We start from the raw sequence: 144179 nt of genomic DNA, 5'->3' as shown, positions 1-144179 counted from the left end.
ATACAAGTCTTCTCTGACACGGTTGTTATTATTTAAGATAGTCCGTTTGATTGACTCAATTAATTAGTACTTTTTTTCTATACATACCAATGTAGCAAATTAGATAACTGTATTAATTAAGTCCTCTTTTTGTTATCCTTCATTGTGATGAAAGTGAAAATAGTCATTGCTATTACGTTCATCAAAGGATTTTATTGCCATATAAAGCTACGATAATTTCAAACCCATTTCAGTGAAACCAAACCTATTTGCTCTTAATATACATATAATAACAGTGTATGTCTTTATATATAAAACTAACGTGTCACGTTGTTTATCCACGATGGGCTCCTAAACTACTGAACCGATTTTAGTAAAGTTTAGCAGACTGTGCCCAGTTGGAACCAACTTAGAAGAGAGGATAGTAAAAGCAATTCATAAATGAAAAATACGGTGAAAGCTTTACTAAATGGACGCTCTATTAAGCAGACATATCCTTTAACTGTGCACATTGTTGATGTGTTTTAAGTACAATCTATCAAACGGACAACGTTATTAACTGGACAGAAGGGCTGGTAACCAGACATTGAGAAAGAAGCCTTAAATTTGTTATTTTTTCCAATGAAATTTATTTGTATGAACATATTCAAAATAAAACCTTGAGTACAATCGCTTGGATTATTATACCTACAAAATGTGTTCGCCTTTTTTCGTAAATAAAATGTTCTCTGTATTGAATAGTTTATTATATAAATACCACGACAAAACGTGGCCGGATCCACTAAGTAGTACATATTTTTTGTCGAAATTATAAAATAATTTCTTGACGAAATTGTTAGAATCATTTGCACTTGCATAAATAAGTTCCTCTCCAAATGACGCTCTGCATTTAGGCCATCACGTTGTTATACCTAAATTAAGGAGAATCTTACACATTTTATATTATAGTAAGCACCAGCGACTGCATCTTATCTTCATACCAAAGAAAACTTTGTGACTCTTTGGTTCTTTTGGTTGGTCAGGCCGCTGATTGATGAGTGGTAAAGAGAAATATTATTTGATAGCACAGCTCATAAACTCAATTATTATTACCTTGGTATGCATTATAGAACCAATCTCTACGGAGCAGTTTGTCCAGATTTTCAAAAAAAGAGACAATATGGATGTGAAAATAAAGTTGTATATATACTCCCTTTCCTTTATGTCTTCTTCATTGTAACAGACTATGTCCTTTATGCCAGTTGCTTATTCGATTCTTCACTCTGCAGAGTTTAGCGAGTCAAAGAAAGAACTGGTATATACGCTATCGTTCCATACATAAGCGTTCATTTGAGAATTTAAAACCACTAAGAACTACTTGGCTTACTCCTGGAGGGTATCTCTTTGGTTTAAGATTAAAATGCATACAAATTCACTATATCAGTAATTGCTTCAAGCTCAAACAATAAAATAAGCTGAATTAAATAAATAATCCTCAATTTCTACAATAGCATTACAGTAAGACATTTTAATTTAAATTTCGCGGGAGAACCCATTTATCGAAATATCTTTTTTTAGGTTGGTATGACTTTCAGTGACTTCTGTGCGTAATCATTAAGTTGAGTATACACATGTCTTTCTGAAGTACATAAAGTGCATTCGACTCACCAAATAAGTTTCATTAACAGTTAGAGAGCTTAATGGCATCGTTGGAATATCGGATTTTGAAAGATAATTTGGGCCAAGGAAAAGTGAAATTATTTACTTTGAGGGGGTCGTCAGGTTTGAAGTATAAATTAAGAATTATAAATTCTGAGCAAAGTCTTACTATTTTTTGGTCATAGTAGTAAATAAGCATTGGTTTTCATTCTTTAATATGATAGTTTTTTTAACGATTTCAGTTCCCTTCCCCCTTAACATTTCTTTTCTAAGATTATAAATTATATTTCATTAACATATTTTTGCAAAGGCTTTTGTAAATTTGATTAGTTTTGGCATAAAATCGAAGGAAGAAGAATTTCTGTATCTGAGTAATAACTATTTAGCATATCATTCTATTATTAATTCTTTTTATGAGTATAATTTGAATAAATAATTATGCAAAATCGAACAGTGTAGGCTCCTCTGTTAACAAATTGCGCCTTTGTTTTGAACCCAACATGGCCAACTCTTTGATATATGTATATGTATGTAATAACCAAACTCCACAGACCAAATACATAATTATTTACATTTTTGGATTTTATATAGTGCGTACAAATATGTTGGTACCAATAAAATCAAATTTTTGAGTTGGCGTGTTTCAAGCGGCGAGATTAGCGCAGTGAAAATTATTTACACGCCATAAATTATGGTATTTAATTGTCATTATACGATTTAATAATAAAGATTAATTGCTCATATCGATAATTTATGATATTTGTATTAATGAGAATGTAAACATAATTCATTGTGTAGACAATTTGGTGTAAAATTTTGTAAAACCTTTTTGTGCATTCCGTTTTATGGTTTCCTAAACCTGACTATGATTGTGATATACATATACTTGTATATACATATTTGTGGATATAATTAGAAATATATTAGTTGCTATGAACTTAAAATTGGGCGAAAATACGTGAGTGTGAGCCATTATTTAGGAATTTTAAAATTTACAAAAATCTATGAGGAGCCCAACAAGTAAAGAAGGGCTAATTGCGTTATAAGGAAAGGAGACGTGTATGTAGAGCGATTGTTTGTTTTCGCACCGGAATATAGGCATATCCAGGCAACATTACATATCAAGTTTGGTTGATATTGGTGGAGTAACTGTTGCCATATATGTAGCTCTATCTCTAAAATGTTGTTGGTCCATCGTCCAATTTTGAACCCTGCTTCCATAAAGTCCTCCCATATCATCTCAAATGTAAAATTTAATGTCTATGGCGCATTTAGTTGTTTATTTATCGGGCTTTTATAGTAGTACTTAAATTTTTTTTTTTTTTAATTTTAACCCAACTGTACCTTTCGCTACTGAAATCTCCTGCGTCAAATTACAGTTTCATATCTTAATTTGGTGCTTAGTTATGCCAATTTATAGATTTTCGTCGTCGTCGTTTAATTGGAGTGACAGTGGTTCGATTCGGCCCATCTATGAAATCGTCCTTACTTTTCCACAAAGCAATACATTTCATTAACACATCTTAATTTTTACTGAAGTTATCGCTTGCACAGTCGCACAAACGGACGGAGGGAAAGACAGTCACTCAGATTTCAACTCGTTTCATTATCCTGATCATTCATACGTGGTACAAACAATCGTTAGGTAAACAAAAGTGTAGCAACATGTTGCAAGAGTATAAAAACATAATAAATTAAAATTTCACTAGTTTGAAGAGTATAATTGTCGAAATATTTTTGGTATATTGATAAATTACCTCACTCTGAAATACGTTAAAATGTTTGCTCTATTCATTGCTTATTTCGTGTGCAACAACCGCTAAGGTTACATCTCTTTTTATCAGTTTGGGGTTTATCGTTTGTTAAAAAAGAATGAATCGAAGAATTTATTAGTGAACTTTTGGCCAAAATTATATGGTAGCAATACCACATCCTCTATATATACCAAACGTGGCTCCATATGGAAATATGGTCGTTGTGCCACACCTTACCATTTTCTATAATCTTTGGTTATTGTTGTTATCGTTGCTTAACTATTTGCATATGGTTACTTAAAAGAGTTTTGAAAAACCGCCAATTTGCTATCAGCCACACTCACTCTTAAATAGCTTTATTCTGCTCGCAATTTTGGTCAATCTAAATATCGTTCATTAGTTTCCTTAAATTCAACAGAAGTTTTGAAAAGAGATTTCGTTTGGAACACCAGAGAATCGTTGAGAATATACATTTATTTTGAATGGGTTCTGAACTATCCCTTCTCAAAGTTATATTCAAGATATTCTTTTCTCGTAGTTTCTGGACTTAAAATCTTAAAATTATTTGAATTATGATGAGCTAAATTATAATACCTAGTTAAATTTTATCTAAAAATAATAATCTTGACTTTTTAAACCAACATTTCGAAACTCTCTTCCGGAAGACCTTCCAAAGTTGGACCTGAATCCAAATTATTTTATGATTAAATGAGTAGTTTTCTATCAAATCAATCGAGGGGTTTTAAATAACATATCTCTAAAACTGCGTTACTTGCGACTTGTCCTACTCTTCTTGCGCCGATCCAATATTTGTATGCACTGAGTGTCTTTACGTTTACTCAGCGTTGTCGGCGACAATAACGACAGCGCCGCACTGATGACACCGAACAGCTGTCAAATGTTTGATTGACTGACAATTCGCAAAATACGAAATCCGTTCATGGAAAGCGACTATAGGGACAATACAACAACTGCACTAGGCAACGTGTCAGATGGTGAGAGACCAGAGCCACTGGCTGGACAATTGGCTAAAGGATGCTGCGCCAACTAAACAATTGTCCCACCGCGCCGCATGAAGAAGCGCACACACACACGAGTACAATAGACGAATAACACAGGAATAAACAAGTAAACATAAATCGCTGGAAAAGTGGCAGAAACAGCAATGAGCGGATTCCAAAGATTGCCAAGAAAGGAAGCCAGTCAGGTATCAGACGCGCACTGTCACACGAACGCTCGCGATAACTATAATAATAATGACAATAATAGCAACAGAAGCTTGCAATATGCAACAACAAGGCTTGGAACACTGTTTCCCAAAAGCGAAGTAATAGCCTTAGTAACAACAACAACAACAGAAACTAGCAGAAGCGCAACAACAATGCAACAATAGAGGGCAATAAGAACAAATCGTTGACAAAATTTATTGTGGCTAACCGGCAAACTCGTCTGTTGCACACACGTCCACAGTCGTACAATAGAGCTACTTTGGGACGTCCAGCAGCAACAACAGCAGCAGCACTACATAAGCGCATTCAACAGTCCACCCTTGTACTTGTACGCGCATACATAGGGACAAACGAACTGAGGCAGCACGGCTGCATTTGTGCGAATCACATCCTGCCCGACGAAGTGACAAACGGCCGGGCAAACGATTTGCAAGGAAGGTATACTTAGTGTAGCAATGCGGCAGGCAAGCAAGCTTGCTGGCTATTTTGCATACCATGCGGCCTGCTGCCAAAGGCAATAAGACAACGGCAGCGCACAAAGCCTCTAAACAAATCCCAAACTCAATTGATGGCGGCAGTCCCAAGTCCCTTTAGCGCATAGCCGAATCAACGCGCCGCCAAGCGGCGGCGAACGCCTATTACCGATTGCCGCTCGTCATGGTTGTTGCGTTGTTGCCGCCGCGCCGCCGATGCTATCCTTGCGATAAGAAATTAAATTAACGAGATATGTCAACGATGAATTCATTGCAATGGTTTAAGCCCAAAAGCCGCCATTCTTTTGCGTTTATCCTCTTCTTCGAGTGTGCGCGTGCGCGCTCCAACCAAACAGTGCGCCAATGAGGCAGGCGCGGGTAAGCACGCGGTCGCATTGTGCTTTTCGTCAACAGTGGCTCGCTGGCTGGCCGTTGGTGTTTAGCTCGCTTGGAATCTTGGCAATTTTTATGCCAGTACGCTGTGAGTGCGCAGCTCAGCAGCTGTACTTATGTACTATTTGTTGCTTTTTTTGTATTGTGGTAACGATTAGCTGTGCTTTTATTTCTTGCTTTGTTATTGTACATTTCCTTTTTGCCTTGCGACAATTTGTGGTAAGCTTTGCAGTTACGACAACAGTGAGTGAAATCAAGAGTGAACCTTGGCTGTAGCTAAGGTAGGTGGGGTATATCGTGAAATAGATTTGGCAGCGCTATTGAGCTGCGTCTTCATGAAGCGCCTGTCAGCGATCATTGTGCAATGGATAAACTGTCAATGCTCGAGTTTGATCCGTCTGAGCTGTGTCCGAGGAGAATGTGATGGAGCGCAAAGACAGAACTCTCACTGACCTCTTTGTACCCTGAATAGGGTATATTAAGTTTGTCACGAAGTTCGTAACACCCAGAAGGAGGCGTCGGAGACCCTGTAAAGTGTATACATATATGATCAGTATGTTGAGCTGAGTCGTTTTAGCCATGCCCGTCTATCTGTCCGTACGACTGTCTGTATATATACGAACTAGTCCCTCAGTTTTTAAGATAACGTTTTGAAATTTTGCAAACGTTATTTTCTCTTCAAGAAGCTGCTCATTTGTCGAAACTGCCGATATCGGACCACTATAACACATAGCTGCCATATAAACTGAACGATCGGAATCAATACATTCTTGTATGGAAAACTTTTGCATTTGACAATATTCACGAAATTTGGAAAGATTATTTTCTAAGACAACAATGTGATCTCCGAAGAAATTATTCAGATCGGCTCACTATAGCATATAGCTGCCATACAAACCGAAAGTTCGGAATCACGTTTTTGTGTGGAAAACTTGCGCATTTGACGCATTTTAATAGTCTTCTTTAATAGAAAAAATTGTTCAGATCGAATTACTATAGCATATAGCTTCCATACAAACTGGATACATAGTTAGCCGAACGTTTTTTCTTGTTTTAGTATTGGATTGGAGGCAATGGTTATTTATGCTTTTCGACCACGATGGTTAAAATTTTCATTCGAATGTAGTATCGTATTTAGTAAACTCTGTACTTGGCACATTCACTGCTTAGAGCCTTCGTGCTTTTAAAACATGTACTTTGCAACACATTCATATATATTTTAATTACGTCATTAGCTCGAATTAAAGATTTCTCGTTTATGCGCAAGTGTTGTCTAACTGTCACGTAGCACTGGAAATTCCGTCTTTATGAGTTGTGTTTCCTGAAATAGAGTCAAGTTTGAAATTTCGTGTTTATGGAAAACCGACACTCTTATCGTCTAGGTGTGTAATAAACTCGAGTTAGAGCTTTTATGTCCTATAAAGCTATAAAAGTTTGCCATTTAGGTAGAAAGAATAAGGCAAAATGTGAACATAAATTTTTCAATGTCCAAAAATCATTGTCTGTACGTAATTTGATAAGTCAAAGCTTAATACCACAATATTGCCACTAAAAGTGAACAAAACATATAACTATCAAAATACGAGAGTATCTTGAGCATATATTAAACACTAAATCAGTATCCACTGCTAAGCTGATCGTTTAGCCTCACACGAACTCACACTTTACCGTTACTCTATGAATGAATGAAGCCATTTGTAGGATAATTTCATATTTCAAGCTTACAAATAACAATATCATTAAAGCAAATGAATTTCGCTACGACTGGGTCAATAGTGGCAGGTGGCAAGCAGATTGCGCTTATATGCTTGATTCAAACAAAAATAGCAAAAACTTAAATTTTGAACACTGAACAGTGCCCTTTCGAGCACTTACGTCAACCGACTAACAGCCACTTCAAAGTAATCAATGAACACATTAAAAAGCCATAACACTCAGAGTGAACTCAGCAATCATTGGTCCATGTAGCTGAGCGACCTGAAAATAATTCCATTTGTGGCACGAAAACCAGCGAGTGGCGAAGTACTCGCACTAAAGAGAAGCGATTGATTTCAAATAACCAAAGCGTGGAGTCATTAAGCAGCAGAGATAAAAGTGCAAGAGGCGGAGGCCCTCGGGCGAGTCGTAGTGGGGTAAGCGTTTTAAATTTTGGTATTTCCCTCTCAAAGCAAGCATTCTATTGATAACAGAGTAATTTGTAGCGTGTGACTGCACGTTGTTGCGAATATATGTATATACAAAAGGCAACCTTTCGCTGCTTAGACGGCTGATTCAATTGCCAAGCCCTCGCGCCGCTTGCCACACGAGTGACGAGTGAAGTGCGACGAAGAGTTTTGGCATTTAACAATTTTTTTGGTAGTACAAATGCACACACGACTAAATACTTACGTCGTCTATGAAAAGTCATATGTTGCGCAACACATGGTGGCAGCATTCTCGGCGGTGCAGCAAGGTGCTATAATGATGTTAACCTTTTTGGCAACAGCCACAAAAACTCCCATTTGTAGCATGCCACCAGGCAAATGGCTGCGTGCGATGGTCGGCACAAATACATATGTTCATATTCTATGCAAGCGCAAGTGAGTTGGCGAACTATGAGGTCAACAAATTGCTGATGATTGCCGATTAAGCGTTTAATAATTTCATTAACTATCTGAGCTTGCGCAGTCAGTAATTTTATGGTATACTCGTAAGAATAATGATTGAAGAAACTATTGTAATATTATTGTAGAGTTTGTGGCATGAAGCATGGTCGCACAAGGAGCGCAGAAATACTTCAAAACCTCACAGATAAAGTAACAGTTTGTGCTTTTCATTACATAAAAATATTAAAAAAAAATATTAATTTATATAATTTTTCATCTCATCATATAGATGTTGGAGGATGGCGTCATGTGTAGAAGTTCACGCAAGTGAGGAAAGTTCTCTGATCGACATTAACTTGGGAGTGGCCAGAAACGATTCTTTTACATCTATATCTTCTGGGTAGCCAAAGAACATTCGTTTGAAGGCGAACTAAAGTGAGAAGGTGAAACATCCCCTCCACAGGGTCTTGCGCTGGGTTTGGAACCCGCCACGTGAAAATCGCCACCAATGAAAAATTTCCAACAGCATCACATGAGAGACCCCCCTTTTGATGACGACCATGGCAAACGAAATAAGGATTGCGATTTGAGGGCATGCACCTGGAACATTTGGTCCCTTAATTGGGAAGGTGCCGCTGCCCAGCTGGTTGATGTCCTCGTGAAAATAAAGGCTGACATCACCGCCGTCCAAGAAATGCGATGGACAAGACAAGGACTGAGGCGAGTAGGTCCTTGTGGCATTTGCTACAGTGGCCATATAAAGGAGCACAAATTTGGTGTGAGATTCGAGGTGAGAGAGAGACTCCGTCGCCGAGTACTATCATTCACCCCGGTGGATGAACGTCTAGCCAAAATCCGCATCAAAGCGAAGTTCGTCAACATATCGCTGATCTGCGCCCACGCCCCGACGAAAGAAAAGGATGATGTGACCAAAGATGCCTTCTATGAGCGCTCGGAGCGCACCTGTGAGAGCTGCCAAGATATCAAAATCTTGCTTGATGACTTTAACTCCAGGGTGGGCAAGGAAGGTATCTTTGGCACTACGGTCGGTAAATTCAGCCTCCACGATGAAACATCCCGAAGTGGGTTGAGACTGATCGACTTCGTCGGTTCCGAAATATGGTTATCTGTGGTACTAGGTTCCAGCATAGAAAAATTCACCAAGCTACCTCATCTCCGGATCGAAAAGTCACCAACCAGATCCATCATGTCGTGATAGGCGGAAGATATGTCTCCAGTGGTTTAGATATACCAACGCTCCGAGCTCATAGCATTGACTCAGACCACTGTCTTGTTGGTTCATCGTTGGAAAGCTGCAATCACAACAGTCAGCCGAACTATTATCTACTCGACTTGCACTTCTGTCCTCTGAGAGCACTCATCAGCAACTCGGTATAAGGGAACTGTGGGACGGCATTTCAAACTCCTTACGTACAGCTGCAACCGAAACCATTGGTTTTCGGAAAGTGCAAATTAACAGCTGGTACAATGAAAATTGACGTGACGCAGCGGAGAGAAAACAGACTGTCTACCTCGTAACGTTACGATCGACCACAACACGTGCGGGATGGGATAGATACCGAGTGTTGAAGAGGAAGCGCGACGCATTTGCAGATAAAACAAGAGAAAGGCCAAAATACGTGAGCACGAAGAGCTTGATAAGCTGGCCCACAGGAGAATTGTTCGAAAATTCTACGAAAAGATGCGGCGATTAATAGAAGGTTTCCAGACCGGAGCATACTTTTACAGAACCCCCAGAGGTGATCTAGTGACTAATGCCCAGGGTATACTAAAATTATGAAGAGAACAATACTTCAGCGTGCTGAATGGCAGTAAAAGTACAACGCTTTGATAAAGCGAATCCGATTCCCCAAACCATGACAATGGAGAAGACGCTCCATTGCCCGACCATGAAAATGTTCAAATAGCAATTACCCGTGTGAAGAACAACAAAGCGGCAGGGGCCAATGGATTTCCAGCTGACCTATTCAAACACGGCGGCGAAGAACTGATAAGGAGCATGCATCAGCTTCATTGTAGAATATGGTCGGACGAAAGCATACTCAACGATTGGAATTTGAATGTGGTCTGCCCAATCCTCAAAAAGGGATACCCCACAATCTGCGCCAACTACCGTGGGATAAGCTTCCTTAACATCGCGTATACGGTTCTATCGAACCTATTGTGTGAAACCAATTGGACCTTATCAGTGTGGCTTTAGACCAGGTAAATGAACAACCGACCAGATATTCAACATTCGCCAAATTTTGGAAAAGACTCGTGAAGGGAGAATTGACACACACCACCTCTTCGTCGATTTCAAAGCTGCTTTCGACAGCACGGAAAGGAGGTGCCTCTATGCCGCGATGTCTGATTTTGGTATCCCCGAAAATTAATACGGCTGTGTAAACTGACGTTGAGAAACACCAAAAGGTCCGTCGAGAAGGACCTCTGTAAGCCGATGATATTGATATCATTGGCCTCAACAACTGCGTCGTTAATTCTGCTTTTTCCAGACTGGGAAAACAAAGCAAAGCAAATGGGTCTGACAGTGAACGAGGGCAAGACGAAATATCTCCTGTCATCAAAAAAACAGTCGTCGCACTCGCGACTAGGCTCCCACGTCACTGTTGATAACAACAGCAACGTCAGCCTCAAAACCGGATTGAGAAGTAAAGCCCTCTTTCGACGAACAAAAACAAAACTCTATTAGTCACTCATTATTTTCGTCCTGCTATATGTTGTAGAGGCATGGACGATGACAACATCTGATGAGTCGACGATGCGAGTTTTCAAGAGAAAGGTTCTGCAAAAGATTCATGGTCCTTCGCGCGTAGGCCACGGCGAATATCGCATTCGATGGAACGATGAGCTGTATGACATATACGACGACACTGACGTAGTTCAGCGAGTTAAAAGACAGCGGCTGCGCTGGCTAGGTCATGTCGTCCGAATGGACAAAAACACTCCAGCCCTGAAAGTATTCGGCGCAGTACCCGCCCGAGGAAGCAGAGGAAGGGGAAGAAAACGTCCACTCCGTTGGAAAGACCAGGTGGAGAAGGACCTGGCTTCGCTTGGAATGTCCAATTGGCGCCACCTTGCGAGAAGAATAAACGACTGGCGCGCTGTTGTTAACTCGGCTATAACCGCGTAAGCAATTTTTACGCTAGTAAAAAAGCAGAATATAGAAAACTGATTTTATTGTTTTTATTTCAAGAAAAACTTGCCGGTTTTATACATTTAGGTATATTGCATACGCGAATTTAAGTTACGCTTGATGTTCAAATATTAATTTTTCATTGAATGCTTCAACATAATTAAATAAAATAAACTTGTACGGGTGGCAACCCTTTTTAAAACTATTTTGTACTACAAGTTTTCTAAGCCCTAGCTGACTTGGACCTTTTATTGTTTTTTTTAAACAGATGGCAATTCTTTTTTATTTTTATTTTTCCAACTTCTTGATTTCGTGTAGTTTGGGAAAACCCTAATATTGGTTTGCTTTTTTCTTCTAGTCAAAATTTTCAAAAGGGTGGCAATTCTAAACCGTCGTTTTGGTTTAAGCCATATGAAATACCGTGGAAATTATAAAAGTAGAATGATCATACATTGAAAGTTTTTCAGCACTCACTGCCATGGAACTTCTTTTCGTATACCAATTCGGTCGTAATGTCACTGTGGCAACCAAAATTTCGTAAATTGTAGCATTAGAGATGTCTTTCAGCGGTTGATACACAGTGTATCTATAATCTATTATTTTGCAAGTGTCATATAGTATATTAAACAACGCTGTCTTTAGGTTAGCTAAATCGCTTTGTATATCAACAGAGATAGTACTAAATAAATATCTGAACATTTTTTTGAAGCGTTTAGGAGTCTATCTGTTTGTGGGAAAGATATTCAGACATAAAATTCCTTTTTCAGATCCCACTAATTGAATGCCATCTTAGGCTAATTACAAATTTTTAAATTTTAAGTTAAAAAAATAAAATTTTACTTTCTTTTGAAAAACGTTAAAAAATATTGGAAATAAAATAAATATGTTTGAGAAAATCACAAACTTCCGTTCGAGAACAGGGCAGTGCAAATAATATTATATCTAGTTAGTCGTTTCGTTTTCCAACTTTCTTTTATGCGCACATTATGCAAATAGCAAACAGCAACACTGCACGGCACCAAATCAACCATATACAAGTAGACTGCACATATTTGCACACACACACACACGCATTCAAAGCTGCGCTTACACGAAACGCAGTTAATCGCCTGCGGCTAGTTACTAGCTAGACAGCTAGTTCGGCTAGTTGCCCCGACTGGTGGCTTTTTGGTCAATACCAGTTAGTTAGTGGGGTAATGGTCAAATGCGCGTGCGCATGCGCATAACGAAACAGGCAACTCGCCGCAGCGCAGACTCCATAGCGATAGCAATTTGGGGGCGCGTGGGGGCAAGAGAGCCGGTGATAGCGTAGAAATTTGCATGTGCAAAAGTTTCACTATCTCCACAAAAGCGCAGCACCGCAACGCGTTACCCGCGACCGCCTGCGTTTTAGCAAATATTTAGTTTAATACTTGCATATATGTGTGTGAGTGTGCAACTAGCGATTAGTATTAGCCCCATAGGCTCCATGACTGCCTTCCGCATCACTAGTGCACCGCACACACAGATGTGGCACAAGAGCCGCGGTAACATTGTCGCGCCGATAAATATCTGCCTGCTGATGCTGCTGCTGCTGCTGCCTTTGCGGGCCACAATTTTCCTTAAAAGAGATTTATCTCGGCGGCCCCTGACTGCTGCCGGCTCAACCGCGCAAGCTGTTCGACCGCGTACTTGCCTTTTGTTTTTGTTTATGACTGTTCATGTTGCCATGTCTGCACAGCAAATGTTGCAGCTTATTGCTATTGTTGTTGTTGTTGTTACAGCGGCTGATCTTTCGGATGCCGTCGCCATTGCTGTTTAAGTGAGTTTGCATGCTAAGGAGATATTTACTAATTGAATCAACACCAAAAATGTACAAAAACAACAACAAGAAGCTAATATAAAATACACAATTACATTGGGCAACAAACAAGATTACTATATAAACAATAGAAGAAATGCTAACGGCGGAAATGCGCACAAGTTGCAAACACACGAAGGCACACACTCATATATATACGCTGAGGGAAATGCGATTGGATACTTAGGATGGAAAATGGCATGGAAGCTAAGACAAAAAGAGATGTTGACGAGATCGGGGAGCGCTCAGCTTCGTAACAGTTTCGCTGCCGCACGATGTTACAGCGGTGCGTTGTTGCAGCTATAAGTTGTACGTGTGTATATTAGAAAAATGCATCACTTTAGAATACAAACACTCGACGATTGGGGCACGGTAATGGCAAACACTGTTGCTGGCGAAAAAATTGCTGAAAATGCAGGCAATGCCCGCGCTCTGCCACAAACAGTGTTGCAAGTATAAACGTATAAAGTTGCAGTGGCGTTGTAGGGTGTTGCCGTTCTTGCCATATCTCGCTGAGCTGACGCTATCTTGCCGCGATGCGCAGCGATCCTTGCGAGCGGCGGGCAAGTTTATTGAACTTCGGCACGGCATCTCCCGAAAAATTGTACATCACAAGCACGCACACGATTATATGCAAATGGCAAAAGCGCACATACATCGTGCGCATTTGCGAATATAAACATATGGTACTAAGCATTGATAATGTCCTAATGATCTGTTAACCAGCATTAGCGTTGGCGTGGCGTCTTTCAACGCCACACGTCGTTAAAACACTTAAAGGGTCCGTAGTTAATATTTGAAAAATATGTGTTTTACCGTTATTTTAATTTTTTGTTTTTTAATTTTTCTCTTTGATTTCTGTTAATAAGAGGGACTGGCTGTGGTTCTAATTAAAGGCGCGGCCGACCCTTTTGCTAAAATGGGGTTGCCGTAACGCACAAAGATGAGTAAATTATGTCAGAATCACTTGCATCCAATAAAAAAAATTATTTGATCTATTATTGACAACTCACGCTTTCAACCCATACATAGTCCTTAAATTATCTTGAGTAAATATTTATCCTATTAATATTTTAAGACAGCTCTAAAACATTGCCAATATATTTCAAATTTTTGTTCGATATTCCGCGGGACTCATACCTATTTTTTTTTATTTGAAAAATATGCTGGATTCTAATTTCTATAGATTCTAAGTTTTCTAAAAAATATTGTGTATTGGTTTAAGCTATAATTGAAGATCCTAAAACCATTACTCTATTGCTAGAATAGTGCTTTGGTGTCGATGGGCTAGCACGCAAAACTTCAAGCTCGTTCTTCCCAAAATTGCAGTTTTAAAAACGTGTGAATATGTTACCTGGAGATCATTGTACATATCCATTCAAGGTTTTTATTTCAACTTCATAGAAAGGTTATCGCAAACACTAACTAAAAATTTTTGTTGGCAATTTTTTTAACAGTCAAAACAGCAAAATTTGGTAACAAGTCCGTCTTTTCTTTAATTTTTATATGAAACACTAGCTTTGCAAGAAATTCTGATGAAGACTTAGATTAAGTTTTTCATTTCGCGGGTCTTTTCAAAAAGTGGATCCGAAGATTGTTCCAAGATTCGTCATTTTGTATTGGAATTTCAATATAATAGTTGTTTCATACAATCAAAAATATGCTTAATTAAACTGAATGAAAGTTATTCTATTGCTCTTCCTCACAGGCAATAATATATAACTTTATAAAAGGATTCATCTTGAGTGGCTGACGTTTGTTCAAACAGTGTAAAACAATAGAATATTCGCTGAGTTCTTCGTGCTTTTTTAAATATTTAGAATTGTATAACTAGGCTACAAGAAAACTTCATACCAAGAAGGAATATGAAGTATTGTGACACACTGCCTACTGTCCATTACCCATATATATAGAAGTAACTATTTACAAACGCACACAAAGAAAGCGTCTTTTAACCACTAAGCCAGCTGATAGACACCATTCAGCTCCTTTCCAACTGGTGCCAAGAGCCTTTGGCGTTCGCTGCGGCACGAAAAGCATGTCAACAATGTTGCTACCGTAGCAAATAGCGGCAATGCTACTAGGAAAAAACTAGTGGTCGCTGTCAGCTACTAGCTATACCCGAAAGCTCTGCACCAGTAGTAAGACTTCACTCCGTTATGAACGCGGCAGCCAACAAGCACAGCTGCCAGCAGCTTCATTCTTGACATGCCTTTGACGCTTCAGCCATTCTCTGCGAAAAATGAGTTAATAATTGCACACTCTTATTAGCAAAAGAATTGTATTTCATTTCGTGCTGAACAAAGCAAAAAGCGTGTGCTGCTGAGTTCTGCGATTAATTCGTTTTTGATGATCTCAATTTTGTATAATTACACATGTTTTTGCATAAATAGAAAATTAGCTAGCATCAACCTGAATTCTTCTGTTCTTTTCCGGTTTCTATTTCTCCGCGCTAAGCTATTAACTCAGTTGTGGAACATACCAAACGATGGCAAAGAAAAACACCGTTGCAGATTTGCGAAATTGAAAATAACCAACTTCTGAGGGAGAAAAATGGCACAAAAGTATGAACTGAAAAGCTTGCCATTAAGCACTGTTATGTCATTTCAAACATTAAAAGCTAATTTAAATAAGTATGTTGGAAGAACTGTCAAACTGCCCCAACAATTGTGCAAAGCCATCTTGACCTTTCGACGAATTTTTTCTCTCCAACTCTGAAAAAAGTATTGCGATAAAAACGGGTTTACAGTTTTGAGAGCCGATTAAGCTATATACTATTTTTATACTCTCGCAACAATGTTGCTAAGGAGAGTATTATAGTTTTGTTCACATAACGGTTGTTTGTAAGTCCTAAAACTAAAAGAGTCAGATATAGGGTTATATATACCAAAGTGATCAGGGTGATGAGTAGAGTTGAAATCCGGATGTCTGTCTGTCCGTCCGTCCGTCTGTCCGTCCATCCGTCCTTCCGTGCAAGCTGTAACTTGAGTAAAAATTGAGATATCATGATGAAACTTGGTACACGTATTTCTTGGCTCCATAAGAAGGTTTAGTTCAAAGATGGGTAAAATCGGCCAACTGCCACGCCCACAAAATGGCGGAAACCGAAAACCTATAAAGTGTCATAACTAAGCCATAAATAAAGATATTAAAGTGAAATTTGGCACAAAGGATCGCATTAGGGAGGGGCATATGTGGACGTATTTTTTTTGGAAAAGTGGGCGTGGCCCCGCCCCCTACTAAGTTTTTTGTACATATCTCGGAAACTACTATAGCTATGTCAATCAAACTCTACAGAGTCGTTTTCTTCAGGCATTTCCATATACAGTTCAAAAATGGAAGAAATCGGATAATAACCACGCCCACCTCCCATACAAAGGTTATGTTGAAAATCACTAAAAGTGCGTTAACCGACTAACAAAAAACGTCAGAAACACTAAATTTTACGGAAGAAGTGGCAGAAGGAAGCTGCCCCCAGGCTTTTTTTTTAATTGAAAATGGGCGTGGCCTCGCCCACTTATGGACCAATAACCATATCAATCCATTCAATGAAATTCGGTATATAATATTTTCTTAACACCCTGATGACATGTACGAAATATGGGTGAAATCGGTTCATAACCACGCCTTCTTCCAATATAACGCTATTTTGAATTCCATCTGATGCCTTTTCTGTATAATACGAGTATAGACATTAGGAACCAATGATGATAGCGGAATAAAACTTAAAAAAAATACGGTATTTGAAAAATATGTAAATGACGTATAATGAAATCTCGATTACCACTTTATCATGCGAGAGTATAAAATGTTCGGTGACACCCGAACTTAGCCCTTCCTTACTTGTTTACAAATAAAATAATTCTCCGAAACTATCTGCCAGATCTAGTTTAAATTTTTTCCAAATTTTTCTCAAATTTCTTTACATTCGACTAATATCTAAGCAATCGAATATTTGAAATACACAAGTGATATAACTCCCTAAAAAATTGTTGATATAAATATATCCAACTCAAAGATAAATAAGAATAAAAGTTTCAAAACACTAGTAAGCTCCAAGAGAGGAGAAAAAGATAGAGTGAAAGGGATAAACATAGGGGGAGAGAGAGAAAGCAAATAGAGCGAAGTACTATTGCAACGCATTGGGTTAAATGAGTTCTTGTGTAGCCAAATTATGTTAAAAAATTCGATATATATTTAATACAATAAAAAATAAATCAGTTTTTTCAAACCTACAAGTCAAAAACTGAACCTATTACTATTAATTTTTCAGATATTTACTATCGTCTGTTTCCTGATAATAAAATAACAAGAGAAAAATCAAAAGAGCTGCCGAAATTTGGGAACCCTTTGATAATATCGCTGGGTCTAACTGTCTTGAAACTCACAACTGTTCGATTAAAGAGTCTTCTTTTCACAGACTTGTGACACTTCAAATGCGGCCGTTTTCGGTGACTTCATCCTTCGAACGGTCCAAGAACGCTATGTAATACTTAGTCGCTCTTGATGGACTCCTTTTTTTCATTTTAGCCAATAAAAATTATTTCATACGCGTCCCAAATCACTGATGACATAATCTTGTCAGCTGACTGTTGCTTTTTTCCACGCTTTGGCAGCAGGTTCATCGGATCACTGTTGATTGGACTTCGGAGTGAAATGATAAAGCCGTTTTTTATTCATCGACATCGATACAAAATCGCGAACATCTCCAAACAGTGCTCCGAAGCATCGGCTCGCCGTTGTTTTTGGTAAGAAGTGAGCTCGGGCACTTTGCACATAGCTTTCTCATACCCGAATATTCATGAATGATATAATCTATGTACATCCCTTGAATAACTTCAATTTACGATTATTCAAAATTACTTTCTGGACTTTTCTCATTTTCTCTTTTCTAACAGCGTCTTTGGAGCGTCCCTGCGTTCACTGTGTTAATTTCACCACGTCTCAACTTACCACACCAATCATTGATGGCTGATTTTCATGGCAGTGACCGGAACCTTGTCATAAAGCCAGGGTTTTCCTTCAACAGTATTTTTCCCTTTCAAAAAGCAACATTCTATCAATACGCGTCATTCCTTCTTATACATTTTTTCCCAATAAAAAAGTTGCTTCACTCGAAATTATATAACTCACAAACTAATAATTTTGAAAGCGATTTATAATAGATAATATAAGATAAGGTAATTAAATGTGAATACAATTTTAGTAATAAATTCTTGAATAAATAATATTTCGCCGTGTTTTCAAAATAAAATAGACATAATTCAAGTTTAAAATAAAAGTCGGGGACTTTTCCATTGACCTATTAGGCCTTTCTTGTTTAATTCATACATTGCATCGAAAATATACACAAAAAATAATTAAATTGGTCTAAATATATCACATTGAGAAAGAAGATATTTATTTGTAAAAAAGTTGATATTTTAATAGGTAAACTGCAAATATGTGGATATCAAAACAAGCATTACATCAAAATGTAGAATTGCAAGAAAACCTTTAAGAAGATGTTGTGAAAAAACTCCAGGATGTGAGAGAATCCAACAACGAAAAAAAAGTTAATGAGATTCAGCGATTGCTGACTGAAACTTCAACGATCTACAAAAATCATTTAGCTTGAAAATAGAAACGTAAATATTTCCATTACATTCGCATGATCCAACACTTCGAAGGCTGAAGTAAACTAGTAAATTTTTATTGTACGAGTATTATCCTGAAATCCAAAAAAAAAAACAATTTTTTCAAAATATTGCTGTATCGTTCTCTAGCAATAAAATTTAAAAAAAAACTAAAAATATATAATCTTACAAATAGCGCAATAATATTTGACATTACTTCCTCCTATACAAAATATTTTTTTTTTTTCGAATTGTTCAAACTAGTTTTCGGTGCCCCCCAAGCACACAAAATCACGCAAATATCTGCAAATATGACTGAAGTAAAGTAATTTGGCAGCGAATAAGCCGTAAGTGGGCAAGTGTCATTAGCGGCAAGCCAATGAGAAGAAACCAGAAAAAAGATGTGCCAACAGCAACAACTGTCACATTGACAGCACTACGTCAAATTTCACTCAAGTTTCTTGAGCCAAAATGGCCAACTTGCCAAAGCGAAAAGAAAATAACAACAAACGGGGAAAACAAAACTAAATAAATGCTAAAAACAGAAACAAAACGAGAGAAAAGCAATAAAACAACAAACACAGCCACTCAACAGTTTCAGACCGACAATGAGGCGGTACAACGACAATCAACACCACCAACGGCACCGACAGCAACCATGAAAAAAGAAAAAAAGCCCTCAACTCATACTTCATATTACAAAGTACAACAACAACAACGGTGGCAGTGACAGTAAAACAAAACATAAGAACGAAATGAATATAGAATGAAGGCGCTGCGCACAGACGGACGGCCGGCGCAAACATAAAAGACGACAGCAGAGTTAGTGGCAGCGGCAGGCCAGCGTCGTCCAGTCAAAACGAAAGACTTAAGCGTCGAACTTGCGCAGTGTTTTAATAACAAAAACTTAAAATGGCTTCTCATTGCTGTTTTTGTTGTAATATTTGTGTTTTTTCTGCTTTTTATTTCGCCTTACAAACACTGTGTTGTTGTTGTTTTCGTATTTATTTGTTGCCACTACTAGCGCTGCTGCTACTGCGGCGCTGCAAATGACGTGCTTGTTGTTGTTGCTCTTGTGGGTTTTGCCATAGCTGCCATTAAGTGGCACTCGCAGCGCTTAGCTTGTAGTTGTTGCCGCTTTTTAGGTACATTTTTCGACTGGTAGCACTCCACCTATTCATTTACCCAGCGCGGTAGGCATGTATTAAGCGCTTTCAATGTATTGGTGTGTGTGCGTGCATGTGTGTTAGGCCAGCATTTGTCTGTAGTTGGTGGCATGTCGTTGGGTAATTATGATTTGTGGTGATATAATATATGCGGCCATATCTTTTGTCAGTTCACTCACTACACGGCCGTGTGTCTTTTTCTCGGAGCTTGTTTTCGTTGGGGTCACTGTTGATTATGCCGTTGCTTTTGTTGTTCTTTTGCCTTTCTGTTTAGCTGCTGCCAGGCTTACTCTTATTGCGTGGTCGCTGCTCTGATCATTTCCCTTTTCGTTATATTTCTCATATATTTTTTGTGGTTTGAGGTTTTTTTCCCAGCGTTACAGCAAATTAGCTGCCACCTTAGCTTACTTAATCCCTGTACATACAGATATATGTACATGTATGTATATAGAATAGAATTTGTATATTCATGTGAAGGTTTCTATCTGAGTTTTTGCTTTAGCTGGAGTTGCTGAAGTAATTCGTCCCTTCATCCAAGCCGGCATTTTGTCAGCCATATTAACATGTGCGATTTAAGCGTTGACATGACAATCATACACAATCACAACAACAACTATTCATCATTGGTTGCCGTTAGTATAGTGTGAGTGAGTGTAGCCACCTTAGTGTAAAAAAAGACATAAGTCTGTGTTGAAACACCATTTTATGTCAGCAAAGGGCTGGACTTTGCTTTTTTGCAATTCACTCTTCGCCCTCCCTTCAGCAATCTGTTGCTGCACATTTCCTGTTGCATTTGCATTCCTACTAATATAAAATATCCAGTTAATGTCGCTAACATTGTAAGCCTTGCATTAGCGTTCTTAATTGAATAATTCGTATGCATTTAATGTCTGATATGAACAAGCTCACAATAAATTTGTTAAGCTTGTAATGACTTTCTTTACTTATCTGGTATGTGGCGTTAACTCCGGTACAGCCAGCGATTCGAACTTACCTGAAAGAAAAGGATGAAGAATAGTTTAATAGAAATTATTAAGAATTAATGAATTGAATGGAAACCTTAAGTATTTTACATATTCTGTAAAATATTTTCAAATAGTATACAAACGAAAAATGTTTGGGGAAAAATTGGGGCTAGGTCAAGTTTTCGCCCAATTTTATCTGGTTTAATCACAAACATACACTGTAAAGCACACTCTCTCATTTTCCTTGAGATAAATCACACGTTGGCCGATATATACGGTACAAAGTCACCTGGAAGTGCGAAAATCCTTGTAATAGGTGTATGGGAGCTAAAGAAAGTATTGACCCGATTCAAACCATTTTGACATTATCAGGAAAGGATTTCCCTTGAACTTTTATTATATATCTCACACATTGGTGGATATTTGCGGCAACAAGTCAACTATAGGTACTGGGATCCAAATATTCGGTACCTAGAAAATGTAAACTATTCGAGTTAGAAGAAATAGTGCATGGACTACTTCGAACTATACAAGAAATGCTTAAGTAGCGTTGTCTTATATCCAGCAAGTGACAGTTTTCAATTACTGATTTCAGAAAACCTTAGCGAAAGAGGGCTAATTAACCAGGGTAATGTGGGAAAAAAATCAAAATTTCGCGCATCAAATACGAACATTAGACATATATATGCATCTGCATAATTAATTAATAAATTTGAAAGCATTGGCAGATATCTTATGTTTATATTTTAATAGTTACGCTGACTAATAAAAACGCACTAAAAATTGTGAAATCTACCATGAAAGCTTATAAAGATATATTTTAATTAAAATCCTAATGAAATTAGCTAATTAGTATACTTAGTTAAAACTGTTGTCACACACAGCACTACAGATAATAAAAACATTAATTTATGAATCGTAATTGCTTTAAAAGCATACAAATGTAAGAAGCTGCAAAAGCGCATCAAGCAGCTGCTTCAAGAATGCCAGCAGCGGCGGAAAGACTAGAAACAATCGACAGTAGAATAGAACAGCAGTTGATGGCATTAAAAGCCAATGATGTTTTAAGAAATATGCAGGGTTGGATTGGACACTAGCAGTAATGTTTGTTGTCGTTCTCTCAATCCATTCCAGTTAATTGAACGCGACTTCCGGCCACTAAGGCATTACAACAGCTCTTTTGAATATTTAATTTAAACTTAATGCAAAACTTCTGCAGTATTTTAATCTAGTATTCGTTAAGAAATTCATACATGTTTATTCCATAATTAAATACGCATGAGCATAGCGCCAAGGATACGCTGCTGAGACTGGCCTGCCATGCCATACTTGGGTGGTATCAATTACATGTAAACTTCTTGAATGCAGACGACTTTTCATGCTTTGCCGTATAAATTTTGGTAAAACGCGTTGCCATCTGCGGAAATCTCGCCATCATTGACCACCATTTCCGTTGCTGGGCAAAACGTTTTCCGCTTGCGATTTCAGATTTAGTTATACGTTTAGTTGTTATAATAATATACCTTCGGTGCGGCTAAAGTTAAGGTTTTTCTTGTTTTTGCATTAAAAAGGACTTAGATGTGCATACTCATATTTATAGTTTATCATAAATTATTATTATCTTTCATTTAGACATGTATACTTATATAATTGCGTACAGTACAAGTATATAACTCTATTTAATTTTAGTCGAAATAAGTTCGTTGCTTAAATCTTTTGTTTACAAACGAGTCACTCGTTCAGCTCTTAGAATGTCAAGCCAAAAGCTTTGACACAAAAAACACTCAACAAGCTGTGGTACACACCCGCAATTAGTCACTTTTGATAACTTAATAAACATTTTTCAACTTCAAATACAACCTCAACACAAAATAACATATCTAAAAGTAAAACATAAAAAACTAAAAAAATAAAATTAAAATATTTATGAATTAAATAAGAACTCATACTTTGTGTTGTTGCATTTGGAATTGCTTATGAATATCTCGCAGTCGTTTCAGTTGTTGGCATTTTATAAATTACAGTACCATTCTCGCGTTGCCTTCACAGTGCCGTTAATGCACCGCAACATATGTACGACTTGTATAAATATATGTGTATGAGCTTGCATGTTTTTGTGTGTGGCAAATAAAATTGTTTTGCATTTGGTTGGCTTGACAGGCCACCCGCTGTTTGCAATTTGCATTCCAAACGTTCCGTTTGTTACGTTTTCATTAAGAATTTGCTTGCAATGCAATGCAACGTTTTTCTCATTAAAGTTTAGTAGTGTTGTGTGATTTGTGCTGGCGTTGACATACATTTCTAGAGGCCACCAGAGATCGTGTTAGTGATAAGTCGGCTACAGCTTTAGTCGGACAATTAGCTTGTAAGTTAATAACTTTGTTCAATGAAGACTTTGTTTATTGTTAGTGGGTGCTAGAAGAGAGTGAATATTAACCAACTAGTATGGGAAATTTTTAATTTTGAATGCACAGACTACTTGTTCTTAAAAGTCAACTGAGCAAGTAAGCAAAGGTGTTTGACATTTATGTTGCATACATATAGAAAAATCAGCATGTAAAAACAACAACGAAACAACTTTCGAAAATCGGCATTATTTATTTCTTGAGTTTTCATGTTCTCTTTGACGCCAACTTTCTTTGTAATGAACTTTTGAAACCATACTATATCCAGAACATACGATTTCAGTAAGACGGACAACTTTGTATAGGTTAACAAGGTTACAAGTTAATAATTTATAAGCCCGCTATCACGAATTCAAGGCCATTATGCTGCAAGAGTATAATATTGTTGTAAAACATGGTTCGGTCAGATACTTTTCCTAAGGTGTTATCTGACCAACTGATCAAAGTATCACTTATCATATATCCATCCTAGCAGAACTTGGGTTCCACGTATCAGTAAAGCAACAATATAATTTTTGGTAATTTGTTTACAACAGCAAATAATTTATACTCGAAATACTTTAACTTGAACTGCAGTATTCTAAAGTTTGCACAAAAGTTACAAGCGCCAGAGGAAGATTTGAAGCATTGAATTTAGTTACTGCCGCTTCCAGGCTCACTTTATGCTCTTTTGGCTTTGGCTTAGCGCAACTGCTTACTTGCTTGTTGAGTTTGTATCCATAGATAGCAGAAATGCGCTCTTTCTGTAGGCGCTGAAAAGCCGAAACTTATCTGAGAATTTAAACATCTTTCATTTGTCTATTACAGTATTTCTATTGTATTACTCCATATATCAATGATATATTCGCCATAAAATTTCCTACAGAGAACTTACAGAGCTTAGAGATTAGATCATTTTTAGACACGTTTTCAATACAATAATAATTTTGATTTAAATATTATTTTCCTATAATCGATTCTTTATGACACCTTAACTGCAAAATTTTAAGTAAAATTCTTTATTGTTGCCATTTGATGAATCGTCCTTCCTTGAGCAAGCGTCACTTCCTTATCGCGCTTTTGTTCCTCAGTATAATTAGCCACGTTCCTACGTTTGCTAAATCAATTTAACATTGCAAGAAAACAATACGAAGACTTTCATTTGTGTGGAGCAGGAGTGTGAAATATTCGGTTGGCGAATTGCTGTTTTAGAACTGAGTTGCTTTTCCATTACAGCAGCCGAATTTGTGCCATAACTCATTCTCGTCATTGTTTTTTACTCGGTATGTTAGGTAGGTGTGTCATAAACACGATAGGAATCACATCCAATATACGTATGATGCTACATTTTCTTTCAGATATCTGTTTAGGAAAGTGCAGAGTCTCTAAGAACTTTGAATCCACTTAGGTCAAAAAAATTATGAATGAACTTGTTGATCAGCCCACAAAAATCGAAAATAATATTTTAATTTCTATACAATCAGTATTTTGATTTATTGGCCATCGATTTCATATATTCAAGCATTTCTAGTTTTCGATAATAAAATAATGAAATAAAGCTGACAACATAAAATACAAATTAAGCGCTTTAAGTTCAGTAAAGAACCGTTTGTGGTTTAAACACTATTAAATAGCGATATTCATTAAAGATTTAAGCCAAACATAATACAAATTTTATTTCATGACCATTTGCTTAAGTGCAACAAAGACAACATTCAAGCCAACAAATACCGGGCACATTACAACTACTTACTTATTATTAGTTGTCATTGTAAGCTTATGCACAAGCATAAATACCATCAGTATATAACTGAATGCATTTATGTGGCTGCAATCTAGCCCAGAATGCACCAATAAGTTATAGCCAAATAACGATACAAAAGTTTATGACAACTCAAAACCTCGTAAAAATCTCAGAGGAACCTCAAGATCGTCTTGACAGCGCAAAGCAGAAGCGCGCGACCACAAAACACCAACAAACACACGAAGCATTGGCAAGTGCAGGCGCGATCGGACTAGGTGAGTTGGTGAGAGGCGGTCGGCGATGCTGCGCGCGGTTTGTAATGAACTGATTTTATTGATTATGGCGCATAAGAATTCAATAACAAATCAATTCAAAGCAACTTTATGAGCGACTCAATAAAAAGTGCTGGCCGCGCTCTATTCGAAGCGGGCGTTGTGCGCATGCGTGGCATGGTTAGCGCACACACCGCTGCCAAGCGCTGCTTTTGTGTTTGTGCGTATGTGTGAAAGAAATTGCTGCGCGTGTGTGCATTTTTCTCTAGTTTGCATATGCGCATGCCCCTGCCGTTGGCGTATAATTTATGCGTGTAATTGAATGCGCAGCTTAACGGTTATGTCACAATGCACTTAAATTTAATGAATTTCCATACAAATGAAACGATAAAAAATACAAGGAAAACGTAAAATATAAAATCGCAATAAAAATGTAGAAATAAATCACAAAGCTTATTGGAATTTCTGAATGTTATTTTATACTAGAAATGCTGGGAAATATTTTTCATATATTAATTATTATTTTTTATTACATTGTATTCCACGTTCGCTTCATTAGCAAAACCGTCGATTTCTGTTGTTGCTACGTTGATGTGGTGGGTGTAAATTTTCATTTGGCCCAACTAACTGGCAGCTTTATGACAGCTTCTCTGAACCTTCTTGCCACGCTGCGCAACATTGTTGCAACGGCGTGTGGCATGTAATGTTGCTGGCGTTGCATAGACGGGTGCTTAAGAAGCAGCTTTAAACATAATTAACAACATTTACGAACGCTGACACATTTACACAACACATACCAACATATTCGCATAAACGTACATACATGTGTGTGACTTAGTGTGGGCCCATGTGCTTTTAATTAGTTGCCACCCATGTGGCGGTGAACAAGCTGCGCAGAAGTAAGCAAAAAAGCGCAAAGTAGTCAGCATAAAAATTAACTGCTTTGGCAAATGTATAACTGCACACACACACATGCATTCCAGTCCTCACAAGGCAAATGAGCAATTGCACTGGCTGCCGCGTGGAACTGCCTGCCATCTGCTACGCGCTATAAGCAGCCGCACAACTTGGTAGCGACAAGTGTCTTCGGAGCTTATTTGTTACCAGCAGCAACATTATGTGCATGCGCTCGCTGCTGTCATTGTAAATAAGTTACTTTCGTATTATCTGTTGAAAAATCATTTTAACGAAATTGCAAATAATTTAGTCTATTTTATGATTTTTGCGAAATGGCGGTCGCGAAATGCCAACCTGCTTACGCGACTCGTAATCGCCGGGAGCACACTGTTGTGACGACGTTGCCACCAAAGGCGTCTACAGCGCCGAGCGGAGGAAAAGCACCGGCTTTTTGCATATGAGACGTCTGTCCGACTGCTGATTTCCTTTGCTTCTTCAACTGCATATACAAATGAGCGTATGCCGTGTTGCACTTATAGGTATGTGTGCTGTTGCACGCTGCATCTATGTGTTGCTGCAACTATGATGGCGGCCAGCGTTCAACAACTTCCTGTTTTTATGTTCATGGTTGATTATTTAATGGTTTGTTAATGAGTTGCGTGGCGGACCATTCGTTCGACAGTAAATTAGCCAAAAACTAGATGCGCCATGAAATGGGAATCGAAAATGAAGCACTTCGATGAGGGGGGAGGGGAAATAACAAAGAAAAAAGTTGCAAAATGAAGAAAGCTAAAGGTATTTAAGTATCCTGAAGAAGTATTGAAGCAGACTGAAAAAATATTGCGTACAATCTACGCTTTTCTGGCTACCCGAAGCACGTTTATAGTGAAGGCATTTAAGCTATTTTCTCAATTGGATACTAGAGACTCCTTAATCGCCTTGTTTAGCTACGCTAATACCAAAGTATTTGCATATGTGCGATGTATTACCATATGTTAATAATGTTAGCAATGAATACTAACCTGTAGAAAGGCGGTGGATTATAAAGGTTCGAGAGGACTTTTTATTCACCAGAAGATGTCGGTATTTCTGTAATCCAACGTCGAAACCACCTAAGACTTCGGCATAGAGGACCCCTTTGACGGAGAAACAGGATACGAGTAACATTTCTCGAATCCCAGAGAATGGTGGCTAACACCTTTCTGGACCAATGGATAGTCTCGTCGGTAAGGCCACATTTTCAAGCACTACCTCGTCTATCGCTACGAAAACTCGCAAAAAGCACCTTCGCGTTAGTAAAAACTAGTTTGAAATGGTCTCAAAGTTGCGTTTGTGATTTAGGGTTAGCAACACGGTTTTTTGACATTCAAATTTAGAAACATTCAAAAAAAAATTCCTTCAATCAAGGCAAGTCAGTACGTCAAGGCAAAAGTTAAACGATTACTTAAGAGACTATTGGCAAACAACAATTTTTCAGTTTTCTAGAATGGTTTGTGACCTTGGTATGTCATACATAATGAACGTGTAAAATGTTCAAACCACGCGATCACTTCCCTAAGGTGAAACAGTTCCTGGCTGGATAAGTCATATATATAAAGTCCCACTGTATTTTATCATTCAAACTTAGAAAGAGAAACATGAAACAGCATTTCAATAAACACATGATATATCTTCAAATGTATGCCCTCCACCTATTGTTGTTATACCCTGAACATGGTTTATTAATCAGTATAACAAGCTGTTGATTAAAGCATGTCAGTCTGTCTGTTTGACTGCATATGCGCGAACTAGTTCCTCAGTTTTTGAGATACCGATATCTACGTTCTTTGCTCGCTAAGAAGCTGGTCATTTATTAGAATCGCCGGTATCGGTCAGCTATAGCATATATCGATCGAAATCTAGTTCTTGTATGAAATTTGTATGTGGCTTCGGTGTCACACAAGTTGACGCTTTTCTTGTTATATCTTAAGGATAACGCAAGAGCATACGGAGAACTTGTTGATTGCCTCGAGAATATTTTTTATTTTTAATAGACAGTAGTTAAATTGTATCGGCGAGCGTGTGTAAAGCTGCTAAACCAATAGAGCTTGTGAGCAGGATATTGAAGTTTTCAATCCTGTTTTCCTTCACTCTATAAATATAGATATTAAGCTTCGTATTTCTTCGTACATTCTAAAGTATTTCCCTGTAGATTTAATACAGTAAATAGCGAACTTTTGTGCATTAAGACTTTTCAACCGCATTTACTTTTTTATAGTCCATAAAATTAGTTCTAGGGCAATTGGATCGCACTTTACGCATAATTTAAGATGTGTCTACAATATTTAAACCCCTAGTTTTTGTCAAATGAATCGAATTGTGTTTGCTATTGTGCCATGGGAAAATTTGCTTGCAAATTGTGAATGGTCGAGGATTGACTGTTCTTCAAATATATGGCCAAGCAAAACACAATAATTTTCAAGAAGAAGAGCCATTTCTCTGACTACTCTAGGCACCAAGCTCTGATGTAACCAGTCGACAAAGCTACTGATTTAACGCACCATTATGTAGTATTGAAAATCCACCTTCATTCTTAACAAAAGTTCTATTTTTTATTAAAATAATTTAACGAAAAAATCTGCTGATATTACAGAAACCATAGAAAACGTTTAAGCTCCAAACTTACATATATTAATGTGTGTACGTCTACAATTAATTTTCTTAAAATCTTCCGACTCATTAAAAAGTGCACTTGCTTTAGCTACTGAAACAGATAAAAATTATAAATTGATATGCACTCGTCGATTAGAGCGCGATTAAACAAGTGTAAAAAACTCCTTAGATGGTTAGTTTGATGGCTTCACAACAGCAGAACATTCACGAAGATGTACGCGAAGTCGAACACTCATTATGATCTCGTAAAATATTTTAATTAATTTGTAATTTAATTTTTATGTGTCGAGCGCAGGTTTCTGCCAATATTTCTTCATTTAACAACTGCCAACTATAGCCAATATTATGTGGAAATTTATGTACCAAAATAAAAAAGAAAATAATAAACTGTATTTTTCGATTTCCTCATTTCATAGTTCTAATCAAGAGCGGATAAGAAGCAGCTGCTGCAGTGCACTTCCTTGCGATCGCTTTGTGTTGCCATATTTCTTCACTCATCAGCGAATCAAGACGGCTGCGAACAAGGTAACGACAGCACCAATAAAAACAACAACACACACAAGCACTTGCACCGGCACCAAACGGTGGACTGGTGCGCTGGTTGGTAGGAATACACAAATTATATAAAATTAATTAAAGATGGTAAAGATAATTGATTAGGAGCAACGATTATTAATGTTGCCGGTTAATTTGCGCATAACGCGAAAAATAAGGAAACACATTAAAGTGCAGTCAATGCACACACACACAAAATGGCTGTGGAGAATAAAATGTAATGAAATTGCCACAATCGCGATTGAGCGCTTAAGAATTTCATTAAGCGCGCTATCGATGCGCGAATATATGAATATGAAGAATGGCGGGGAGCAGCTAAAAAGCGCAGCGTGAAAATCGGCGAAATGCGCACCGAATGATGCACGTGCGTATGTGTGTATGCATGTATGCCAAAGTGGACTGGTCGTTTGCGCATGCGTAAGCGAGCAGCCAAATGTGGCAGAAAGTGTTGAAAAACATGCGCCTGCAGTTGGGTCTGTGCGGCGGCGTTGCATTCTCGCCGAGACCGCCTCACTTTTGCAATTTCGCTGATATGACTGGTTGTTGTTGCTGGTGCTGCCACCATCACTTAGCAAATGTGATATGAAGTTTTACATCGATAACCTGACACTCGAACGTCCGCCGTTTGCCCTAAAGTATAGTTGCAACGCTGTGCTGCACTTGCGACCATCTACACACATACATATTATATAAACAGACATAAAAGTCGACCTGCTGGTGATATGCATGTTTTAGCGCCTGAAAGGGCCAGCATTTAATGAAAAGGACAAGCAAGACATTTATAATAATCTACCGTGTATCGCAGCCGTGTTGTAACGCCCTCTCAATTCGCGCATCGCGTAGCTGCACTCAAAGTGGGCAGGTAACGGGAACGATAAGCAGCACGAGCAATGAAGTGAAAAAGCAAATATGAAAATAAAAGAAGGAAGATCGGAAAGCAGATTTAAGTTTTAATTTTCACCTTAAATTCATTTTTGGAAACTTTAAGAAGATCCTTGTCAAAACAAGGGGTCTCCCAAATAAAGGCATATAACACATATTTAGCGACAATTGGAACCGGTTCAAATGATGCATTTAAAGTATGGAACGAGTATATTTAGCTGGTACGTCATATTAGGGTTCAGTCGAAAATTAACTTAAGACTACTGCCAAACCGAAATGTGTTTGTCTTGAAAAATGGGTACCTTATTAAGGTCTAGTATTCTCTAAGTTCCGGTCATCTAAATAATACTAAAACTAAAGTTGATAAGGCATTTCTGGTTCCCTATTGGCAAATAACTAACATCTACTTATACTTATACTTCTACTTATACTTATACTTATACTTATACTTCTACTTCTACTATACTTCTTATACTTATACTTATACTTATACTTATACTTATACTTATACTTATACTTATACTTATACTTATACTTATACTTATACTTATACTTATACTTATACTTATACTTATACTTATACTTATACTTATACTTATACTTATACTTATACTTATACTTATACTTATACTTATACTTATACTTATACTTATACTTATACTTATACTTATACTTATACTTATGCTTATACTTATACTTATACTTATACTTATACTTATACTTATACTTATACTTATACTTATACTTATACTTATACTTATACTTATACTTATACTTATACTTATACTTATACTTATACTTATACTTATACTTATACTTATACTTATACTTATACTTATACTTATACTTATACTTATACTTATACTTATACTTATACTTATACTTATACTTATACTTATACTTATACTTATAGTTATACTTATACTTATACTTATGCTTATACTTATACTTATACTTATACTTATACTTATACTTATACTTATACTTATACTTATACTTATACTTATACTTATACTTATACTATTATACTTATACTTATACTTATACTTATACTTATACTTATACTTATACTTATACTTATACTTATACTTATACTTATACTTATACTTATACTTATACTTATACTTATATTATACTTATACTTATACTTATACTTATACTTATACTTATACTTATACTTATACTTATACTTATACTTATACTTATACTTATACTTATACTTATACTTATACTTATACTTATACTTATACTTATACTTATACTTATACTTATACTTATACTTATACTTATACTTATACTTATACTTATACTTATACTTATACTTATACTTATACTTATACTTATACTTATACTTATACTTATACTTATACTTATACTTATACTTATACTTATACTTATACTTATACTTATACTTATACTTATACTTATACTTATACTTATACTTATACTTATACTTATACCTATACCTATACTTATACTTATACTTATACTTATACTTATACTTATACTTATACTTATACTTATACTTACAGATAATTATATTAATAATATATTCTATGGGTTTCAAGCCTTTGCAAAAATTGGGAAAAACGTGTGTGAGCGTCAGGATAAATGTCGCATTAATTAAAAGGTGATTTGGTACTGCTTTCAGTATCAAATGGTTAATAATTTTAAAATTAAAAATTTTAGCGAAAAATTTATAACAAACCCGTTATGTTATTGTCAGAACATCGTCAACAAATATTACCAAAATAAGATAGGGGCAAATAACCCAAAGTAGTATCCACACACATATGAATTTACTACATAAAAGAGGATAGAACCGTGTGTCAAATGTCTGTGCACTGATTGGCAGCAACAAGTGCGCATACTTACGCGCATGCCCAATATATACGTACATTCACATGAGCACGCTATAACTGATTAGGAATAGAAATCCAAGCCTGCTTTTTTTACAGCGAAATTTTCCAAAAACAGTTAGCTTGTGACACCTCCAGCCTCGCATCCCTCATCGCCTCTTTTGTTGTTGTTACTGTTGGCGCCTGCATTGGTGCTTAATGCTGCTTACGTTCGCGAAATTTAATTAACTTTCCGACGTTTCATTAAAGACTTCCTCTAACGCGCAATTAATCAACTAACGAACGCACCGAAAATATGCAACAGCCGCCAGCTGAGATTGTGGCTTAGACTAAATCGCACCATCTAAGCTGCTGGCGCCCGTAGACATACATATGTGTATATACATATATGAATATATTTTATGGCCTGGAATGCGGTTGCTAAATATGAAGCGATTGTGCTACCTGTTTGCGGCAGCTGCAGCGGCTAAAAATTGCTAAAACACAAACAAAATGTGGGTGTCGATTTTTACAACTGAACATGCTGCCTATAATTATCTGCTAATAAGAAAACAAATAAAGTTTGGAGAATATATGCAGAAGCTAAGGCACGTTTATCTAGATATTGCTGTGTGGGAATGAAAAATGATACGTGAAAATATTTAATATGAAATCTGGGTCAGAATATTTCGTTAACCAACTGCGTATATAAACACATACTTTTTAATCATTGTTGAAGATGTGGATGTCCTTCCACAATTGCCAACAACCAATTTTTCATTCCTATCTGAAAATCGAAAGATGACTAAATGTAATTTTAAGGCTAAATATATATTTTATACTGTTAAATATTGAATAAATATATTATATATATTTTATTTGATACCGTTAGTTTCATTTAAAAACAGGAAAAAAGTTAACTTCGGCTGCATCCAAGCTATAGCGTAATTCACAGGTTCATTTTTATAGTATAAAAAGAATTTCGTCTTGATTTAGATCAGTCAATTTATATGGCAGCATTATGGTATACTGTTCCGAACGGAACTATTTCTTCGAAGATTGTACCGATGAATTGAATAAATAGCTATGTCAATGTTTGGCAATATATGTATATTAAATTATGAAATAAAAAAGTTTTTTACAAGAACCTTTTTCCGTTTGTAATGCCACTATATGCTTTAGTGGCATTTCCGACAAATGAGCAGCTTCTTGGTGAGAAAAGGATATTTTGCAAACCAAGGGACTAGTTTGGATATACATACATATACAGACATACAGATGGTCTTGGATAAATCAAATCAACTCGACACGCCATCATTTGTATATGTAATTTGTAGTGTTTTCGACGTTTCCTGTTGGATGTTAAAAACTATTTAGGGAGAAAACCTTACTGAAAAAAACTTTCCTCCTCCAGTTTTCTTAACGACACAATCCTCCAAAATTAAAAAACTGCCTAAGAGTCTTTTGTATCAAACACGACTCGTTAACTTTGATACTGCTTTTAGTGTAATTTTTATCAAAATTTCAGTATTAAGATTTTCTTGGCTGTGTTTCGTTCAATGTTAGTAAGGCTAGAGCCTAATGCATACCAGCCTGTATGTCAAGAACTATCGATACTTTCGATGTTTTCAGATGATCCAATTATCAAAAAATCTTTACTTTGGATGCCGAGCAAGTGGTTGCACGGTTGCATCAAAAATACATTTCAAGGTGGAGTACAACCCTCTGCTTTGCACATTTATTTGGTGACATTCCTGTATGGAACAAAATGGGACGAATAATCTCTGCTAAGATAATGGGTGTTCTCACATTTTGCCTTTCAAAGTATTATTTTCGACCGACCAATACTTTCTTCTAGTTCTCTCTGTCTCTGTTGATTCCAAAATATAGTACTAATAACTCTATATATATGTGCATGGTTAGTATATAAAAATAACAGCAAGTTTTTGTTGGGTAAAGGTTTTGAGAGTTCAGCGCCGAAGAGGGAAAATACGTCAGAAAAATGATAGTGGACTGCTATATATACTATGCATATATATATATATATGTGTTAATTATTCAAATTAATTTCACCGAATAAGAAAACAAGCCATATTGTAAACATATTATTTTTGGTAAATACAACAATAACAACGTATCAATTGTTATCGTAGATATTTTGTGTTTGATATATCGTAAAAGGTAAATGGTGCAAAGAAAACCCATAAACCATACTAAAAAGCTTCAAAATAAAAAAAATCAGCAATTACGTAAACACATTGAACAATTTTTCTAAAAAAAAAATTCCGCATCATACCCTCCTCAATGACGTGGAAACGAAATTTGACTTACTAATTAATTACTAGCCATAACTTTTTTATTACCCATAACAACAACAATAACAACGGCTACAACTAACGCTACAACTGCGCAGTATCACAATATTGCCGTTATGCGGTTGTGCGGTTAACGGTAAAAATTAAGTCTGCCATAATTGCAATAATTTTTCTAACTCGGCGCATAGTTTCCTCAACGAAAATTCAATTAAAACTACAAAGATTTATTCATTAGCCATCGCAACTGTCTGCTTGTAGTGGTGTGTGTGTGTAAGTGTGGTAAAAGTTGGTGTTAGGGGTGGAGAAACTGTTTATCTTTCATAGCATTGCATTTCCTTTGAGCGCTTTTTAGCGCCGTTTGTCGTTTTTGTTGCAGCGCAGGATGAAAAAAGTAATGAAAATGTGGGTGTTGGCAATACATTTTCTTGTGACAACAATCAGTTCTGCCATGGCCGATAGCCGCTTGATTTATGAGCTGTTAACACCAAGTGAATGTGTTTGTTGCTTAATTGCTACTAAAAATGGGAAGACAGTTTATATGCTTAGTTAGGTTTAAGTCACTTATATATAAATAATTCTAGATAACGCTATTGCTTTTGTAGTGCTATGTATAGCCGTCATCATTCACCACATATAACGGAAGGCGCGGAAAGTGAGGAATGTAAGATATGATGGAGTTTAATAGGTATGCGTACACTTTGTTATTGCCAAATAACGTTTAGTATGCCAGACATAATAAATTTATTATTTTTTAGCATTTTTTTTTTTGTGCTTCTAGTACAATTTTCGGAGACAAATACATCTTAATTCGCAATATATGACTTTTTGATGGAACTATAAATAAATCGTTAAAAAATTTCGATGATTACGTGATAATGGATCGAAAAGATATTTCCAGCGATGGCGAAAATACAGAAATAATGTGTCTCTTTTTATTCCATATTTCTCAAATGCTATATGTATAAGTCTTTCACACTTGTTTGCCTTTATGGAATAACTTATACATGCAATTTTCGGCTGCCAAGTTATACTGAAATTCAATAATTTGAAAACATTCTCCAAGACGAATTCAAATTTAAGAGCATTCATAGATGTAAACCGACAAGTTTTAATTTGGAGTATATTTGAAGCCACTTTTAGTATTTCTACAAAGTTACTTCGTAGTTATTTGAACAAATGTATTATTAGATCTCTAAATAGTCAAATTTATGGCTTATTCCAGAAAAAGTTAAACACAGTTATTACCCGATTTTTTATTTACCCGATAATTTATTTAGTCCATTAAGGTGAAGGTCAGCAATAAAGTTAGCTTTTATGCATAGTTATGATCAAGTTGATTTATTTTTAGGAAATAATCTGTGATAGCGGATATTTAAAAATTTTTTTAAATTAAATGATTACCTAGAAGAGAGTTGGGACAAGAAACTCAAGTATATGACGACCTGCTCTTTGTGGAATAGGCTTCGATGATGTTTATATATCAGAAGTAAAAAGTAAATGATATAGTTTTTCCTGTGTTTATCCAAAGCATAGGTCTTTTTATTATTGTAATTATTAACTGTTTCACAAAATTTCTTTTGTGCAGAGAAACTAAGGTCTCACTTTGTTTTAAGATCACTTCTGTGACAAACATAAGATGGTAATGTCGCACTACTTCTGACCATTTGATTGAGTTGACAAGCTATTTTTATAAGCCTATTGATTGTTGGATGGTCGAGTTGATGTTTTCTTGAACTAAAACCAATCAGTATATAATTTTAAGTCTAAGTGTTCTTAGAAATATGGAATCGCTAATGTGTTGGTGACTTTCGAAAAAAATCTTAAAGGCTTATTGTATATCCTTAAATACATACTCTTAAAGTTTCATAATTTATATATTGTATATTTTTTATACAATTAAAGAATCTTGAAAAATCGCTTTTTTAAATATATTACTCTTTTAAAAAAATGAGCTAGAAGACGTAATTCAAAATATTTGCGATTTGACGAAGACTTTAAAACCTAAAAGTTTACTGTAGGCATGAAAATACCCACACACAATAAAATTCGAAAAATAATTTATTGAAATGAACGCCCGGTTCCTCATTAGCGCCAAACACTTTGCCACAAAATGGCTAAACGATGAACAACAGTACACAGGAGAAAAAAAATCGTAAATACCTGCAACTCAAAATGGCAACTAATTAGACAGAAACTAAACCTTGGTCAGCCAGGCAAATGGCCGAATGACGATAGCTACCTTTTCAACGCGCATAAGGTACGGCCAATAACGCAGCCGAAGCCATAGTTTCCGACCAGCCATTCAATTGATTTTCGCTTAACATTTATGAATGAAAATGCACGGCGGCAATAACAACAACGACCGTGGCACAGCAATACCGTACACATTTAATGGTAAATCAACTTTTATGGCCAAATATGCGGTGGTAGAATTGCACAAGACAAAATGCGTTGCACGCCAGTGTCCAGCGGCACAGCAGCTTGTTTGTGTTGTTGTTTTTGGTGATTTCGAAATTGTTTTTGGGAAATTACGAAAAATGTTGTACGTGAACGCATATGCCTTTATGTGCATGGAGCGCAGCGGCAGCGTCTTAATGTTGTCACATAAAATGATGGAAAATGCAATACGCTTGAGCAACCGCACAATAACAAACACAACAGACGTTGAAGCGGCAGCGGCAGCAGCAGCATGCCTAAATGACTTTTGAAATGCTTGCCACATTGGCACTCAGCATTATCGATTACCATGTAAAGGCTTTGCTCATTGCTGGCTGCCAGCCATAAGGCAGCGAACAAAAGACTTAAGACAGCAACTTGCTGCCTGTTCGCGTTTTCAGCTTTCATATCATTACATTTTGATTTGCTCGTATTTTATGAGTGCGCAGTAAAGTCCAGCGCATTGATTGAAGACTTCGCTTACATATAATTAATTGAAATTGAAATACAAGCAAACACACACATACAAACAACGTGGTATATTCGCTTCATTTGCAAGCAGCTTTGGCGACATTTAATTGCATGTGAAACACTAATGAGTCACACCAACATTTGCAAATCAAATGACACCAACACTTGACTGCATTTCACATACAAAATACACCAGCCATCGCAGCATTATTGCGACGCAAGTGGAAGACCTTCAGACGCCAATTGGATAGCAATTAAAAGTGAGAAGTTCGAAAAAAACTCCGCACTGCACTATTTTAGTGTGCCTTAGGTGAGCAGCCGCCACTTGTCTCTGAAATTTATTGTAATGCGATGCAAGTGTTGAGGGCAGCAGCAGGCGTTGTTACGCCCATTCACCTACAAGTAGTTGACACTTGTCCATATGCTAATCGCATGCGCGCAATAATGAATGGAATCGCTTATAGTGCACCGACAGCGCAAATGTGGAGCACACACTTGAAGAAAACAAAGTGCAGCTGCGAAGATGCTGATCTAAAATAAACATTATTGTGCTGCGATCTGTACATGGGCATATATAATAGGCGGTTAATAGCTTGTCGTTGCAATTGGAAGTATAATGAGCTGATTTTCTAATGAAATTCAAATAACAGTGTCAATAAAAAAATTACTGGAAACGAATGAAAAGAAAAGCTATATGTTTGGTTACATTGCGTTTGGAAAGTGACTAAAGCAACAACTTGGAAATATTTATTAACAAATGTATTGCTTTTTGGGTAATAAAGGTGTTTTTCCTCAAAATCTATTCTTGTTGGCTTCGGACACATCTATTGCGTCTTCTATCTCGATTGTAATTATTCTGTAATTATTCTGTGATACTACATAAATTGAGATTAAGACATTTTACATGCAGAAAAAGACCAAATGAATTCCTACAACTGAAACCTTAAAGTTTGTTCAGCTTTCATTCTGAGTTTATATGTATTTTTAATAATTGTTAAGTCTCTGCATACAAAATACTGTCGGTAAAATTTTATCAAAATGGGGTATTATTGTGGAAAATTATGGAGCAAATTGTTGGTTATTACTATTTTTGATGTCGAGAACTTTAGTTTCCATGTTTTACCTGTGACCAAAGCTTGAAATGGTTGTGAAAGTTTTTTTCCTATTTTAGGAACTTACGTTGGAATGTTTGTATGTTTTCCATCCTTAGAGTTCAATATACATAAATACAGGGTCCGGTACACGAAGTGTAAATTAAAAAAACCATAAATTCGGTTTGCAAAATTGTTTTTATTTATGTATTTCAAAGTACAAAATGTGTGAAAATAATCATAAATTCAGGACCAATTCACTTTTGCACCTTTTGCCTTGACTATGACCTTGAGACGGTCAAAAAACGAATCACAAGCTGCCCGAATGTGACTTGCCGGTATTTTGGCCCACTCACGACAATGGCTTTCTTCAGCATCTCGAGACTGGTGTATTTTTTACTTCGGACCTTGCTCTCCAAAATGGCACAGAGAGAATAATCCACTGGACTCGTATCTGGCGAATTCGAAAGCCATTGTGTGGTCGTAATGAAGTTCGGAACGTTGTTTTTCAGCCATTCTTGTTGAAACGTCCATGGTTTGCGACCGAAATGTTTATTTGCCCACGGTTTCAAAGCAGCCTCCAGAATACCTTCCCGATAATATGTCAAATTTATTTTGACGCCAGGCTCGATGAAAATAATTGGAGAGCGCCCATCTGCGGTGACAGCGGCCCAAACCATTATTTGTGGCGGGTGCTGCCTCCTGGTGGCCAACCGATGACTTAGATTCTTGTATGAACGGTCGGTCAAGTAAACCCTATCGTTTGGAGAGTTTACGAATTGCTCAATTGGAAAATTTTTTTCGTCAGAAAACACAATGTTCGGATTTTGAGCGCTTTCGGCCAAGCGAAGCAACTGCTTCGCTCTCTCAAATCATGCTTGTTGCTGCTTCTGTGTGAGATCATGGGACTTTTGGAACTTGTAAGGCTTGACCTTGAGCACGTTTTTCCATATGCGTTGGATGCTGCGGTCGGATATTTTCAGTTCTTTAGCCATTCTTCATTTTCCGAACCATTTCGCGTGACTTTGCAGTCTTTTGATGACCACCTCCATGGCGTTTTGCGATACTACCAGTATCATTGCAACGAATGATGGTGCGATAAACAAAAACTTTATTCACATTAAGGTGTTTGAGCTCACGAACAATTGCTGGCTGTGATTTTCCAGCTAAATATAAAGCAATCACACTATTACGTTTGAATTCCATCGCTGATCACTTTTTTTCGTTTACTTTTGCCAAAACGCTTTTGTACACTTGTGAACCATACTCCAAACTGTCATTCAGCAAATTTATAAACAGCTGATTCCAGTGCGACAGCTGCGCGAACGGTCGAAGTTGGTTACACTTCGTGTGTCCGACCCTTTTTTATTTCTCTAAGCTCCGATTGGAGCACGTACACATGAAAATATATTTGTAGACAGCATAAAAAACTTTAGTAATTTCTGTAGAGGAGTGTTTAATACATTTAATGATGGTGTCATTGCATTCTGTTGTTGGTATAATAAAAAGAAGTCCTTCCAAGATTATTTCCAAAGGCTAACAAAAGGTATAAAGAAATGGAAATTTTGGTACGTTTGGGAAAATAAGCTATATTTATTATTGTGAAGAGTCTATTTTTTCAAAAGTTAAAAACAAAAGAAAAAAACAATTTGAAAAATGTATATTAATTTAACATCTGTCATTTAGAATATATAAATTTAACATATTTTAATGCCGTTGTACATGTGATGCGTTTTCGGAAATTCTGAAATACAATTCATTCTTTTCAAGTTGTCATAAGAATCGCAATCAGTATTTTTGTTCATTTACTATTACTGCGAAAAGCAACAATTATTGCTGTTCGCCAATAATAAAAAAAACATTTGTTTACGGTGTAAACATACTTTTTATAAAAACTGAGAACAAATTTTATGAATCACTTCTTGTTGCCTTAGGTTGTCCCACAGAAGAATTGTACAAGTAGAAATGCAAATTTTTAGCGAAAGATGGAAAAAATTTACATGAAAAGGTAAAGAAATATTGCTGCTAATATATATGTATAAATAACCAACTTTTATTTTTTTTCATTTTAAATTGACTTTTTATGAATACTTAATGAGTAATATAATATAAGAATTACAAGTTACATTAATAAACTTGACTGATTTGCCACTAATGTAATCATTAAATAAACTTAATTATAACAACCAAGTTGGAAATGGACACATGTATTAAAAAGTTATATTTTAGTACGAAGATAAACCTTTGCATTTTAGGTAAACTTATTTATAGAAAATTGGTTGACATTTTCAAAAAGAACATTACGCGGAGAAGTGAAAGATATAGTTTCTTTTTTAGATTTTAGCATTAAATTAGATTCAATTAATTGTTTTCAAATGACTGGAAATGGAGACTTTATAATAAATGCAGCTATTTCTTCATTTACTAAAACCCTGTCCTGTAAACTTTTCTTCATAGTTTTATAAATGTTCTTCTCACATTGAAGCTAGTCAAAAGAAAAACATTGATTAATAGTTCTTTTTTACAATCTAAGTCTCTAAATAATTTTTATATTAATTTGGAAAAAATATGTGCTAAATAAAAGAATCGTAATAAAAGAGAGAAACAATGGAAATATAAGGAATTTCTCAATTTGGAATAAATAAAAAATTTACTCACATACGAATTATTATACCAATAAAGAAAAATTAAATAATGTAAAAGAAATCAACACATTTATTTTTTGTCAGTTTCAATTGACATGAGCCGCCTAATTGAGGCCAAATCTATAAGAATGATGACGAGCTCAATTATAAGCTCTCATATAATTGGAAAAAATTCCTATCAGACGAGGCTTTGGTTAGGGTAAACCTATATCATGCGCCTTTATTAATATAATACAGTGACACTATCCGCAAAGTTTTTGAATCTGGAACATGAAACCACAAATTGTATGATCTCTAAGGCAACATGGATTTAGTTAAGCGCATTAGAATGTAAGGAATTCGCTAGTTAGACCATGTCGAACGTCCGAAAGACGAAGCTCCAGCGAAAAGGTCTTTATATTCTATTGGAAGCAAGGGCACCCATGCATTCAATGGAAAGGCCAAACGGCTCATATCATACTGAGTATCTTGAATTAGAGGAGGAAAGCTTAGATTTGATGAGAAATATTAATACTCACAAAGAGATTCTGATAAATGTATGTTTACTAAAAAAATGTATTTGTAATAGTAGCAAACAGTACCACAGCACAGGATCGTAGAGTACATCTAAACTGGCAGATTTCAAATGAAAGCAAGGTACTTAGGTTGATCCTCATTAAAGTTAACTTTCAATCGTCAAAATAATATTGAGAATTCTAAAATTAAGGATGCAATGAGTAATAATAGAACTGCCTATTATAATAGAACAACTGGATCATGATGTGAAGGAATCGTATTAAATTTAATAAAATAACGGCAAAGAAAATTTAAGTTTCCATATTATGCATTTACCTGTTATATATATATATATACGAATATAATATATAACTAAAGAATGTTTTCATTGTATCCACGTGCACATATTTAAGCAATCCAATTGGTTATGTAAATTTCTTTTGATCAACATGCGCACAAAAAATTTTAATAACCATTTAATATGATTTACGGCAATGAAGGCAACTTTGATTAATTGTGGAAGCTATATATCATAACAAATAATAGAGGATTTATGTATAAGTTCAGTTAAAAGCTAATCAGCAAATTAACATTAGTTAACACACATTTACATAAATTTGCATATTAATATACAAATAATGAAATAAGAAATATATTAAAACAAAATGGGAAAGGCATTTCATATTACCAGGGGTGAATAAAACACCAAAGAACTGTTACAGTTATACTTATGTAGTAAATAGTATATAAAATATAGCTTGAATATCCTGATTAGCGTATATGTACATCTATTTACATAATTTTCTCTTGAAGTGTGCTCTTTGATTATTCTCTGCTGTTTGTCTTGCGTTCGCATAAATACATACGATGACCTGTTTTACCATGATGTTAACTACTTTGTTAGTTGCTCGATATTTTCAGGACAAGATTCCAAAATAAATTAAAACTCAAGCGTTTTCCAAATTTGGAAATAATGGAAATGTGTACTTTTTGTTCCATACTCAATACATTTCAATATAACTACATCCAAATTCATATTTAAAAAATAGTAGCCTAAGCCCGCAGTTCCGCTCGCAGCTTGCCAGGGATATCATTAATCGTAATTATGCAATGTTAGTTAAATTGGCAATCTATATTTTTATTGATTTCGTAAGTCACTTAAGGACCAAAATAAGTATGATGTAACAACATTTTCACAAATATCTTATCGTTTTTATCACTTGAAATAAATAATGCGTAAAATATGTCACATTCTCTGCATAATACTGCATCGTATATCATATATAGTGTATAACAACGCAGGAGTAGAGCCGAATATACATATATATCTATTCAAATGGTAACGTTCTGTCCAACATTCATTGAATTTAATTGCAAAATTGACTCCTAAAACCCAGATATTATACTAAAAAAGTCTTGCGGTATTTTTGCTAGTTGGCGCTGAAAGCGCGTAGTTCTAGTTTTATTCGTCGCATCGGGTCATGCTATACCTTTTTGGAAAGCTCATTTCACGCGCTAAGACGTGTTTGATTGATTGTCGTTTCTTTTAAGTCGTTCGTGAGTTATAGCGTCGTAAACATGGAGCAAAATAAAGAGAAAATACGGCATATTTTACAGTACTACTACGATAAAGGCAAAAATGCGTCTCAAGCCGCCAATAAAATTTGTGCAGTTTATGGACCCGATACAGTTTTCATTTCCACCGCACAACGATAGTTTCAACGTTTTCGTTCTGGTGTAGAGGTGGTCGAAGATGCGCCACGCTCCGGAAGGCCTGTCGTCGAAAATTGCGATAAAATCGCTGAAGTGGTCGAAAGAGACCGGCGAATATCGCATTCGATAGAACGATGAGCTGTACGAGATATACGACGACATTGACATAGTTCAGCGGATTAAAAGACAGTTACAACTATCACTATAATTCATATATACATATGCGTATGTAAACAAAAACCACTGTACCCTTCCAGTAGCTGCGTGATTTTATTTTGTATTTTTGAAGAAGAAATGTTCAAATGATTCTTACATGAATATTCAACACATGCTAATGTTTTGAAATAATTTTTTTTATTTATTTATGAATTGTTGTGACTAATAACATAAAAAGATAGATAGTAGCTTATGACCGTTACGAGGTTCCAAGCTACCACATCACCAATTTTCAGTCAAATCGGTTCAACCGTTCTTGAGTTATATATATAAACATAAATTGCGAAATGAAGGGTAAGTTTGCAAAAACGGCTGCCGTTAGGACCTTCTCCAGGACAAAAGGAATACCCGTGCAAATTTTCACATGTTCCCGTGCCTTGGTTCGGGCGTAATGCGCAGACATACAAAAAAGGCGTTTCGTTTTTATATATAAGATTTTATTTAAATGACAAAAGGAAAATACTGTGAGTTAAAAAAAAATAGGAACTATTTAGGACCTTTACAAAAATCGGTACAAATCAAGTAAAAATTGCTAATGTAGTGAAATGTTCCTGAAAAATTATGTACAATGCCATCAAAAATGCTAAGAGGGATCCCAATCTGTTATCCTAAAACATAATTCGTAAGGCGCCCCTTTGCAAAACAGCCCACCGTGAGGACAAAGTAATTGTTAGAGAATGTAAAGCTGATACTTTCAAATCCCCACGCGCAATAATGGTCGAAGTCGTTGCAGAATTTTCTTAAGCGTGTCAAGTAGACTATTGCGGAAACATTTATGTGAAAATAATTAGTTTGTGCGTGTGAGCATAAAAAACACTACTGTCGGAAAAGAATGTTATAGTCCGTTTGGCATTCGCTCATGTCACAAATCAAAAGATCTAAATTTTTGGAAAATAATAGTTTTTGCGAATGAAACGGAAATAAACCATATTGGTCATGATGGAAAAACATTTGTACATCAAGAGAAAAAACAAGAAGTCAATCCAAGATATGCCAAAATGACTGTAAAGTACGGTGGAGAAAATTTGAAAGTTTGGGGATCGTTTTCAAGGTGTGGAGTTGGTCCACTACTAAGGATAGAAGAGAATACGGATAAATTTGCATATCATAATATGCTGAGGAATAATATACCAATGATGTTGTGCAAGCAGATAAGATTTTTAGCACGATTAGCAGCATATTGGAAAGGTAAAAAAAAACTGGCTTACGCAAGAAAAAATTCCAAATATCTAAATCCGATCGAAAACTTTTGGAATGAAGTCAAAGGAAAAATTGGGAAAAGAAAATGTACAAATTGCAAAGAGCTTTGGGAAGGAGTAGAGGTATTATGAATTATTTTAGTTTTTAGTGAAGTAATAAATAGCTTTTGAGTAATATAACGGTTTCATCAAAATGGCACATCAAGTGTTAATTGAGCCCGATGGGCGGCACTCCTACCTAATATAACGGTTTTACCTTCTTTAACTATAACTTTATGAAGTATTGTATTTCACAACAAGAAAGTGCGCTAAATCTCTGTCCATAGCTGTATGCTTACACTATATACATTAGGGTGATTCAAAAAAAATTTTTTTTGTTTCTCAATTGGTACTCGCAAAAATAGATTCCTAGACACCTCTAAGAAAGCCTCTCCAAATATGAGTTTTTAATTGTAACGGGAAGGTCCTCCGCCTAACGGTTTTCTATTTTTTCTTATTATCAGATAGAAAAATTTATATCTCGCTTCCAACTACTTCAGAAAATATCTTGTTAATTAGGTTTTGTAGGAAATTGAATGCTCTAAAATATAGTCTTTTATGATTTTTTCGTAAACCCAACCGTTTAAAAGATATTAACGGTTGAAATTTGACTATTTTGGGAAAATTTTTTTATTTCTTATGAATTTTATAACTCAATGAAAAAAAAATATTATGAATAGATTTTTGGAGAGGCTTTCTTAGAGATGTCTAGGAACCCATTTTTCAGGGTACCAAACGAAAAAAAAAAAATTTTTTTTGAATCACCCTAATATGCATTGATGTTTGACGATGAATATCTCGTAAACGCTTAACTTAATCGAAATATCATAGTAGACCATTTTTATGGAGCAGTAAATTTCCTACAAAACAATGTGTTTCATCATTCATCTTAATTTTTTGTCATTGAGTTATAAAATTCATAAGAAATAAAAAAATTTTCCCAAAAATAGTCAAATTTCAACCGTTAATATCTTTTAAACGGTTGGGTTTACGAAAAAATCATAAAAGACTATATTTTAGAGCATTCAATTTCCTACAAAACCTAATTAACAAGATATTTTTTCAAGTAGTTGGAAGCGAGATATAAATTTTTCTATCTGATAATAAGAAAAAATAGAAATAGAAAACACCCTAATATACATATAACTTATACACTGACCAATATACACACATATTCAGCATACGATTTGTTAGAAAACTCAAAATCATTATACGTACGGACGCCATTGTACAAAATCAGCCGGATGTTCGAAAGTTCCGGTAATGGTTCTATGGCGGCTAGGTCAAGTTTTCGCCCGATTGTATCCATTTTAGGCACAATCATATACTGTTATGAGTAAAATGCGTTCTGCAATTTTCATTCAGATAAGTCAAATATTGCCCGGTATATGCAGTATAAATCACCAGGAAGTTCGAAAATGGGGCTCAGGAAAGTATTGACCCGATTTACGCCATTTTTGATACACAGAATTGCTATTGTCAGGAAAGGATTATGTCTGAATTTCAATTGTATATCTCACACATTTACCGATATTTTCGGTCAAAAGTCAACTATAGATACGGGGGTCCACATAATCGGTATCTAGGGTCTTGAACAGTGCTACGTACTAAATTTAGTCGAAATCATCGGTCGGATCCCGAAGGATGGGATTTCACCAAAAAGTGTGCGGTGCCACGCCCATCGTTTAAGTTTCATACCGGCTCTTATAAAGCCCTCTCATGCCATCTCGGAGGTAAAATTTAATGTCTCTGGCGTAAATAGTTGTTGATTTATTGCACTTTTAGTGGTTTTGAACAGTATCGTTATATTCGGAGTTACCTATTCAATGCATTTTCACACTATTGGAAAGAGTTCTTATAATATTTATGCTGAGCAAATTTAGTTGTTTTAGCTACAGTAGCTTAGGAAATATTAGAGGCCGGTGCCCCTTGCTACTGCGATCCCCTGTGCTAAATTATAGTAACGTATTTTTTGTACTAGGGAACTTGCATACCAAGTTTCAGCAAGATATCTCAATTTCTACTCATGTTACAGCATGCACGGACGAATGGAGGGACATACAGACAGTCACTCGGATTTCAACTTTTCTTGTCATCCTGATCATATATGTATACATATATAAAACTCTATATCAATCTCGATTAGTTTTAGGTTGTATATTCAACCGTTAGGTGAACAAAACTAAAATACTCTGAAGCAACAGGTTGCAAGAGTACAAAAAGAAATCCTAGTTATGGGACACCTTCCAGTAAGCTTTAACTGTACTGTGAACTCTCTTGCCTTTTGCTTGCAAGAGTAGAACTCATTACTTCATAATTCTTGGTCCAAATGGTTTCTAAGCTATTTATTGCTTGATCAATATATACGATCCAATAGTAATCCTGCACCTTAACCTTGTTTAAACATGAGCGTGGGAGAACCGCGATGAAATGCAATTTCCATTGTTTACGAACTATGTAATCGCTCTTTCCACCACATATATGGTATATTATTATACATACAAACTATATAATTAAATTTCAAAAGCTATCAATGTTGTTTTATATTGAGATATATTCTGAACCTGTAATTAAATTTTCAAGTAAAATGTCAAGTAGTAGGAGAAACGCAAAGTCCATTGTCTTCGACAGAGTTTCCGTTTCATTTACAGGCAAAGTGCCTATAACACATAGAAATATGTAGTACATACACTTCATACACAGAGCAACACCCCCTCGATGGAGCGATCATTAAGATCTCAAACGTCAACTTCAAATAGCCAATAGCCGAGAGCCAGCTGAAGTAGTGTGTCATTAATGGAGAGCAAACACTTATGCAATTGAAGGTGAGCTGCACAAACGCTCATATATATGTAAGTGTATTGTTTGTTTATGTGTGCTGGGGAAAAATTCGAAACGTTTTGCAATCAAACTGTCAAATAGCTGTCAAAGCGCACTTCTTGTTTTCATTCAATGATCGGTATTTTACCTTCAACAAACCAGGAAGGAGTTTTAGTGGCGTATGTTGGGCAAGTGAAGCTTAAACGTTGATATTCGCTTAGCTTGTATGCGCAGAGAACTGAAAATGTTGGTGCTACTTGGGACGGATTTGATGTTTATAAGTTTGTAAGTATCTTTTTATTTTGCGAATTTTTATACCCTGAACAGGGTATATTAAGTTTGTAACACCCTGAAGGAATCGTCGGAGACCCTATAAAGTATATACATATATAAATGATCAGGATGTTGAGCTGAGTCGATCTAGCCATGTCCGTCTGTCCGTCCGTCCTTCCGTCTGTCTGTATATATACGAACTAGTCCCTTAAGATATCGTTATGAAATTTTGTAAACGTCATTTTCTCTTGAAGAAGCTGCTCATTTGTCGGAATTGCTGATATCGGACCACTATAACATGTAGCTGCCATACAAAATGAACTTTCGGAATCAAGTTCTTGTATGGAAAACTTTCACATTTGACAATGTATCTTCACAAAAGTTGGCACAGGTTATTTTATAAGATAATAATGTAATATACGAAGAAATTGTTCAAATCGGTTAACTATAGCATATAACTGCTATATAAACTGAACGATCGGAATCTGGTGCTTGCATGGGAAACTTCCTCATTTAACGATATATCTTCACGAAATTTAGTAAGAGTTATTGTTCATAGAAATAATGTAATATCGAATGAAATTGTTAAGATCGGCTCACTATAGCATATAACTGCCATACAAACCGAACAATCGGAGTCAAGGGCTTGTATGGAAAACTTTCGCATTTGAAGAAATTTGACATAGATTACTGTTTAAGGTAATAACATTATCTCCGAAAAAATTTTTCAGATCGGATTACACATACGATTACACAGACGATGGACACATAGTTCCTTAAATAAATGTACCTGTAAAGGGTATATTAGCATCGGTGCAGCCGAAGTTAACGTTTTTTCTCATTTAGACTAAAGAACTAAGTTAATCAGGAAGAACATCTTGACTAAAATAGTCATGTTAAAAAGCGAGTGTTCTCAATTTGTTTGAATTATTGATATATAGTAGTTTGTTTGATTCTCTAATTTCCAAGAGTTTTCAGTACGGTTTATTTATTTATGGCATTTTATTATGAAACATAATATTAGCCCACAATAATAATATAATGGTGTTTTTAAATATTGTTACAAAAGCAATACTACGAAACTTTGAACTGAGTACGAGAGATACGGCGACATTGAAAAACAAATCGAGAGGCAGCGGCTGCACTGGCTTGGTCATGTTGTCCCAATGGAAGAGAAAACAGCAGCTTTGAGAGTTTTCGATTCAGTACCCGCCGGTGAAACAGAGGAAGACCTCCTTTCCTTTGGAGAGATCAAGTGGAGATTGACGGACTGTTGTTAACTACTCCTGTAAATATGAAGAAGAAATTGATCAAGCATGTTGTCTACACTGCAACCTTTGTTTTGCTCAGCACTTCCCTCTTCTCAACTCCATCTTTATATTTAGTATAATGGAGGTGAGGTGCTTTCTTAGCCGTTACATTGTCCAATACTTGACTGCTTCTTCTTATAGTTGTAGGGAAATTAAGGATTACATGCTCGGATGTCTTCCCTATGTTCGTTGAACCGGCACTATTCTGGTGACAATATCTCCAACATTAATTTGTGAAAACTGAGTGAATAAAATTGGCGAATAAAAGACAAATAGTTCTTAAAACTGATACGAAAGTGGTTAAAAGTCGTGTTTTTTGGCCTATTGAGACCGCTAATTAACGAAATAAATGTAATATAAGATAAGACCCCGATTTTTGCGGATAGCATGAGCCTCTATGATCAGCATTTGAGGAGGGATTTTAAAATAATAATCATATGATTTCTGCTGTCCCGAAAAATTATGAAAAATATAAAGAAAATAAAAGAAACTAATATCATGGTCTAGAAATTTTAGTTCTTTCAGAGAATTCAGTCAGAATTCTGCAAAGAGAATCGCAGATATTATATCTCCACCGAAACTGCAAAAAAGCAATTGCGCAATACCTTCAGCAGCAGAAAACGCATACACATGTTTCAACATATATAGTACATAAGTATGTATATATATATATTTTTTTTTTCAATGGAATAAAAGCGTTTGTTGTCTCGAGCGGCAGCATGAGCTTCAATTGTTATGGCTGCTGTTGTTTTTGCCCAGTCGTTGCAACCGTTGACTTGCCGCCAACCAATTTCAATACACATATGTATAAACACATAGAGGGAGAACCAACAACAACAATTTGTAATGGACATTTGAAGTTATTTGGACTTTTAGTTTATTGCACGAGCCAAGCGAGCTGGCGAAGCGAGCATAAACGTCCGCCCACCACAAACGGCTGTGTGGGATAACGTCTGTCGGCATTACGGTTGTCCGGTTGTATGGTTCTACGGTTACGACTATGCGCGGTGTTTGCACGCGCTCAACACATGCGCACTGCTTTGAGTTTCTCATTTTATTTTACGTCGTTTTTCTTCTAAGCAAATAATGCACAAGTCGTCATGGGAATTTCTCAGACACAATTCTAATAGGTTTCAAGTATACGCCCTGTTGTCTATATTATGGCATTCGATTTAGGCAACCTGCCTTCTTCTAAACACACACACACACACATACTACTTGCGCTAAGAAGTACGCATTTAAATGCAATTTGCTCCTGATCGTGTGCCGCTCGTGGTTTGCCCTTTCTGGCGGAATAAATAACGGTGCGCTTACCGGAAATCTTTGACGCAATTTAGCGGCCAGTGTCAGTACTTAATTGCTCTTTGACGCTCGCTGCAGTGCATCTATTTGCTTTTACCGCTGGCATTCTTTGTTCCTCTTGTTATGTAGTATTTATATTCGCCTCGAAATGTCAATAATAAATGGCCAGCAGTGTGCTCTCCACAAGCAGCCGCGCGCTCGTAACTGACAGTCTGTTAGGGTGACAGCCTAACGGTGCATGTCAATAGTTTTGTATTGTTGTTGTACGAATGCCAAGTGTACTATTTTTATTTTAATGCCAGTTATGTCAATATTTATAATATTTCTGTTAAACTCGCATGCGACAAGTTAATTGAACACGAAGTTTTTCGAAGCATTTTCACATATTGGTACAAGAGAGCTTTTAATAACGGAGAGTAATATGTTTCAGTGTGCCACAATATTATTCTTCTGGAAAAAGTTACTGTTAAGGAGACAAAGAGACAGAGTAGCAATAAGACATTTCAACATTTCAAATGAGAGAGAATGAGGAATTTTTGTTATCTCTAAAGCCTTTTTGTGAAACTTTCGACCCAACAAAAATTATACATATTTTCTCAAATATATTTTTCTACCATTCTTATCATAAGTTTTAGGAAAAAACGAATATAATAAATTTTATTAACTTATGTATAGATCCCTTTTCTTTGCATCTATGGCTTATACTAATAAACTCTTCCTTTTGTATTATGATTGATTGAGTGTGTTGTCATTAATTTACTTCTCTAGGGTATAAAGTTCTTAGAACTACAAATACATACGATAGAATAATGGCGTCAGCTTATTCTAATACTAGTGAAGCAACTTAACCTACTAATAAAAAGATACAGAGATTGCCCAAGAAAGGTAAGGTGTTTCCGAAAAGTGTAAAAACCACGGAACCACCTTCAAAGAATTTTAAAACTTATTAGGCGAGAGTAATTTACATGGTTTTGTGTCGGGAGTCGCTGATCCTTAATAAAAGGATACTTCATTTCACCTTATGACGAAATTTTAGTGTTGCCATTTTGTATGTTTATTTACGTGGCAAACTTAATGTACCCTAATTTGTTGCGATGTTTGAAAATGAACGTCAGAGATCATATAACGAATATATTTAAATTACGAGCGGAGTCGATGTAGACATGTCCGTCTGTCAGATGGCCTGTGCGCCCATATGTATATAAACCAGCTCTACTCAATTCGTGAGATACCGATCTGAGATTTGTCACGCGTTCTTTTCTCCCCAAGAAACTGCTCATTTCTCGAAACTGTCAATATCGGACCATTACGTCATATAACTGCCCCACAAACCTAAGCCAACCCCCGAGTCAAAATCAATTTCTTGTAGAAAAACGTGAACACGTGTGGGGTATTAAAGCTTCGGTGTAGCCGAAGTTAGCGGTTTTTCTTGCTTTAAGTTGAATAAATGGAAAAAATAAGAAGCAAGGACAACGCCAAATCTTCCCAAAAGATCACAGCGCTGCAACCATAAAAGGTACCATATAATTTGACTCCACACATATGGCAATGACGGCCTCTGGAAATGGATATGTGCATATATTTTAGTTGCAAGCACTTGAATATAAAAATACTCATTTCCTAACACACTTATTTGCTCTCACATATGTATACCTGTGTAAGGCTAATGTGTATAAATGAACATTATATAAACAAACATTTAAGAAACGAATTCGTGTTCTGCCATATTTTGGAGCAAGACACTTTTCAAAAATTCTTATACACAATTTTTCCTATAACTTCCCATTTTCGCCGAAACCACATGCCAACGCGTACAACAATGCAACGCGCAGGCGCAAAAGATTAATGAAATCGCAGTAATTAAAGTGCTAAATTTGAGCGTAATGGTAGCATAAATGTACCACAAAGTACGGACAAAGTGGATTTATGCCACAGCGATCGAAACCGTAGTGAATCAGCTGCGAATGCGAAAATATGAAAAACTGGCAGAAATTAAAATTGCACACAATTACCGAAGCAATAGCGGCCGGTGCCGCGCAGATTTCGGTTTCTAATAGATTTGTATTTGGCTTTTGATTGATTTGTCATATTTGGTTGTGGGTATCAAATTAATTGCACACGACTGCCGCGCAAAAAACACGATCGCCAAACTGCCGCATTTGGCAAGTTGTCTGGCGTGAATCGAGGCACGTCGTAATTTGAGGCGGGCGCTTGAGCAAGCGCTCCTCCATGTTGCAGCAAAGGCATTCACCGTTAGCGAATATGGATGCACATAAATATAAAGTTGTGTGCGTGTGTGTATGTGTATATCATATTTGACGTTATGACAGACAGATCTGGCGCATTGTGATGGCTGCTCTTGTTGTTGCCGGCGGCTAGACACAAACGTAACCGAATCGCTGCGGTGGTTTCTAATTTGTCAAGCGGCGCTCAGATCGCTGTTCGTACATCAATACAGCATGTCAACATGCGCGTACAGTTGGTAGCGAGCGGGTGGGTGGCGACAAACATATAGGTATGTTGTTGCACAACAACTCGCCGCAATTTATCTAATAAACAGTATATAATTGTTATTATTATTGTTTTGTCTTGTGAAGCGCGTACGTTTTGTTTTACACGCATGCGGTTTTGTGCCCGCACACGCACTCACATATCTACATATATTCTCACATTTTGTTTTGTTGCCACAATTTGTGTCACTTTTTGTGATTTTCTTTTCGAGATTTTTATTGTTTTGTCAACTGGCTGTCTGCTTTTCTTGTCAAACGACTCCGTGGCTACTTAGCAGCCTCGGCTATGCTCGCTGGCCGGCTGCGTCGCATGCATGAGCGCTTTGTTGTGGCCCGGTTGTTGCATTCATTCCGCTTTGTTGTGACATGGTAATTTGATGCTCAATTCGCCTATCCATTTGCCGTCACATTACCAGTATAGACATGGAAAAATGAGATTATGTGAACGACATATGCGTGTAAGGCTTTTCTTATATGTTAGTGTAAAAGTTTATTCATTTGTACGCATTTTGTAGCATTTTCACTTCTTCATCAAAGTCATTCATAAGTTTTCCATAAAATTACATGTAATATGATGAGCACACAAGCTTATATATAAAGCAAATGTCGGCAGTGTTTGTTGACACGATTGTAAAAATGATTTCTTAGCTTATGAACAAAGCTAAGCCTCGTTTAGACCTAATAAGAACGAGCGAGTGTCAGCGTTAATTGTGTATGGTTCTTATACAATTTTTCTGCTGAAATTATTGTATAACAAGAAAAAACGTTAACTTCGGTTGCACCGAAGCTAAATACCCTTCACAGGTGCATTTCTGTTAGTAACTATGTGTTCAGTTTGTATGGAAGCTATATGCTATAGTCAACTGATCTGATCAATTTCTTCGGAGATTACATTGTTGCTTTAGGAAATAATATATACCAAATTTCGTGAATTTATCTTGTCAAATGTGAAAGTTGTCCATACAAGAACTTGATTCCGATCGTTCAGTTTGTATGGCAGCTATATGCTATAGTCGACCGATCTGAGCAATTTCTTCGGAGATTACATTGATGTCTTTGAAAATAACATATACAAAATTTCGTAAATATATCATGTCAAATGTGAAAGTTTTCCATACAAGCATTTGATTCCGATCGTTCAGTTTGTATGGCAGCTATATGTTATAATGGTCCGATATCGGCCGTTCCGACAAATGAGCTGCTTCTTGAAGGGAAAATGACGTTTGCAAAATTTCAAAACGATATCTTAAAAACTGAGGGACTAGTTCGTATATATACAGACAGACAGACAGACGGACAGACAGACGGTTATGGCTAAATCGACTCAGCTCGACATACTGATCATTTATATATATACTTTATAAGGTCTCCGACGATTCCTTCTGGGTGTTACAAACTTCGTGACAAACTTAATATACCCTGTTCAGGGTATAATAAAATGCACAACATAACTTACTAAAAACGGCGAACTATGATAATGAGCGAGGGTTGACAGTCAACAAAGATCACAAGTTTAAATTTGTTATATTTGTTACGACTGCTTTGGACCTTTAGGGACTCTACACCAATTATGTTGTACCCTTAACAGTTTGTCACGAAGCTTGCAACATCCAGAAGGAAACCTATAAAATATATATGTATATAAATGATCAGCATGACGAGCTAAGTCGATATATCCATGTCCGTCTGTCTGCCCCTTTGTGTGTATTTACGCAAACTAGTACTTCAAATTTTGAGATATCTAGCAGAAATTTCGAACATGTCCCTAGAAGTTGCTCATTTGTAGGAACCGCCGATTTACGACCATTACAGCATTTGCTGCTCAGATCACTGTTCAATCACAGTAAAAGTAATATTTAAGTCTTGACAAAAACCTTTACGTGGTTAGATTAAGTTACACGTACAGTTGCTATAAGAAATACACCTGCGAAGGTGAAAGGTTTACTCTTTTCTTTCATTTTTTATATCAAAAGATACATAGGTAGGTGTACATCTCTTTGAACTGGCTGTCAAATGTCAGAGTAGTTCATAGCAGTTTGACAGGATTTGTCCTCATTTTTGTATTAACGATGAAGTTAACAGTTCAGTATATATGAGTTCAATGTTTGCGGTAATCTAGTCTTTATAATACAAAAATAAAATGTTATTGAACTCAGCCTAAAAGGAGATAATAGAGTTCAGCTTAAGCCAATGCAAATAAACATGTCTTTCGGTGAAATGTTAACCTCAATTTCTGTTAGATATTCAGTACTATTAGATTTTACAGAGGATGTATTGTTACATCAAACTCTTTGCTTAAAGAAAACTTCTAAATCGAATATTTTAAATATTGAAGATATATTTATACATAACTATCGAATTTATATTAATATTTTAAAAAGAAGAGTAATAATTTTGAGCGAGTTATACGCTGTCTCCCAAGTCATTGCCTTTAGAATGACTTACGGTTGTTACAAAAAAAAAAACAAAATAATTATAACAAAATGGCAGATTGTTGTAGTGTTAAATTTATTTACCAAATTGTTGCTCTAATCTAACTGGGCGGTTATAATTTAGAAGGCTGTAACTCTAAAAGTATTTGATAAAATATTTTAAAAATTGAGTATATTATATTTAGAGGTATAGTTAAAATAGGCAAACATAAGACCAAATTGATTTATCCGAAATCACAGACACAGATGTTTCTCTTAACGATTTTGAGGAGAATTCATAATGAACTATTAATTTATAATTACATAATTTGTTTCTGGAAACGCTAGATCGTGACCCTTTATGTTCATGAATCTAAGACTACACAATATATATATATAATTTGATGAAACAACTTCTCCCTCCGTATAATATGTATTACTCAAACGAAATCATTTTCAGTGTATCAGAATTCGTTGCTTTTTGTTAGTCGAGACCATAGACGGGAAATTTGTACTATACCAATTAACTTCAATTAACTAATACACCAACTGTCGTTTCGCGATTGATGCAGTAATATTGAACATCTTACCGGATGCTAATTGCATCAGCTGTTTGGAAGAAGATGAGATAAAACATCTTAACACCTCCTCCTCGAATGTCCCGCTTTTGCCAGAACAAGGAAAAAACACCTCGAATCTTATACACTTAGACATCCAGGTGAAATACCAAAAATTGATATAAACACCTTAGCAGATTTGTGATAGATTCAGGGCGCTTTGCCGACTAATACTCAACAACAGAAGTATTTTGTTTGGCTTCACAAAGAACTGAGCACAATAGTCTGCCATGCCTGCCATCTAACCTAACCTTCCCAAACTAATCCACTACATAACATGTAAGAAAGGCTTAAGTTCAGGTGCAACCGAATATTTGACATTCTTGCAACTTGGAGGAATCAATGCCAGGGAATATAGGAGTTGGGATAGTATCGACCCGATATTTTCTATTAACTATTATCATGCCACAAACTAAAAACATAGTCCCAGGATAATGGATATATGGGGTCTAGGTCAAGTATTCGCCCAATTTTATCTCTTTTAAGCACAACGATATACTGCTTTGAGTAAAATATATTTAGTGATATTCATTGCGATAACTCAAAAATTGGCCGATATATCCAGCACACAGCCATGGAAGTTTAAACATATTTAAATTAGGCATATGGGGGCTGAGGGAAGTAACCCCCCAGAAGTGACCCTATTCAACCCATTTTTGACACACAGAATCAGTATTGGTAGGAAAGGATTCTGTCTAAATTTCAATTGTATACCTAACACATTGAACGATTTTTCGTTCAAAGATGAACTATAGATACTGGGGACCATATATTCGGTACCTAGGGGCTTGAACAGTTGGATTTAGACAATTTTTGGTCGTTATCTGGCATACTTTATAGAAATTATTAGCGCAAATATTAATTACTTCTAGATTTATGTACTGGAAAGTGAAAGAATCAAGTGGAATTCAAATTTGTGTCATGAGGGAATTTGGCGTGGTTGTAGTCCGATTTCGCTCATTTTCATACTATGACATACAAAAATGAGATAAATGCCACGTACTAAATTTAGTCGAAATCATCGGTCGGATCCCGAGGTATGGGATTTCACCAAAAAGTGTGCGGTGCCACGCCCATCGTTTAAGTTTCATACCGGCTCTTATAAAGCCCTCTCATACCATCTCGGAGATAAAATTTAATGTCTCTGGCGTAATTAGTTATTGATTTATTGCACTTTTAGTGGTTTTGAACAGTACCGTCATATGGGGAGTTACCCATTTAATTAATTTTCACACTATTGGTAAGAGTTCTTATAATATTTCTGCTGAGCTAATTTAGTTGTTATAGCTACAGTGGTTTAGGAGATATGTTCATTAAACTTTTTGGAGGGCGGGCCATGCCCACACTTTCAAATTGTTTTGCTCACAGGTGCTCCTTGCTACTGCGATCCCCTGTGCCAGATTACAGTTTTATATCATCATTTAGTGTTTAGTTATGGCAATTAATTTTTGGGTTGATGGCGTTTTGTGAGCGTGGCAATGGTCTGTTTGTGAGCTTGGCACCCATCTACAAACTTGGAATCTTTTTATACTAAAGAACGCGCATATCTTAATTTTTATTCAAGTTACAGCTTGCATGGACAGACGGACGCACAGACAGATAGTCACCCGGATTTCAACTTTTCTCGTCATCCTGATCATTTATATATGTATAACAACCCTATATCTATTTCTATTAGTTTGAGGTGATGCGTACAACCACTAGATGAACAAAACTACAATACTCTGTATCACCAGGTTGAAAGAGTAAGCAAATTAAAAAAATCGAAGAAAAGATTTTTGAAACAAAAATTCTTATAGATTTTTAAGATCCTTCACGTGAATATATTTTTTCAACAATCATATAATATATTTGCTGTTATAACATTTCGTTTCTAGCAATTATATAACAGTAATTTTCTCTCATTTAGCGCAGGCAACATGCTCCGATTAGATACAAGTATTTGGTTCTCGAAAATTCTTTTTTGGAATCTCAATGGATAAATCTGAAACATTTTCACATACATTTCAAGAAAATTAAGAGCTCACATTAATTATACATATGTCGTAACGGCCATCATAACTTTCTTCGATTCAGCTTTTATATCCTCACTTCAGTCAAAACGGTGTCCTCGGGGTAGTTTTATGAATTTGCTGAATAGCCAGAACTTTCACGAAGGTAACCAATGCAGTATGAGATGGTGCATTATCGCACTTCTTTGTTCAATAAATTCAGAGATAGTAAAAATTCACAAAACGACGCGTATCTAACTAATGAATATTTGGACACATAGATGTCACTATTAGTACTACCAACATACATCGCCTTTCAATTTGATCACAGTAGTACATTGTTTTGCGGTATTAAATGATATTGTACTTTTTTGAAATAAACACTTCAGAAGTCATGAAGACACAAAATGACGAAGTTTTAATTTAAATTGAGCATTGTGGTTACATAAAAATGTCATCGCCAACTTAATGTATCTTTACTGAAATGCTGTAACAAAAAGCGCAAAAATTTAACATACCCAGTAGAAAAAATAACAATGCTTCTTAATACAAAATAACCAAAATAAACACACATTAACTATGAAAATACGAAAACTGCAAACGGAGATGCAAAACTAGTTTCAGAATGTAATTTTTATTGTTTTAAAGGTAAAATTTTATGTAACTCACAAAAATTTCCTACCGGGTATCAACACAGAATGGCATTAACGGCGATACATTTGGCATGATTATTAAACTCTTGGAGACTCTGGCGCGCGATTTGATCGTCACTCTATAATAAATGTACGAATGTATTCGTGTTAATGTGCGCCGGTATCATTCTATGCATTTCTCGTTAAACTGATAAACTGCGCTTATCTTAAGCTGTAGTTAAACTGATATGTATCTGCTGGATATTTTTATGGCGCAACACGCTTTCTACTAAGCAAGCGAGCGGAGTGCACTAAAAGAAGCGATTGCCAGTGGTGGAAATCTAAATGCAACAACAACTGCGGTTGCAGTGCCTCGAATGAGACTAAGTAAGTAGCGAGCGCTCGCTGCTGAGCACACAAAATGCGATACACAAACCGAACATGACATTATTATGGCTAATACAGCAAATGCACAAAGCGCACAATTGACAAATAAAATGCAAAATGACAGGCGGATGGCTTTGGCGGTTGCATCCAAACTCCTCGCCAGCAAGCCAAGCAAAAGCCAAAGATGATAAAAAATACAAATAAGAAAACAAAACACAAGGAAGTGGCATGAATGAAGGAGACAAAAGCTGCACAGGAGCTTGGAATGGGGATAAAATAGTATTTTCACACACACATCTTTATATACGTGAAGACTATGTGCAGTTGAAGGAATGTTTGTGTGGTGCAGTGCTAATCGGCGGAGCATAACAGCACCTAGCCCATTGTGCGCTTTGCTGCCGCTGGTAATGCCGGCTGCGTTGTTGTTGGTGGTGGCGGCGACGGATGTGGAGGCGTTTGCAACGGCTGGTTGGCAGGTGGGTGCTCGGCTTGCCGGCTAAGCTTGGCATTTGTACACTGAGTATGAATGAAGCGCGGTTGAGTGTAGAATATATCACAGCAAGTGACAGTACAAAGAGTGAATGCATTTCACATGACACACCAATGACAGTTAACATGAAAATTGCATAGTTTTTGCGGTTACTGCCGCTCTCCGCTCACTTGCCTACATACATACATATCAACTTACGTACTCACTTAAGGAGGAGTCACTTTGAATTCTGAGAAATCGTTGCTGCCTTGAAAGCAATCATCATGTATTACATACCTGGAAAGATAAGAAAGAGGTAATATTTAATTACATTTTTGGAATTGCATAATTGTTTAAATATGAAAATTCTTAGATCACGATTGCAAATTGTAAAAGTGATTACAATAAATTAAATAATTTTTAAATTTGACATGAAATAGTATTTTGTATTGTCAATAAACAGTTATGTGGGAGAATTTCTTCTCGCCTCGATTTGCGTATTAGGAAGGTGTATATTTAATTCAGTAGGGGCTTGGGAATCACTTGGTCATATTAAATGGATTCATAATCATGATGTTTCCCAACTCTAATGGAATGGACTGTTTAAATATACACCCAATTTATTGGGTGACACACACATACCACTGCTTTGATTGCAATGAAAATATCTGTATTTTTGGTTTTTATTTAACAATTTTATTTAAAGCGATAAGTTGCCTCGGAACGTGATCAAATTATAATCCGGAAGAGTAGCGAGACAGTATCCGGTTGCTTTAGTATTAAAAGTTGATCGTTGCGCGCAGGATTGACGTTGGCCGAGGTGTAGACTTGTAGCGCGGCGGAGCCGGGTGGTGACAATGTCGAACGTTTTAATCACAACTTAAATACTGCGCGCGGGATGGGTGTCGCAAAGCGAATGTGTATATTCGAATGTTGACGTGCCAACGAATTGCGTCTGCTATCTTCATCATCTGTTCATCCTTTTTGTTTAATGGGTTGGGGTACAGGTATGGTGAGTTGTGTTGGTGTTGTGTTATGATAGATGAGTACGGTGCCATCGAATGTGGTGTATTGTGCAGTGTTTCCTTAGGGAGCGCCAGTTTTCCAGGGTAGAGTAGGGGAGGCTTAACTCATTTAAATGAATGTACCAAAGATTGGAATTTTAGTAGACTTTAAAAAAAATTGCAAATTATGCTCCTGTTTTGTTTTATGCTATAAAAAAACCAAAAATCAAGGCTCTGATGGAAGTATGTTTTCAGAAAAGCGAATTTAAAGATTCAAGTTCGGACCCCAGCGCTGCGCACAGCTCCAACAAAGTTTGTCCGGAAATTAATAGGACTGATTTTCTTCCGCCGCGACTGTACTTTGGAGCGTGCATGCACCGACTGGATACGGTAGAGGGCTTTCCTAGCAAACATTTTCGTGCGATGTTTTTCTATGAGTGGTGCAAGCCGAAAATACAGCGTTCGTTAGAGCAGAGGTACGCGATTAAATTCTGTGTGAAGCTCGGTAAATCTTCGACAGAGACGTTTGATATGATCAAGCAGGCTTACACAGATGTTGTTTTAGCAAGAAGTGGTGTGTTTAGTGGCACCAGGCCCTTTTGGAGTACCGCGAAGAAGTCGCTGATGAAGACCGTGCTGGGGGACCTGCGACTTCAACAGAGTTTTGAACTCAGACCGTCAACTAGGTATTCATTTGATTGTCCAGATGTTAAATTTAATAAAGTCTGTGGTTCATGGCATTGTGATGGGCACTTGAACATGTGTAAGGTGTGCGCGAAGATGGTCCCAAAAGTACTTACTGACGACCAGAAATTGTGGCGAATGGAAATGTGCCAAGAGAATTTGAACATATGTGAAAGTTGCCCCCAATGTTTGAATAACACAATCACAGGTGACGAGTCTTGGATTTTGAGTATCCTTGCCTGAGAAGGCCGATGAAATGCAAGCATTTTGAGACGACGGAGGGGATCCAAGCAGCATGCAACTTGGCTCTCAAGGCTATTCCAGAGACAGTCCTGAGAGACAGTCCGAACTTTGAGTCAAAAAAGACCAAGCGTTGGCATACGTGTGGTGCGTTCGGCGGGAAGAATTGTGAAGTGGACAAAATTGTAAGGAACAACTGATAGCTTGTTTGTTCCCTTAAGCTATTATTTCATCGCTGATTGACTCAGAGATCGAAAACACATGATGAGAGGACTACTTGAAGTTATTGAACGAATTCATTACTGAATTTACCAGAGTATTTGGAATTTCTTTTGCTGATATTAAAAATTTATAGTATATTTGGTGGTCTAAGCTGAAAGGCCAAAAACAACTAATCCTTTATGAAAACATATCATAATACTTTCTCTACTTTACAATAACTGTGGAAATTTAACAACAAATAAACACATAAAAGTTGCATTAAACAAGCAAATAGGCTTCATTTGTGTGACTAAGATTTCCATTGGACAATTTCACAGAAGCGGAACTGCGGCAGCTATGCGCCGAACGATTTCCCTAAGCTATTAAATGACTTCAATCATGGAAATTTTTTATCACAACAACTGATTGCAGTGTAATAACTTTTTGCCAACACAAAAAACGGCCATAAGACTTTAAAGCGAGAAGTAGATGAAGCCAAGGAAACGAACAACGATTCCAATTTGCTGGGCACTTGTGCAAATGTAGACTTTTTATAGGCGTGTTTGCGTGATGCACGCTACAAACCCAAATACACACATATGTATATACATACAAACATCCACTATATACATAAACACATGTGTTCATATTTATCTATGTTGTTGTTGTATGACAATGTAGGTAGGTAACCTGGCGGCCATTTCTATTGGCAGTTCATCAGCTTGCATAAACAGCAGTGAAGTGGTTTTAATCTCTGCTTTTGCGGTACTTTCCGAACCCAGCGACAATCAAAGTGGAAAGTGGTAATAGAAAAATCAGAAATTATAAGAAAAAATAGCTTCATCTGGCATCGCAGAAGTGCTTGCAAGCGTGAGGAACTGTCTGTCCAACGATCGATGCTTTTCAATTAGCCGCCAGCCCAGAAGCGACTTTGCAACAACAACAACAAAACACAAGTCGTCGACGGAGCCCCCACTCGCTCTCGCCGCAGCGGTAACATGCCAATAAATCGTAAGTACAATTTTAATCTCAAACATTGCGAGTAAAATGCGCAAGCAACAACAACAAAAACCATACTTAAGTTACTATCAACCACTGGTTGCAAGCAACAAGAAAAATTGCTTATAATTTCATTGCCACATAAATAGCAAACAAAGTCGCCAGCGTTCAGGGGTAATTAGTGTTATAGTTGCTGCAACATTTACATATGCATACCACACATAGATGTGTGTGTGTGTGTGAGTGTATGTGTTCACTGTTGCACAAATTAGCATCAAAGTCGCTGGCTGTTCTGCCGCTGTTGCTGCAACATAAACACATTTTATTTGTGATTTCTCTAATACTGCCACAAATCGTTTAAAAGTTCAATCAAAAAGGTCTCATAAAATTTGCGGAAACCAGTTGCTGGACGTTGGCGGTAAGCGCCTTCAACAGATGCGCTGCTTTCCGACTATGTTGTAAGAAACATAAAAAAAAATCGCTTCGGAGTTATAAGTTGATGGAAAGTGTATAAGGCTGTGGGCAATATTAGGGAGATTCAAAATAAATTATCAGAAGAGTTATTGATTTATTTTTAGGTTTAAATATCGTTCAATGAAGGTAAGATTTTTTTTGGCGAATAGGCACTTCCTCCAGAAAACGTTTTAGTCAGCTTTTGGTTCATGTCTTAAGTTCTTCAAAGTCATAAAAAATAATTTTTGGATTTTCTCTTTAGAAAGAAATTTGTCATTTAAGGTAAAACCGGTCAGAAATGTGAAAAAATTGTTTAGAATTAAAAAAAAAACACAAAATATAACCGTTATGTTAAGTGCGAAGAACTGGCCTAAAATATGAAAAAAATGTATAAAAATGGTACCAAGTATTGAAGATAGCCGTTATACCCATATACTTAACACCCATGCAACTCGCTAAATATGCTATTGCTTCCAGATGTAAATTTGCTGAGAAGAGAGCAGTGCTAGAGATAGGAAGCAGTGAAATGGCGGATCGAACACTGCTAAGATTAAATACATCTACATGAGTATAGTGAACAGTTAAAGATATTTCGATGCAAATCTTGTGAGTTGGTGCAGAAAGTCATCGATAAGGAACATTATAAGAATTTCGTGATTGTAAAAATTATCATTTCAATTTTTTTGTATTGCAATATAAATATCTTACTTTCAGAAAAAAAATAGCGCAAGAAATCCATCACTTTTCGAACCCCACTAGTACACACACATATTTAAACACAGATTTGAATACAATCACAGTTACATATAGTTATAAAACTGACTACATAATTATAATTGCAGCCATTAGTACGCATAGCAACTAAGCTGCATGGCGGTAGTCGCCGCTGAAGTAAGTATTTATGGCAATCTACACTCAGTAGCTGAGTGCTGCAGTTGATAACCTGAGTTTTAGTGCCATATTTAACATTGTATGCTCAACTTTGTTGCAAATGTTTGTCGTACTTATCTGAGTGAGGAAATATGGTTGGGAATCGAATCACCCGTGCATCAAATAGGAAACGTTTATTGATTGCTGCATATTTTTGATGAAATTTATGAGCGGATAAACCCGATGGGGCAAATAAAAATTATTTATTCTTTAACTTTTCACTTCACTTTAGTAGTAAAAGTTGCCATACCGCCATTACCGAGATGATGCGACAGAGAAAAATTAGACGATAAGCCTGATACTGACCACATTTCGGTGAAAAATCAAATTTCAGGACCTACTCGATCGCATTAACCAAATTTGGTATGCAATACTACCTTAACCTTTCTATGGTGTATTCAGAATATAACTTTTCAAGAACCTAGACGTCAAAAATGTGGACCCCAGTGCGTTTGGCTGACCTTTTTTTATCAGTTTATCTGTGAAGTCAATTACTGAAGCTCGGAAAAATATTTCTATAATAATAATATACTCTTGTGTGAGAAATGAATCAATACTTCCCTTAGCCTCCGTACCTCTCGAACTTGCAGTTAACGTTACACCACCTAGTACAATATGTGAGTTAATAAAAATTGAAAGAGCGTGTTTTTCTAATAACAGTGTACTAAATTTGTGCCTTAATTGGATCAGGCAAACGGAAACTTGCCTTAGCCCTATATTAGTGATATTCAAGATTTTGAAACGAACGTCTGACTTCACTCCATGTTAATGTTTAATTGACTGAAAATACGTTCTTAATATTACCTGAGCGATGTCAAAAATTAATGCAATCAGCTCTTCCATTTCTTTGCCCCCAATGATTATAAAAATTAATTAAAAATAATTCCGCCAGTTGAAAAAAGTGTGTTTTGAGAAAAAGTTTAAAGTTTGAGGTGTGCACTCCGAGCGCTCCGAAAGTCGAGCGGTATTATTATTTTTGGGCCTTATTAATTCTTATTTAATTCTGAGAGTATAAAGGAACAGAAATGAAAAAAAAAAAAATATGATATGATATCGAATTTGGGTGTAGAGATTAAAATGTTCGGTTACAATCGAACTTAGCCTTTCTTTACTTGTTTAATTATGTTCCATAAACTTCAACTTCAACACGTTTTTTTTTAAATAATATTCAAGTAAAAAGTTTGGAGGTGCAGAGAAAATACATGGAAGAAGAAGAATTTCTGTTTTGCTGGAATTAGGTACTTCTAAAAAGAAAACAGGCGAAAGTTTAAACACAAGCTAAAATAATGTACAAATGTCTCTGGAAACTGCAACGGATTGAATTTTTACTCTTTTATCTAGCTCTATATTATCTATATACCTTTCGTCTTAAAATTGAAGAATGTTTTCTTTCCACGATCCAGTGCAGCAACCTATATATAATCCATTCATTGTTGTACTAATTACTAACTTAATGAAACCTCCGCAAGCTACTACCAAGATTTAAATGAAATATAAATATCTTCTAAAAAAGAGAACAATTTTTAATTTTTTTTTTATCAAAAATGTTAGCTTTCTTCACTACTTTTAACATTGAAGAACACTAAATCTAAGATATGAATCTATTTATAACACATTTTGCAGCATTTACCATTTATAATAAATTAGCTGATTAAATGGAAACGATAGAAATCTAAATAATCAACAGTAGTTCTGCAGATCATATGATAAATACAAAATATACTTTATTTTATTGCGAAAAAGCTGGACTTCTTCATTCCTCCGATTCGCTTTAAAATAATTCGATGTTTCCAATTATTCTAGACAAATTTTTTTACATTTCGTTTTCAATATTCGCAAATAATCAGAAACAAAGTCAAGTTGAAATTTATTGGAATTGTTGCCAATAGCTGTGTAGCATGGTAAAAATATTTAAAATCAAATATAAATAATAGCAAAAAGTCCACTCGGAAATCACGCACATAGACATAAGAAGAAATCTGTGTTTTTTTATTTATACGAAACTAGCAACTCCAACTAAATGACCTCGCCATGCGCAGCAAAGATATGAAACCAAAATTGGCAACACAACTGCCAGCCTACCCGAGATAAATAGAAACAAAAGCTGGTCAACAAATAAATGCTTAATTAAGTTGTCAGTGAGAGCAAAGACAATCGCATTGCGTGGTTGAATACATAAAATATGCAACTGTTGCCTAAAATTTTGCCGCTGATCGGCATAAATTATCGCGTTTGGTGGCCTTTCGTTTACTGAACGCGCACAATGAAACTTCCCCAAAAAGTAGTATTCAATTGGCGTGAGTGTCTTGAACTCTGCGCCGCTTCTGTCCATTAAGACTGATAGCAGTTCGAGCTTTTAATTTGCTTTTTATTCGAATTTAAATACTTAATATGTCCACGGTAGTGATTAGTTTGACTCTTTTAATAGCAAATAGACATTTGTCTCTGTCGCCACATTTCGGAATAGCAACAAAATTACCAAATGTTGCTGAAATTGCGTGGGTCTTTGAAATTATACAAGATTTTTCATCTTCAAATTTTTGCTTTGTACTTTGAAAAGGTGTACAAATTAAATTTTTTGTGTGTTCGCTACTTTTGCGGCTACTGTTTGCAAAGATGCGTAAAAAGCGCGCGTGCATGAACAAAAGACTTAAGCAACGAACTCGCTTTGTCAACACTCTGCTTTGTTTTCACTTTGCGCAGATTTTGGATGGGAAATTTGGTGTTTATTACAGCGATGTAGATTAAATATATTGTGATTTTTTTTTGCTTGTTTAATTTAGTGGCTTTAGGAAGTGCTCAGAAATTAACGAAATTGTTTCAATGCAACGGAAGTTGTAGTAATCCCAGTTTTCGCAATGCCAGATATAAAATTTAATCAGCGAAAGTGTGAGACCGAAGTGACGCAGTGACTCAATTAATTCCTCCGAAAGGCGCTTGCTTTGCAATTGGGTTAATTAAACTTAAACGGTAAGTAAAAATTAATAAATATCTAAAATGTAATCATTTATGATAGTATTTAATGTTTAGTTAATGTTTATTTATCACTCTAGTATATACAAAAATTCAAAACAAATAAAATTAAATAAAAAAGTTTGATTAATCATTTAACTACTTAAATTATTTACGTAATTACCACTAAAGTAAATTTTATGAAGCGCAAATTATTCAACACAGCGAAAACACAAAATTTTGAATCAGAAATCGATTTATATACCGGTAATTATGGTAATTCAAACACACTCTTTTGTAATGCCATTTATTTGAGAAACTTTTCTTAAGCCAAAATCTCCTTAACTTTGTTTCAAAGCCACCAAGTTGAAAGAAATCGCGTGCTCTTGCCTTTCTCTGAAATAAATAGACATTCACGCACAAATTTGCATGAGAACAGCAAATGTTCTAAAAAAATATGAGCCCTTAGAATATTTCTCATAAGCTCGTCGAACAACTCTGTAATATACCAGCGTTATGACTGAGTTCCACTTAAGTTGTCTATGTCGATTTCTAATCTTTATTTCCAATCGTTCGTTCAAAGATAGAACAGTTATTTGCATACTAATGAGCGACTTTTGCATAAATAAAGGGCTAAGAAATAAAAATATAGTACTAAAGCATTTTCAGGCTAACAATTCAATTTGAGTCAACAGATAGATGGGTTTCTGATTTCACTGGAAATAGTTTATATGCCGTTGTGGCTGATTTCTTTCTAAGTCGTATTGAAAGAATTTTTTTTTGATTTTGGCTTTTTAATTATATGAGAGTTAACACCAGTCCAAATTATGGAGCACACTTCAATCATCTGCTGTGGCAAGAGAATCTTATTCAATTATTTCGAGATCATTAATGTTACTATTTCGTAGCAGAACAACTTACTTTCGATCACACTCACAGAATCGTCACTTCTCGCTTGTAAAAACAACGAAATTCGTATTTTTTATAGAGCATACTTTTGGAAAATATGAGATAAATTTGGGCCGGGTGAACAGTGAGTCTTACATGTCATTAATATGCTTTATTTCTTATATGTTAAGATTGTGTAATTTTCAGGCGGGTGAACTTAGTTTTTACGCAATAAAATTGACAAACATTGCAGGCTTCTAAATAAGCATTTTAGACTGCTGTGAGCAGCCTCAAAGTTGTATCCCCTAAGTCAAAACTGGTTTGAACACCTGATTGTAAACAAGAATTTTGTCATATATGGATAGAGCAGAGTTTCAACACGATAGCCATTACATGTTTTTGAATTTTCTTTCTGATTCTTCTTTTTTTCTTTCTGAAATGTGCACTCCATCTAAGTTTTGTGTCTAGGGTCATGCTCAGATATTTCGCAGTATTGTGATTGCATTTATTTGTTATAAATATTTTTGTCATTGCTCTTTTTAGTTTTATTGTTTAATATTTTTTATATTTTTATTTAATATTGTTTTTTGTCATTATGACTTGAAATTTTCCGAACTGCGCTGTGAAAGGCGAGTCGGAACGCTTTGTTTCTTGCTGGCTTTGTAGACGGGCTTGTCCATCTTAAATGTGCTGGGCTGACAGGTAAAATATTGGACTCTATTCTTGATAGTTAGGGCTTCCGCTGGTCTTGCCTAAAATGCAGACCAATAAATATTGAATTATTTAAAGTTTTTAGTAAGGTGCGCAATAATTTCAAGGGTATTGGTCGTGAGCTTGAAACCCTTACTGAAAATTTTAGGAATTATGAAACGTTGTTTCAATCATTTAAATGCCAAAATGTGCAAGAAGAGAATCCAAAACCTTCATCTAAACGTAAACGTCCGTCTAAACGTAAACGTCCGTCTGATGAAGCTACCACTGCATCTTCCTCAAAAAGAATGCCCCCACCCACCATTGACCTCATCAATCTTTTTTCCCCTTGTCCTCAAGGAGAGAAGGTTCCGTCTGCTCAGGACAGAGAAAACTGTTACTGAACACGGTAAGCGGAGAAGCTCTCAAGATCCACCTCCAAATACCTGCAAGTCAGGTAATAAAAACTTAGTTGTAATACCGCGGAAAAAGGCATATCAACTTGCCGTTATGTTTTAACGAGTTCTTAGATGAAATGTCGGAGTTGGGTCTTAACCAAATTAATTTAATTTCAAACGAGTTTGGTAAGCTCTTAGATCTGGTTTACGTATATAACGCTTCAATGTTCTCTGCTGTCCGATGTGATCCTTTGATTCGGCCAGAGGACTCGTATAATCCTGCTTTAGAAATTAACATCGAAATCATAGCCAACTTTGCTCATAATAATACACAAGACCTTTGTTTTCGGTTCAACTTTGCGAAAGCTAATTTTAAGAAGATTAATTACGAACTTTCTAAATTTAAACTAACTTGGCCAGATTACAGTGGCAATATTGAATTTAGTGCTTCCCCTTTAATGAAACTATTTTAAACTTATTTGAAAAATATGTTCCGAAGTGTGTTGTTACTCAAAAAATGAGTTCTAATTTATGGTTTTCGAAATAATTATGTAAATTAAGAAATAGAAAATCTCGTGCTTTTAAACTTTTTAAAAGAACTGGTTTAGTTGCTGACTATTCAAAATATTCTAAATTGCGTCGACAATTTGCTGAACTTAACAAAATATGTTATAATAAGTATATAAACAAAGTAAAAAATAATATTGTTCCTTTTGTAATCCAAAATTGTTTTATGGTTTCGTCAACTCCAAACGCAGGATTTCTAATTTTCCGTCCGCTATGAAATATAAGTCTAGTATGTCCAGTGACAATCACACCATTTCTAATATGTTCGTTGAATTCTTTAGGTCCAATTACTCTCCGAAATCTCCAAAAAATGTTCCGCATAAGAACAAGTTATGTCCGACTTCTGTCATTAATGCACCTACCATTTCCGAAGCAGACGTCTTATATCGGTTAAATATGTTAGAGCAATTATATAATTATGACCGGATATGATTCCCTCATGCTTTCTTAAAAAATGTGCCAAATATATATACCAACCCCTAACAAAACTATTTAATTCATCTCTTATGCAAGGCTTATTTCCATCCATATGGAGGAAGTCATTTATAATTCCTTTACATAAGAGTGGACTTAGGTCATCTATTGAAAACTATAGGGGAATAGCAAAGTTGCCTGCAATACTTACCTAAACTTTTTGAAGCAATTATAACAGACGACATAACCTTCCGGATCTCTCCACTAATTTCTTATTCTCAGCACGGTTTTCGTAAAGGGAAATCTACAATAACTAATTTGCTTGAATTTGTATCACATTTATCAACGGGCTTTAGGGAGAATAAGAATACTGATGTTATATACACAGATTTCAGTAAAGCTTTTGATAAAGTAAACCATTCAATTCTTTTGAATAAACTTGATCTTCTTGGTTTTCAACCAATATTTCTAAAATGGGCTGCTTCTTATCTTAGTAATAGAATTCAACAAGTCATATTTAACGATACGTTTTCTGACATAATCAATGTTCCTTCAGCTGTTCCTCAAGGTAGCCATCTTGGTCCAATTCTGTTCTTGTTATTTATTAATGACATATCATCCGTTGTTAAGTATTGAAGAGTTTTATTATATGCTGACGATGTAAAACTTTTTAAAACATATACTTCAAACAGCGAAAGATGTCAGTTGCAACCAGACTTAAACATTGGTGTGATAGAAATGACAGGCCATTGAAACCTAAAAAATGTAAAACGATGTGCTTTTCACGTAGAGCTGTAGACACTACTTCATACGCAATACAAAACTTTAGGTTGGAGTAAGTATGCAGTTTTGTTGATCTAGGAGTAACTATGGTCCCCAAACTCAATTTTAATCTTCACGCATCTTCCATGGTTTTTAAAGCCAAAGGCGCTCTTAGCTTTGTTAAACGTTGGTTTAAAGAATTTAGAGATCCGCTTATCACAAAAATTCTTTTTACATCTTTGGTGAGGCCTATATTAGAGTATGCTTCTGTGATTTGGAACCCTAGTTCCTTAGTCCATTCGGATAAATTAGAGTCCGTTCAAAAACAATTTTTACTTTTTGCCTTAAATCATTTGCATTGGGATTCCAGTTTAAATCTTCCCCCTTACACTAATCGTTTAAAACTTATAAATCTCCCGACACTCGCTAGTCGTAAGGAGATGCTTGGTATAATATTTCTTGTAAAACTCGGGAATGGGTCAGTCTGTAGCCCATCTCACTTATCTGATATTAATTTTAACGTTCCCACTCGCTCTACCAGGCAGATTAAACCCTTACTTTTAAAATTTTCTCGAACAAATTTTGAGTTAAACGAACCATTCTGCCGTATATGTCATGGTTTCAATTCTCATTCCAGCACATTTGATCTAACAGACTCACTCTTTACCATTAAAAAATTATTTTATCTACTCTTAACAAGTAACATTTGAAAAAAATAAACTTTGATCTAATTCTTAATTTTGGCTGTTGAAATTTTTGTTTCCGTAGCTGAGCAGCTTAAGATCGCAACGCGTAAAACTCTCTTGCCTTTTTATGACTCGGCTAATTCCACTCGTTGGCGGATTGCGCCCCTCGCGTCGGTTGGGCGGGAGGAGGGTAATTGTTGGGTAGTATTATTATTATTATTATTTATCGGCCAGTATGTGAGTTATCACAATGAAAGTAAGAAAGCGTGCTTTATTCTTACAGTGTACCTTTGTGCCTAAAATAGATCAATTTGAGCGAAAACTTGGATTAGCCCCTATATAACTAATAACATTTTCATTCTTTGGTATTAGAAACTAAAAATGATTCGAAATCAAGTCTCATTGAAGCTGCCAACATAAAGTTTCAAACGAAAATTTTGATTCAGTATCGCTTAGGAAAGTAAGAATAAATAATGAAATGTATATCAGTTTTGATTGATATTGCAAAGACGAAAATGTTGGGGCCAAAACTGATGTGCTGCGCTAGTAATAAAAGCTTTCGAAACCAGTCAAATACATTGTAACTTCCTAATGCCAAGTAAGCCAAAGTTTTCCACGAATAACGGTTATACTTCTTATAATAAAACTATGCGCAACTCTCTGTTTCCTTGTCCACTGCAGTTATCCAAATTTCGAAACTATTATTGACTTTGGACATATTTTCGCCATTGTGAACAGTTCAAAATGTCGGAAACATACAGACAGGCAGTAGATTAAAATCCAAATGGCTGAAGAGGAGCTTCAAAAATGTAAATCTCACTCAAAAATTGGTTTCCTTGGAATACATAGCAAGTTGTTTCGAACTCTTATGTTCGCAATATTCTCCAGAGTACGTAAATTGTACTTTATTTTCAGTTTCAATTTTTTCTTTTGGAAGCCAAGAAAGTTTTCACCCTGTTGGTTTTTTTGCATTTGTACAAAATAACTGATTAAAAATAGCGTCGTAGACATGAGTTTGAAGTCGTATCAAGGAGAACTCCTTCTAAGAAGTAAAATCTCGAATATGTGCCTGTAAAAACCGATATTTTTAAAAGCATGCAGTTATTTAACAACAAAGCTGTCAACAAATTAAAAAACTAATTAATAATTAAGCACTGAAGTTTACTGCCGAAAATTTTAGAGTCGCTGACTTATTGCTTTTGCTTTACATTTCCGCCTTAAAATTTTTCAATATGGCAATAAACATACATAAATTCAACAATCTAGTTTTCTAATGCAAATAAATAATTTAAATTAACTCAAGCCATTTTTATGTATCATCTGTGATTGCTTTTTAATTTTGTAGTTCTACTTGTCTATAAAACTGAATTAACATATATATGGCAACGCCAACGAACGATGCGAATAATAAGAGCATTTAGATATTTTGTCCGTACAAACATAGGCCGGACGCGAACCGTTCATTAGTATTGTTGTAGAGGAAAGCTTTCAACAGCAACATCGTAGCATTTAGTAATAGAGTTCTTCAAGATTTTATTGCTTTTTAATTGCATATGAAATTAAGATAAGCAACCATTGATACATAAAATTTTGCACCCAGTTCATTAGCATATAATTTCAAAAAAGTACAAAAACAATAAACACGATTTTACACGCCCTGTACTTTGACGAATTAAATATGCCACATTAGCTGGGTGGAGCTGGGCGAAACGAAGTTAGGAGCAGGAAAGGCCTTGGCCAGGTATTTAATCGCAATGAAGTATGCCAATACTCAATAGTAATAAAAGTTTTGAAATTTTTCTGTATTTACTGAATTCTGTGTGATCTCACTAGTTACTACTGTATGATGCATCAGCTAAGTGTTTTTTTGTTATTGTGAAATGTTGTTGTATTACTCTAAGTGTGTCAAATTCAAAATTGCATTAGAACCCATTAAATATATTGTTGGCTTTTTCGGAATTATGAATTTTACAACTTCAGGGTTGAGTGGGTTCTGGTTATGCAAAGTACATTTTTCTATTTGAGATGTTGCAAAATCTGCTAAATGCTTTTAGCGAGTTTGCTTACCTACCAGACAAGTAATTGCTTACAAATATTTATGTATTTACCCACTTTTTTACTTGACACAGTTTTTCTTTCACCATGTGCAGAACTTTTGGAGGAGAAGATATAATAGAAGGAGTTCTTTAGACGCATTTTATGAATTTTGCGACCACAATTTTGTTACAAGTGACTTTTCTTTATGCTAGAAAAGTACTTTGCTATGAAGCCTGCTTGTTGCGTAAAATTTATAAAGATCTGAATTCACAACCACACCCCACCCAAAAATATTCAAGAACTCAAGGTACTTAAAGATTACCTGACTTATATTTATTTTGCTTATGGATATGTGCCACCTTCTATGCTCTTTATAATATTTTTTATCTGATAATACAATCACAATTACAATGGCCACTCAAACGCCAGACACAATCCTGAAATATATCAAATTGCTGGAACTATGCGTGGCTATTAGATTGAGCAGAGTGTAAAGGAAGCTATGAGCAGCTATAGAAAATCTCTTTCAACAGGCAATAATAGTGCCCTTCAAATTGGCGAAATTTTGAATTTTCAATTTCGTGTTTCGTGTTTCGTGTTCCGATTTTGGTCCAATTCCGGTTTGATTTTGACCCAAAAATCAACACATTCTTTGCTAATTAACTCCTATACATAATGATTATTCCATCTGTGAACTCATCTTGCTGAAAAATTTTTCTTAATTATTTTTTGTTTCCTGACTGAGTATAAGCGATGCCATAAAACCGCTGACCGCAATAATAAACTTTGTAATTACTTTCTTGTTTTAATAACAGTTCACATAGTTTTATCATCCCTTGTTGAATTTATAGTTATTGTAAGTGGCGATATTATATTACGAAATTCTGGTTAATGCAATCTTCTTTTTCATGACCTTGAACTTCATTGCTAGTGTAAACACATAGGAAGAAGTCTTACAAGTTCTCTCTTTGCTGGTATTGCTTATATTCATTTGCATTTCAATTCTTCATTTGTACAATTTTCAACTGATTTCTGCGTTTACGTATGTATAATTATTCTACTTTACAGCAAGGAATTCACTCGCTCTACATCAACATTTCGAAATCTATTGGCACGGTCTCCTATGAGCATGTACAACTGCCTCTACTATTTTAGCACCATTAAAGATTCATGTCCTATATATGAGTTACGCACTCATGCTTTACTCTTCATGCATTATTGATATAATGCTTAATGTAAATACGGGTACAGGTATATATTTCTCGCAGATTACCTTCTCCATTTATATCAACTATATTTACATTATGTTTTAGAGTATCGAAGCCATTAAAGATGTTAATCTCTGGGAAGTTTTTTAAACACCACTTTAACAGTACGTGAGTTATTTCAGTTAAATTGGTATTTGTAAATGGCTGTTTTTATTATAAAACTTCGAAGTTATTTGGACGCTGTTTGTGTTATACTTATAGTAAGTGCCACTAAGGCAAAGAACCGCTCGAAATAATGAAAATATTGCTGCCTAGCTTTTATCTGAGTGTTGTAGGAAATAAACAAAACTGTCGATTTTGGTGCGAAGAAAATCCACAAATTATTCATGAGTAATCATTACATTCACCTAAATTGACAGTTTAGTACGGTTTTTGGTCTGGTGGAATCATCGATCCGTACTTCTTTCGAAATGAAGCTGGTGACACAGTTTATGTCAATGGAGAGTGGTATACTATGTGCCCAAAAAATAAGGTGACATTGTATTTATTTTGAAAATTCTTTATTTATTCTTCCAAATCAATTTCATCCCCTTCAAAGTAATCCCCTCCCGATGCAATGCACTTATGCCAACGGATTTTCCAATCTTCGTAACACTGGTTGTAGTCACATTCCGGGATGGCCTTCAGTTCCGTCTTCGTAGTTGCAGAACGATATGGATTGAGTTTTTGGCGAAATGATCACAAATTACGAGGGAAGTATGGGATGGTGCATTATCGTGGTGTAAAAACCAAGAATTGTCTTTCCACAATTCCGGCCTTTTTAGGCGGATACCGTTACGCAAACGACGCATAACGTTCAAATAATATTCCTTATTGACTGTTTGACCGGTTGGAAGGAATTCATAATGCACAACACCACGATAATCGAAGAAAACAGTCAACATGACCTTGATTTTTGAGCGACTTTGGCGCGATTTTTTTTTGTCTCGGCTCTCTTTTGGACGATATTCGCTCGATTGGTCGGTTGTTTCGGGGTCGTAAGCATAGATCCAAGTCTCATCGCCAGTTATAATGCGTTTCATGACACCCTGCTAGTCGGAAAGCATTGTTTCACACACTTAAACGCGACGCCTTTTTTCCAAAAAATTCAATGTTTTCGGTACCAGTGGAGATTTGACGCGCTTAAGGCCCAAAACATCCTTCAAAATAGTCTTGGCTGAGCCTTTCGATATGCCAACTTCATCAGCAAGGTCTCTAATTGTTAATCGACAGTTTTTCAACGCTAAATCTTTGATTTGTTGAACGTGAACTTCGTCGGTTGAGGTTGATGGTCGCCCTGGACGCTCTTCGTCTTCGACACGTTCACTGGCCGGCTAGGAACTCACTATACCACTTGTAAACATTTTTTTTAGACATAGCCTCATCACCAAAGGCTTTCTGCACCATCCTCAACGTATCCGCAGCAGAAAATTGATTCCGTAAACAAAATTTAATTCAAATTCTTTACTCAACAAATTTCGACATCGCAAAAAACGAAAAAATCACTTTCAGCAGCTCACAAAACGACACCTATCTCAAACACTAATGAATATTTTGAAATGAAATTTGACATACATGTAGTAGATCGATGAAAACCAATTGTTTAAGGCTGCAATTGGAAGAAGAGTATTTTGACAATGTCTGGTTCCAACCAGACGGGGCTACTTTCCACACAGCACGTGCAACAACCCAATTATTACGTGAAAATTTTGGAGATCTTTAGCAATAAACTCTCTTCAAGCTTTTCATCGAATTCGTTACTGCAAACGAAGTCGTAGAGGCCATTCGAACGTTGATGTTATGTTCACAACTTAATTGTATCGATTGTACTTCACATTAAATAAAAAATATTTGAATTCCATTATTTAACAATTTTTGTGTTTTTTTAAGAAATCATTTCTTATCACTCTTATTGGAAAACCCTGTACATATTAACATATGAATATAAAAATATAAATAAATTGTGTCAAAGCGACTACACACGAAGCGCAATTAAAATACATGAAATTCTGTAGACAACTGAACAATTCACTGCTATGCAGCTACTCATCCTCCCAGAGGAGTAATCCACCACCAAATATGGCTGTGTAAATGCGTGAAGAAAAATCCGAAAAATTGTTGCGTTTAATGCTTATTAATAACGCATAAGAACTATATTTTTGAATAACTCCATAAAAGCGACAAGTGCGCCGCGCACTTGAAATGCGCAACACCGTGAAATATGCACGTGACCACGCAGCCACAGAGTTACCTGTGTATGCATGTGTGACAGCGCACATAAGCAGGTGACTTCTAGACAAGCGCAGTGCTGCGCCTGTGCTTAAGACGCTTTTGTTGCCGACCCGTATGTGGGTAATTGAAGTCGAAGAATTGCAATTAATTAAAAAATTTACACGCAGCGAGCTTGTGCCCGCGCAAGTGAGCGTATTGGTGTAATTCTGCATGTGCATGCCAATGATGAAGGCGCTGAGTTGATGCCTATGCTCACTAAGAAATATGTGTGTATGAATGTGTGAGCAAAGGATGAGTGAGTGCAGTGGAATGAGATTAAGCGCACGGTGCAGGAATGCTTCCAACACATATACACAGACACATATACATATATTAAATACCTACAAATATGCAGGCTGTGGACAAGAAAGTTTGCAGGCCGTAGCTTAGGCGCGCGCTGGCTAAGTGATGTGCGCTCGGACGTGCGGATTCTTGTGGCACTGCCGATGTGTTGCCGCTTCTCGGCAAATCAGCTTAATTAGAAACGAAAATGCATTCTCAACTACAAAACAATAACACAAGCAGTTCGTGGAGGAGAATACAAAACAACAACAACAACAACAACAACAATTTGCTTGAAGTAAAGGAGGAGCAGCAACAACACGGCAAAGTTGCGCAAAAATAGGAAGACAAGCTGATGCCGTTGCAAGTACGCGCATTGTTGTTGTTGTTGTTAATTTATTTTATTTGATTTCATTTTAACTGCTGCCGCTGATTGCTTCGTTGCTGTTGTTGCTATAGCTGCTGCTGCTGGTGATGATGATGTTCCAATAAAGCCCCCTGCCTGTGAAGAGATCGCCATGCCAACACCGCTGCATGTGTGTGCACGTATGTTCGTCTGTGGAGCAGTCACTTCAAAAGTCACTCTTGTTATTAGTGGTGTTGTTGCTGTTCAGCTAGTTGCTGTTGCTATTGCTGTTGCTGTTGCTGTTACTGCTTGAGTGCGTTGGGTAGACGCAAACTGCTTAACGAGATCGCAACAATATGCATTCAACGTAATGAGTTGGCAATAACAACAAGAAAAACGAAAAAACACGTACCGTATTAAAATAAAATAAACTCTGGAAAGCCAACAACAGCGCTTGCATTGAGCGACAAGACGTACGAATAGACTTGAATGCGCAACGCATGCGTACATGTCAATACAAATCCATGGCAGCGTACGTCAATGACAACCACCCGTTGTGGTTGAGCGTTGCAAGCGGAGCGTCGTGTGAATTGGATTGCATTATTTCTACTATGTTCGAAGCTTCAATTTTGCATATACATTTCTACATAAATATTTAGATATGTATAAAGTATTTTATCTTCAGCTTCTAACATACAAATTACGTAACTACGTATTGTATACGTAAAAAATATATGTAAAAGTATGAAAATGAAAGATGTGTACATCGTATAACAAAGATATTTTAAGTCAAAAGTCAAAACTCTTATAAAATGCAGAACATAACTTTTGAAACTTGTATTCTTCGAGCAGAACTGCTAAGAGACCTCCCTAATTCTTTTTTACTCTCTCACCGTCCCTTTGTTTATTCCTTCAATCTCGTTCAGCCTGTCTCCCTCTCCTTTTTTTCTCTCTCCACCCTTCAGGAACTGTTCCGAAGCAGACAAGCTATGTAAGGAAGACTTACAAAATACAGAAAGTTCTACTCACATATATTGGCCTTGTCTTGATCTTGCAACCGGCATTTACTAACATACTTTTTAAGGATCCTAGAAAATATCGAGCAACAGAAGAACTAAAGTGTTGGCTGATGCCCCAAAGCTTTAAAAGCTTTAACCAATATTTTCGATATATCTAGATTTTCGAAATTATTCACAGTTGTCCCTTTCTCTACTAATCTATAAGGGATTTAATCGGTTTCACTATTAAGTGACGAAAGCGGTTAGTACCCATCGTACCGTTCAGTCTGTACTACTAATTCAATTAGGGGCGCTCAGTGCAAGAATATTTATTGTTCAAAAATTATCTTGTTAAATTTTGTCAGCTACTTCAAATGTGTTTCGCAGTTCCCAAAACAGCATCCAAATATTCCCCAAAATTTACTGCTTCTAGTGATCATACAGTTAGTATTAAGTCACTTCAAAGAGGATCCTTGAAGATCGTGATATGCATCAAGTCAAATAGTGTTCGGTGAAAACTAACATCCAGTCGTCTCCCTCGTTTTTTTATTTCAATTCATCTGAAAAGCTAAGGAAATGTAATTGTCTTTGAAACAAGTATTTTCAGAACAAGCTTCAAGTTCTCGATACAAAATAAATTTTCGAAAAAATTTACATAACTAAAACCCTTGCCCTTCAGCATGATTTTTGAGAAAATTGCAACGGGTTTGTTCATTCTTTCGTAAATAAGCATAATGAAATTTATATTTACCCTTTTTTTCATAAAGCAGCACGATGTATATAGTATATATCGGTTGCACGATTATATCCTTTGCTTAGCGAATACTTTTAAATATTTAATTTTTTACGCAAGCAGTTGCTTGTGTTGCTAAAATTGAGTGCGTTGTATGTCGCCTGTCACTTTTGCACTTTTGTCGAATTACTATGCAATGTAACATTTTGTACCACCAACACGCTACAACAAGCAACAAGCAATACAATAGCAACAACAATATGAACACAAACAACGGCGACTTCGTAATGACAAATACAGCAGTGACATTATCAATTACAAAAACAATTTCAGCTGAGCAAGCAAACAACAACTACAACAGAATGAAGAAAGCAAATCGAATAAATAAAAGGCAGCAAGTACCTTAACAACAGCAATGCATTCCGACAGAAATCACAAAGACAAAGTGTTAATGAATTATTTCGAGGACACGTCGCAATGTCTGCGCAAATAAAACGGCGGAAAGGGAAGAAGGGCGAAGTGCATAAATACAATTCGACTGCGTGGCAGCAACATTGCGACATCGTCTACGCAGCTGCAGCCGCCAGAAAGCCACAGACAGAGCTGCTGACAGTTGAGGCCCTTGAATGGTTGTCGTTGTAGGAATTTTGCAGGGCGCTTAGTGGAGTCCGACGTTGGCTAAACCACAAACGAAAAGAAATGAATTTCATTAAATTGCCGCAAACAAAGGCGGCAGGCAGCAATTAAAAATAAAAGAAGCCCGCGAATTAAAGTCCTAAACAAGCCACAAACAAAGAATAAACGAAATGAGGCAACAGGGGTCCGAGTATTGGCAGCAACGCTGCAATAAGACCGCCCGACCGAGGAAACGGGTCGACGCCTCGTCATTTCGTCGGACGATCGCTGCTGTAACCTCCAATCGAATCAATTGACGGAGCCACTAACAATGCAAGGAGCGCTCCGAAAGTCCAGCGCAACCTTTGTGGCGATTGTGGCAAGGTTATTTTTAGGTCGCATTTATGGTCTGCTACATGTTGTTGATACTGCAGCCACAAAGTTGAGAACAACGTCACCAACTAATGCAACAACAATGCCAGTCAATACACAATAACGAGGTCGACAACAACAATAAGACGTTGCGCTGCGCTGCGATGTTGACTGAATTTTTATGAGCTTTGAATGAACGAACGAAACCGAAAGTAAAGACAACAGTGCAATACTCGGGAGAATTCGTGCGGCGAAGCGGTAGTAAAAGCAACAGGAGCAATGACAGTGAGATATCAGCAAAATGCGGGTGAAGGCAACTCGTTGCTTGCTCAGTGAATGCAGCGCATCGACGAAGCTTGCAATGATCTCCAGTTTATTCGATATGTTGAGCGAGCTCTTTCTTTCTGTTTTGTATTCATATTTGCGGTGTTACCTCGCTGCTATTGACACAGACGTCTAGGAAAGTAGTAAGAAATTGAGGAACGTAGTTTTAATAAAATGCTTATATGGAAAAAAGCATCCACAGAGCAACATACTTGTATATATAAATAGCTATTACATTAAACATATATTGTTTTCCGTTAAAAATTAACAAAAGTCATAAATATCTAATGAACTTGTGTTTTTTCTTTTTGCCAAAATATCCCCTGCAATTAAGAAATATAGAAACATTCATTAATAAATATTTAAAGAACTGCAATCAAAAACAAGAAAAAAACGTTAACTTCGGTTGCACGGAAGCTAAATACCCTTCACAGGTGCATATCTGTTAGTAACGATGTGTTCAGTTTGTATGGAAGCTATATGCTATTGTTAACCGATATGAACAATTTCTTCGGAGATTACATTGTTGCTTTAGAAAATAATATGAACCAAATTTCGTGAATATATCTTGGGAAATGTGAAAGTTGTCCATACAAGAACTTGATTCCGATCGTTCAGTTTGTATGGCAGCTATATGTTATAGTGGTCCGATATCGGCCGTTCCGACAAATGAGCAGCTTCTTGAAGAGAAAATGCCGTTTGCAAAATTTCAAAAATTTCTTAAAAACTGAGGGACTAGTTCGTATATATACAGACAGACAGACGGACAGACAGACGGACATGGCTAAATCGACTCAGCTCGACATACTGATCATTTATATATATACTTTATAGGGTCTCCGACGATTATGTTGTAAGCCGATTTGTTCAATATATACTAGGGCCAAGGTAAACCTCGTAATACTTCTTTACAAACATTTTGTCTAAGCTTTTCATTCATGTATCTTCTTAGATTTGCCACAGTTTCCGTCTTTGAGGTCTTTGTACCACTCGTTGGCTTGTATGTTTGATAAAACTGAATCACCGTAAGCCTTTTCCAAAATTCGCAAGGATTCCGTTCATGAAATTTGGTAAGAAATCTAAATTTGAGACAATTTCCTTATTCGATATTTTTATCCATTGTAAAAATCGGAACTCACTACTCAGGTATGCCGAAATATCATTTACCCAGGAATGTAATTGGTGTTACAGGGTGCTGTTTTTGCCCCAATGTAAAGCAGATAAACAGATGCATAAATTTAGGAAAAGTGTTAAAGACATAAAGTCGTAAAAAAAACGATAAAGTGCGAGTTTATAAAGCTCACAATACTTTGGTCACGACCAGGTGTTTCTGTAGTTACTTTACATTCGTGATTTTAAGTTTGCATAAATGAAAGTCTAAGTCAAAAGAACAGTCGGTAAATAATGATGAAGTAAATTGTTCATTCCAATATTTTCAAAGTCAAAAATCATCATAGTCAGTTTCTATATCGCTGTAGCTCAATAAATTTAATATTTCGCAAATATTCTACTTTAGAAGTTGAGACCTATTCATAGAAATATACAAATTACAGCAGACTTTCGATAAATAATAAATAAATATCAAAATAGCATTTAGATATACGTTTGTTAATGACAAAAATTTGGCTTTGCCCCATAGGAGAGGTTGTGTTCCATCAGGACAACGCCTGACTACATACATCCATAATAACTTTGTCAGAAGCTCCGGGAGCTTGGTTGAATAAATCTGATGTTAGACAGGACCTGGCATCAAGTAATTACTATCCATTCTCGTTTATAGCGAATGACTTTGCTGCTGAAAAGTTCGCTTCTAGAGAAGCGTGTGAAAATCGATTGTACCAGATTGATGCCAATAAGAAACGGTTTCTATAAGAGTGGTTTTATTAAACTAACCTCAAAATGGCAACAAGTTATCGATCAAAATGGTGCATATGTGGACTGATTCAATTTGATGGCCGACACACTCGATGCATACGCTTTCTATAGCTATCGGCTTGATATATCGATCATTTAAAAGCACATGAAATCTGAAGTGCAGAAAGCTAAAAAAGATTTTTTATATTAAACTCGGGTTATAGACTAATTCCTTTCTTTCAGAAACAATTCAGTGAAATATTAGTTAGGAATTAAAAATTTCAAGAACTACTAACCGATTCTCATTTGTATGTGTTCACAAAACGCCTTAATTTCTGTGTCAGAAAAATAAAAGCAAATACTTTCATTATATTAAATTTAAATAAATTTATTTTACCTATGAAAAGAAGTACATATTAGTGAATATTTTCATTTAAACTTTCATTAAAAAATGATAAAATCGAGTTTTGTTAAGTGATCTTATATAATTTTTTTTTACTAAGTTAAGCATTTCTTCATTCATTCTTTTTTTTCTGTTTTTAAATAAAAGTTACTATTTTTATAGACCAGAAACGACGTTTTTTTCAAGTTGTTGAAAAAGAGAATTGAATTTCTTTATCTAATAATAAGAAAGCATAGAAAACTGTAACGTGGGGACCATCCCGTTTCATTTAAACGCTATATTTGGTGGGATTTTCTTAGAGGTGTCTAAGAAACCAATTTTCAAAGAACCCATCGAAAAAAATATTATCCTTTATGTATGAGCATATATATATAAATATACATAAATATGTATATTGCGTTTAGACTTATGCGAGTATGAAATTTTATCGGTACCTATAAGCTTTGCTGCATGTCAAGCTTAATCCACTGCCATGTCCATCAAACTTAAACGAAGCTCGGTCTTGCCGAAAAAATCACAAGCGATTTTGTGTTTCCACAGAAAGTACTAGCAAAGTAAGAGCACCAGTTCGTGTTTGTGTGAGCATATGCGCTATTTCCACCAACAAATTGTCTGCATACATATGTACATACATATTTGCTGCAATAAAGATCCTTCCTTATAAGAGTGTGTGCATAAATAGGTGAGCAAATATACGTGTCTGTGTGTGATTGTGTTGTTCTTGCGATTGTTTCACCGTTGAAATTTGATATTTTTTGCTGTTTAATGAAACATGTGCACAAATTTACTAACTTGTGAGCAGGCGCAGTTTTGTTAACATGTATTAATTACCGCTAGTGCATACAAAATTACAACAACAACTACACCAATATAGCAAGGAAGAGTATGTGCAGGCATGCAGTACGACATTGGCTTAAGGGATGAGTTGGGATCGGGGACACTCGGCGGACTCTAGGGGATTGAAGGCTTTAATATCTTATATGCAAATATATAAATATTTACATACACACGCACACAGACATAAACGACACGGCACTGGTTGCTTACCAACAGCGGCAATATACATATTTCTCCGGGAGACAATGTATTTAAGCAACGGGAAAAGGAAATTTTGGAAAAAATCTGCACAACAAAGGGTACCGTGGCAGCGCCAGAGGACAAGATGAGCGGTAGGTTCGGGAATTTATGGATATGCACTTTGCGAGTAAATAAAAACTGTATGTGGCTGTGGATTGCGCACTCATATCCGAATACAAATTAAGTGCCTGCCTTAATAAGTGGGAAAGGGCACAAACCGTCTCAACAACAACTGCAAAATGGCGTACAAGCACATTGCGGCACACACAATATGCATGCAACTGCAGCAACGCTAGCACAAAAACAAACATAAGGTTAAAGCAAAATGGAAATGAAGCAAAAGCCAAATTCGAATGCAAAGTCGATATTCATAAATTTTGGCAAAACTCCAAAAAGCTCATAAAATTTTATGATTTTTCGCAGGCAAAAGCGCTTGCCGTTGCAACGACATGGTGAATTGTTGCTTTTGCCACATTTGTTTCGCGAAAAGTGAAACAGTTATCTTTTAATCGGCTTTTGTCTGCTGTACCCCTTTTTAACGAAAATAATTGCCAAGAATTGCATCTTTCTTCAACTGTAAAGATGACGGGCCGAACATTGCCGCTTGACTCTGTTGGCTCGGTAGCCGGCAGCGCATGCGCAACAACCGTAGAAAGCCCTTCTGTCGGCTGCGGGCATGCGCTGTGGCGGAGGCAAAAACAGAGCAACGACTAAAGTCTGCAAATTGGCATTTTTCGGCGAGGTCCGTTTATGGCTTTATGCTTTTGCGAGGGCCCGTGCGGCCGTTCGGACATTCGCCTGTTGGTTCGTCGCTCACTCTACCATTCCGAGTGGCTCGTAAAAAACTCCAAATTAAAATGTTCTTTCAACTACGAACTTTCGATAATAAATTGAATGCAACAACTTGAACTAAACGAAATTCAAAGTGGTTGGCAAACTGGAAGGGGCGGGAGAGCAATACACAAGGTGTTTGCGAAAATGCCAAAGGAAATTGCACGAAACACCGAAAAGCATGCCACTGAAGATGAGCAACCTAATAGCGAGCAGCGCACATATAAGAAGCGGTTGGTGCCACAAACGCGTTAACGTCCAGTGGCAAGAGGCGATGGGCAAGCAACGTCAACGCACGCGGCATGTTGCTGCTTCCGCTGTGTGGTTGTTGTTGTACGCGTTGCTGTTGGCCAGCGACATTTGTCATGTTATTGGTGGCAACAATTCTACAAAACAACAGCAACAACAATCGGTAGAAACGGTAAGTCGTCGAAAAATTGCGTTTGCTTGGTCAAACGTTGGTCAAGGTGTTGCAATAAAAATTATTCGGCAACTGATCATTACTAGGTTCGTACAGCGCTAAGCAACAACAATTGCAACGGCAACAGCAACACGACAATATTTCTACAAAAAGAAGGTTTTGAAAACTGGCTGCTAAATTTAGTGCTGACTTGTGCTCAAACACACAAACAATAACATAAATAACAACAACAGCAACAATGTCGTCTTTACAACATTTGCACATTTATTTATATATTTTCTCTTCGCGAAACTGCAATATATTTGTTTGTGCTCAACGCCCCTTTGCGTGTGACATACAAATTCGGCTGAATTCTGGAGAAAAGTGCCTGCGTCCAAGCTGGCTTACGCATGCGCACAGCTTCGCTGCCATACCCACCCATACATATGTACATGCATGTATGCACTTATGTTGGGTTGTCTGTTTGCGTGAGTGTCATGCGGCCAAATGTGCGAATAGGCTGCCAGGCAATCGCTTTTGTTCGACTGCTGCGCCGCCCGCCGATATCAGTTCACAAATTAGCAATCAACTGCAATAAAAGCTGGCTGATTGTTTATTGCACCGGAGCGCAGAGGTGCCGCCCCAGCAAATACGCGCATTGCAAACACACTTTGTCCATATTTTACTGTGAGTGTGTGCGGATGTCTGCACATGCGCAGTTAGTGTGGTGTTGCTTGTAATGCAAAGAGAAGCCAAAAAAAAATGCAAAAGGAGTATTGACAAATATGAAAAATCTGCTGTCATTGTTACCTCGCACTCCGTGCAACACTATTTTGCTTCGCGGTTTACTGACATTTTTACAAATTTAATTTAAATTCGCTGCTTTTAGTCTCGGCCCGCTCGTGTGAATATTTGCTTACCAGCAATTACCTCAACTTTAGTTTTTGGTTTTTTATTTGAGAATTTTTGCGTCATTTCGAAGTGGGAGTTTCGCTTGGCGTCTGCAAAGGTGAATAATAGCTTTGATTTAATATGTGAAATAACTTTACGTTAAACTGCGAAATACTGCAGAAAATATAGAATACCTTTAAGGCAATAAATGGGGTACTCAAATCAAATTTTGAGCCAATTTATAACTCTATGAAGGCGAATATTAAGACCATTATAACGGTAAACCTTTACAGAATCTTCAAAAGAGTCAAGCTGCACCAGTTGCTAGTTCTATTCTAAAGCTGGTTTACCAAAGCACACACGATTTAAGAACAAGTTTAAACTTTCCGTAGTTAAAGAGTTAATGCCTGAGAGAGCCCAATAGTTTAAAAATTTACACTACTTAGATCTTTTAAACTTTCATCGAATCCTTGAAAGCAAAATGAAGGAAAGCAAAGAATCATTGATTACTTAGAAAGCTACAAATAAGCTCCATATCCATTTATTTAGATTGTTCAAAATTTAAAAATATAAAGAGTTTTACTGTAAGCTGTTTTTAGTCATTTTCGAGTACTAGAAATCAAAAGCAAATTTTACTGCTTAAAAAACTCAATGAAGCCTTACGCTCCTTTGAAAACTTGAATACAACTGCTAGTATTTGATGTAATAAATCTTAGTATAAGTTAATTATGCCATGTAGAAGCAAAAGCTTCAGAGATACAGCAATGAATTAAATCAGTTCTATAAAAAAGTTCTAAAATGTGTAATATCTCAAGGCCTCTATGTTTTTAAGAAAAGTGTTAGGTCTAAGCGATAAATAATAGACTGGTGTATGTATATCTCTAATAACTAACATGGGTTCGTTCCCAAAATGTCATTTTTACTACTCGAGAAATTCCCCAAATTTTTTAAATAGTTGTTTCAAAAAAAAAGTTTGAATAAAGACAAAACGTTCCCAAAAAAAAGCTCTCTCTAAAGGTTTCTTTATATAAAATTTAAAGCTTTTGACACTTGGAAGCTTGGTACACCTTTCGTGGAATATAATTTAAATTTTAAAAACTTTCTTACATATCGGTGAAAAGTACATTAGGATGTCAAATTTACTTAAATTTTGTTTCAAGAAAGTGTATGACTGTAATAAGTTAATTAGAAAGTCGGTTGCTTGTCGGCTTATTTGCTTGCTCCACTATGTTTCCTACCTAGATCGATTTATCAAGCCATCAAGCCAAGTTGTCGTTGGAACGACGCCTGCTCTCAGAGTGAGAAAAAGAGTGAAATGAAAGATCTGTAATTTAATCTATAATTATTTTATACTAACAGCTAATGAGAAATATAGGTAGCATAAATAAGAACTGGAACAAGAGGTTCTTAATTCTTAAGGTGAACTAAACATGAACGTGAAACAAGTTGAAATAGGAAATTAAATATTCAGTTTCACAATTACACATTTGGAGCTATGATTGGATTTTTTTTTAATGTCATCATTATTATCATCGCTCTTTACAGCAGGGAATATGTCATTATATCATTTTATATATAAAGTTGTCAAATATCTCCCTTCCGCTTGTTTGTCTTGAATTTCGCGGTTATGTATGAAGCGCTTGCATCTGGCAATACTATACATCTTTGGAAGGTCTTGACCTAACCTACAAATCGACGCTGTGCATGATTAGTTTGAATATTGCGTTCAACAGTTATAGATGTGTAAACATGGAGTTCACTAATGCCGAAACTCGCGGTATTTTAAAGTTTTCCTTTGTTAAAGGCAAATCCGATAGAAAAATGTTCCGTGTGATTAATGGTGTTTTGGGGGATGGTACTCTATAACTTCGAACAACGGAGGAATGGTTTCGACGATTCAGAGCGGGTGAAAACGACACCATGGATAAGCCAGCCGGCGGAAGACTTATGACGACGAATACCGATCAAATCATGGAAAACATCGAGTTAGACTGGCATGTGGCATCTCATGACATCGCCTAGAAGATGGGAGTTAGTCGCCAAACCATTTTGAACCATTTGCAGAAGGCTGGATACAGAAAAAAGCTTCATGTTTGGGTGCCGCTTGATTTGACGCAAAAAAAAACCTTCTGGAGCGAATCAACGCCTGTGAAACGGAATGAACTCGACCCATTTTTGAAGCGGATAGTGACTGGCGACGAAAAATGGATCACATACTACAATATCAAGTGAAAACGATCGTGGCCGAAGGCCGATGAATCGCCCCAAGCAGTGGTCAAGTCGGGATTGACGGCCAGGAAGGTTTTGCTGTGTGTTTGGTGGGATTGGAAGGGAATCATCCACTATGAGCTACACCCTTATGGTCAGACGCTTAATTCTACCATCTACTGCGAACAACTGGACCGCTAGAAGCAGGCGATCGACCAGAAGCATCCAGAATTGGCCAACAGGAAGCTTGGATGGGAGATTTTATCGCATCCACCATATCGCCCGGACATAGCGTCAAGTGATTACCACCTGTTCCTGTCCACGGCGAACGCCCTTGTTGGTGTAAAATTGAACTCAAAAAAGGCATGTGAAAAGTGGCGATCCGAGTTCTTCGCAAATTCAGGTATTCTGAAATTGCCGTCTAGATGGAAACAGATTAGCGAACGAAACAGCGCATATTCGATTTAAATCCGATCACCGTAACACTGTTTATAAAGCATTGATTAAAAAGCAAAAAAGTGGAAGGGAGACATTTGACAACTTTATATAAGTTGCCTTACAAACTTTTAGGTCGAAAAAAAAACAAGCAGCAATAATAATCAGTAAAAAATATACATATGTATATATAAATTTATAAATTTAATGCACCGAAATGCAGCGCTTTGCCAAAATTGATATTCTCACTCGTCGCATATTTACACATTTTCAGGCAATTCTTGTAGAAAAACTAAAACCACGACATAGCACGAATTTTGGGTCAACACAGGAGTGTGTGATTGCACACACACACACACATGTGCAAGCTCGTAGCATAAACTAGCAATCAGGCAAACAGAAAGCGAAGGAATCGGGAAAACAGACGTTACAAACTGCAAATTAATTCAAATGAGACAAAAAATCCTAACCGAAATTCAGAAAGTAGGCAACACAACAAGAACAACAACAAAAGCAACAACAGTATTAATTTTGCGCCACAAAGTCGCTGATTAAGGTCAATAACATGGCAAATAATCAGTAAGTGCAAAAATTACATGGAAAGGAAATAACCAGTAAAAAATAACAACAACTTCAGCAACAGCAACCAAAACATTGCAACCGATCAAAATACATGCCTGTGCATCAATAATAACACCAACGATAACAGTTACCTTGAATTTCAGCAGAAATCAGTGTCGAAAACAAAAATAATAACAACAAAGCGGCAACCAACTGTTGCCTGCAATTTACGAAGCATAATTTCGTTTGCAACAGCACTTGTAGGGAAATTGCTCACAGTACCAGGAAGCGAAGATATTTCATGCTTTTTCCCTTTGCAGTGAAAAAAGAAAGCAAAAGCAGCAAAAAATTGCTGCCACGTGGGGAAATGCGCAATCATAACTGCATTTACCTCATATAGTATACAGTATGTGCTGGTGGTGAATTAACGTTGCACAGACTTTTGACAGCCCTACAGGTTGAAGATAGGAGGTAGCCTTTGGGCGAAATGTGTCTTCACAAAGAATTAAGCGTCGGAGTTCAGATACTTTCAATTAAAACATATTTTAAAATATTAAAATTTAAGCGCTTTATCTCAAGAAGTATTGACAAATGATAACCATTGTATATGAAACGTCAATTGTCCAGTTTTTACTTCAGCACTTATGAACACCTTCTTTGCTATCGTGTGAAATTTATTTACGATCAACCACAGCACGTGCGGGATGGAATAGATACCGAGAGTTGAAGAGGGAAGCGAGACGCATTTACAGACAGAAAAAGAAAGAGGCCGAAATGTGTGAGTATCAAGAGCTTGATAAGCTGGCCGACAGGGGTAATGCTGGAAAATTCTACTAAAAAATGCGGCGGCTAACAGAAAGTTTCAAGACCGGAGCATACTCTTGTAGAACCCCTAAAGGTGATCTAGTGAGCGATGCCCAGACCATACTTAAATTATGGAGGAAACACTTCTCAAGCCTGGTGAATGGCAGAGAACGTACAACGCTAGGAGAAGGTGAACCGGATTCCCCAATCAATGACGATGGAGCAGACATTACATTGCCTGACCGTGAAGAAGTTCGAATAGCAAATACCCGTCTGAAGAACAACAAAGCAGCGATGGATTGCCGGCCGAGCTATTCTATCACTGCGGCGAAGAACTGATAAGGAGCATGCATCGGCTTCTTTGTAAAATATGATCGGATGACAGCATGCCCAACGATTGGAACTTAAGTGTGCTATGCCCAATTTACAAAAAGGGATACGCCACAATCTGCGCCAACTACCGTGGGATAAGCTTCCTTAACATCACGTATAAGTTTCTATCGAGCGTGTTGTGTGAAAGATTAAAGCCCACCGTCAACAAACTGATTGGACCTCATAAGTGTAGCTTTAGACCTGGCAAATCAATAACCGACCAGATATTCACCATACGCCAAATCTTGGAAAAGACCCGTGAAAGGAGAATCAACACACACCACCTCTTCGTCGATTTCAAAACTGCTTTCGACAGCACAAAAAGGAGCTGCCTGTATGCCGCGATGTCTGATTTTGGTATCCCCGAAAATTAATACGGCTGTGTAAACTGACGTTGAGCACCACCAAAAGATCCTTCAGGATCGGGAAGGACCTCTCCCAGCCGTTCGATACCAAACGGGGTTTCAGACAAGGCGACTCCCTATCGTGCGACTTCTTCAACCTGCTGCTGGAGAAAATAATTCGAGCTGCAGAACTTAATCGAACATGTACAATCTTGATATTGATATCATCGGCCTCAACACCCGCGCCGTTAGTTTTGCTTTCTCCAAACTGGACAAGGAAACAATGCAAATGGGTCTGGCAGTGAACGAGGGCAAGACGAAATATCTCCTATCATCAAACAAATAGTCGTCGCACTCGCGACTTGGCTCTCACGTCACTGTTGTTCACTTTGGGCGTTGGCCACGGCGCATACCGCATTCGATGGAACGTATGAGGTATATGACGACATTGACGTTGTTCAGCGAGTTAAAAGACAGCGGCTAGGTCATGTCGTCCGAATGGAGAGGAAGAGGAAGACCTCCACTCCATTGGAAGCACCAGGTGGAGAAGGACCTGGCTTCGCTTGGAATATCCAATTGGCATCACGGAGCGAAAAGAAGAAACGACTGGTGCGCTGTTGTTAACTCGGCTATGATCGCGTAACTTATATATATTTACATATATTCACTGACAACTTAAAACTATGGAGAATTAGCTCTTCGTTGCAGCTTATAAAAAACTAAACAGAAAAATTAAAGTAGACAATGCCTTAAGAAATTAAATGTGAATAATTCACACGGCTTTATGACAGCTAAAGTGATTTTCGCCATTTTTGACATTTTAATAATCTTTGGACTGACGAAACAACTGAAAAAAGGAAACTATCAAAGGCAATATATGGCGCGAATTGCTTGTTTGTAGAAATACCAAGCAATTAACGCTGAAGTGGTCAGAAGCACCTAAGCAATAGCCTTGAGTCATGGCGCTGCAGCTACCAACACACACACACACGCAGTGACGACTTAGTCTGTTTAGATTATTATTATTTTTTTCTATCTGCGTTTAGTATTTTTCGTAGAACTCAATAAACGATAAAGTTGTTGTCAACTCAGCGTTATAAAGTAAGCTCGTGTAACAATTAAATTTCGGTGTTGCGTTTTGTTGTTGTACGCCATAGGCCGCCGCGGCTGCCACACAGCAGCGGCAAGCACTTCAAAGTCAAGCTGAGGCGGAGAAGGCATCATCATCGTCAACAATAACAAAAGCAACAACTATAATAATAACAACAAAAAAATCCAAAAACAATAACTAAAGAGCAATGTACATCAACATCATCATAATCAACAATGTGTGCTATAGACAATAACTATCAGCAGAAACAACAACAATATTAACAAGTAGACAAAAAATGGTATGGAATTAGGAGTGTACGGCGAGCGTATAAAATTTGTAAGCCTAATTGTTTTACGGATTACTTCGAGCATTTGATTCGTGTGGCACAAACGTTTCCATACACATACATGGTCACACAGTCATATTGGCGGATATGTATACAAGGTGGTTCATAGGTGGTATAATTATGACACTTTGTGTGTATGCGTGTGTTGTCGATAATGTGTCAGCGACAAAATGACGCATTTGCGCAAAAAGGGACAAAAGACATTTACAAATATAACAACAAGATGAAACACAAAACCAAACAAATCGTTTTCCTCTACATCATTTCAAGCGCTGCTACGAGATTTTTATATGCCGCCACAGCCCAGTGCGCACAGCAACATTTCTTGCAACTGTAATACGAGGGCGGTTGGATAAATATTTTGCCTCCAAAAAATCCGAAATTTTGGAAAAATAAAACTTATTGCTCAATACACTTCATTTTTAGCTCGATACACCTGATCCAGCAGTCCTTGCATTCTAACCAGACTGAAAAATATCTTTTTTGGAAGTCCTTAAAATAGGCCTCCTGATCTCTTGCAAATGTCTGCCTGGCGATTGATATTTTTATATGTAGAAACAAGTATGGACGTACTGAATCAGATATGGTGGATGGGACAGCAGTTCGTAGTGTCGAATCAGCCCAATAATTCGACATGGTATATCGCCATGATCGTTCTTTCTTTCTCCAAGTAGTTGATGTGGTTCAGAAAATGGTGGCAAATATGAAAATGTTTGTTACTATTTCAACTGTTTCTTTCCTTCTAGTATTTATCTGTCATTCCATGTTTCGACAACTACCACGATGCAGTAACTCCTCACGATAGCGTTTGTTGTTCGTAGTAAACATATGCGAGGCATCTGGGTGTTGCTCATCAAAATCGACGTGTGACGTGTAAATCAAAAATCGAATCACCGACCGATTTTGGTCTTTTTCTCCGAATCGGCTGAAATGGTGACAATAATTGTCCAGGAGAAGTACTACATAATAGTAAATGTATGTTGTGTTACGAACGCCCTTGGGCGCTAAGACCAAGTCATTAATGGACAGCCCTAGTAGTTGTTTTATTTGTGTGGGCCGGCCTTGCGCTGCTTGCGGCACAAACCGGCTAATGCGTAGCTTTTAATATAAGCAACAACAGCGAAACAATAAATCTAATAGTGACAGAAGTACGCAATGACAATAGTGATAAGCTGATAAATTGACGAAAAACCATTTGTAGGCTTAATTGGAGTAAGAAGGACAGTTTGGAATGTTTTAAAAATTCACAAAAACAAAAAGCGCCGAAAGCACACATACATATTTTAATTCGTGGCTAATGGAATTTTTATGTTTTTTTTTCATTTGATTTCGGTGTTTGGCCACCAATAAATCCATATACATACACACTTACACCGAAAAGAACTTATGCGCGACCAACCAGTGTCAAGGAGGCTGACCCGCACAGCTGCTTATAAACGCCCACTGAAACACAGACTTATGCACAGTTATACGAAAACCCATTTGTCTGACAAATGTTAAAGCTTAATGTCCACCGAAATTCGCTTGAACTTTCACTCGGGCGCAATAGCTTCGCTCAAAGCTCGCCAGCGCAAAAAGATTGATGGATTAACCATAAAAATTTACAGCTTGCTTATTAATTGATTGGCGTCGCAAAGACGGCCTTAGCTATGACCAAGAAAAATCAATTCATATATGTATATGGTAGGTATATGGGTGTTGACTGTGCGGTGTGAGTAGACAAATCAAATAGAAGCTAACAGGCGAGCTTGTAAGTTGTCGAATGCTTTGGGCAAAGATTTCTTGACTAGGTGTTTAAACTACCTAAAGGTATTAGTTAGATCTAACTGTACACTCTTGCATTAATATAGCCACATTTTGGTTAAATCTGTTATTTAATTTTTTCTCGTAGCAAACCGAATAACTTTTAATTAAGAACTTCCTGCAAGCATTAAATTCTAAAATATTTTTTTCCTACCCCCTAGTATTTTACTATTCTACTTGCTACAAAAGTATATGTATGACTACAAAGCAGCCAAATTAGTTAATGTTCAAACGGTGTGAAAATGTGTTTTGGTCCGATGAGTTTCTAATGAAAATTTTAGAAAGTTCATTTAGAGGTCATATTGTTTGACTGAACATTTGTTGCTAATTAGAGAGAAGTGCTTCATGAAGTTAACTTTTTGTGCTGCTTACGACTACTTAACAGCTATGTAAACTAACTATATATGTATTTAAAGAGACTAGTTGTTACCTTCAGAAGGTTTGCAAAAATCGTGGAAGAAGCAAGAAACATTTTAAATGAGCATTAAAATTCTTATAAATATATACTAAATAGCAACGAGGGTTACTCCCTAAGCATGTCTGTTTGAGTAATTTATATATCATTTCATAAACTGTGCTGAGATCAAATACTTATATCATTATGCATATGAGGCAAATTTTTCTAATTGGCAGATTGAATCTCAAGTAAAGAAGCTGTTTCACCGTTTTTCGATATTAACCTCTATTATTGAAATATTTGCCTTCGTAATTTGATAGTAAACTTATTGCAAATATCATAAAAACAGTACTTCAGTTCTATAAATACATAAAATGGGGTTTGTCCAAGTTTTCCTCTTATTTCAATGGTGCTTAACAGTTTACTGTCAAACTTATATGACAGATATTATTTGGTCGTTCACTACGTAATTCCGTTTCCTTAGTGCAATTTGAACAAGAAATTTTTATTGTTAAAAAACATTTGATGAAATTATATACCTTCTGCATTTTGATCCAATACCTCTTGCCATCTTTCGGACAAGAGATTGGTTCCACTCCAACAAAATTTTGGATCCTTGCAGGCAAAAACTGGTCTAAATGGTTTTTGACGTCCTGGTTTTAGGTGAAGGTTCTGCCATCCAAAAAATTATGCAAAGACCAAAGCAAGTAATAGTCGAAGTCTGGAGAATATGGTGGGTGTTTAACACACCTCATTTAAGCTGCAAAAATGTTTTTTATCAAACTTGTTTGAGGTCTCGCATTATCTTTGAACACTACACTTTCTACAGATCAATTATGGCCTCTTCTGTTTGAATACATCATTTAATTTGTCTAGCTGAGAAGCAAAAGTTTACTATACTCCAGAAATAATCATGTCAATGTCGGAAAAAAGCTCAAAACAAACAATTTCTTTGAAACCCACCAAACAGACAACATAACCTGTTTTTGGTGACTATCGGCCTTCGAAAGGCCTGTTGGGTCATTGCTTCTGTACCATGATCTCTCGCGATTTACATTCATAATAACTACCCACTTCTCATCGGCAGTAACAATGCGTTTCAAAAATGGATCACAGTAAACTGTGCCGGAAGATGCAGTTATCAATCGTCCATCTTCGATTGGCAACCAAACACAAACTATATTAAACAAGTAAAGAAGGGCTAAGTTCGGGTGCAACCGAATATTTTATACTCTTTCAACTTGGAGGAGTCAAAGCGAGGGAAATACTTTAAGGTGCAAAACGTCAACCCGAAGATCGGAGTCCAAGCATTTTTATATATTTTCTATATAGTATATGTAGATATTTATATAACTCGTACTGACCGACATATCCTACAAAAGGCTTGTTGGAAAAACGAAAATCATTATATGTAGAATATGTGAGTTGGGATAGTATCGACCCGATTTTATCTATTAACTATAAAGTACCCCACATGCAATCACCAATCCTATGCCATCCTATGCCATCTCAGTCAGTTTATGTCTCCGGCACATTTAGTCATTAATTTCTCGCACTTTCATAAGTTCTTAACCGTACCGTTATAAGAGGAGTGGACGGAGTTATGTTCCGAGTTCATTTACTCTTACAGTTTCAACAGAAGTGCTAAAGAAATTTGTATTGTAGCACAAGTCGTTTAGGAGATATGTACATGAAACCAATTAGAGGGCGGGACCATGCCCATTACTTCAAAATTTTTAACCCACAGGTGCGCCTTATGCCAAATTAGAGGTAATATGTAAAGTTGGGTGCGAAAAAATCAGTAAGATCAATAACAGGTAAATAATTTATCCGATAATTTAGGTGTATGTACACTTTTTGTGTTATGTTCTAAGTGTTGAAAAAAATATGTATGATATCATAAAATTATATTATCCAAAAGAAAGAGATTTCGCGTTTTCGGAAATAATAAATCCCTATAAAGTTGATAATCAAGATATTTGGTTTTTATGTGACGGTCAGATCTTCACATAGATACCAAAGTTATTGTACAGTATTTTGCTCGGAGACAAAAAACAACAAAATTTGGCTTTCCCAACTGAAATTCCTTCTCAAAGAACTGACTTACTTAGCTTGCTGATTCTGTCTGAAATATAATAAAGTAAGATTGATGCTGGATGTTGAATACAGAATTACAGTTCGTTCGAATATTTATTTAAAGTCAGGCTTATCAAAAATGTTTTTGAGATGACGAAGCGAAGACGATTGTATTTTGGAAGACTTAAAAATTTCACAGAAAACCAATGATTATCCAACTATTCTCAGCCATTCAAGTTTCAAGTTCCATTAGTGATGAGAGTTTTGGAAAAAAGAATTTTTGTAAAACATATTTTGCATACTTTTGTTTATTTGAGTACAAACTTTTATATATATGTATAAAGCTGTATATTGATTACATAGAACTGTTTTCACAGTTTTACTATTTAGTCAAAAATATTCAACTACTTTGGGTCTAACCAATATGTAGTTTTATTGTGAATTTGATTTGGGGATTGTGTAGCTTGTGACTTTGAAATATATTCATATAGAACACTATAACATAAGTTTACTATTTTCGTTAAAACACAAGACTAAATTCATACCTATATTTTACGAAACAAAGACTTGATCCTTAATCAAACTCTTTTGCGTTACAAAAGCCAAACCTCACCGAAACCATTATACTTGTGTAGCTGAAGATTTTTTTAAATTTATAGTTAAACTTGTTGATAATATCATCATTTTAACACTTGTATATGAATACAAATATAAATATGCATAAACTCGTATAAAATTTGCCTAATGCACGAGCCTAGAAAAGAGAATCCAATTATAATAAATTTGACTTAAACCATCGAAGCAACGCAAACATATGTTTTGAGCTTGTCATAAAAATGATTGACAATTTAATTTTTAGTCAAAAATGCGCAGCAATATCTTATAAAAGTACAAATATTAAAACTAAGAATTACAACAATAACAAATGAATAGATAAAAACAACCAAAGCAACGCACAAGCGGCATATGCTCAACGTCAACAATGTGTATGCAAATCCGAGTCGAAAATCAAAATTTTTGAAGTTTCTAATAAATGAGAAAAACGGTGGGCAACAATAAAACTACAAGCGTTTTAATAGCATATAACAATAACAACATTAAGCGAATGACGGTCGTGGCAGAGGTGGTAAGGTAGATGGTAAAATGCTTTGAATAGCGAAATGAACATGTAAAAATATTTTTAAAGCGATGGCCGTTGCTGTTGTTGTCAAGTGTTGATATACATATGTGTACATACATATACATATGCTGGTTGTGCTCATTGCTGTGATGATGTTAAATGTGCGGTAGCACTGACATAAATAAGTATAGACACACATGTATGCTTATCCATCAGCTCTTATTGTGGGTGCGTTGAAAGCGTTTGCCAAGTGCTTCGATTTAGCGCATTTGCAATTTAAGTTGGTTGCTGTTGTTGTCTTTCGTTATTTCTAAATTCGAATGATTGTGTACAATATTCTCTTTCTTTGTTTTTTCCTCTTTTTATTTTTCTTAACCCTTTCTGGTCCAAAGCATTTTAGGATCTAGATATACTTATATATACAGAAATAGCTCACAATCTTAGTGAAATGATATTAATATATTGGAACTTATTAAAATGTTCATTTTATTTATTGTGCTAATTAAATTTTGCTCCATTTTCCAAAAAAGCGATATTTTTTGCTCCAAATTACATATAAACCGAAACACATAGTATAAATGGTAAGTGGTTTTCTTTGACTAACGTTTTTGAAAACTATCAAAGAAGCTTCACGTATGTATGTTTCACACACATCTGCCTGTGACCTTTAATTAGGAAAATTACAAAAGCTTAGAAGTTACTTAGGTAGTATTCTTGCCATTTAAATATTTATTATTTTCTTAATGCACTTTCTTTCTAAAAATATAATTTTAAATATGTTAGTCGCCAGCAGGTTAACGAATGGCTCCAACTATACATCCCACACATAAATATTTCATGTATCGTTGCTCGCTGTGTTTTTTGAGTGGCATATTTATACAAAATTACTTTGATTTTTCAGCTGAAATGTCTATCCCAAATGGCAAAGTAAACAACTTGAAGCGAATGTTCAGAAGAAGAAATAATTTGTTGCTGTTTTAGTTTTTCGTAAAAAATATTTCAACATATGCCCTATATATAAAATAAGGGTGTAGATAAATACAGAAAACAATTTTCGTACTGAAAATTTCAATTTAGTTGAGGTTTGAAAAATACTCAAAAAGTGTTCGGAAATTCACCCAAAAGTAGACGAAAAAGTGATACAAAATTTTTGCAACTACGACTTTAATATAAGGCAGTGGGTAGCGCTTAATTCGCGACTTTTCTAGATATGCAAAAGTCTCTAAGTAAGGTTGCATTAGCAGTAGTGTTGCTGTTGGTGACGATGGCTCTAACTGCAGCGGCTTTTGCGCCCAAAAACGACAAATAAGCAAATAGAAATTCAGAGATGCACGTATGTTGATTTGGCGTGGCCCCTTAGTGGTGTATCAACCACACGCGGCTGTGTTGCAAGCCTTCTGCGGTTGAGAAATGCACTTACAACAATTGCAACAACACAATGAGTGGATAACAAAGTCGTGGCTAAGACGATGGCGTACACTGAAAACTATGCGACTGCCAAAGATAATGCCAAAGAAAGATGCAAAGTATCAGGTAATGAAGGATTCCCAAAGCAAAAAACAAAAAGCAAAAGACAAGTGCTTCAGCGAAACGTCAACTGCAGAGCGGCCAAATGAGTGTGTACATGTGTACATGTGTTTAGTTTGTGTGATTGTAAGCATGTGTAGGGTAAATAAAATGAAATAAAGGAATAATTAACTAATTAAAAAAGTGCACCCGACCAAGTTAACATCAGCGGAAAGCAAAGGAAACAGCAAATTGGCAAAAATAGCGGCTAAAGAGGGAATTCAATTGGTGGTTGGCACCCATCTTGCAAAGAACTAAAATAATTTGGAAAAAAATTAGAGAAAATTAAATCTGAATAGAGTACGCTTTTGTAAAAAATCACAATATTCTTTATTGACATTAATAAAACAGAACTATGAAAGGTTGAAAGTTTATATAAATAAATATTTGTTAGCCTTTAAAAATATATACTAAAATAGTTATGAGTAATATCTGTTTTCGATTTGGCAAGCTTGTGGAAGAAGCAAATCGAACAAACTATATCAGTTATTCAAACAAATTGGCAGCCTTTATCAGCTGCCTTATACCAACAGGTCTGCTGATGCATGCGCAATTGTCTCTGGAAACTCAAAACGAATTAATTTCAATTTTGCCAGTAGTTTATCACTTGAGCCATTTCTAACGATATAACCAACAAACCTTGGTTACGCTGTCAATGACGCTCGCTCGCTAACTTTCTTTTGCTTTTGTATGCAAATACTTTGGCACCAAAGCCGCCATCAAAGATACTGACCAAATAAATGTCGAATCGACGACGGCCATCTTAAATTATTTATCATAAAGTGAATAAATATAATAGTTGAGTTAAGCTTGAGTTAGCAAGGAATGCGAAAAAACATAAATGCTTAGTTTGAATAAGATTTTCTGTATATCTGGAGCGGACAAAATTGTATTTAATTTTTAAATTGTGAACGGCCAGTCTGCTACATAGTTAATTGAACGAATGCAACGACGATCGTTAGCTCTTAAAGTTTCGAAGTTAGATTTTCATAAGCCTATATACTGGGGAACGAAGCATTATTATAACATCACCGCATTTTGGAAATAAATTTCCAAACTGGTTTACGATTGAAGTTTCTAAATTGTTTTTGATTTAGTGAAGCAAAGTCGTAGATCGCCTAGCAGACCGCTGAAGTATTAATTAAGCAAAAATATTTCTAGGGTCGTTCTTTTTATCTTACGTACACATAATTCCATTTTTCTTTCTCTGTATAGTATGAACTTCACTTCCGACTTTGCAATTGATCAACTCGAATATCGGATGGTCGAGAAAAGGAAGATTTTGTATATCAATAAAAGCGCTTGACTCAGTAACATACTTAAGGCTCTTTGAAGACTAAAAGTGGACTTTGAAAAATAATATAGTAAAGAGTTTCTCGCTTAAATAAATTAACCGTTTTATTTTATTTATTCTCTTTAACAGAAATTAGCAAAGCAGGATCATTTCACCGAAATAGTTATTCCTAAAATCGTTTATATTAAAAATAATCAACAATAAAAATACACATCAACCTAATAACAAATATTAGTCACCAAAAGCTATCAAATTTACTTAAAAAGCAGCGGCCGGAGAAACAAGAAGAGCAAGTAAGCAAACACGCACCCCTACACCAATGCAATTTGCAAATTTTGTTCAACATATCTGCAAAATGACACACGGCATGTTCCGCCATATCGTCACAATCTTATGCAGATGACTGGTGGCCAAATCGAACCTCAAGAGCTGTAGTAAAGGCAGCCTCTACCTTAAGAAGCGCGCCAGGCAACAGTGGCAGACATATATCGCACACTTGGTCAGTTAAATACGGCCTTACGGTCACACTTATATATATACAATCTCGTGCCTTTCTGCACAGAAAATAAGAATGAAGTCACTGCTGAGATTGCCGTTCTTGCTTGGCTTTTGACTTTTTTTCGATTTTCGCGTATTTGTTTATTGTCTCCTTTTAAGTCAGCAATCTTTGCAGAGCACATGTGTCTGCAGAATGCGAGCTATCCACCCGCTGCTTTTGATTTTGCAACGCTCGCGCTCTGTTTTTCTGTGGATTTTAGAGTTGCAACGGCTGCTCATATAAAAGTTGCACATTTTTTCAACAGAATTTTGGTTTGTGTACTGTTCTTTTTTGGTTTTTTATTCTTCTTCATTGAGTGATAAAAAGTGCAAACAGAACTCCTGCTAACTGTACAAGGAATAAGCAGCAGCACTTCGATACTGTAGATTGATTGTGAATGAGTAGTAAGGTTTAAGTATGCAAATAATTAGGTGTTTCTTAATTGATTGTTATTAAAGCTTTCTGTATAGAGAAAGCTATACAAACCATTGATTTAAGCTCATCATTTAAAAAGTAAAAATTAATTAAAAAACTAAAAAATATTATATTATTCAAAGATTGCTTAAAACACACATTTAAATATTAATTTATAGCCGAAACCGAAATTTATTTACGTATATTTACATATATTGTATAGAGATGTAAGAAATAGTTAATCACTGCAAGGTGCGAGTTCGTCGCTTAAGTCTTTCATTTATTCAAAGCAACTTGACTCGTCAGCAACATCATCAATCATTACACTTTCAGTTTTTCCTCTCAATGCAAAGCTAGTCTAGTGTGTACATATACACACATACAAACACAATACACATATATAATATATATACATCCATCAGTACAATCTCGAACATATACTATATTTTATAGATATCATTTCGATTTCGCCAAAACCCAAGTCAAAATCAAAATCAAAGATAAACACATGTATACACACACACAAATATTTATACACACAAACAGTCCATGGTTGCTGAGGTCCAGCACTATAAATGCCACTGCTGCGCTGGCGTACACTGTGCCTGCCTCTTGGCGATATTCACTCTCTCACACATAATTATTTTTGTTATTTGCCTCACTTGTGTGATCATTTTGTAGTGGAGCTCTTAAGCATATCTCGTTAATATGCGTGAATACTATTTGATTTTGATTGATTTTTGCCGACCGATAATTTTCAATGATGTTCGTGGACGCCGCTGTCGCCAGTGTAAAATAATCAAAAACAGAAATAACAACAACAACTATGGGTAAGTTAAACGACTGGAACGCATCGAAATTCCAAAATGTCAGAGATTTGTTGTGAAACGTCACGTAATTGGTTGAGGAGCAAATTTTCGTTTAGATGATTTCATAATTAGTCGGGTAGATGACAGAGAGAGTTCTTACTGTTGACCGATGTTTGTGAGATTTCGGGCACTTGTAGGAAGATAGAATTCTATCAATTCTGGCATGGCAGCCACACAGTAAACTTTTGTCCTCCACGCTCAGTGTTTTCTGAGGACATTTCATGTACAGATCCGCCACCGAGCTATGAGGGCTATGCTATTTCTCTATGAAACTTTAATAGAATATTCCTCAAATATCATACCATAATGTGTTAATTGTTTTTAAAAGTAGATTTCAACTATTTCTCCAAAACCTTGTTTCACGCTAAACAACCATACTATCGCCCAAACCGAACTTTTGCTCCACAAGATATTCAACAAATGGAGAATATCAATTTTATTTCAATTCGTTATATCATTTTTATCATTGCACTAACTAGAATCTCTTGACCTCTTTTTGGATCACATTGACATTGTGGCAACCAGAGCTGTAGAGGCAGCAAAGTTATTATCGTTTAAGCTTTATATGTATATACATAATTCTTCAAGATAGTTGAGCTTCCTGTTTACTAAGTATACTGGTTTATTGAGTCTAGGCCTATATCAACATTACATCATATCAATCTGTTATTGATCTACTACTCTTATCTCTTTTGGTGGCTTATATTTCACACATTTCTTTTTAATTGTGAGTTGACCCATAGATCACGTATCGCTGATTACTGAATGATATTCATCGGATATTTTTATCCTCTTGCAACATGTTACTACAAAGTCTAATAGTTTTGTTCACCTAACGGTTGTATAAAATTAATCGAGCTTATAGAAGTTAATTGCCCATAAATCACTCACCCGATCGATCTCAACCAAATTCGGTACACAATATTCCTCTCACATTTCTATGTAGCAAAGAAAAACAGGTAGAAATCGCACTGCATCCCCATCTACTTCCTATATAACAAAATTGTAAATTCCATCCGATTTTTTTCTCTTCAATGTACAAATCAAGAGCAATTAATATAACGGGATAAAACACCGCAAAAACAATGCCTTTAGCGTATGCCACCTTATGACTTAAAATTGTTCAAATCCAAAAAAAACCTGTCCATAACCCCAAATCTCTAGTTAAATTTCAGATCTTCAGTCATGTCATCACTGTATAAGCAAGTCTTACTCTGCTTATACTAAATATCATATACATATGCAAGTATAAATATTCAGGGGCGGATAGTTTTTTTGGGGGGAGGGGGTAAATAATCATATAATTGTAGCATGAAGATTGTTGTATTAAATATATTAGTCTTTATACAGTTTAATATCATGGTAGAAAAATGTCAAATCGACCTTACATTATTAAATCCTACTAAATTGAAAGAACACATTATAATACTATTGTCAGCTCATGTATTGAGTAGAAAAATTTCACAAAACAAAACGATGTGGGCCAAGTTTTGAGAATCTTTCGAGAACAACGCCAGGTCGACCAATCTATCTTAAAGCACGTTCGTCCTCAGAGCTCGCATTCGTCATAGAAAGTATATGCAGAATATGCTAATAAAACTCTGAATTATGGGTTATAGGCCTGCATTGCAGTTCATCACGTTTTTTATGCACTAGTGGGTAACATGTTATCTGTTGACTTTTGCTTCAGCCCCCATTGGCACTGAAAGTGATCAAGTACACATTTGAGCTACAAACGTCGCACGACGTTGTAATTATCCAAAAGGCCTGAGAATCTTCCTATCAAGCAGTCAATAAGATTTCTTTGATTTTCAAAGCACATACTTCTTCTGGAAGTAGCAAACTCAGTTGAAATCCATCCAAAACTTCTCTATGAGGGCGCGTCTTCTGTATCCAACAGAGGAATATACTATACATACACTGAGACCCTGTGGATCGAAAATATTCCTCAGCTTTTGTCTTCGATTTCGAAACTTTACAAGCAGCGTATCTAGCATATTTGATGCCTTTGCCAGATCGATCGATTCTTTCTGAAGAATCACGTTCAGTGAATGAGATAGAGATAGGATATCACATAGGCAAAAAATCCCAAGTATAAATTGAAATTTGCACACGGCTGCGTTGCTTTTTCCGCTGCTTTCCTATTTGTCCAATTACTAATTGTTCTTTGTTGGAAAACTTGGAGGATAAACCAATGATAATGTACCAATCGAACATATCACAGATGGAGCTGAATGCAGCATTTATTTCAAGTTCTCTATCAAAGCGCGTCGTTTCAAATTTAGCACTTTCAGTTACAGATCTGATAGGATTTATTAACAATTTAATCTGCATACCTTGCTACAATGTGTAACTTCAGTGATATCGTCATTCTTTAATTTTGTTTTTGAAATAAAATGACAAATTTCTGGATTATATTTCTGTTACTTTATATTTTTTCAGAGTAGGAAAATTATTAATAAGCCATTTAGCCCCACTGAATCCGCCTCCGAAATTGTATATAGGAAATGTGCTTTCAGCCAATTAACCAAATAACATAGTTTATGAAAACACTGTTATAATTATCTACCTACGTAAGCTAATATGGATGGATTTAAAAATGGTTTAATAATGACAATTCAACAAACTCGGTTATTCCCTATTGACTTTATGATTTTCAAGCACGTAGCGCTGTTGTCTACTCACTTGCAGGCGAAGCGACTCGAGCTTACAAATATGCTTGGAAACGAGTGTAAAAAACGTCATGCATTTCTCTTCGTACATACTCGTATGTGCTCCGTTGGTATGCAAATGCAGTAGCCAATGCCCTGCGGTTGTTGTGATGCGCTACAATTTTACTCTTTCACACACAAACGAACACTCATGCGAGGGTACACAGACACTTTCAGGTGTACATGTGATGTTGCACCGTTGCATGTGCGTATCGGTTCGATCCGGTCCGGTTTGCAGTTTTGACGTTTCGACGTTACGACGGTGCGACGCACCAGAATGGCGGCCACGCGCGCACGCGTATTCATTTAGCTGAAAAGTATAGCTGTAAAGAGCGGCGTTAATGCAGCCGCGAAGAAGAAGAGAAATGACTGCACGTAATGACCACGGTGGCAAACGTTTATACATAAATATACATACATATATGTGTGTGCGTACAACTTTGCGTTGGTATGCGAACAACCGACCAACTTGTTTGCGCCGCCAAAGTGGCAGCTTTCTTTCGTGCCTCGCTATTTTTTCTGCTGTTGTTGCCACTAATGCGTTAGAATTATTTTCATTAGGCATATTGTTGTCTATGAAGGTGTTGTTGTGGCAGCAGTCATGTCAGCGGCAGCAGCAGCAAAGGTAGTTATGCTACCGTCACACTACCGTACCGTTGTTGCTGGAACCATATGTGGAGGTGCAACTTTTACGCTTACATTTGCATACGTGCACACACACATAAAAACTACACACGCACAAACCTACAAAAGTATGTGAGAACAACTCGTATCTGTTTTGGTGGCATGCGAGGCAGTAAACTTTTGTTGGTGTATGTAGGTTGGCCGTACCCGAGCCTTGGCTTGCGGCGCTTTGTTTGCTGCAAAATTCACAGTGCTGTTGCAGTTGTTGTTGCTGTTGATATCAGTTAAGTTTATTGATGTTTTGATTGAAATCAATGCCTGTGGCTGTTGCGGCTTTCCCGCAAAACCGCCAGACGCGCACTAGCGACACACAGCTCCATGTGCTGAGCTCATGACGAGGCCCATATAGTATGTTGTATATATTTATTTAGAAGCATATGTATGTGTGTGCGCAGTGCAACATAACAACATATATACGCTTTATCGTTCCATAAGTAATTTGTTAATTTTATTCCATTTGGCATCGCCACTGGTGTACGCAGTCAGATTACGCGAATGTGGGTAAATCCGAAACCTGTGTGTGACATATGCAAATTTCGAAGTGAAAACATATACAAAAATATTTGTACACGGATGACAGCCAACATAAACAGCGGTGACAAGGTGATTGTATTTGATCAGAGGAGTGTATTTTGAAATTAAACAAGATAAAAACGTTAACTTCGGCTGCACCGAAGCTAATATACCCTTCACAGGTGCATTTCTTTTAATAACTATGTGTTCAGTTTGCATGGCAGCTATATGCTATAGTGAGCCGATCTGAACAATTTCTTCCGATACTACATTATTAATAAATTAAAATAAAATTTAATATACCCTGTTCAGGGATGAAAATATGATGAAAATAATTTTTTAAATGATTGCCATATTGACTGAAACGAAGGTTTTATTTTATTTTTCGGGATTTGACACTTTGCATTGTCGGATAGTATACTCTATAAAAAAACATTCTGTCCAATTTTTAAATCGAACTCAAATTATTACGGTCGCTACAGCGAACAGAGTACGGAACACAGTGACTCCAATTTTTAAAGTTTTCACATTTAAAGGAAGAGTTTTGAAGATATCTAGTACCAATTTTTAACGTCACTCTCTATCGCGCAATGAAAGCTTTTTTGTTTCTTTTGTAATCTTCCTATTTTTTCATCGAAAAACTGTCGAAAAAAGTGCCAAATACGATACTTTTTGTTCAAACCGCCGCCATTTTGTAGAATTTGAAAAAAAAAACAGTAAGGAAGGGCTAAGTTCGGGTGTCACCGAACATTTTATACTCTCGCATGATAAAGTGATAATCGAGATTTCATTATACGTCATTTACTTATTTTTCAAATACCGTATTTTTGTAAAGTTTTATTCCGCTATCATCATTGGTTCCTAATGTACTATATATTATACAGAGAAGGCATCAGATGGAATTCAAAATAGCGTTATATTGGAAGAAGGCGTGGTTGTGAACCGATTTCACCTATATTTCGTACATGTCATCAGGGTGGTAAGAAAATATTATATACCGAATTTCATTGAAATCGGTAGAGTAGTTCCTGAGATATGGTTTTTGGTCCATAAGTGGGCAGCGCCACGCCCATTTTCAATTTAAAAAAAAAAGCCTGGGTGCAGCTTCCTTCAGTCATTTCTTCCGTAAAATTTAGTGTTTCTGACGTTTTTTGTTAGTCGGTTAACAACATAACCTTTGTATGGGAGGTGGGCGTGGTTATTATCCGATTTCTTCCATTTTTGAACTGTATATGGAAATGCCTGAAGGAAACGACTCTATAGAGTTTAGTTGACATAGCTATAATAGTTTCCGAGATATGTACAAAAAAATTAGTAGGGGGCGGGGCCCCGCCCTTTTTTCCAAAAAAATTACGTCCAAATATGCCCCTCCCTAATGCGATCCTTTGTGCCAAATTTCACTTTAATATCTGTATTTATGGCTTAGTTATGACACTTTATATGTTTTCGGTTTTCGCCATTTTGTGGGCGTGGCAGTGGGTCGATTTTGCCCATCTTCGAACATAACCTTCTTATGGAGCCAGGGAATACGTGTACCAAGTTTCATCATGATATCTCAATTTTTACTCAAGTTACAGCTTGCACGGACGGACGGACGGACGGACAGACATCCGGATTTCAACTCTATTTCCTCACCCTGATCACTTTGGTATATATAACCCTATATCTGACTCTTTGAGTTTTAGGACTTACAAACAATCGTTATGTGAACAAAACTATAATACTCTCCTTAGCAACTTTGTTGCGAGTGTATAAAAATCAGCGATTTTTCAGTGATTTTTCGGAGAGTCGCACTGAGGCAATTCCTTAATAATCTTTTCGTAACCCCATGATAATAAAACCATAAGGAAAGTTCATATTAGAATGCTATCGACTTAATTTCCTTAGATAATCATGTAGAGATCATTGACACGCAAAAGCAATCACAAAGTTAGCTAGTTGGAATCGACATAAGAAAGAATACTCGCTAAAGAGGTAAAACTGCTGACTTTATAGACCCATTTGTTCACATTTTAGTTCAATTTGAATATCTTGAATATTAAAATGGAAAATTGCAGTTAAAAGAGCTAGCAGATAATGATATAAACAACTACAAATACAATATCAGACCCATGAAGACTGCATGAGGCTCATAGATGATTGTGAGAGGCATCTGCAAGGGATATATATGTATAAGATCGAACCCCTGCTCTGCTGAGCAAAACCTAGATCACATACAATATTTCTACAATATAATCTATTTATACCCCGTAGATCTACGAGAACGCACTTGACAGCTTTTAGCTTTCAGCATTATTCATCAGTTTCAGAACTATTCCTACTTCAACGGCTTTTCATATTTGTATGCTCGTTTTAATAATTAAGAAATTGGTGAATTTGCGATTTATGATAAAATCTGTTAAAGTGGGAAAATGTTTATAATTTTAATATTGTCCTTGAATAAGGACTATTAACTATCTGGCATTAGTCAGAAAGAATCTTAGATGCATGATTTCATTTTCGATTTTCATGCAGGAAGTTAAGTTTATTTAAATCCACATTTATTTGTTATAAACACCGATATATAGTATAGTATATAGAAAATTATGCCTACTTTTACAATACTTTCTCTTTGTGCTCGCAACTGTTGTCTTTGCCAAAAGCGGCATATATCAAATTTTCCAGACTTTTACTGTACACTCCTAGCAGTTTCATACTTAACCCTAAACTTCAAATTTCGGCAATAACCAGATTTGTATGGACACAAACAAAAGACTTAAGCAACAAACCTGCGCGCTTAAAAGTATTTCCTCTATTTTTGGTGCGTTAAAAGGGCAGCTGAGCGGCGAGTTACCTGCTAGATCTAATACCGCGCTCACATTTAAATACATTGGCTCACTTTGCTGTCTCATTCGTTTATTTGTTTGTTTGTTTCTTGCCGCCTAAGCAACGGTGCGGGCCTAACGCTTGCGCTGCTGTGTGTCTTTCAAAAGCCGCAGCAGCACATGTGCCTGGACTTGGACCAACAGCCGAGCGAGTGAACAAAACAAACGCAATCAAGCAAGCAGCAAAGCAGTAACCAAAACCGGCTTATTCGCTCGATTGTGCGCCAGCAGCGAGCCAACGCAACCACTCAGACGGCCAGCCATGATTTTTGCTGACGTTTTGCTTTGAATAACAAACCGTAACTATGTATACGTGTGTGTGTAGAACAGCGGGCAGTTAGCATTGTCGAGACGTGAGCGTGCTGTGCTGAGTCTTGAGTCGAAGGAAAAAGTAAAAGGGAAATGAGAAAAAGAAAAATACGAAAACACAAAAAGCAAGCAAACAAACGAATAATAAAGTGACAGATTAAGGCACCCAAGGAGGTTGAGGGCTGGGCTGTGGGGAACTACGAGCGAAGCAGTGTGGCAACCAACCTGTTCGTTGCTGTATTTGGTAACAGGCAACTACCGCTAAAGGAGCAAGCTGCTGTATGCGTATGCGAGAGTGTTGGAGCGGAGAGAGTAAATGCAAGTATGGAGAAACAGAGATCGAAGAGATAAAGCGTATTTGTTAGCATATTTTTATGGTGCAACGGTGTGGTGAGTTTTAAAAAAGAGAGTAAAGAAGCAATGCGTGGTTTGGAATAAAAGAATATACTATATACTTTTATGGAAGAGAACTTATACATTTAGGTAATTGTATGTTTTTTTTTCTGAATATATAATTATATTTGAACTACTGAAATTCTCAATTAATGAAAATTTTTTTTCTTGCATCAGAAATATTAAAAGTATATAGTTTTCAAGTATAAAAATGAAAAAAAAATTATTTTCTTTTCATTTTGGTGTAAATAGAAACTATTTCCAGTAATATTTCGGTATATTAATATATAATTCAAAAAGCACTAAATTTTCAAATTTCTTCTTTCTAATTAGACTTTTTAGTGGCTTTAACGGGTTAAATTTGAGACTGATTTAAGATATAAAAACCGTTATTGCGTGCATATCACAAAAAGCGCCCATTAAAATCAGTGATTTTGGTTCATAATTTAAAACCCTTCCACCAGGTCTGTATATACACATACTTATTTCAAGAGCATTTCGAGTTGAAAAGACCTCAGAAATCGCAATAATACAATATACATAGTATGCTCTGTAAATCATTTCGTGTTCCACACACATGCTTTTATTTACTTATTAACTACTGCCGCTGCTTGCCGCCTTTATCACTCGCTCCCTTTATTTCTCATTTTCTAATCGATTTGTATTGCTGCTTTGTGCTTGGGCAACGCTTGAATAGCTCTACTCGGCTTTCGAGCTGAGTCGAGTGCTTAGCTACTCGCCAGTTTGTGCGCTTGTCAGCTGCTTGTTGTTATTGTTTGTAAGCGCCTAAGTGGCATTGTAGTGGTGCAACCGACACACATACGCAAGTGAATTGAGCAGAAGAGTACGTGAAAAGTGGCAAACAAAAATATTTTCCTTTTTATTATGATATCAATGTGCGTCTGGAATTTCTTTGGGGCAACTAATATAACAACAACATTCACAACTCAGGCAAGTGGCAGCGAATAGTAGCACGTCAGCGAGTGCGTTTAGTATTTTGCCCTTCAAGCGCACTTATATATTTATTTATGTCTTTTCTGCAGTACACATACACACACATATTCATATATACTAATATTTAGTATTTGTGTGATTGTGTGAGTGAGTATGAGTGGCATTGGTATGTGATCGGCAAGTGGGAATTGTTGTGGGAGTAAATTACAAATTGCCCAAACAATGCTGGCAGCAACATCAACAGCAGGCACATTTCTTGCCTCACTCGCGCACACGTACTCACACATATGACACACTTACGGCTCTGAATGCTTCCCACATTTGGATTTTTTTGTTTTTTTGTAGAATGTCTTAACACTTAAGTGAAATACGTCAATTGTAACAGCAGAAACAACAACTACAACAACAGCAGCAGCAACAACTGCTAGCAATTCCAGTAATGCATCGAAATGACAGCAACAATATTATTAACCCCACACATACATACACATAAAAATGCATGCATGACCACAATCTTGGTCGTGCCACGCTCCTTTAGCAATCGCTGGTGGTGGGGTGGCGCGTTGCACGGTGCAAGTGCCGCAACATGTAATTCTATGTAATTTCGTGAACCGCACTGCACCAAATTGAACTCAACTCCTTTGCTCAGTTCTGTTCTAAGCGAAATTGTGTGGCAGCATAGTGGCAAGACAATGAAATTATTTGCGGTGTTAGTGCTTGAACTTGTTGTTGTTGCACTTGATGGAAATGTTTCACAAGCAAATCTACGATTTTTTCGAAATTTACATAATGACTCGCTTTTAATTCTAGCACTGTGAATTATCCACTTCCTTCCAATGAGGCGGGCTTAAATACATGGCAAGTAGCTCGCTTAAATCTTTTGTTTGATTTTCGAAACGATTACCGTGAAAAGTTAAGAGTTTAATCGGTGGAATTTAGGTAAGACAGGGAAAAATTTGTGCAAAAATAGTTGTTAAGGTAAACACTCATTGTCAATCACTGAAAGGGGATCCTTTAATTCTTTTTTTCAGTTTAAGTTTTTTACATTACAGAATTAAAGTTAAATTCCAATCCCAGTTTTGGTTAAGAAAGTGACCGTTAGTTTTAACTCGTTTTAAGTGAGTTCATTCAGTAAAGTTTCTAATATATTTTTTCATAATTAGGCTCAGGGGTGCTAATTTAGTTAAATTTAGTATTATATAATTATGTAAATTTTTTTGCTAGAACTACAAATTTTTGCTAATTATCTTGTATAATTCACTTTACTTTTTAAAAACAAAATATTAGGAAATTTTTTAAAGTTTTGAGAAGAAATGTAAGCGTTTATGAGAGAGAAATTCCAACAAAGCATAAATCAAAAAAGTTCCTTTAAACAATGAGAAAATGATATGACATTAGTTTTTAGTATTACTACTCATAAAAAGAGATAGTATTCTATCTATACACATGAAGTGTTGAAGAATGTCTTATGATCTCACAATTTTGTATACTAACAGTTAGATTACTATGAATTCGGAACTTATGTATGTTAATATGATGTGCAGGTAACTTAGGTTCCCATGGTAGATTTGAGGAAAGTTTACCAAAGTCAGCTTCGAATAGGTCATGAGATTATACTTAAATTAAGGCTAATAAAATGTCTTTTTTTAGTCAGAACAAACTTTTTATGTGCTGTTCTGTCCCTAATAAGTGGTAATTTTCTAGAAATATCTACCTAAGTTAACGTTATCTTGAAATAGGTTCCAAAATTTCACTTTTACAGAAGCCAAAAGATATTATACGAGGTTTTGATTATCTTACTCAGAAATAAATTCTCCACACTAAAAAATATTACTGCTGTAACATTTCTCAATTAAGTTTCCAAAGCCATAGAGAACTGTTCCACAGCAATTGGAGTAATTATATTCCGTGGTGATATTTTGCCAACCTTTTGGTCACGACTTCCAGCTAGAAAGCTCAAACTTTAGAATACATGATTCCCAATGCGAAATTTATCAATTAATTTTTGAATAGTTTTGTAAACGACTTGCGTAACCTTTTTTATTTACGGCTCCATACCAAGTCGATTAAGAATGCCAGAATGAAATTTTTCAATACATCTTGAATTACTTTGATATTTTAAATATTTTCTATGAAATATTTAAGGTCACCACATTAACCGTGCGATACTGTGATACTGTCTCAAGTCTCTAAATTGGAGATTTTGAGTTAGAGACAATTTTTGAGACTTGAGACGGTTTTGCTATTCTGTAAGTGACAGTCACAAAATCTATTACATTTCATTATTCAGAGATGTTTTTAAACTTGAATGAAAATAAATACATATGTCGATAACAAATATTAAATTTTCTATAACATATTCAAAAAACATATTTATCAATAAAAATAAAAATATACATATGTTGACTTTGTTTCATAATCTTTACGAAATTTATGTAAAATTAATTTATTTTTAACCTTTTCGTATTTGAGTTGCTTACAAAATGTAAAAAAACGACAACCGATTAATTTCTATGATGATCTCTATTCAGTATATTCAAAATGGCAGAAAAGAGTTCTTTTTGGTTTTGTGACCTGCTAACTAGCAGGCCTATCTTGGAGACTAACGCTAAAGACTGTTTAGTGAATAATAACTAGTCACAAATTGAGATTTTACCTCAAAATGTCTCAAATAGATACTAGAGCAGAGCCGCTCAAAATAATGCGCAATTTATTTACCAACGCATACAATCACACATTTGATATCTGCTAGCGTATGATTGTGTGCGTGCGCTTGCTTAGTACACTGAGTGAAATCGTGCTATTTGTTTATTTTGTTATTAAAAATTTAGAAAAAAATTAAAAATTATGGTTTTTGATTAAAAAAGCAATTAATAACAACAATAATAACAACAAAAACAGCAAATACGTTTGTTAATTTTTTTAACTTTCCATGATTTTTTCCATATCGCCTTCAAGATCGTAAGTTTTGATTCTCATTAAGTCCTCTATATGCTTATTTGAAACTGAATTCCTGTATTTGGAGTGTATTTTTGACGCTGGCAGAATTAGCGTCATAGCGTGCATGTTTCGACTGCATTTGCTTGCCTATACTCCGAGTATAGGCATGAATTATTTTGAGCGGCTCTGTGCTAGAGACTGGTTACAGAATCCCGCTATAAGTGTTAGTTTCTCTTCTTTTTACTTCTCTGTTTAATGATGAGAGAAAATTTAATCGTTTCGTTATATTTTACTGAAGCTCAGATTTTACATAACCTACCTCTTGTATCAATTACCGAATGCAAACTATATAACACACATACCAAAAAAGATGTAAATGCTTCATGATAATATAATTTAACTAATAAATGAGTAGTTAAAAGAGGAGAATTTGATATAAGCTTATACGCAATGTAGAACTTGTGTATACGAGACGGATTTGGTCAGAGTTTTTTGCATTCCCAAGAGATGTAACTTTCCTTAGACAAGGAGCGATGATACAGATATTTGGAAGAATAAAATCAATTGATTGAAGAAGCAATGGCTTATTTGTTTTCGGATATGCGTTTAGTTACTATATACTTATATATAAATATTTATAACCACCAACGGACGCGCTCAAAAGCAAAATTCTAATTTGAAGTATGCCGAAAACACTGAATTACACGAATTATTATGATTCGCAAACAAAATTATATTTCCATAGAATTCTGCATCCCGCAAATCGTCATGTTTTTCAGCAAGGCGCACGTATGTATATATGTACATACAAACATATATACAAAAGTAATATAATAAGTATAATAATAACCAGCAATCACCGCTGATCGCCAGACAAATATAAAATAAATATATACTTATGCGTACCGAAGAAATGCGAATATAATTTTGAAGAGAAGAAACGAGCCAAAAGATATGTGGCGGAAGCCATAATCAACGGGATCAATTATCCTTTGCATTTGGTGAAATTAACGCAAACGACAGACGCAGAAATACATAAATAAAAAATCAAAAAAAAAACAAAAAAAAAACAGAAACAAAAACGAGAAGCGAACCTGCAATAACAACAATAAAGCAACAAATGAAATCGTAACGTCCGAAATCAGCAAGTTGCCTGCCGAGACGCGCAATGCGCATGCGAATGAGCAATGTCGGCACGTACAGCACAGCGGCAACGCCAACAGCCACCAGTCACCAGCCAGCAATTGAAAAAATCGCACGAAAATGAAAATGGAATAACAGCACTTGCAGTCAGCGCAATTATCCCCATTCGCCGAAATTCCATTCGCAGCTGCCCAAAAGGTGAGCGCAATTTGTACGTCCCTCGGCCGCGGCACATTGCAGCCGAAGCGCCGAATCGGATGCGGCATTGAGCGACGGCGACTGCAGATGCCAACGTGACGTCCGTTGCCAACTCATCAGGTCATCACAGTGATGCTCCGGTGTCGGGAGCAGCGACAATCACAATCATTACAGTAGCAACAAAAACAATGCTGTAAGGCCGATAACGACAACAACAACAATGTCAAAAAAAATGAAGAGGGGTATAAACGGTAGCGTTCGGCAAATATTCATGCATGCGCATTTCTATTTGCCATTTCGGTTGTTGTTTTCAATGTGTTTTTGTAGTTCTTGTTTTTCTGGTATGCCCAAGTTCTGGTTACCAATATGAAGGTTTATAATCATTTCTGCTAACAACAGTGTCGTGCTGTTGTCTGCTGCCAACAAGTCAGCAACAAATCAACTTAAGCACAAAAGTGTAGAAAAACCCGCATAAAACCTTCGACAATGACAAGCAGTTGAAATATGCCTTTCGTTCTCACTCGTCTTTGCTCAGTTTTTGCTCTCCCTATTCCGATTCGGCATGCGGACCTCAGTTAGGGTTTATTTTTTCTAACGGTTTTTTTGAGTCATACATTTCGGAAAAAATCTGTTAATTTTTATTGTCCAAGAGTGGCATATATTCACCTCAGAGTTCCTTCTTCTTTATTACTAAAACATATTTCTAATATATTTGACATAAAATCCAGCGCTAAAAAATGGTTACATTATTTATAAGTTTTATATCTGAACACCAGGATACCGAAAACACTTAGGCAGCAAAGCAGGCATCCCAAATCTTAATTATTTGTAATCCAGTAATGGTTCTTGACGAACTAATAACTTTCTTAGAATTATTCGGATTCGTATATTTTGTTTCATTTGCCCATTTGTACTATGCTTATGTGTATTGCCAAGATATCTGAAAGACTTGTAGAAAAAATGTTTCAGCTCTTTCTTCTTGACTGTTCTCAATATGCGCAATTAGCTCTTGCTTTAAGATATACAGGAGAGCTCTATGATATCGAAATTACTTAACTTTGCAAAGTGCCAAAAGATCTCATCGTATGTCCTTGTCTTTAAAAATCATCTAAAAAATTGCAGCTGAACTTTAAACTTTCTCTTAAAATCTGTTCGACACCCATCCTGGGGTCGAATCGTTGCATCCGTGCATGGATCGGCAAACATACGAAAGAAAATTACGTGATACGTCAATCGTATGCGGCGATTGGCATTATGACATACGATAGCCAATGGATCGTAATCTGTTTTCAATTCACAATAGTTTTTAAATTCCACATTGCTTTGGATCGTATTTTTAGGTCACAATAGATGTGGAACTGTCAAAACTATTGCAAAATATTCAATAAATTTGTTAGTTTAAATATCAAGTGGTTGAATATCAGGATGGATCCGACTTTGTTTTTTTATTTGAGCTCTAGTGAGGGTGATGGGGATGAAAAATAAGTGCGGAGGCAACTAAGAGATCGGAGCAATCCTTCGGCACTGCCGAATATATAAAAAATAATTCATGAAACCTCATTAACGAAGTTTTCTTTGCAGATTTTTAAAACGATTTCGTCTAACTAAAGAGGCTTTTAAATATGTCCTAAATAATATATCTTTAACGCAATCTGACGTCAGAGCAGTGCCTCCAGTGCTACAATTAGCAACCACGCTCTCACATTTGGCTAGCGGTGGATACCAGCACAGTGTAGGCAGTGGCTATTTGATTGGGATTTGTCAAAGCACTGTTTCGAAGCTGACATCCTATGTGCTTAAAGAAATGGAAACGAAGTTGTGCCCACAGTTTATACGGTTTACACCAGAGGATTCCCTTACGTGTAAAGAGTGGTTTATGCACCAATATAAAATTCCTGGAGGTAAATATACACTTTACTAAAATAGTAATATTACTAAATATAAAGAAATCTTAATTATTGGGTGCGTTGATGGTACCCACATCAGCTTACAAAAACCCACAGTAAACGAGCACATGTACTTCAATAGAAAAGGCTACCATAGTATCAACGCTATGATAGTAAGTTGCTATTATAATAAATTTCTTGAATATACACATATGTATATTTGTTCAATTTTGTATTGTCAGATATGTGATCACACTTACAAAATTATGGTTATTAACAGTCAATACGGTGGTGCAGCCCACGACTCATTTGTTTGGAAACACTCGGACCAGAGAAGAGTTTTGATTTCAGCACAACAGGAATGAAAATTTATGGCTTTTAGGTATACATATTTTCACTTTGTTCTTTTTACGATATTGATTTTATTTATATTTTAACAGGGGATTCTGGCTACCCATTGGAACCATGGTGCATAACTCCTTACAGAAACGCTTCGGATGGCTCAAATGAAGCTATGTTCAAGGCAAGATGTATCGTCGAATGAACTATCGAAATTTTAAAAAGACGCTGGAGAATTTTAGGATATGGCAAGAGAGATCCGACAAAAGTGGCAAGATTTGCTAACGTTTGTGCAGCATTACACAACATCTGCCTAAAATTTAAAATAAATTATGATCCTCAGAATTGCTATTCTGATCAAACAACGGATATCGACACCGAGGTAGCGAACCGCCTCGCCGCAATCGGCCAAGCAATAAGAGATCAAATAAAGTAGGTACTCTTTAATTAATTGAAGTTGAAAATGTCTATGTCTTTACACTTGTAAATATTTTTTTTCCTTCTAAACTGAAATACATAAATTTTGTTCATATAAATAATAATTATTTTTTTTTTAATTTTTAATGAGATATTCCATTCATTGGTTTTTTATTTATGTTATTTGTTACTAAAAATTATAAAAAACATAAAATGTATAAAAATTTGCTCAAATTTTCATAAATTGTATATTACGATTGGTAATTTGCGTTCGAATGACGGTTCGAACGAACGGACACGTTTATATACTCGCTCACGTATGTCATCATGCCAGATTACGATATAAACGTTACGATCACGTATATAAGCGCTACGATCACGTATGTCATAATACGAAATACAAACTTTTACGTGACGAGTGATACGTTCACGGAACGATTCGACCCCTGTTTCTTAAAGCAATGTATCCATTGCAGGCAAACTTTCATTATCCTGAAAAACTTATCTTTCATACATCATCATGATCGGATTTTTTAGATTTAATTATATTATAATATTACATCATATTAACATCGTTTTTGAGATATTTAGAGTCTTTTTAAAGTTGCATTTTGACTGTGCCCAAAAAATAAGGTGACATTTGAATTTAAACTGCGCGCGTCGAAGGATTTGGAGAGTTATTGTTTTTTTTTTAGGTTGGTAGTACTGTCAGTCACATTTATGTCAAATTTCATGTCAAAATATTCATTAGTGTTTGAGATACGTGTCGTTTTGTGAGCTGCTAAAAGTGAGTTTTTCGTTTTTTGCGATGTCGAAATTTGTGGAGCAAAGAATTTACGGAATCAATTATAAGGAATCAATTTTCTGCTGCGGATACGTGGAGGATAGTGTAGAGAGTTTTTTGTGATGAGGCTATGTCAAAAAAATACATATGTTTCCAAGTGGTATAGTGAGTTCCAAGCCGGCCGTGAACGTGTCGAAGACAAAGAGCGTCCAGGGCGACCATCAACCTCAACCGACGAAGCTCACGTTTAACAAATCAAAGATTTGGTGTTGAAAAACCGTCGATTAACAATTAGAGACCTTGCTGATGAAGTTGACATATCGAAAGGCTCAGCCAATACCATTTTGATGGATGTTTTGGGCCTCAAGCGCGTCAAATCTCGACTGGTACCGAAAACATTTAATTTTTTGGAAAAAAGGCGTCGCGTTGAAGTGTTTGAAACGATGCTTTCTGACTACCAGGGTGTCATGAAAAGCATTGTAACTGGCGATGAGACTTGGATCTATGCTTACGACCCCGAAACAAGCGATCAATCGAGCGAATATCGTGCCAAAAGAGAGCCGAGACCAAAATATTGGCGCAATAGTCGCTCAAAAATCAAGGTCATGTTGACTGTTTTCTTCGATTATCGTGGTGTTGTGCATTACGAATTCCTTTCGGTCAAACAGTCAACAAGGAATTTTAAGGAATTGTGGAAAGACAATTCTTGGTTTTTACACCACGATAATCCACCATCCCATACTGCCCTCGTAATTCGTGATCATTTCGCTAAAAACTCAACCCATATCGTTCCGCAACCACCGTATTCACCTGATCTGGCGCCGTGCGACTTCTGGCTGTTCACCAAGCTCAAAAGACCGCTCCGGAGACACTGTTTTTATACGATAGAGGAGATTCAAGCCGCAGCGAAGACGGAACTGAAGGCCATCCCGGAAAGTGACTACAATCTGTGTTTCGAAGATTGGAAAATCCGTTGGCATAAGTCCATTGCATCGGGAGGGGATTACTTTGAAGGGGATAAAATTGATTTGGAAGAATAAATAAAGAATTTTCAAAATAAATACAATGTCACCTTATTTTTTGGGCACAGTACATTGACGGTACCATTTTCAAAAACTTTTCAACCAAATAAATATACCTATATTTATACCTGGAGGGTTTATACTGACTCGACGAATACTGTTGCTTTACACAATGTTGACACAAGCATCTTTACATAACAAATTTATTCGTCAAAGTTTTTTTTCTGTTAAATACAATATTTTCGCTTCTTTATGCGATTTAGCTTCGCTTTGGAATTCAAGAATTCCAACAAAATGCATATTAGTTCTGTAGCAAACTTTTTTGTTTTGCTAACACGACCACAGCGGGGTATATTTGATTGTCCATCTATTGTTATAACTCTTGTTCTTCTCAGGCCAGCACATGCTTCCCTCTGATACTCGACCGACTGCTGAATAGCGTGCAAAACGCTTCTAAGTTTCTTTAGAATTTTTTTTCAAAGTTTTAATGTTTTTGGGTGACTTCGTTTTGGTTTTGTATCTTCAGTGCTTGTTGGCCAATCAGTCGCCCCTTGCGTGAGCCAATTCTACATATTGTATTCCCAATAATTCTATTATTATTATCTACATTGTTGTTTCCTAGTTTCAAATAAATTTTCTTCTCGCAAATCTTCACATTGATTCACATAGCATTCTGCGTGACTTTTTCGCATTCGATTATTTTGGGCAAGACCTCGACGCTTTAGGGTTAATTAGAGAAATAGTTTTTTGTTGAAATAAGGCATTTAAGAGAAGAATAATTTTAATGAGCGTGACTTTAATTGAACTTTGTGCTTAACTGGTTATTGAGGGCAACTTAAGGTATACATTAATCATTTGAATAAATAGGTGAATCAGTTCGAAGTTAAGCTCTTCTTCTGAATAGGGTTTGTCTAAGGGTAATGACAGTTTGGAACTCAATAATCGATTTAAACTCCATTTATTTGTTGAATCTAAAGATCACCGTCAAAGTTGATGAGAAGTCTAAACATACTCGTAATAGTTACCGATATCGGGGTCGCAGAGTCTGCAAAAGTTCGCGTCAAACGCAGGCATCCTAAATGATGACTACTCCCTATGAGCCTAGCAACTAAACTCCATTTGGTATGGGAAAGAACCAAAACTCATATATGCGTGGCTTATTAGCCTACCAGATTAACGTAACCCAACCTTTTTCTTTATTAATTTTGAATGATAAAATGAATGAATATGACAAGTTTGTTAAAGATTTTCGACGGAAATATATTTTATAGGAGTTGCCACATGTTAAATAAATACTAATTAAAATATATTTATAGCAATGGCTCAATAATGTAATATTGGTTTCAAAAAAAAAGTAGTCTGCTTATACCACTCAACGCAACAACAACTTAACGATCGTAAGATTACTACAAATTTGGTCTACTTATATCAATACAACTAGAAACTTAAAAACCATCTCCTTATTTTCAATTCCTATGAAATGGCTGTTTCTTGTTACATAGCAGGTCTCAAAATTAACACCAAACCAATTCCAGAAACAGTAGTTCAGGCAAAAATCTCCAATTCATACCGATTTTCTTCAACTACTTTGCATTTATTCACAACAGTTTGACTCAGAGTTCATTGGCATGCGGCAATTTCACGCCTCTTTAACCATATCCCTCACTAATTTGCACGAATATCTTGCGGGTCAAACAGAGGTCACATAACGAGCCACAAGCAAGAAAGAGCACATCATTGGTGTTATGTTAAATGATGTGAACACTTTACGGTACTCTGATGTCGCTACAATAAGAAAATGAGCATGTAATCATTTGATGATGAATGGATTAAAACACAATAGCAATTTAGTAGTGAAAAGCAAATAACACCCACGGATCGGCAACGAGTGCAGCATAATGCCAAAACAAAGTGTACAGGCACTTCAAAATTCTTCAAATTACAATTTTATCTGCTTGATATCCACTGAGTGCATTCTTCTGTAAGTACTTACGCACACAGACTCCGCTATATGCTTAGAAGCGAGATCTAACAGAAGAAGAGAAATGTCATTTGCTCGTCACACTCGGTTGTGTTATTGTTGGGTACATAGGATTAGTGTTAGATATTCCGAAAGATAGCGCGACCTGAGTTCTCACATCAACTTTATATTGCTTTTCGTAGATTGATGGACAAATGGGTGGCCAGCTACATTTTATTTTTATATGCCCATTTTTAGCTATTTCTTTCGTTTTTTTCGAGTTTACTTATTTTTTCCTTCAGCATTTTTTCTTACCCCGTCGTAGGTTTTTTTGTCGCTTGACACTTTAAAGGCTTAAGAGGTTTTAAGTGTTAAGTCTGAGTTTTATTACGCCCAAAGCTAATTGAGTGGAAATAATGCTAAAAGTGCAAGCGACCAGGTGAGAATTCACCAAGCCGATCGACGAATTTGCTCAACAAATACTTTGAACTGCTCACGTGGGGTATTAACAGTTGCAAGATTTCTAATAAACAAGACGCTCAACCGGCAACGACCGGTTCGTTTTGCCAGCGCCGTAGAACCATATCCGGCGACGGTTTTTCTATCGATTTGTTTTGCTCGCAGGACTAAGCTCTTATGTGACTAAGGCAGGAACATTTTGACTACAAAACATTGTTTATATCACTTACCTTGAGAATACAACGTCCGACCGGCTCGTTCTCGGCTACTGAAACATTGTAGAAACTTTGATCGAAAATCGGTTCATTATCGTTGACATCATGTATGGTCACTAGTACTGTAGCAGTCGACGAAAGTGGCGGATGGCCATTGTCTTTGGCAATGACCGTAAGCTGTGGCACCGGTTCAGTTTCGCAATCGATATGCGCGCGCGTCGTAATCAAGCCTGTATGCGAATCGATTTGAAACCATTCGGCATGCGTTTCCGGCGTATCGGCAAGCGCGTAAATAACCGCAGAATTGTTTCCTTCGTCACGATCAAAAGCAGCTACTTGCAGCACGGATGTGCCCGGATCAGCGACTTCCATCACATTGGCGTGATACACTTCGTGCTCAAACTCGGGCTCATTGTCATTGATGTCCGTTACGCGTAGGTAAATCGTTTTTGAAGCATGTAGTGGTGGCGTACCATTATCAGTCGCCACAACGCTTAGCGTATAGTTTGACTGGGCCTCACGATCTAGCGGCTGTGAGACGATCACCAAATAGATAATGTTATCACGTGTATTCAGACCAAAATGTCCATCACCACCGTTGAGCGTAACATTTACATTCGAGTATTCAGCCTTCGAATCGGGATCATTGACAGAGATGCGGGCAACGATTTCACCAGGTTTTGCTGACTCGGATATCTTAGGGGTGGCGTCGTCACTCAAAAATATTACATTGATTGTTGGCAGATTGTCATTGACGTCAGTAACACGTATGGACACAAAGGCGGTGGTCTCCAACGGCTGTTCGCCATGGTCTTTCGCCACCACAACGAGCTCGTGCAGCTCCTTAGTCTCAAAATCCAAGGGTTTATTGACCGAAATCAAACCAGTTTCTGGATCTATGCGGAACATTTTATCTTTATCACTCTGTCGTCGGTTGATAGCATACCCTACGAGCCCGTTTTCATCTGCATCCGTGTCTGTGGCAAAAACCTGCAGCACGCTCGTACCAACTGTCGCATTTTCGGGCACAGTGGCAAAGTAACGACTCTGATTGAAAATTGGTTGATTGTCGTTGACATCTTGTATCGTTATGTTCACAGTCATCTGTCCACGCAAAGGCGGGCTGCCGCCATCCAAAGCTTCAATCACCAAACTGTAGGCTGGTGTCGTTTCACGATCGAGAAAACCGTTAATTTGCAAATCCAAATACAGCACATCATCACGCTCGCGATGCGACGATAAACGAAATGCATTATTTACATTGCCCGACACGATATTGTAGCGCTGTGTATTATATTGACCCAAGTCAAGATCACGTGCTGGATTCAACGTTCTTTTCACATCGCGCGGCGTATTCTCGGGAAATTCGATATTCATTACCGGTTGCGGAAATGTCGGTGCATTATCATTCTCATCCAAGACACGCACTACAACGCGCACATTTTCGCCACTTAACGGTATGGCTACTAAACTGTACGATGCACGAGTCTCCCGATCCAAATACACTTTAGTCCGTATCTCACCGGTCGTATGATCGATAGCCAGATCGGTATCCACGCCACTACCCGGTACCGGCACGATTAGATATGGCGGACCGCTATCGACGCCATGTGAGAACTCACCGATAAAACCAATCTGATGTCCGATCGGCACACCTTCGGATACCTCCAGTTCTCGCACATGTTCGGCCGAAACGCTCGCGACAAACAGAAAAATCGTTAAAAGTAGGCTGTAAGCGTAAAATACGAACTGTTTTTGAATGCGGGTGCTTTTGTGAGTATTCAAGTTGGTGCAAAATTCAACTCTGTTGATGATTCCTCGTGTAGTGTTATGTTCAAATTTATGCGCTTTTGTAACTGTTTTCAAACTTATGACGTCAAGCGGTTGTACAACTCGTCCCAAGCTGCACATTTTCATATTTACCTTAAATTTTACCATTTTGAAAGCAGTTCTTCGTTCCACCTGCGCTGCTCTCTGAAGAGCAGCTCAAGGGGACTTTTTAGTGTACGACTTAAGGTACTAGTGGCGACTAGCACATTTTCTATGCTTGTTTATATTTGTCTATGTCTTCATTATGATGTTATACCAATAGAAGAGCACCGCTTATGACATTACAGGAAATTTTATCTGAAATTAAGAGAAAATTTCAATTATTAATAATTTATCAAAGGAGTTTCAGTGTTTCAATTGGAAAGTTTTGTTTTAATTTAAAACTAATACATAAGAACAAAGAAGGTTGTCACCTGTTTAAGAACTTCAAGCCACACAAATTTTCAAATTAAAGAATTATTACAAATCAAAGAAATTTAAGTAAGTTTTCAGCTGAATTTTTTTGTTTTGAATATTAATGACACACTTTAGTTTCATACGGTAAATAGATATTCAGTCCAGTTCACTTGATTAGAGGCAATGATTTTTATGAAAGTAAATGATGAATATTTTGCTCCTTATTGAAAGGGCAACTGTACTTTTTTCAAAAATACACTTTCATCGAAATATAATTTTAGTTAACGGTATTTCGTAACTGTAAAACTTCAGCACATCAAAACAGGAAAAACGAATAAATAAATACGGAGAAATTTTTAATTTTCCTTAATTTTTAAAGTAATAATATTTTGTGCTACCACCTTCATTATAAATAATCTCATAATTTCTTTCAGGGATTTTTAGTTTCAAATTGTTAACCATTCACATAAACATAAGAGTCAGCCATCCCTATAAATTTTCATCGATGTTGAGATCTGGAAAATATGATGGCCATGTTAATTTATTTGGGTATTTATTTCAGTCTGGTCATCTATTGATGTGTGTACAAACGCAATATCCTATTCAAATATTTTGCGAATCTCAGGAAAAGATGATTCCAAAATTGTTTTATAGTTCTTCCTCGTAATGTTGGTATCTACGATTATCAATTCGAATGCCCTTTGACGCGATGTTTCTCCCCAAACCATAGCACCGCCTTCACGGCTATGATAATGGTTCAAGAACCTTTCGTCCTCAAATCATGGAAATAGTAGTTGGATCTGTTCAGCTTACCCAAACTAAACTTCTTTTCGTCACTGAATACAACTTTTTTCCATTCACCAAGCACCAAACCATGTGGTCCTATATAAAATCTAAGCCACGGTGCTTTTATAATAGCCCTCTTAACTGTTGATTTTCTAGATGCAACATTAGCCATTTTTTTAATTTTTTCTTTTAAATCCTTAAGATTTTACGGGTTTCCTTTTGTGTCAAAGCCTTTGCACCCCTGCCTTTGAAATGGTTTATTTTTTTTAGCAATTTGCCGCTAATGGTATAAAATGAAATATATTTGAGGAATAATTTAGAATCATGGAAAGATTTATAAGAAATACAGCACAGTCTGATATCAGTCGTCTGTAATATTATATACGTATATATGTATGTTTTTTTCAGTTATATTATATTATGGCGGTGAAAGTTTATTACGAATTTGTCATCTGAAAATTCCTCTATATTGACAAGTTATTAACCCTTAATATATAATACAGAAAACGCTTAACCTTTGTTTGTTAACTTGTTCGTTGTGGGTTTTTGGCTTATTTATAGCTTTCATCACAGCCATTAATAAGATTTTGGTGCCTGCGCAGTTTGCCAATCAAATAACACAATTGTTTCCAAATTGAACGTGCCATAGATGACAGGTTTTTATGATAATCGGAATGAAAATCATAATAGCGATCATAATCGAAAATCTAAATAAAGATACACAATTACAACAATAAAATAACAAGAGTACAAATGGAAACAAAAAGTCATTTATTTCGAGAACTGTTGTTGGAGAATGAATTAGACATTTTTATTTGCATACATGTATGTATATTTTATATTTTAAATAATTTTCTAATAACGCTAAATTGCTCACCATATAAGAGCAGCATTAATAGAGTGGTATTTAAGATATACATTATATGTTTAAAAACTAGTCAAGAAGTCTCCAAATGGCATTCGCATACGTGCATACAAATACATAAATAAAGAGAAATATCCTCTAACACGAAATACTCCAGAATATCGAAGGCCGTAGAAGTGTATGAAATACACTCACAGATTTATCAGATCTGTACTTGGCCATATTGTTATTGCCAGGCAAGAAGCGTTATCGATGAGAAAAAGTAAACACGACTGCGTCTAATGAAGGTCATCATTGTACACGTTTTAGTGAAGTAAATCTAACTGTCACAGGAACGGGTGGATAAATAAGATTTACGAAGTGACAACTGGTTGGACTATTCGAGTTGAAATAATTTACACTTTAGGCGACTGCTTTAAAAACATCTTGAATTTCCGTAATTATCTTCCATAATTTGCACTCAATTCTTCTCTTCTGAGAGACAAATTTGCAAACAGTCTTAAGAATCAAACATTCTTCAAATATAAAAACCACACGAGTCTAAAATATCAAACACTTGCACAAAAATATATACTGCGAGTATATACGCAGGGGCGCATCCAGAAAAAGCTTTTAGAGATCGCATTCATCACAGAAAGTATATGCAGAATATGCGAATAAAACTATGAATTATGGGTTATAGGTCTGCATCGCAGTTCATCAACGTTTCCTATGCACTAGTGGGTAACATGCTATCTGTTGACTTTTGCTTCAGTCCCCAAAGACACTGTCAGTGATCAAGTACACCTTTTAGCTTCAAAAGTCGCACGACGTTCTCGTTATGCAAAAGGCCTTTGAATCTATCTATCAAGCAGTCAGTAAGATTTCTTTGGTTTTCAGAGCACATGCTTTTTCTGGAAGTAGCAAACTCAGTTGAAATCTATCCAACACTTCTCTAGGAAAGCACTTCTTTTGTATCCAACAGAGGAATCTACTATACATACGCTGAGACCCTGTGGATCGAAAAATTCCTCAGCTTTTTGTCTTCGATTTTGGAACATTACAATTTCCCCGTTATTTCCTCCTTTCCTAACACCCGAAGATAAATGTGTATCACATAGTTACCTCAAGGCAGCAAGGTCAAAAAGAAGAGTGGCTAAGGAATAAGTCTTAAAAGGGTAAAAACTATGGTACATGGAACTTATAAGGTTCATAAATGCTCTTTTTTATGTTTGAAAATAGAAAAATTTTAAATAAAAATTGGAAGAAACTTGTCCTTTTTCTGGTAATTTTCCTAAAATTTCATAGTTTAGCCTAAGGCACATCGATATACTATATGCATATAAACAAAATAAAAATATTTTTGGCAATTTAGAGACATTTTTCCAACTTCGAAAGAATTCAGAACAGCATATTACATAAAAACAACACATAATACATAAAGTTTTAATTTCTATTCAAACAATGCCATAAACATATCAATTTAGTTTTCTTATGAATTTCCACAGTTTTACAAGTACAAACGCACACACACAAAAGTATTTTTGAAAACGCTTGGAGGCACTTTGCTATATCAAAAAACGAAATCCTCAAAGGCCGTAGAAAATATTGTTGTATTCATTTGTACATAAAACACAAGCCTTGGCTTGTTGTTGCTTTTGGCGTTGGCGTTGGCATTGGCGCTAGTGCTTATAAAGATTTCAAAACGGAAATATGTAATGTACAACAAATAAAAAAATAATGATGATGATTATTGCTCTCAAGGTGCATTCACAGCGGCTTACATACAAGCATAAATATAGTGTGCGCATGCGTGTGTAGGAGTGCATTTATTGTGTGAGCATGAGTGCACATAACTGTAAGTATGTATGTACTTCCAATTCTGCTTGTAAAAACACAGGCGTTGCTCTACAAGTTGCCGACAAAAGCCGGCAAAGAGAATTTTCGAATTACAACAATTTCGAAAAGTCATGGTCATGGGTAGCGGAATGCATTTTCTACCACAAATCATGTGTATGTGTGTGTGTAAATGTTTGCGCATGTATACAAATTAAAAACAAATTAAAAGTATTAAAATACAAATGCAATGCCACTGCTCGCCTGTCACTTTTGCCGCTGTCCAACTGTCCGACTGTTGATTCCTATAATTGATAAATGAGTTTTTCCTCACTAAGGGCGCTTTTTAACTGCAAGCAGTTCGACCGACCCGCAAACAGTCAGCCAAGCAGTAAAATAAGAACAAACTTCCTTTTTATACAAACAACTGTCTCTAATTATAAAGCAATGCGAGTACAAATCTAAGTAAGTGTGTATATGTGCATGTCAGTTAGTTGTTCGATTTAATCAGTTGCCTGAAAAAGCGGCGAAGGAAAACTACATTTTGTTCAGAGCAGACAATCAACCACCAACTTGACTGATAATATCAGAGAAAGTGGCGCTGGGAAAAAAGATTTAGTGGAAGATAAACTTCTCACAACAAATTTGTAGCTTCTTTTATTTATATGAAACCCTAACTTTTTGGTATTTTTAGACTCAACTCCGCTCAAGAGATCGCATTCAAAGCATTAGTAAGCTAAAGCTTGCCACTACTGTCGAATAATCCAGCCTCAAAAGTCTGTCTGAACTCCGGAGGCACTTCATATTATACCTTTATGAATTGCATATATGCATTTTTTAAATTTGAAGACATAATCACACTTAATTGCCAAGGCACGATACGCGTGAGCATTTCACTTAATATGTTTGGGCTTGCCTTGTGGAAGATGCAAACGGCTCTTTGCCGATTCGGGGTGTAGTGTAACATTCAGATGAAATGTTACTATTTTTGCTGCTTTTGTAAATCATGAATTTGGGAAAATGCATATCTAACAAAATGAGAAATAGTTAATTGTAAAATGATGTTAAATATCACACTTTTTTGTATTTTTTGTTTGTTTTAAACAATAAGCAATTAATTTGCTAGTTTGTGGTCTACTTAATTAAGCTATATATATTGTCTGAATACCATATTTCGAGACATTTTCAAAGTTTTAGCTGACGAGAGTCCTTACACATTCCAAGCAGCCCCATTTAAGATCTTCTTTCGCTAATAGCCAAGACCGATTTATTTTCTTGGAAGTCTTACTTTAATAGATGTAAGTAATTATTAAAGATGTTTTACTTTAATAGATGTCTTTATTGCCAAACTGTTTATTTCTTTTATAATACATTTAGGTCGAATGCGGTTAGCACCCAAATCAAAAAATTAAGCTCAACAAAGAGTCCACACCAATAGGCGGCGCTTCGGTAAAATGTCTTTTTGACTCCACCTCAAGAAACACTTATTAAATGCCAGTTTAACTTTGTAATTTTCACTTCTCATATATTGCTACGTGTTGCACCGATAAACTTGCTAGGTGATGACGATGTGTCTGCTATTATGCCCAAATGTAGGTGTTTTGAATTTAATGTTGCCTACCTTTAGGCGAAAACTCCAATTACTATTATAAACTGTGTATTTTCTAAAATAGAAGAACGCGAAAAATTACGTTATATTATCTCTACGTGTTGTCGTCTATACTTTTTAAAACTCGGAGCCGCTTAGGAATTTTATTTATACATAGAAAATGTTTCTTACAGATCACATTTCGTTTTGCTTTTGTTTCAAAAATGGATAATAATTAAATAAAATTCCGAAACATCGTGTTAAATGCGAGATGAAATAGTTTTACATGGTTAACTTTGTTTCTTTAAAACTTAGTGGCAAATGGTAATACACTCAAGTTTAGGCAAAACATGAAAATACTGTTAACATATTGTCTCTTCTCCAAAAATTCTTTCCAAAACATGGATTTTTCGTAAATGATTCATGACTTTCCTTCATAAAATTGTCACCGGCTTCTCGATTATTTGTTTTAATTTGTGAATTTTTAGTTGTGAATTTCAAAATGAGTACTTTATTTTTTATAGCCACCGTCAACGGCATATTGAAAGTGTAATTGTTCAGCATTAAAAAGTTACTTCGCGTAGTCAGCTCATACTCTCACATAATTCTTTACTATTATTAAATCCCTTTACCGCCTATTTGGCAATGACTTTGAATTTGTAGCGAATATTAGACATGAAAGTGTGCGGAAATGTCAGTTGAAATGTTGTCATAACTCCAACGATTGGATAATTGTCGGTCTAAAAATATTGCAGCTGCTTTCTTCGCACATAAACAACGACCAATGGCTGCAATAGAAATGAAATAGAAACGGCAACAGATACGATAGACATGCAAATCTTCGAGTACTTGAGCGAAAAAGAGTGGCAGAATGGAGTGCAGTGCAAAACCCCAGCAACAACGATAAAGTTACTATCAAGACTTCATAAAACGCATAGTTGTTGCTGTTATCTACGTTTGACTGCGAACATGCATAGTTTTGCTTACCAAAAAAGTTTTTGTGCAACATAAAAGTCAATTGTAGCAGTACGGAACGAATCTTAGAATCACTCATTTCGGGAACACACTAGTCCGAATTTTGTATAACTTTAAGAACCCAATTGTAAGCACCCACTGCATCTTTCTCTTAGTTACGCTTGGCAACCTCCTCTTCTCTTCAACCTCACTTTGAGGTTATTTAAGCATTGTTTAAAACCAACCTTCTCTGACGAGTTACTAATCTTTCCAACTACCAGTAGGTGTATACCTAGTGCGCGCTGTACTGTGTCGTTAATAGCAATATTTACTAGTAAATTAAAAAAAAAAAACAAAAGAGTGCAAAAGTAAAACAAGAAAAATAATGCATCTTCTGCGTTGCTTTCTCAGTCACCTTAAGTACATACGCACGCACAACGTGTTCTAATCATTAAAGAAAGCCAACAGTAATCTCGCATCTTTGCTGTGGCACCACGGTTTGGATGATTGAAGTTAACTGCGCTCAAAATGACAACAACAGCAACAACAAAGGCAAAGTGATTGCAGCTTGCTGTTTAGCAAAGACTTCCATGAAGCCAAAGGAAGCTAAGACAAATAGCAGCGTGCATTTCCGTGGCCAGTATTCCTCCTTTGCTGGGCTGCTTTTACCAGCGCATGCGTTGAAACCTATTTATATTCTCGTAGGTGCATATATATGCACATACTAACTTCAAGAGTTTGCTTTCGTTGTTTGAAGACAATATTTGTAGTGCTGCGCATGTGCACTGTTTGTTCACACTGACATTCTACTAACTCCTTTCAACCATTTGAAGTGTGCCTCAAATGAAGCTATTAAATTGAGGTTAAATATGGAAAAGGTCTAGAATATTTCTTCAGCTCAAAGACACCTAGGCAGTGACTCACAATTATGATATAATTTTAGTAATAATATATGTTTTTAAGTAAAGTGAAATCTTTTTTCTGTTTGGGGAACGCCTGATATTATCCCTTAAGGTCAATAGTTATTTATGCAGTACAATCTGTTAAAGTTGCTTAAACTTTATCTATAAAAATATAAATATTTCTTCATTCTAACTTCTTTATAATATACATATTAATCTTTTATGTAATAAAAAAATTCAAACACTTTTTGCTCGCGTTCCATTACTCTGAATTTGTATATTATGTGTGTGGTATTTGGTATTTTACTTGGTAGAAAACCATCTGCTTTGGAATAGAGCTGCCGAAATACATATTCTTAATAGCATTTTCCAAAAATTCCACTGTCGAATAAACTTTAATGGTAATTAAAAAACAAATTTTGGGTAGTTCATAATTCGAAATTATTTTTAGATGCTTGGTTCTTCAGTGAAGCTTAATATGCCCATATCATTTTACAGAACTGTGAACAGTTGATATCAAAGTATTCAGAATACCCCCTAAAAGTGCCGAAACTGAATTTATAACAAAAAGATAAATAATCGTTCCTTGAAATTCAGTTTCGGCACTTTTAGGGGGTATTCTGAATACTTTGATATCAACTGTTCACAGTTCCCTCATCTCAATCACTACAAATTTAATTAGGGAACGCTGTAGAGAGAAATGTGAAGAAAAGTCTGTAGAGCTTAGTATCATGTAGTTTTTGGTATTTTATCAGGTCTTTTGAACGATTTAATGTCAGTCTGGCCTCTCTTCGTCTGCAACTTTTGCCAACTTAATCATGGGCCTAAATTATATACGAATAATCCATTTATAGTATGTTTGGTATATACTAAGCAGTTTGACGCCTTCATGAGTCACATTTTACAATACAACCTGTTAACAATATGATAATTACTGTGCAGTTCTGCTAAAGCTAGAAAAAGCTCATTACAAGCACACTTTAAAAATCCATACCAGTAAAGTTATTGCCAAAATCAATAAAAACATCACTTTTCATCCTTGAGTTCATCACGATATCACGAGATAGATCAGGCCAACTAGTTTCAAGATTTTTAAGGCCCCAAAAATCACACATGGTCAAACTGAACGAAAATTTTAATATCCAAAGATTTCAATTTCTTGTTTCTATAACCATATACCAACATAAAAGAAAAAAGCTTCAAAAAAAGTGCTATTAAGTGTCAAAGAGATTTACGTTAAGCATTTTTTACTATGAATTTCCAGCAATCTTAAATATGCAGTATAATTTTTTTAAATACTCCAGGCCTGGAGTTAAATCTTGTTTTAATTAAGACACAAAATAAATGCTTAGAATGTGGGGAGACTAAGCACAGTTCTATAATAAAATGAGCCGCTCTCTAAACTAAAATAACTGAGTAGCGCACTCGTCAATCCCTTACGGCAAATGTTGCGTGGAATAAGTTAAACAAATTTAATAACCACTTCATTTCGTTATACATTTCGAATATGTATTAAAATTTTAATGTACAAGGAAAACTTGCAAGCAACTTAGCAGCAAGTGCTTTATTCGCATGTGGAAAAATTTGCATTAAAATCACCATAAATATTGAAATCTTATGTGTGTAAAGAAGCATATCTGCAATAGTAAACAGCAATAAATTGCAATAAGGGTATAAAGAACCTGGAGTTCACGTCAAGTTCATATTTAACCAGTGCATAGCGCTAATAAGTATTGAGAGCGCACCTGGTTCTCTTCGCTTTACGGGATTTGGTGGGGTTAGAAAGTACGAGCATATGGAATATTTGAGCAATTGTTTGTGAAATAGTTTTAATAAAGAATAATTTAATTAATATCGCAGAAAGATAAGAAATTTTTTACTTCAGCTAAACAAAGGATTTAAATTTTCTGTAAATAGTAAATTTTCTTTTAAGTTATTCCTAGAATGTTGTTGCTGGGCAAATTACAATATAAACTCAAAGCCGACTTTATTATTGATTTCTCTCTACCTATATTTGTCAAAAAAAATCCTAAAACACTGGTATAAAAGTGGGATACTAATGATATAAAAACTGCTGACATTAATACTGCATTTTTATTATCTGCATAAAGTGAGTATTGATATTCTTCTTCTTCTTCTTTATTGGCGTAGACACCGCTCACGCGATTATAGCCAAGTTAACAACAGTGCGCCAGTTGTTGTTTCTTCTCGGCACGTGGCGCCAATTGGATATTCCAAGTGAAGCCAGGTCCTTCTCCATTTGGTCTTTCCAACGGAATGGAGGTCTTCCTCTTCCTCTGCTTCCCCCGGCGGGTACTGCGTCGAATACTTTCAGAGCTGTAGCGTTTTCGTCCATTCGGACAACATGTCCTAGCCAGCGTAGCCGCTGTCTTTTAATTCGCTGAACTATGTCAATGAAGATGAATGATGAGTGACTTATAGAGTTTGGTTTTTGTTCGTCGAGAGAGGACTCATTTTGCTTTGCTTCCTTGTCCAGTCTGGAGAAAGCAGGACTAACGGCGCGGGTGTTGAGGCCGATTATATCAATATCATCGGCGTACGTCGGCAGCTGTACACTCTTATAAAAGATTGCACCTGCTAGATTAAGTTCTGCAGCTCGAATTATTTTCTCCAGCAGCAGATTGAAGAAGTCGCATGATAGGGAGTCGCCTTGTCTGAAACCTCCTTTGGTATCGAATGGCTTTGAGAGGTCCTTCCCGATCCTGACGGATCCTTTGGTGTTGCTCAACGTCAGTTTATACAGCCGTGTTAGTTTTGCAGGTATACCAATTCAGACATCGCGGCATAAAGGCAGCTCCTTTTCGTGCTGTCGAAAGCAGCTTTGAAAACGACGAAGAGGTGGTGTGTGTCGATCCTCCTTTCACGGGTCTTTTCCAAGATTTGGCGCATGATGAATATCTGGTCGGTTGATATTTTACTGATAAAAAAACTGTTATAAAAACTGGTATAATAATTTTCGAAAGTGGCAAAAATACCAGTAAACCAACTATACATATATCAAGAACACAGAGATGAAAACGAAATTATTTGAAGCAGATAAGGGCAAACTTATGTCCCCAAATTTGTTTGCTAAATTATTTCAAATAATTTTTTGACTGGTCTGAAATGCATGTGTGAACATTTCAAAATAACCTTTCGAAAAAAGGTTACTCTTAAAAATTAAATCAACCGGTTGAGTTGGCTCCAAACTGTAGTAGAATATCAATGCAGACTCTATCTATAACTAACTTAAACGAGTTCAGGACCCTTTAAAGTACTTCTCTTGCCATATCCACAAATTTCCTCTACCTCTACAAATTCGGGCTTCGGGTATAAAAACGCAATAGTAATAAACGCAAAAGATCCGTAGTGAAATTTTATGCAGAGAAACATTTCGCTAATGTTGCAAATGACTGCTCAGTTGCGGATTGGCTTGACGGCTGATGCTGAAAATGATGTAGCTCCAACGGCAATGAACGCTAATGCAGCAACGGCGAGTCTGTTGACTGGCTGAGCATCAAGCAAGTACAAGCAACCGCTTTGCGCTAGTCGCCCAGTCAAATTCATTAGGTGAAAATATTTCATTTCACAAACAAAATTTACGAGCAAACTCTTAATTACAATGCTAAGTACATGCTTATCACACAATGGCCAAGGAAATATGAAACTGAACAGCTTTGCAGCAGCACAGCAACAACACAACATAGCCACCGACCAACTAACATTAACTAACTGCAAATTTACTAACTGACCGACTGGCTGATGAGTGTTCGAGGAGTACGGGGTTGGTGCTCATGTTTTCCTATGCGCCAGAGGCATAAATCTTGAGTGAGGGGTTTTTCGCATTGCCGCATGCGCGCAAAAGCGTACAACTGCCACGATTGGCGTTCGCACACACATACATATACACTGGAACCAACGAGAAAGGCATACGGTTGGCTACGCTGTCTGTTGTTGGTTTTAAGCTGCAAAATTTTTACCATTTTCGCCGAAAACTAAAGAGCCGAAGGGTCAACGGCGGTGGTTGTAATAACATAGACTCAAACACATGCACAAATAGGTAATATCTGCTTTGGTAGCACAATGACAGCAGTGGCAGCGATTCAATTGGTATGGCAGCACTGTCTGTCCGGGCTGTCATCGACACGGCCACACTCAAACGGTGCTTGACTGTGGCCGGCAAGGCTGTAAAAATCTTACAACATTGCCATAAAACCGCAGTTGCGGCAGGAAATTAGCTGCAAGATAATGACAATAACAACAACAGTAGCAAGGCCAACTCTTAACCAAAGAGGAACAAAACAAAAAGCTAAAAACAACAATGTCGCTACATTGTTGTGTGTTTGAAGACAGACATGCGCATGAAGCTGCACTTGCCACAGAACGCTTCTTTGTTGCATTCGAGGCCGCCTATATAACCAGAAGAAGAAAGAGCAGCGAGGAAGCATCAGCTCCTAAATAACAAAATCAATTTCTACCAAATAAATGTTGACTCTTTTGGTAGCTTTTCCTTTTATTTCTCTCCCTCTCTCTCTCTCTTTCAAATACCGTTTTATTACTGTAAAATCTACTAATTGCCAAAGTTGTAATTGTCTTTATTTATTTAGCTAAACAAGTAAATATTTGCACAAACACACAACATACACATATTTATGTATATGCATATCGCAATAAGTCAAACGCCAAGCGTGTGCACTTGCGCCGCTATTGCGCATGCTAAACTCTTGTGAACACTTATTTAGTCGCAGATATGTAAATTTTGTCAGCCGAGTTGTGCAGACGTAAACAATAATTAATAGTGGTATTTGCATTTGTATTCATAACGAGTAGCGCGATTTTAATTACATGCGCTCAGTAGTGTGGTGGTGGACAGTGGAACAATTCTAATCAAAACGAAATTAAAATTTGTAATATGTAATAAAAAATAATTCTGAAGCTTGCCAAACAGTTTTAACTAGTTGTCCAGAATTTATCAAAGGTGATATGTAAGTACTTCTTTCGTACTTGTAATATTTTTTAACTGAATAAATATGTGTCTCTTGACTATGAAAATATTATTATTTTTTGTTTAAATATTTTTTATTTGCAATCTATTTCAAAAATAATAAGCAAATTAGATTACAAAATCATAATCTGACAGTGATTACACTGGATATCAGTAATAATATACAATACACATTAGAGTGATTCAAAAAAAAAATTTTTTTTTCGTTTGAAAGATATTAACAGTTAAAGTTTGATTATTTTTGGGAAAATTTTGTATTTCTTATGAATTTTATAACTCCATGAAAAAAAATTATTATGAATAGATTTTTGGAGAGGCTTTGTTAGAGGTGTCTAGGCCTAACTATCTAACCTATCTTTCAGAGTACCAAACGAAAAAAAAACTTTTTTTTGATCCACCCTAATATGCATTGATGTTTGACGATGAATATCTCGTAAACGCTTAACTTAATCGAAAAATCATATGAGTCCATTTTTGTAGAGCAGTAAATTTCCTACAAAACTGTGAGTTTCATCATTCATAATAACTGTTAATATCTTTTAAACGTTTGGGTTTACGAAAAAATCATATTAGAACTTTTTTGTAGAGCATTCAATTTCCTACAAAATCTAAGGAACAAGCTATTTTTTTAAGTAGCTGGAAGCGAGATATAAATTTTTCTATCTGATAATAAGAAAAAATAGAAAACTGTATGTAGGAGAACCTTCCCGTTACAATTAAAAACTCATGTTTGGAGAGGCTTTCTTAGATGTGTCTAGGAACTTATTTTTCCGAGTAACAAACGAAAAAAAAAATATTTTTTTTGAATCACTCTAATACACATACATATCAATGGTCTTATTTAAGTACTTATATCAACAAATTTAATAATACATTTAATATCGCATTAATATACATATGTAATTTAATATTTAGTATTTAATTCATAAATAAGATCTAGAATATATTGTAATTTCATTCCTGTCATCTAAAAACATGATCACCAAAGGGTTGTCATGATTCTGTGTAAATGTACTAAATCTTTTAAACTCAGTTTTAGAAAAAGGCATTTTAAGATGTGAATGATTGGCTTTATTTGTTATGAACCAATGGGCGTTTATAATTAATCTTAGATTTTTGATTTAAGTCTTTGTAAAATTTAAATATTTGAATTACTAACAGTGCCCCAAAGCTGCAAAGCGTAGGTCCATATACATTTTAGTATGGCGTTAAACAGTAGCAATTTATTTTCAAGATGTAACGGCGACTTATGTCCGAGTGGCCAATCCAGTTTTTTAGTTAATATTTTTGGTTTGTTTGTGCTGTTTCCATGTTAACCGTTTGTCGAAGTGCAGGCCGAAGCATTTAACGCTATCATTTTTAGGTATACAAGGTGTGTTCCAAAGTAAACAGGACTTTTTGAATCTAGCGCCCCCTGGTGGCGCCATCTATATGTCAACTGGTGTGAAGTTATTGCGTTTTAAGTGTCAGTGTGTTTGTGTTATCGGTGCGAAAATGAGCTTCGAACAAAGAGCCAACATTAAATTTTGTTTTAAAATTTGTAAAACTTTTACCGAAACGTTTCAATTGATGAAACAAGTTTATGGCGAGCAGAGTGCACGAGTGGTTTCAACGTTTACAAAGTGGTCGTGAGGACATAAATGACGATCAACATGTGGGCCAATCAAAATCCGTGATCACCGAAAATTCCATCGAAACTGTGCGTAAATTCATCAAAAATCAGCCGAAATCATTACTGAAATTCACGGAAATGGAATTGAACATCTCCAAAACATCGATTTATCGCATTTTGACCGAACATTTGGGCTTACGAAAGGTGTGTGCACAGTTTGTTCCGCACAAATTGACTGACGACCAAAAATTGCTCAGAATCCAACATTCGAAGGACGATTATTTGACCAAAAATCACATTTTAATCATTAACCACTCCCCGTATTCACCAGATATGGCACCGTTCGACTTCTTCCTTTTCGGAAAAATGCATTTGCCCATGAAAGGAAAACGTTATGCGGACGTAGAGGCCATTCAAAAGACTTGCACCGTTCGACATGCGTTGACCGTGAAAAAAGCTGTATTCAATTAGAATGAGACTATTTTGAATAAAATAAATTGATTTTTTAAAGTCCTGTTTACTTTAGAACGCTCATTGAAGTACCGCCATTTAAAAGCAAGGACCTATCAGTTACAGTTAATAGGACCTAAGAATTAGATATACCTGAGAGGAGAATATTTTTTTTAATTTATATAGTAGACCATGGTGCCAAACTCTATCGAATGCTTGCTGAATGCTCAAAAATGCTGCTGGATAGTATTATTTACGTTCAAAGGAGTCATTAATGTAATTAACTACACGGTGGCATCGGTCGGGTGTACCGTGATAACGGCGAAACCCAAAGTGGTGTTCGGGTATCACCTTATTTTCCTTTAGTATTGGCAAAAGGCAAAAACATTTTTTCAAATATTTTGGAGAATATAGACAAGAAACTAATTGATCTATATAAGGTGATTTCTTTCTCTGCTTTACCTGATTTGACCACTATCATAATTTCAGTACACTTCCCCAGAGTATGGAATTGGTTAAGCCTTAATATTGAATTATAGATAAGTGTACGAAACATAATATAAAAAAATGTTTTAAGGGGAAATGAGTATATTTTTTTTTGCATTTTGTCAACTTTTACTAATTTTATATGTTGATGATATGCCAAATTTATACAGAATCAGTTCAAAATTTGGGTTACAAAAAATATCTCGCTCGCCGTCTGAATTCATTTTAATGGCTCATAACAATAGAACGAGCCGAAAATTAATTTTAAAGTTTTTTAAAACTTATTTTTCTCGAACCATCTAACCTTCTTGAATCGTCCAAAAGATCTTACAAGTGTAGATAGTTAATTTATGGCTACAACCCGCTGAATAACCTACATAAAAATAAAGACAAATATTCTAATATTTGCAATTGAAAAAACTTCAATAATAAATCTTAAATTGAAATCAAATTAGTTAAACATTGCCTAAATTAACTAGTTGTCTAATTTAGTGCGTAACTAGATTAACTCATCAATTTAATTGCACAAAATACTTATTACAATTAGTAATTAATTATTTGTGCAGTTTTATAATTAGCAATTGAGGCTTCAAGTGAAATTCATTTTACTATGTAAAATATAAATTAACTAAGAAAAAATACTAATACTCAATTAGTTAAATGTGCAATTTGTACCTAATTAGACTTCAAAGGAGAGAGAAAATAATACAATTAAGAAAATTGGCCTTTAATTTTACAATTATTTAATTCTCAATTAGTACCTATTTAATTATGTATGCAACAAATTGTCAAATAGTGCTGAATAACATATTGCCATTTAGAAATTGAATATCAATTCACTATGAAACTGGGTAAAAAATAAGTGAGACAACAAAATATTTCAGAATATATTTTAAATGAGAAAATTAACTCAAACCTTGATGCTTTTAAACGTTTTGAAGTCTTTTAGCCTCTTAATGACTAAATTATTTAGTTAATTGTATCCCTTTGTTGAACAGTACTACTTTAATTGAAAAAAATATTTGCATCTCGCCACTGTGCAATTAAGCCAAAAGTGCAGCCTCATTTTAGCAAACATATGTATAATATCCACCTTTCATGAAACAACGCCATACTTACTGTCATCTACCGTTCACCAATGACACCAAACCAAGTGACAGCAGCGCACAATTAGTGCCTCAGCGTTTCAACCAAATGCCTTACATGCGCTCGCTACTAATATAACTGTACGCAGACAGTCAGTCTAATATTTAGTCATTAGTCTTGTTTGCCAGCGCCATCACTCGCCATCAGTCTCCATCACTTGCACTTGCGAACACATGTCGACAACTAACTAACTAATTACGACAAAATATTCGCATACAAAGTGTTTAATTACGCATAAATAATAGAAATTGTATGGCAACCACCGTATACAGTGCAACAACCACGACAGTAACCTATGACGCTCATTTCTATGCAGCGCTCGTGTCGGTAATGTGCAAATAAAATATTGTAAATAATTGCAACATGCCACATTAGAAATATGAGTGTATGTATGTAAGCACTTAATTGCGGCAATAAAATTACAAAGCATTAGAGGAATCTTAATGTCAAGTGAACACGCATTAATCACAAAGTTCGTTGCTTAAGTCTTTGGTCTGCGAAGATTCATACCTCCTACTTGCAGCAAGTTCATTTTGCATTAAATACGTTGTTTTACCATTTTTGGTGAAAACAACTGCAATTCACTTTCATTGCAAGCATTCGCTTAAAATTTGTTGAAAATGTAGGAATGCTTGTAGAAACTAAGCTTGTTAGTGCATGCAAGCTTAGCACCGCATTAAGATGATTAACACATGCGTTACGTTCTAGTTCTTCGCGCCGGATTACCTCGACTCGGATTCTTAAAGTGAAGTCAAATATATACCTACTATATGCAATATGTACAATAGCATATAAGTATATCTTCATGTCTCTTCATACCCTTAGCGCCGCAACTGAATATTTTCCACATTGCAGCAATCGAAAGTGCAAGTATTAAGAGCGTGTGTAAGCTACTAGAAACAACTGTAGCATTAAGTAGCGCTTCAATTGTGCTAAGCATATGAGTATATTTGTTACAAATATATATATATATATATATAACGTATTCACTCTCAGTACTAAAATGAAAGTGTAAAATAAACAGATTGGCGAAAATCGCGTGTTGATTGCAAATCTTTGTGGTAAAAGTTTGGGGAAATTTAACGCATAGTTAAACAGCAACACGTTGCTGGAATAGACTCGTATTTACTACAAATGAATATATATACATATATATTTATATCTGAACATTGCGAATTAGGCACTAAGCATCTGAATTCAAGTGCTTTCATTTAATTTATGGACTATGTATTAGTGGAGTATAAATCAGTATTTATACATAACAATCGATTTGCAAGTTAGTCAATAACAAATAAAAAAAACAGAAACAATAATAATGAGGCATCAATTTAACCCTTAATGAAGCCAAACTATACGAGACCTAAATTAGCTATTTTAAATTTTTTATTCAATTAAGCCATTGAAAGCCAGTGCCTAATCATGTAATTGCTAATTAATGCTTAATTAAGCAATCAATTAAAACTTTATTGTATAACAACTAATTTCGGACTACATAGGTCTTCTACTATCTAATGAAAAATAATAAATGAATAATCTCATACAAAATTCCTATTTATTTCCTTATATGAACATATAATTAATATTTTAAAAAGTAAAGTGAAAGTATAATTTAATGTCAAAAGTCAGAGGTTGGTCTGAAAATGTAATACTATTATTGGGCAGAAAATTTGATTCAATATAATTTGCCATCAACCGCATAAACCCCTCAAGAGCATTAACCGTGTTTGCCTTGGGGTGGAGATCAGAAACCAGTCGGGAACATTCAAAGCAAGAAAATTGCAAGACATGCGAATTGAAGTCGAGAGAATTCGAAAGAAGATTTTGCATGCCAGAAATGAGGTTTGAATGCCACAAAAATAAGTCGTTTTTGCATCGGATTGGGACTGATGATGAAAAGTGTCCATTACAATATATTTAATTTCAAAAAATTGTATGTACATGACTAACCCGCTAAATGAACGACAAGACGCCAAGGTAATAGTTTATGTTTCGTGGCATCACCTCTGCCACGACCTCTTAATTAGTCGAATCCATTAATTGGGATAGCTACCGGCAACAACTGAGTGATTGCCGAAAGACGAAACGAGACAACGATCGGCCCTATGTTCCAAGACCAGTTAAAACCTATTTTGAAAATGGGAAATATTGTCTCACTACCTTATAGCCAAGAACTTTCCCTTCTGACTACCATTTGTGCCGGCCAATGCAGACCGCCCTGTATAGAATACGTTTACATCAGTACAGGGTACAAACCGGGATAGCTCTCTTGAGATGAAATCCAAAAATTGCTGAATAATACTATTATACTTATTTTTCTAAAATAAATATTCAATTTGTGAAAAAAAATGCACGAATATAGTCATAGACCCAATATACGTGTTTTTTTAGTAAACAGCACATTCTTTTTAGTTGAAAGCTTGCAAAAAATTTCTTTGTGTATATTTCAACTTTCGAAAATACTACGACGATTTTGGGGATTATTTTGAGCAGAAAGCAACCTGATGATTTTTGGTTTTAAGTAAAGATGATAGAAAAAATTTAAAAATTAAAAGCAACCTATTTAGAAAGTTGAAATGAGTTTTAAGTTATAAAAGAAAATAATACTCAATTTATCAGATACTTATTCCTGAAGGAATTATAATAAAGATAACCATTTAATTAATATTTATTGACGATTAGGAAAGAAATGATAAAAGTATTAAAAAAATATTAATTTGTTAGTTTTTGTTGTACAAAAAGATTGTTATAACTGTCATTCGGTCTCAAACCTTTTCATCGCATATGAAACCATAAACGTTGAGAACGTTGCTTGTATCAACGCTTTCGCCCGTCAAACTCAACCTACGCAAACTGCCGTCTCCACCAGAGGCCAAAATCGGTGGACAAATGCAGCCAACAACCCGCCAGAACAAAGAGACAAATACAATACTTAACGCAGAAAATTTGCCTGGAATGACAGACATTAATAAGCGTGTTACTTTCTGCACCACAAAATGAAGTGGCAACGCAGGCATTCCAAGCCAGAAGACACATTCACTCAGCCGCTGAACGCACCAACAAGTGAAGCAGTCATCAACCAGTCAACGGAAGAAACATCCACACACACCACACATATAACGATGTGTTACTCTTATCACTTGCAACAACGACAAAAATGTAAATGTGTTCAATGCGGCAAGTTGCCAGAAAACCAGAAACAAAGTCACTGTCAATTAAACGCAACCAACAACAAAAACAATAGTAAAAGCAATAACAGTCTGGCGACAGCGACAGTGATGGCAAATAGTGCACACATATACATGCATACCGCACACACATACACACACATTTATGTGAGTAGAGACGTATGAGCACTCACACTATGTAAATGTAGCCGCGAATTCAGCCGACTGCACAGTAGCGAACGCAGAAGCTGCCAAACGGGTTTTTCGCACAGCGTCATATTTGAAGCAAAAACAAGAATCAACTAATTATTTTGAAGGAAAATGAAACAACAACAAATACACCAACACCAACACCGTTGACGCTGACCACGTGAAATGGTGAGGCATTAGCGCTATTTGCCACAACGGCGAACGTCGGCAACGGACACTTTTGGGTGTCAACACATTGGCTAATTATTTTTATCAATTATTTTGACAGTAAAATGTCAACGTCGACGAAGTTGACATCTCGTATGAGCGTTGTTGTTGTACAGATATGTTTGTGCACGAATCTTCTGATATTTCTGATATGAAAATTCCATCTTCGTGTATTTTCATTTTATATATCTCCGTATATATATATGTATATAATTGTAATTGTATTCATATTTTTCATTTTCATAGCGTTTTGCTAAATTACATTTTAATGGTTTCCTTTCTTCTTGCTGCTTTTTTTGTTTTAGTTTGATTTGTTCATCTATCATAGTCGCCGCAGAGTCGAATTGTGTATTCGTTTTACATTCGAATATGTCGAAAAACGGCAATCAATTAAAAATAGATTTAAGCTGTATGAAAAGCTCGATTCTAGGCTTTTTTTCCAAACAGGAAATACAGAAATGTAGACATGACTTTATTTCGTGTAGAACTTCGTTCTTTGTAGACAATCGGATGTGTTTAATTAACATACACTGGCATATATTCATATTTGTTACAAAATTATCAAAAGTTATATAATATTCAAAAAACTTGCCCCAAGTAAATTAGTTTTACTAAAAAATTATATTATTCTCATAAAATAATAGCCCGTTAGTCCACTAGTGTAAAAATTAATAAAGTTTTATTAGCAATATTTCGAACATAACCTTATTTAACAATATCTACTCAAACACACTGCTGTAAATAATTAGCTAACTAACTAAATTACGATGCTATCTGAATGGGTTAGACTATTTTGTGCTTCAGTCACTGGTTGCGCTATATG

At 36.1% G+C, this 144179-nt stretch overlaps 1 protein-coding gene across 1 annotated transcript; it reads right to left on the bottom strand.

The window, feature by feature from the left end:
• Positions 1-59266: 59266 nt before the first annotated feature.
• On the bottom strand, positions 59267-123851 carry LOC120767774 (protein dachsous-like). Its single transcript, XM_040094015.1, has 2 exons — positions 121956-123851; positions 59267-59407 (listed from the first exon to the last, which is right to left on the bottom strand). The coding sequence occupies exons 1-2, from the start codon at positions 123849-123851 to the stop codon at positions 59267-59269; spliced, it is 2037 nt and encodes a 678-aa protein (XP_039949949.1).
• Between the last annotated feature and the right edge of the window lie 20328 nt (positions 123852-144179).

The sequence above is a fragment of the Bactrocera tryoni genome, chromosome 2 (assembly GCF_016617805.1).
Source record: "Bactrocera tryoni isolate S06 chromosome 2, CSIRO_BtryS06_freeze2, whole genome shotgun sequence".
Classification (NCBI taxonomy): Eukaryota; Metazoa; Arthropoda; class Insecta; order Diptera; family Tephritidae; genus Bactrocera; species Bactrocera tryoni.
The sequence above is the reverse complement of the archived record's forward strand: the minus strand, read 5'-3'. Positions and strand labels throughout refer to the sequence as shown.

Excerpts from the sequence above, each read along its gene's own strand:
- LOC120767774 (XM_040094015.1), bottom strand. The coding sequence starts at position 123,851 with ATGTGCAGCTTGGGACGAGTTGTACAACCGCTTGACGTCATAAGTTTG. Across the intron at positions 59,408-121,955 it reads TCGGACGTTGTATTCTCAAG|TGTACAAATGCCAAGCTTAG; the intron begins GTAAGTGATATA and ends ATTCATACTCAG.